This window comes from Antechinus flavipes, chromosome 5 (assembly GCF_016432865.1).
Source record: "Antechinus flavipes isolate AdamAnt ecotype Samford, QLD, Australia chromosome 5, AdamAnt_v2, whole genome shotgun sequence".
NCBI lineage: Eukaryota > Metazoa > Chordata > Mammalia > Dasyuromorphia > Dasyuridae > Antechinus > Antechinus flavipes.
In genome coordinates this window covers 281,244,763-281,388,941 of record NC_067402.1, presented here as the reverse complement: position 1 = coordinate 281,388,941, position 144,179 = coordinate 281,244,763, and the positions used below count along the sequence as shown (strand labels likewise).

The following is a 144,179-nucleotide window of genomic DNA, read 5'->3' as shown; positions in this document are numbered from 1 at the left end:
TCCATTTTACAGATGAGAGTCTGAGGGTCAGGGTGACATAGCCATAGGCATATAGATAGTAAGTAGACCTCAAAGCAAGAATCACACTTGACAGGTGGTTATCTATTCTTTGCCTAAAAACCTCCCATCTTTGATGAGGAGAAGCTTATTGCCTAGTACAAAGGAGGAAAATGTGAGCTCTAAAGAACCCAGGTTCAGATCTCTTCTCCAAAACTATCTGGTGATATTGTATAAGTGATTCTCTCTGAACCTCAGTTTCCTCGTCTGTAAAATGATGGAGTTTAACCACATGCCCTCGACCTCTAGATCTAAAGTCCTAAATTTCTTCCTATGTAAAATGATGGGATCTGAGTAGATGGCTTCTGAGGTCTTTTCCAGGCCTAGACTTGGAGTCCAATGTCTTATCCCATCCTGAGAAAAGCAGTGGAAAAGCAGTGGAAATCTAGCCAAAACTTACTTCTTTGTGGTTTTTACCCATAGATCATTATTTTTCCTTCTGGGACCAAATAGATTAAAACTCTTTTCAAATAGCAGCCATCAAGTGCTGTCAATTGACCTTCTGAAGCATGAGGAGGCAAAAGAAAAGGAGGGGGAGAGGAAAGGGAATGAGCATTTACAGGGCCCTATTGCATGCCAGGCACTGTGCTCAATATTTTATCTGTATTATCTGATTTGAAATGAAGGGTTAAGTAGGGAAAACATACCAGGTATGGAGAGATAAGCTGTAAAGTAACTACACAAGTCTATCGACTTGTCTTTGGGAAGGTCATTTTAACTCTCTGGAACTCAGTTTCCTCATTTAAACAACGAAGAAATAGGAACAGATAATCCTTTAACATCCTACTTGCCCTCAGCAGTTAGGCTTCGAAAAGACATAATTTATTCCTGGAGACACAGGGAAATAAAACAAATGTTCTGTTATACCCTTCTCCTCATTAGGATCATCATGCTATAAAACCTTGTCTGACTTTGGTTTGGGGCACTTATTCCTTCTGATTGATAGAGGAGGCGGTGATCCCTAACCTTTCCTTCAAGGAGAGGCTGCAGGAGTCCTGGGAGACAACCTAGGAGCAATTTCTGCTCATGCAAGGGCTAGACAAGATTAACACTTAATTTCCTTCCACCTTGAAGGTTCTGTGGGATAGGAGGGGAGGAAAAGACATGAAACTAAGAAAAGGGGAAAGGAGAGAGAATGTAAGAAAAATATTTTCATTCCTGCAGCATGGCCAACCCCTTCTCTCTTCTTTCTTTTCTCTCTTTTTCCCCTCTCACTTTCTTTCTTATATTCCTCCCTTCTTCCCCCTCCCCACTTTTCTTCTTCCCTTCCATCTGCTTTTCTCCTTCCTCTTTCCTTCTTCCTTCCTCCTCCTTCTTTCCTTCTCACCCTATTTCTTCTCCCATTCTATCCTCTCCTCTCTCCAATAATGGATCCTCAAGGAGCAATTTGTCCCCATTACTGTGATACTTATTTACTAAGGGCATGGTAGAAAGGATCCTAACATCTAAAAGAGGAGAAGTAAGGAGGACTGGGAAGAAGGCAGAGGCATGCTAACATAGAAATGGCTGCTCTGGGGCCCTTCTCCAAAGTGGAGATTACAGGAAGAACTCCCCAATGGGAGAAGGAGCCCTCAAAAATCCTATGACTTTAATGCCCAAGGTCTGATTTCCCATATGTTAGTGGTAGGATTTGAACTCATGGTTCCTTGACTCTAGGGTCAACTTTCAGCCCACTACGTGTGCAGTAGCCTTCTGGATGGTCTCCTTGCTTCATGTTTTTTCACACTCCAATCCATAGTCACCAAAGTGATTTTTCTGAAATGTGGTTCTGATCCCATCATGCACCATTCTTCTAATTAACTCCATTTACTCCTTATTAGGGATGATGAAAACATCATTTGGCCTTTAAAGCCCTTTATAACCTGGTCCTGTCCTCCTTTTCCAGTCTTATTACACCTCATCCCCTTCCAATACTCTGTTATGGTGGTCTTGCCATTGTTCCCATGAGACACTCCATCTCCAATTTCACTGGTCATTCCCATGCATGGGATATTTTCCTTCCTTAACCTCTGGGCTTCCTGAACCTCCCTCATATCCTCCCTTCTGGAAGAGACTTACCCAGGTCTCCCCACTTTTACTGCTTTTACTCAGAAATGATCTCCAATTGACTCTTGACAAATGACAATTAACTGTATATATTATTATTTGCAAATGGTCTCCCTCTTTAGACTCTGAGATACTTAATATTATGAACATATTTTTCCTTCTTTGTACTCCCAGTGCCTGGAACAGAATAGCAAATTGCCTGATTGACCAACTCTACCTGTTTTTTTGTTGGCAGGATCAGTTAATGACTTAGAACACACTTGTATATCAAGACACAGATTGAGGATGTCATTGTAGGGAGCTGGTTTAGGGCTAGAGTAGAAAAGAGTAAATTTTCTGCTGACACCTAATTAACTTCTTTTTTTCCTCCTTTTTCTCAAAGGACCAATTATTTCTACGGAAAGAAAGTGAACGGAGAGATTGAGATTTGAGCAGAACAGGTCAGTAAAAGCCAAACCTTTGTACAAAGGGCGCCATGGTCAAGAGTGCCATTATCCATTCCCATAATGCCCTTTGTTCCTAAAAGATACAGGACAAGAGAAAAGGGAAAGGGAGTTAGTTGTAGGAACCCTCACTGGATAACCATTTTTGTGTTGTACTTGTGAACTAAACATTCTCTAGGCAGGCTGTGAGTTCACAGTCATAGCAGCTTGGGGACTGTTTCACCTTTCCTCAGCTAACCCCCTGACCAGTCCCCCCCTTCTCTGCCCAGTCTGTTAATCTCTTCTAATGCATACCAGATGGTTCTTAGTTACATTAAATAGCAATTTCCCCTTCCAAGGGCTCTCCCGCCCCCATCTCTATAAGCATTTCATGTATAAACTCATATCTTTGCAATGACCCTGAGAGATACAGCAAGAACAAGGTTATAAGTGGGGAAACGGAGGCACATACACACATATATTGTATCTAGGATATACTGTAACCTATTTAACATGTATAGGACTGCTTGCCATCTGGGGGAGGGGGTGGAGGGAGGAAGGGGAAAAATCGGAACAGAAGTGAGTGCAAGGGATAATGTTGTAAAAAATTACCCTGGCATGGGTTCTGTCAATAAAAATAAATGGAGGCACAGAAATATCAATTTCTGTTGATGAATGAAGAGATCATCTCACTAATGTGTTAGTATCCTCAATGTTTAGCAACTTATCTACCACACAGTGGGGATAGTCCTGGCACACAATAGCTATAAGAATTGAGGCTGAAACAGTCATTTCATTCATGTAAGGAACTCTCAATAAAGAAATGCCTTCTACCAGTGTAGATTGGTACCTTCTCTGAAACTATAGTCTTAGCTTATTGCCTAGTCTGGTAAAGTTGAATGTGGTCAACCTGGCTAAAGTCTCACATGCTTGCTGATTGACTGATCTATATATAATGAAGTCACAACAAGGAGGCAAGTCTCCTAATTCTGGTGGACATTAAAACCACCATCTTTATTCATAGGGATTCAAAGGTGATTAAAAATTCTTTTTATGTTCAAAAGAAACTTAATAGTCATTGAGTTCAATCCTATTATATTACAAATATGGAAACTGAGGCCCAGAAAAATGAAGTGACTTGACTAATGTCGTGCAGTGAATCAACAACATCCTTATCCTTATAACACTGTTATTGTAATAATTATTTCAATTCTTTAAAGCTGGAGTTCTTTCTTAATTTTTTTTTACATGGAGCCCTTGGGCAGTGTGGTGAAATCTATGGAGTCTTTATAAGAATCACATTTTTAAACACACAAAACAAAATACAAAGGAAGCAAATTATATTGAAATAAATATGTAGTTGTTTTTTTTTTCTTTTTTTATCCAAATTCATGAATCCCACGAAATGCATCCATAAGTCCCTTGAGGAATCTGTGGTCCCTAAGTCAGATGGTCAATGGCATTAGAATAGGTGTTGCTTTTTATTGATGTAAATCACAACTCCTCTCCTCCTTAGTACAAGGTGTTTCCTCCAATAAGACATAATTTTCTTGAGGAAAGGATTGTTTCATGTTTTTTTTTTCTTTTTATTCTCAGTGCCTAGCACCTAATAGAGACTTAATAAATGCTTGTTAGTTGACTCATAAATGTCCGTGGCCAAAGACATGAGGACCTGTGAACTTGACTAGGCTGGTGCTCCAGTGATAGAGACATAAGCAATCTTCAGACTTGTATGCTAAGTTAGTTGAGCAAGAGTCTGGACTCTGCTGTAATATCTTTGAATGAATGAAAGGGGAAAAAGCAATTATTAAGTGTTTGTGGTATACCAGACACTATTAAGCACCGAGTACACAAATAAAAGCAGACACGCCAGTTCCTGCTTTCAAAAAACTGAATTTGAATGGAGGAAGATCATACCTTTAATGAGCAATGGAAGAGAAGGAGTGTTTTAGTCTGAAGGAATGGTGATTGGAGTCATAGGGCAATTGATTGATATGTCTTTTTCAGGAATAATAGTGGTGTTGGTTTAATTACTGGTCTCAGGGTTAGAGTTGGAAAGGAGGAAAGGAGGTAAGGAGGATGTGCATTGAACAAGTTACATCCTAGCATGGAGGTGATGGGAAAGGGTAGTTGGCAAGACCCAGTGGAGGCTCACCATCAATAACAGCTTGGGAGCTTGAGTTTTGGTGAGAGGTAGCAGATGGAATTGCATGGAGATATTGGGAAGTGGTACAATAGGGCAGAAATCCAGAGCAAGATAGAGCAAATACTTCCAAATCAGAAATGAGGACTGCTTCCAGGTGAGAAAGACCTTCCTTCAAATCCATCCTCAGATAATTCATAGCTGTGTGATGCTGGGTCTTCTCTCTGAGATGAATAACTATTTATACTGCATATATCTTTTATGTACATAGTCATTTTCATCTTGTTCCCCCATGGAGATCTCCTTGAGGATAAGGAATAGGTTTTTGCCTTTCTCTGTGTTGCAGTGGTAAACACAATGCTTGGAACATGGTCATTTAACCTTTTCCTGCCTCGGTTTCCTTATTTGTAAAGTGAGGTTAATAATAGCACCCACCTCCCAGAGTTGTGATGAAGACTAGATAAGATCATATTTATAAAGCATGGAACAGTGCTCAGCACATAGAAGACACTTAATAAATACTTGTTTTCTCCCTCCCTTCTTTTTCCGTGTTCAAATCCCACCCCAGACAAATGCAAACCTTGTGACTGTGAGCAAATTCCTTAAATTTTCTGGGTCTCAGTTTCCTAATCTGTTAAATAAAAAAGTTGGAGTCTGTGATCTCCAAGGTCCATTCCAACTATAAGCCTCTGATTGTATGATTCATTTCACTTGGAACCATCATCACTTAAGAGAAAAAAAAAAAAGGAAAGATCTGGGGAACGCTAGACGTGACAAGCCTTGTTCATTGTTTCCATCTCTTTCCAAAGAAACGAACCTTTGGCTCGTTCATTTGGCCTCCCCACTGGCTGCTGGTTGTCCTGTGGGGTCCAGTCTGTTCTTAGAATTATAAAAACACAATGTTCAAGTTGGAGAGGACCTTAGAATTCATCCAGTCCAACTCTGTTCACATTTGTTTATTGGTTGGTTGGTTGGTTTCATTGGCTGACTAGTAATTTCATTGGGAGGGAATTAAGTCCACCATTTGTTCAACTGTTCCTCATTCAGTGGAAATCCACACATACAAAAATGATGATGAATATTGAGGTCTAGAGGATGGGGCCTTTGTATCTTTGGTCCATCTTTCCCATTCCTTTCTCTTTCTTCTAGATAAAAGGTAGAATACAGAAGGATTTGAAGCCAGAAAGGATTTCAGAGATCATTTTATCTCCCTGCTTATTCATTTTACAGATAAGGAAACTGAGACCCAAGCTCAAGTGACTTCCCCAGAATCAATGTAACAATGTCAAAGATCCCTAGATCTTTGCTGCTGCCTTTGAGGCTCATCCTCCATACCTGGGATATCGTTTCTCCTCTCTCCAGAAAAATATAGCATATCAGTTCTTTGTTATAAGCTATGACTCTCTGGGGGAAAAAAGTGAAATGAATATTAGGAAATGAATATTAGTGGAATGAATATTAGGAATATTAAGAAGTGGTACACTGGAAAGAATACTGAACTTGGAATTAGGACGTCCTGAAGTCAAATCCAACCCCAGACAGTAGTTGTGTGACCCTAAATAAGTCATTTGACTCCTATGTGCCTCAGTTTCCCTTACTGTAAAATGAGAATAATAACATCCTTGAAGGATTGTTGTAAGGCTAAAATGAAATAATATGTATAAATGTTGCATATATAATATACATGTATCCATATAATATAATATGTATAAATATGTATAAAAATAACTGGCACAAAGTAGGTTTTTATATATACACATATAAATTTTATATAAATGCTTGTTCCCTGCCTTCTATAGAGAGAACTTGAGACTATATAAAAACAAAATAAAAGTTAATTAAAAAAAAAAGTTTTATCACTCACTCATACCTGGAATTTCTGCCTCTTCTCTGTCTCTTGGCTTTCCTGGCTTCCTCTTAGACTTGGTTGCTAATCTTATTTTCTTCAAGAAGTGTTTCCTGGTCCTTCCCAGCTACCTTTCCTACTTCTACTGCCTTACCTCTGAGATCCATACTCATTTATATATCTTATATGTACATAGTCATTTGCATCTTGTTTTGCCCATTAGTAAACTCCTTGAGGGAGAGACTGGATTTTTGCCTTTCTTTGTGTTCCAGTAGTAAGCACAGTTCTTGGAACATTTTTCTTGTTCAGTCATTTCCAGTCATGTTGGACTCTTCATGATCCCATTTAGAGTTTTCTTGGCAGACATTCCATAATGATTTGCCATTTTCTTTTTCAATTCATTTTACAGACGAGTAAACTGAGGCAGAGTTAAATGACTTATCCATGATCACACTGCTATAGTAAGCACTTAATAAATGTTTACTGACTGACTTGGAGACATTTCACCAAACTCTGGCTGACTCTCAGAGAAATTTGTGTGGAATTAGCTCCAGGATGCTATAGGTACTGGGGAGTGAGATAAGGGACGTTTCTTTACATGAACTCATAATTTCGATACCAGAAACCATTATAATAAATAAAGATAATATAGAAATGTATATAATGCTTTAAGATCTCCAGACATATATCATTAGATCCTTACAACATCCCTGGGATATAGGTACTATTATTATCATCCCCATTTTATTGATGAGGAAACTGAGGCTGAATTATATAAATTACCTGAGGCAGCATTTGAACATGGATCTCTCTAATTCCAAGTCTATTTCCATAGTCTGTGAGCATTTACTTGGTGATAAAAATCATATCCTGTTACTGTGAGAATAGTCCAGAAATTTCAAAACTTATCTCAATGCATTCTCCCGTCTCAGCTCTTGATGATATGCTTGCTCTGGTCGTTAGAAATTACTTCCACGTGCTTATTTATGGTGACTGGAGGGCACTGGGAGATGCCTTGGTTTGATTTCTTTGCTTCTAGGGCAGTAGCTATGAGGAAACCTATCACCTGTGCAGAGTTCTGATGGGCACCGAGATACCTTCTGTATAATTAATGGTGATTAGGTTCTGGTATTCATGAAGGAGAGACAGAGTGAGAGGGAATGAGAGAAAGGGAACAAGAGAGGGAGCGAGAGCAAGAGAGGAGGAGCGAGAGCAAGAGTGGGGGGGTGGGAAGAGGGAGAGGTGGAGGGGAAGGGGAAAGAGAAATGGAGAAGAAGAGAGGGCAAAGGGAGATAGAGACTTGCACAGATAGAGACAGAGGGAGGGATGAGAGACAGAAACAGAGAAGGGAAAGGAGAAAGGAGGGAGAAGAAAGGAAGGAAGGAAAGCAGGGATGGAGGGAGGGAATGAGAGGAAGGAGGGAGGAAAGAAAGGAAAAGGCAAGCAGAGAAGAAAGGAAGGAGAGAAGAAGGGAGGGAAGGATAAGAGGAAAAGAAGTATGGAAGGAGGAAAGAAGGAAGGAAAGGAGGGAGGAAAAGGAGGGAGAAAGAATGAGGAAGATAGGGAGGAAGGAAGGAAAAGAATGAAGGTAGGAGGGAGAGAGGGAAGGAAAGAATATAAATACAAAAAGTGAGACACTTCCTGTACCAGAAAGGCTTCTCAAAGGAAGAGAAAATACTTTTAGAGGAATGATGGGAAGTAAAAGGTATTTTGGTCTGGGGAAGTAGGGAAAGGTAAGTAAATAGTCATAAGGCCACCCCTTCCAGAAACAATTATATTATTGGTGGATTACTCCATTCAGAGCAAGAGGTGGAAAGTGGGGGGGATTTCCCCTGGTGTAATGGTACTTCCTAAGTCTGGATGGCCTTAGTGAGCACCTGACCAAGGCATGGTCAGGGGCCAGCTCTATTCCCTGGTCTAGGCACATTTGGAATTACTCCATCACCAGTTAATGGAAGTTAGCCTGGGATGGAAAGGTCCTGAGCTTAACAGATTCACTTTTACTTAGTCTTAGGTGTGTGGGCTCTGGGAGCCAAGAGCAGAAGTGTAGGGAGGGAGAAGCTGGATGCAGTGCCCAGCACAGTGGTTGATAAAATGCCCCAAAAGTTGGATGGCTGTTATGGGAATCATCATCTGTAATTTGGGGCCATCTGGAGTCTTTGGTTCATGGTGAATTAGTAATAAGGCAATTAGCCATGAAAGGTAGGCTGTGTAAAGTAGGGGTTCTTAATCTTTTTTATGTCATGGACCCATTTGGAGTCATCCTGGTAAAGGCTAAGGATTCCTTCTCAAAATGATGGATTTTAAATGCATGAAGTAAAATGTAGAGAATTATGAGGAAAACCCATCATTTTGAAATAAAAATGTAATCATTTTTCTGGTGGTTCATGGACCCCTGGGGGATGTCGGGGAATAGACCACAGGTTAAGAACCTTTGCTTTTAAGAGAAGCAGCAAAGAGTCAGAAGTCCTTAGAGTCAGATTCAAATCCCAACCTAATCACTTACTACCCATGTGACCTTGCTCAAATCACTGCCTCTCTGGTCATCAATTTTATGCTCTCAAACAAGATTGGAATCGATGACCCATGTGGTTCGTTCTTTAGCTCTAAATCTTCTGATCTGATAATGCATCGGGGCATTTTATGTTACTCAGTACCCTCATTATCCATCCCAATCCACTATACCCAAGCTGACTGAAACCAACTAAGAGACTAAATAGCCTGGACTTCCCAGCTAGGTGAGTTGTTAATACAAGTACTATCCCTACAAAAATGTCACATGTGACCATGAACCCCAGGGAAAAGTCTTGGGGACAAGAGTCACTGCTGAGCCTGAACCAGCCTTGTATTTTTGGAGCCTGTCTCCCAACTAAGTGCCAGATTAGCTAAATGATTGCCCTCAGCAGACCTAAGAGTGCAGAGAGAATGAAAAGTCTGTGGTTGTCCCCCTTGCACCCCCCTAGCAGCTCTGAAACTGCTCAATTCAGCCATTTCTGAGCCAGGAATTTTAAATCCCCAAGGGGAATGCCCTGGAAGGGATGCTTCATTTGCATGACATTACCCAGAATGCTCTCTTGGCACACCACTGTCTTCCAGCAGTGTCCTGCTAGAAACCTGAACATTCCCGGTGTGGCTGAGGCAAAGGGTCTCTCCTTCACAAGCCCACGCCGCCACCCCCTGTGTGCCTGAGTGATGAGGCTGATGAGTGTATTAATATTAAACAGTTCCACAGTACTGGAAGACAGTGAGAGAGAAGGAGCTAGGGGATGATAATGAAAGCCCCAGCCAAGATTCTGGGGCTTCAGGCTTCTTCCTGCTCTAATTGGAAACATGCTGATATGATGATAGTCAGGCAAGCAGTAAAGTTAGCATCCTCTCCTACTTAGGCCCACCATTGCACAGGGCACTGTGGGAGAAAGATAGAAGCCCCATCCTTAAAGTACTAAGGAAGAACATAGGACAAACACATCCAGAAGCAGGGAAAATCCCAAATAAATGTCATTTTATTAGACTGCAAACTCCTTGAGGGCAGAGATCTAAATCATGTTTGCATTTCCCTCAGTAGCACAGCACAGCACTTAACTCGTTTGAAAAAATGAAGGAATATAGAATTGAAAAGCAGATGTGGAAAGAGGGAAGAAAGGACAAACAGGGAAAATGGAAGGGTAGGAGAGAGGGAGAAGAGGGGAAGGAAGGAAGAAAGGAAGAAAGGAAGGAAGGAAGGAAGGAAAGAAGGAAGGAAGGAAGGAAGGAAGGAAAAAAAGGAAGGAAGGAAGGAAGGAAGGAAGGAAGGAAGGAAGGAAGGAAGGAAGGAAGGAAGGAAGGAAGGAGGGAAGAAGGAAAGTAGGGAGAGAGAAAAAGAAAGAAAGATAAGGAAGGAAAGAAGGAAGGAAGGAAAAAAAGGAAGGCCAAGTGGAATTTGGGGAAAAGGGATAGAGAAAAGAAAAAAGGAAAGAGGAAGTGGAGAGGAGAAAGAAAAAAGAATGAGGAAAGGGAAGAAGGGAGGGAGGGAAGGGAAATAAGGAAGAAAAGAGGGAGATGCAAAAAAGGGAGGGAGGGAGAAAAGAAGCAAGGAAGGAAGGAGGGGACATAGGAGGGAAGGAAGGAAAAAGGGAATATAAGAGAAAGGTGAGATGGAGAAGAAAGGAAGAAAGGTGAGGAGAGGGAAGAAGGAAGGGAGGAATAAAAGGGAAAAAAGAGAAGAATTCAAGAAAATGAAGGAAGCAAGGAAGGAAGGGGAAAGAGAAGAAGGCAAGGAAGGAAAGAGAAAAAGGAAGGAGGAGAGAAAAAGGACAAGGAGAAGAAGAAAAGGGAAGAAAGAAAGAGAAAGAGAAATAAGGAAAACTAAAAGGAAAGAAAGAGAAAGGGAAAAGAGAAAGTCAGGAGGAAGGAAAAGAGATAGAGACCAAAAAAGGGAGGGAGGAAGGAAAAGGAAAGAGGGAGTTATTGAAGGTTTTCTCACAGGGTTATCTTATGAAAACAATATTTTAGAAAGATTTCCTCTATTGTAAATACAAGTCGAGTTGGATATGTGTGTATGTATGTATGTATGTACATGTATATGTATGTGACTGACCTGAGAAAAAAATGCCTTTATTTCACATATTCAATATTCTGACTTTTTGGCCCTTGACTGATGTGATTCAATGCAGCCTTTTTCTAAGTACTTACTATGTATCCTTGATCTCCTCCCCTCTGTCCCCCACTCTCCTTGCTCCCACTCAATGATGAATCTAGCTACATCTTCTTTTCAATCACTATGTAAAACAAGCATTTATCCAGTGCTCAGTGTATGCTGCAAAGGCAATGGTGAGACAGCCCCTACTTTCAAGGAGCTTCCGCTCAATGGTCCCCTCCACCTTTCGATTAGCCCACGCCAGCTTCTCCCCTCCATCATCTTGGGGAGAAGGGAGCGGACTTCTCACAGACTTGGTCTATTTAGCAGCGAAGAACTAGACAGATGGAAACAGGCAGTGGTGCCTCCTTGACTGGGGAGTCCCCCCAACCTGGAGTCTAGCCTGGTTAATGGCTTGCTGCTGGGCTCAGTCTGAGATGTCGAGGCTCCCTTCTGAACCTCTCCATCATCCCTCTCCCTGCGTGACCTCCTAGCATCTGACATTAGCCAGAGCTTGGCGTATTTCTGAGCAGGGCTGGGTCGTCCAGAGCTCGGATCCCTTACTGATCTGCGCAGAGCTATTTGGTTAACACAATCATGCAAGATTTATTTGTTTGCCTTGGCTTCCTCTGACCCAAGAGGGCTCGCTCTGTGTTGCTTTACAATCGTGCACATCTCTATCCTTCCTGGCAATCGATGCCTTCGTCTTTGTAAATCAAACGAAAAATGAAAAATGAAAAATGAACGGTTCCTCGGGATGAATTAGCGGGAACGTGATTTAGTGAGGCAGCCAAGTGCCTGTCTCCCAATATGGTCCTTGATGGGGGCCTCCTCAAGGTTCCGTGTTCCACTTGGGGCTCCCCACTTGGAAATGAGATGTGGAAAAATAGAGAAAAGAGAGAATGTGGAAAGCAATTTAAAAGGAGCTCTAGTCTTGTTTTCATTCTTTCCAGCTCCCTTCTTCATTGTCTCAACTAAAACTCTTGGGGATAATTTCTACCCCTTTCCTTCATTTTATTGCTCATAGGTAGGTAGTGGGTTGAGTCATTTTTCAATTATGTCTGACTCTTTGTGACCCCATTTGGTGTTCTCATGGCAAAAGTACTGGAGCAATTTGCTATTTCCTTCTCCAGCTCATTTTACAGACAAGGAAACAGGTCCTTCAACTAGTCAGTGGCTGAGGTCAGGGTTGAACCCAGGAAGATGAATCCCATCCTGGCTCTCTCTCCACCGGGTCACCTAACTGCTTTCCCCTCAGAAGAGCTCCCACTTTTATAGCATCTTTGAGTTCGCACAACAGTTCAGGTACCCAATCTCACCGCCACCCAAAAACCCTATGTCAGGGGTCCTCAAACTACAGCCGCGGGCCAGATGCAGCAGCTGAGGATGTTTATCCCCCTCACCCAGGGCTATGAAGTTTGTTTATTTAAAGGCCCACAAAACAAAGTTGTTTTTTTTGTTTTTTTTTTACTATAGTCTGGCCCTCCAACAATCTGAGGGACAGTGAACTGGCCCCATATTTAAAAAGTTTGAGGACTCCAGTGGTAGTTAGACTTATCATTATTCCCATTTTACAGGTGAGGAAGGTGAAATTCCAAAAGTCTAGTGATTTGTTTGGGATCACAAGACTATCTGCTCTATCTCAGCTCTGTCTTGAGATCTTAAAATTCCATATTGGGTAATCCTACTTACCACTATTAGTATGCTTACCCATTGTATAGACAGGGTCTCTCAAAGTCTTAGTGCACATTTTAAGAGCTTGAAACCAGACTTTTGGGGCAACCTGCACATACATTACACCAATTAATCCTCTTGTATTTTATTTTACTAAATGTTAAATTGATCTTATTAAATGTTAGCTCTTATTATCAACTATGTATTTGGCTAAGCGGTATTAACCCCCCAATTTACAGATCCTTGGGCATAGAGTTAGACTTGGAAGGGACCTCAGGAAGGGACCTAACTCATCTCCCCACATTCTATAGATGAGGAAGTAGAGGAAATTAAAAGATTAGTCCAATAGTATCGCACAGCTAGTCAATGGCAAAGCTACTGTATGAATCCTCTTGACTCCTGGTCTTTTTTTTTTTTTTTAATAATTTTTTATTGACAGAACCCATGCCAGGGTAATTTTTTACAGCATTATCCCTTGCATTCACTTCTGTTCCGATTGTTCCCCTCCCTCCCTCCACCCCTTCCCCCAGATGGCAAGCAGCCCTTTACATGTTAAATAGGTTACAGTATATCCTAGATACAATATATGTGTGCAGAACCGAACAGTTCTCTTGTTGCACAGGGAGAATTAGATTCAGAAGATATAAATAACTTGGGAAGAAAAACAAAAATGCAAGCAGTTTATATTCATCTCCCAGTGTTCTTTCTTTGGGTGTAGCTGCTTCTGTCCATCCTTGATCAATTCTCACTTTTGTCTGCATGTCCTCAGTGGCTGGTACATTGTTGGTGCTTAATAAATGCTTGTTGACTTCGATTCCTATACTATATTTTTTACATGAGACATATAAGGCAAGTTTGAATATTAATAATAAGAATAATAGTTGATAATAATAGCTAACATTTAATAAGATCAATTTAACATTTAATAAGATTTAATAAGACCTAGAGATCTTATTATGCCCCAAATACTGTGCTAAGCTTTTTTTTCAATTATTATCTCCTTTGGCCTTCTCAACCACTCAACTATTATCAACCCCATTTTACAAATAAAGATTCTAAAGCAGATAGAGATCTTCAGTGCCATTTATTGCATACAAGTCAACCTAGACAATGTCCCCACAAACGATTTACACCCACCCACCACTGTGCTTTGTGTCAATGAGAAATTTGCTGTAGACTGTAATATTCCATGACTCACATTTTAGATGATATTTTAATGTCTATAAAATACTTTCTTGATAATAAATCCTATCGGATGAGTAACCATGTTATCTTCTTGATCTTACAACTGAAGAAACTAATCAATCGATCGATAAATATTCATTACTTACTGGGTATCAGGTAATGTACAATGTTTGGCTAAGTGTTATTAACCCCCCAATTTACAGATGGTTGGGCATAGAGTTAGACTTGGAAGGGACCTCAGGAAGTGACCTAACCATGTATATAAATACAAAGAATGGAAGAATCTCAATCTTCAAGGAACTTCTATTCTGGCATGGGAGACAATTTTTGTTGTGGTCGTTCAGTCTTTTTTTTTTTTTTCAGTCATCTCAAATTCTTTGTGATCCCATTTGGGTTGTTTTGTTGGCAAAGATAATAGAGTGATTTGTCACTTCCTTCTCCAGCTCATTTTACAGATAAGAAAATTGAGGCAAACAGGATTAAATGCCCAGGGTCATTCAGTTAGTAAGTGTTTGAGGCCATATTTGAAAACTCAGAAAGATGAGTTTTCCAAACTTTAAGCCTAGCATTCTCTCCGCTGTACCAACTAGCTGCTCCTGATACAGGTATACACATTCTTTATTTAGAAAATGAGTGGATTGCACTAGAATAGGATTTTTTAAACTTCCATTCACAACCCCTTTTCTTTTTTTTTTTTCTTAAAGCTTTTTATTTTCAAATCATAGGCATAAATAGTTTTCAACATTCACCCTTGCAAAACCTTGTGCTTCAAATTTTTTCTCCCTCCCTTGCCCCCATCCCTTCCCCTAAACAGCAAATAATGCAATACATGTTAAACATGGGCAATTCTTCTATACATATTTCCACAAATATAGCGCTGCACAAGAAAAATCAGATCAAAAGGGAAAAAATGAGAAAGAAAACAAAATGGAAGCAAACAACAAAAAGAGTGAAAATGCTATGTTGTGATCCACACTCAGTTCCCAGTCCTTTCTCTGGGTGCAGATGGCTCTCTCCATCACAAGACTATTGGAACTGGCCTGAGTCACCTCACTGCTGAAAAGAGCCATGTTCATCAGAATTGATGGTTGTATAATCTTGTTGCCATGTATAATGATCTCCTGGTTCTGCTCACTTTATTTGCATCAGTTCATGTAAGCCTCTCTAGGCCTTTCTGAAATCCTCCTGCTGGTCATTTCTTACTGAATAATAATATTCCATAACATTCATATACCACAATTTATTCAGCCATTCTCCCACTGATGGGCATCCCTCAGTTTCCAGTTTGCCACTACAAAAAGGGCTGCCACAAACATTTTTGCACATATGGGTCCCTTTCCCTCCTTTAAGAGCTCTTTGGTTTACAGACCCAGTAGAGACTGCTGGATCCAAGGATATGGATTTTATAGCCCTTTGGACATGGTTCCAAATTGCTCTGCAGAATGGTTGGATCAGTTCACAATTCCATCATCAATGTATTAGTGTCCCAGTTTTCCCATATCTCCTCCAACATTTATCATTATCCTTTTCTGTCTTTTTTTTTTTTTTGCTGAGGCAATTGGAATTAAGAATCTTGCCTAGTGTCAAACAGCTAAGAAGAGTTAAGTTTCTAAAGTCAGATTTGAACTCAGATCCTCCTGACTTCAGGGCTGGTGCTCTATCCACTACACCAACTAGCTGCCCCCTTTTCTGTCATCTTAGCCAATCTGAGAGGTATGTAGTGGTACCTCAGAGTTATCTTAATTTGTATTTCTCTATCTAATAGTGATTTAGAACATTTTTTCATATGACTAGAAATGGTTTCAATTTCTTCATCTGAAAACCATCTGTCCATATCCTTTGACCATTTATCAATTGGAAAATCACAACCCCTTTTCGCTCAAGAAACTTATATATGATCTCAGGTTTATCAGTATATAAATTAAGTTTACAAATCAAATACGTATAATAAGTCATAATTTCATGACCTCCACTTTCAGTTATTAATCAGGAACCTCAGTTTAAAAAGTGGGGACTAGAGGAAGTCTGAGATCACTTCCAGGTCTAAATCTGTGGTCTATATATTCATATACTGCCCATGTGACTATGAACTTCACCTGCTTATGACTCAGTTTCCTCATATGTAAAATGAGGGCCTTTGACTCAGTAGTCTATAGATTCTCCCAGCTCTAGATCCAGGCTCTTAACAATCTTGTGATATGAAGTTTTATATGATTAATTACTTCCAAAGGGTGAAGACAGAAAGCGCTGGCCAGATGTTATATATCCACAGTTAAGTGACTATCAACACTTCTGAACTCTTCGGGGGTCTCGTTTCTCAGTCTGTTGTTGATTCAATGTCCTCACCTCCTTCCTCCCCACCCCTCTCTTGCTGTACAATTCAACCCTCTCATCATTCATTAGAACCTTCGATAGAAGCCCACAAAGCCAAGTATTCTTCCCTGGAGTTTAGGTAAAAAATCCGGTGGACTCAGCAAAGATCATCAAAGCTACTGTGGAATATTAGACCTAGAAGGGATCTTAACCCATCTAGTCCCATTGTCCTTGTACAGCTGGAGAAATCAAGTCTAAGAAATGACTTATCTCAACTCTTTTCCAGAGTAATTCATTTGGGGCATTTTAACTACACAGCATCCAATTTTACATTTTCTGTTCTTTCCATTAATGTTGTTGTCATTGTATAGATCGTATCCCTTACTTCACACTGTATGAGTTCATATATGTCGTCTTAAGTTCTCACTTCCTTCAAATTCATCATTTCTTGAGGATAATTGTGGAGTTTGTGATGACAGTGGCAGATTCAGTTTGAAATGTCCAGTTTCCTGCCCTTCTCCCACCATTTGAAAAGGCAAACAATATATCAATTATATATGTAAAGTCAGGCAAAATATTTACATAGTAGCCATGTTATAAAAAAACAACAAAAATCAAGAAACATAGGATTAATTTCACCATCTATCTATATTCTATATTTATAATCCTGTAATTTTTTTTTTTTACCTTTTCATCTTTAAGACAGAATGGCATAGAAATAAAACTCAGAATTTAGAACTGGATTCAAATCCTGTCTGGCGATTAAGAACTGAACAAGTCACTCAAACTCTCTGAAATGACTTCCATAAAAATAAACAAACTATACTATAACTTGCTTCTCCAAGTTGTTGTAAGGAAGCCATAAGATAATTCTTGTAAAGAACTCCATATGCTTTAAGAAGTTAGACAAAGAAATGTATCATTAAGATGGCATCAGAACTGGTCACCATGTGGCCAACCTTGTAACAGAGTTCTTCAGATTTCCATTAGATTGTAAGTTCATCCATTAATTAATATCTATACACATTCATACTTGTCCTAGGCACTAGGCTGTCTACTGATAGAAATGAAGACATTCAGTTAAAAACATTGGGTTTGTAATGGCCTTTGAGAACCTAAGGGGACATGGACACCACAATGAGCCACCTTTATGCCCTTCAGAGAGGTTAGTTATTTGCCCAAGGTCACAAAGGTAGCATGCATTGCTACCTTTTATATAACTGCGACAGACTACCATTTCCCCTTTCCCATAGGTGGAATGCCTCTCGTGATCTTTGTACCCTTCCCTGATACTCTTGCCCCCTCCTCCTATCCTCATCTTTCTCCAATTGTAGCTTTGCCAAACAACCCCCACCTCTTTGCCAATTCCAAGGCAGCCCTTTGGGTTTCCCAGATTATTTATTCATTGACATGGATCATCCATTTGGGACCCTCTACTTTTGTTTCTTGTCAACATGAGAAGCAAGTGAGCTGGAGGGACACAAAGGATAGTTAGGGAACCGTAGTCATTTATCCATTTGAGAAGCAGGATTTTCTGCAGGAGGATGAGAAGGACACCCTGTGACCACAACCTCAGAATTATTGGCCTGGAATCAGACTGACCTCACATAATGTTGCCTCAAACTTCTATTACAAAACCATTTTGTAGCAGTAGTTCTGGCTCATGACATACATCTAAAAGATCATGGAGATATCTGGACCCAAGGTCTTGGATTTGCCAAATGGATGTCTCTAATCCAATCTATAGCCAACCACAAAAACAACTTAATCTCCCTGAGTCTCAGTTTCCTCATCTGTAAAATGACAAAATGTTGGACAAGATAGCCTTGGAGGTCATAGGATCATGGACATGAAACGGAAAGAGATTTCAAAAGCCAGCCAGTTTAGTCTCTGCAGTCAAGATCTCTGAGCTCCAAGTCTGTAATACTCCATCGAAGCTGGCAACGTCATTTATAAAGGCAATATCACCTATAAAGGCAATGTCATCTATAAAAACAGACCCATCCAGAGGAGGCAGGACAACCAAATAGGCCCAAAGTTAGTAATAGTGGGAAGGTGACCAGGAACTCTTCCTTCTTGTTCACATACTGATAATACTTCAGCAATAAAGTGCTTGTCATTTAAAGATCTTTATGTTCTGATTCTGATCTCTCTGTCTAGGATTATTTGCCATTATTTTCTCTAGCCTATTTGCTAATTCATCTCCAACACTATTCTTTTGCAGACTGTGACTTTTACCTGTACCTCTTAGAATCTCTAGCTGAAGGATTATTTTGATCCTCCTCCTCCATCCCTTTGTATTTCCTCTGCATGTGAGTGTGTATGTATATGTATGTGTATATATATGTATATATATTTAATTTACATGTACATATGTTATGTTTAGAATGTAAGCTCTTTTAAAGCAGAACTGACTTGATTTTTGTCTTAAATCCCCCACACAGTAGCCAATCAATAAACGCTTGTAAACTTCAAAGTCAGCATTTTTTCCTCCAAGCCATTCAGATGGTGTCAGATCGTAGGCATTTGAATGAATGAATAACCTAATGAACAAATAAATGATTAAAAGAAAAAGCATTTATTAAGTGCTTACTACACTATTACTCATATGTGCCAAATATTAAGCTAAACTCTGAAGATACAACTTCCAGAGATCCTCCCCTCTCAATTATATTTTTAAAGTAAATTTTAATTTTTATTTATTTTTATATCTTCTACATTATCAAACAATTTTTCAAGAGAGAATTTTTTAAAAGATTCAGCAAAAATAACCAACACATTGAAAAAGTCTAATGTTAGATATAATATTTCATATCTATGGGTCCCCGACATTTGCAGAGAAATAGAGGGTCAAGGAAAGAGGTAGGAAGGACCTACCTAGATTTCTTCTTTGAAGACAATCTTTTGTCATTAATTACTTTGTGATCCTTTTAAATTAGGTTGTTTTAGTCATTGTGTATGCTGTTTTCCTGGTTCTGCTTATTTTGTTTTGATAAATTTATATCCGTTTTCCTATGATTCTCAATTCTTCCTATTCATCATTTCTTACATCTCAGAAATATTCTTTCCCATTCATGAATGCAGCTAGATTAGCCATTCCGTAATCAATGAACATTTACTCTGTTCTTTGCTACTGTTAAGTTACTGCTATAAATTTCAACGTATATGAGACCTTTTTTTTTTTTTTTTTTTTGCCATTGATCCCCTTGGAATTTATTTTCAATATACAATGGAATCTCTGGGTCAAGAGATATAGAGATTTTATTCACTTTCTTCATATAATTCCAAACTGCTTTTCCAAAAAGTTTGGGCCACTTCAAAAGGAGGTTATATTTACGAGGGAGACGATGAATAACAAGGAACGCTGGTCAGGGAAGAATATCCTGGTCTGGGGAGTTACAAGCATAATGAAGGGAATTATTGGACAGTCAAATGACATATGTTTTCCAGAAGCAGTAACATTCCATTGATGACTGAGCCTTGAGCAAGAAGTGGAAAGGGGGGGTAGGGAAGCTGACATGTGTGGCCACAGAGTTGATGGCAAGATGGCCAGGCAAGCCTATGAAACATGGTATGATCTGGCCCCAACTACATGTGGTAGGCTACATCAATTTCCATCCCCAGACCGCTCAGCCCGAGGGCAAGAGTTAGAAAGCTGAATGGCTCAGCTTCCCCGGGAACTGGCAGGCTTTGTAATGGAGTCACCTTGGGGATTTGGACATTTGCTGGAAAGTTACTATTGCTCAAAAGGTTTCCCGGCTTCCATTTGGGAACCATTGGCAGAGTCGGGTTACAAGCCAAGCAAGACCATTAGTGTCATTCCTTTCAAGGTGTATTTTTGATTTTGGAGGGTAATTTTTATTTTTGTTTTACTAGAAGCACAAGTATCCACAGTGGTCGTCCCATCTCATTCACCCACTTGCCTCTCAATGACTCCCAGCTAGATCTAAAGATTAACTTCTCCCATTCAAAGAAAAGAGACTTGCTCCATTCAAGAAATTTTTTTTAATTGCAATACAAGCTCTGAACAAAATACCCAAATTTCCTTCCCCAAACTTCAAGATTCTGTTTATTTCATCAATGCGGGTGGTCTCTCCACTGCCCCACATCAAAAAAAAGTTCTCTACAGCTTTGAGGATTGCAATGATTGGATAATTCATCACCCTGGGGACAACCCAATAATGAGCCTGGCCACTCTTGGTCAGAATCCTAAAACATAAAGCCTTTCACCACTATACAAAGAGAGCTAGACCTGTAGTGGAGGAGTTTGGGGTTTGAACTCCAACTCAATCACTTATTATTTGTATAGGTCACTTAATTTCTGGACCTGTTTCCTCATTTATAAATTAAGAAGGATTTGTTTTTGAAGTTCTCATACATGAAACTTTTTTATTATTCAATTAGATAAATAAATCCTCCCTACAAGCCTTCCTTGTTTGTTTTAACCTTCCCCAGAATGCAGTTTGCCACTCTATAGTAGGAATTATCTTGAGGCTCTATAAGCAGTTAGTTGAGCAAACATTTATTAAGCAAGTATCAAATAGGACAGCTAGGTAGTGCAGTGGTTAAAGCACTGGACTTGGAATCTTCCTGAATTCTAATCTGGCCTCTGATCCTTATTGGGTGATTCTGGGCAAATCACTTCCTCCAGTTTCCTTTGGTTTCTTCTTCTGTAAATGAACTGGGGGAGAAAATGGCCAACCATTGCAATATCTCTGCCAAGAAAACCCTAAATGAGGGGGGAACAAATGAGCAACGATAACCTTAACCAATTTAACACAAAATATTTTGATTCCTTTTAGCTACCACCTTGAACTGCAAAGACTAAGGAGTTGGGGCTAGAGAAGTCAGGTAGAGCTGTGACCTTTTTGCTTTTAACTCACCTAGGAGGGATGGATATTGAAATGGTAACAGCTGAACCTGAGTTGTCAAGGGTTCACAGCTGTTTATGGTGATAAACAGTTACCGTTCCCTTCCTCACATCTACTAACTCCACTCCCACCACTATCATCCACTACTAACTCCACTCCCACCACCATCATCCACTACGAACTCCACTCCCACCACTATCATCACTACCTCCTATCATCCACTACTATCTACCATCACCATGGAGAAGCAGGACGGTTAACGGTTGAGCAGGTATGTTGGGAAACTGACCCAAGAGTTTGTGATAAAATATAAAATGGAATTTGAGTCTGCAGAGTTGAGTAAATCTAGAATTGATTTGAGTAATTTGTGGAAGCAAAGGGAGTAACTAATGAATGGCACATTTTATGAAAGAGAATATTAGTTTTGGACTAAGTGATTAGTAGGAAGAGACTGAGATACTAAGCTTTAGGGGCTAGATGTCTGAATCTAGGCAATGTGAAGCTATATTTCAAGACTTCAGAGGAGAAGTCCTCCTGCGTGCTCTGTTTTCAGAGGGACTGACTGAATCTTGAGCTGGAGTTTCCTCAGGAGAGCGTGTTTTGGAGAAAGGGTTGATAGGGTTCTGGCTTCTACTACGAATCTCCATGAAGTGTTAGAAGTATTCAGAGAGCCATGAAGTTAAGTCTTAGAACAAGGGCTCTTAAGAGTTTGAGTTTGTTTGTATGATGTCTCTGGGAAAGTCTATGGACTTTCTCGGAATAATGGTCTTAAATGAATGGGATTACAAAGCAAACTATATCGAAATATCATTTTCATATATTGGACTATTTGCTGTCTAGGAAGGGGGTAGAGGAAGGGACGGAGAAAAATTTGGAACGCAAGGTTTGAAAACAAAAAGCTATTATTAAAAAACAAAAAATAATACACACACACATATATATGTATTTTAATCTTTAAGATTCCAAAACATCTTTTAAAGAGATAGTCTCTTTGGGAAATGCTACTGAAAAGTTACATTTATATTATAAAAGTAAATCAAGAACCCATGTAAGTGTGAAAAAAATAAATACTTATAATTTTTTAAAATTAAAGTTCACAGACAGGTGAAGAATTTGTGCTGGGTGTTAGATCCTGATACCCAATGAGTTTCCAAATGGGAAAGAGTGTTGGGGGAGGAGAATAGCAGTATAAACAGACCCCAAGGGTGAGAGAATGAATATTTGTGAATGGGTCTTCATCATCAAAAGCCATAGATTGGTATGTCAATGAGTCCTTTATCACTCCTTGAGGAGAAGAGGAAGAGTGTTATAAAAGCTGATATTCATATTCTGTTTTATTTCGCACTGTAGGAAAGATTTCATAGGCTTATAGACTTGGAATTAGAAGACATGTCAGAGCTCATTGAAAAAATCAGTATTAGTCAAATAAATAAATATTAAAATAAAATAAATGTTAGATCAGAGTTGGAAGTCTCTCCAATCCTTCACATTTAAGATAGTTTTTGTTTTTATCCTTCCATAAAGCCTATGAAAGAGTCCTCTGCTCTCCTTGATATGCTGTGGCTACCATAGTTGATATTCTGAGGTTACTATGCAAAGAAATATAGAATACAGTCCCTGCCTCCACCAGCACACATTCTAATACTTGGGCTGGCTCACCTGTTATCCCTCGCTCATTTATATATAAACTTCACCTGTATACCTCCTGATCTGGTTAAATGTAGAAAAGAGGTTCATTAAAGACAGTGGGGATCTAATTTCTCCATTTGGTCAGGAAGATATCCACGTTCAAATCCTCCTTGAGACTCTGGCTAAATGGCCCTGGACATGTCACTTCACTTAGCCTCAATTTCTTTATCAGTAAAATGGGGATTAGTAATAGCACCTACTACACATGTTGTTAATGGACAGCTGGTGCCCAGAGCACCAGGTCTGGAGTCAGGATGACTCATCTTCATGAGTTCTAATCCAGCCTCAGACACATACTATCTGTGTGACCCTGAGCAAGTCGTTTAACCCTGTCTGCCTCAGTTTCCTCATCTGTAAAATAAGCTGGAGAAGGAAATGGTGGACCACTCCAGTATCTTTGCTATTTCATCTGAAGTTTTCTTGGCAAAGAGTTAGATATAATTGCTAACAGCAACAACATGGGACTGTTATGAGGAACCAAATAAGCTAACATTTGAAATGCTTTGTAAATAAGGAGGTGCTATTTACATTTTATTCTTAGTGGGTGATACAAGGAAATTAAAACATGGAAACCACTTCAGGCAAAAATCATTTCATCTCTTGCCATTCTTTAATCTCACTAGGTCTCATCTGTAAAATGAAGCTATTATACAAGATCTCAAAGGTTTCTTCCAGCTATAAATATAAGAAGAATACTCATAATGGTAGCATTTATATAGTACTTTAAATATTGCCTTGTTTTATTCATAAATATTGCCTTATTTTATTCTCACAACAATCCTAGGAAGTAGGTATTTATTATTATTTTTTGGTTTTTGTTGTTGTTGTTGCTTTTTGCTGAATAAGTTGGGGTTAAGTGACTTGCCCATGTTCACACAGCTAGGAAATGTTATGTGTCTGAGTCCAGATTTGAACTCAGATCCTCCTGACTTCAGGACTGGTGCTCTATCCACTGTGCCACCTAGCTGTCCCCGGTATTTATTATTAACCCCATTTTACAAATGAAAACAGATGCAGAATTTGAGTGACTTGCCTAGGTTCATCTAGCTAGTAAGTATCTAAGGTGGAATTTGAACTCAGGTCTTCCTTTCTCCAGGTCCAGATTTCTATCTACATTGCCACCTGGCTTCCTATAATTCTTGCCACTCAGAGACGTGGATCTCAGCTCATTAAATGGAGAACAATATCAGAAGGAAAAGTGAATTTTAGAAAGCTTGGCCTGAGATCTACTTAAATCAGATCATCCCAAGAACATTTGATAGTGGAATGAGGAAGTACTGCTCTATCATATTGACCTGCCCCTCATTCCATTTCTTTGTTTTGCTTTCTGGAGGCTGGGCTCAAGTCATACTGCTTCAGCACCCACCTTAGCCTTGGGGTGGCTTTTAAATAAACAGAGAGAATCTACCAATTCTGCATGTCATCTGCTAGGAGCTCCAGGACTGGGGACAAGTGGGCAAGGAGAGCTGCTAGCAAAGCTCCCTAAATAGCACCCACTGGTTTTCCAAACGTTTGTGACCAAAACTCCTCAAAAGCAACTTCTTTGCCATAGAAGTCTTTGCGACTAGCAGAATACTGACTACAAAGATGCTTGTTGATGGTAAATTCTTTTTTTCTTTGTTTTTACAAGTATATTTATTTTCTTTTTCAATAGAATTTTATTTTCCCCAATACATGCAAAGGTAGTTTTCAGCATTCACCTTTGCGAAATCTTGTGTTCCAAGTTTTCTCCCTCCCTCCATCCTCCCCCAAATAGTAAGCAGTCTGATATGGATTAAACATGTGCAGTTCTTCTCAATGTATTTCCATATTTGTTATTCTGGGCAAGAAAAATCAGATGCAAGGGGGAAAAACATGAGACAAAAAAAGTCAAAAAAGGTGAAAATGCTATATTTTAATCCACATTCGGTTCTCTCTCCTGATGTGGATGGCACTTTCCATCACAATTCTATTGGATCACCTCATTGTTGAAAAGATCCAAGTCCAACATGGTTGATCGTCATATAACCTTGCTGTTACAGTGTACAATGTTCTCCTGGTTCTGCTCATTTCACTCAGCATCAGTTCACATAAGTCTTTCCAGGTTTTTCTGAAATCATCCTGCTGATCATTTCTCATAGAACAATATTCCTTTACATTCATATGCCATAATTTATTCAGCCATTTCCCAACTGATGGCTCAATTTCCACTACAAAAAGAGCTGCTAAAAATATTTTTGTACACATGAGTCCCTTTCCTTCCTTTATGATCTCTTTGGGATATAGACCCAGTAGAAACACTGCTGGATCAAAGGGTGCACAATCTGATGACGCTTTGAGTATAGCTCCAAATTGCTCTCCAGAATGGTTGGATCCATTCACAGCTCCACCAACAATGTATCAGTGTGGCAGTTTTCCCGCATCCCTTCCAGCATTCATCATTATCTTTTCCTGTCATCTTAGCCAATCTGAGACTGTGTAGTGGTATCTCAGAGTTGTCTTAATTTGCATTTCTCTGATCAATAATGATTTAGAGCCTTTTTTTTATATGACTAGAAAATGGTTTTAATTTCTTCCTCTGAAAATTGTCTGTCATTTGATAGTAAATTCTTAATCATTATCTATAAATGAGTTGATAAATAGACCTACCCTTTGGCCAAATGCCAGTTCTTAAGATGACCTCATATTCTCTAGTGAGGAGCTATGTGATTATTCCCCATTTGGGATTCTTCTCATCGCCAAGATTTTTTTTCTGACTGGTTCCCTGCCTGCCTGTTTGGTTTGTATTAGTGCAACTGCATTTGGGGTCCGTATGAATGGTTGTCTTGCCCATCCTCTCATCCCAAGATTCAAGGAAGAGCATATCTGCATTCTAATGTCAGGGAACATCTGGGTAGTCTTGAAGCCTCAGCATTTGTTCAACACATGTGCTGGCCCGGGGCCCCCCGGCTGTCTCCCTAGAGACTCCCTAGCAGCCATTTCTCATTACCACCCTCCATGCTGCCCCTTGAGAAGGGGGGGGGGGACAGACAGACTGACTATTTATGGGGGGGGTCACTAGCTCTAGGAAGTCAATCCCAGAATATTTGCAGCCAGTTTTTTGGAGCCACCATCTCCTCCCATTAGTTACCCCCAGACTCCCACATGCGGGAGTCCAAACGGACAATGTGGATCTACTTCATTGACTTCCTCCCAGCTTTCAGAGAAAGGGTATGCATTTGCAGGCTTTCTCTCCAGCTCTTTTTTAGACACAGAAATCCTCTGCCTGCTCCTGCTCTGGCTGAAAAATGAGCTAGCTAGGAATAAGAAAAGCACTGAGAAGAATTATGTTGAAAAAAGCAGTCAACCCTGGTGGTATGGCTGATACCGACAGAATGCTCCCCCTCTACTTTACCCCAAACCTTTCCCCTGCTCTGAGAGAAAAATATACATTCTATTTATACATATATACATTCTACCCTCCTGAGAACAGTTATTTTCCCACTCTTAAATTTTGGGGATTTATTCCTTTTGCAATTGTACCTGCAATATATATAGTTATGATATATAATTATTTATATATATTATATAGTTATGATGTATAATTAAAATGACCAAAGGAGAAGATAAGAATATCTCTCCTTGACTTCATTATCAGCCGTCCCTCACTTAAATCTAATTCACTTGCATATTATGGTTCTCTTTGAGAATGAAGGACAAACAACAATAATAAATTAGGAGACACTGGGGGTTCTGCATTCCACATAACAATAAACCTGGTAGTTGTATTGCTTACTTTGGCTCATTTAAAAAAAAAAAAAAAAGATTCTTAGGGAAAAGGAGCTATATGTACAAAAATGTTTGTGGTGGCAAGGAACTGGAAACTGAATGGATAAATTGCCCCATCAGTTGGGGAATGGCTGAATAAGTTAAAGTATATGAATGTTATGAATATTATTGTTTTGTAATCAGCAGGATGATTTTAGAGAGGCCTGGAGAGACTTACAAGAACTGATGCTGAGTGAAGTGAACAGAACCAGGAGATTTTTATACAGGCCAACAACAAGATTATATGATGATCAGTTCTGATGGAGGTGGCTCTCTCAACAATGAGGTGACTCGGGCCAGTTCCAGTGATCTTGTGATGGAGAGAGCCATCTGCACCCAGAGAGAGAGCTGTGAGATTAAATGTGGATCACAACATAGTATTTTTACCTTTTTTATTGTTGTTTGCTTGCATTTTGTTTTCTTTTGCATTTTTTTCCTTTTTGATCTGATTATTTTTGCAGCATGATAAATGTGGAAAATGTTTAGAAGAATTGCACATGTTTGACATTACTCGCTGTCTATAGGAAAAGATGGGGAGAAGGGAGGGAGAAACATTTGGAACACAAGGTTCTGCAAGGGTGAATATTGAAAACTATCTGCATATATTTTGAAAATAAAAGCTGCTATTTAAAAAAAAATTATTTGTAGTGAGGAGGAGCTCTCTGGGAAGGGAAGGAACACATTAGGAAATCAAAATAATATTTATTTTTTTACTTCTTATATTTTTAAAAGGAAAAGAAAATCCAGTTATAGAATTATAGGACCTTAAACTGGAGAGGTCCTTGGAAAATATCTATAGTAATCCATTGCCTTCATTTCAAAAATGAGGAAACTTGAGATTAAGAGAAGAGGTGTTTGACTTAAAGAAAAGATTTGGGTTGGAGGAAGGTCATAACAATTGTCACAAGGAACCAAGAGAAAAAATCATAAGATTATGGACTTAGAACTGAAAGGGACTCCCAAGATCATTTAGTCCAACCAGCTCTTTTTACAGATGAGGAAGCTGAGGCTTATGGGAGTTGTGTAATTTGTCCAGGGTCACACAGATAAGAAATCAGCTCTCAAACTGAGACCCACTAATGTCAAATGCAAATCTTTTTCTAGAGTCCTACATATAAAATGGCTTTGCAGTGGTTTGGTGGATTGAGTGCCAAGCCTGGAGTTAGGAAAGCTCATCTTCCTGAATTCAAATCAAACACTTGCCAGCTAGGTGACCCTGGGTATGTCACGTCACTCTGCCTCAGTTTCCCCATCTGTAAAATAAGCTAGAGAAGGAAATGGCAGCACTCATTGGCTGAATGATCCTAGATATATCACTTTACCCTGTGTGCCTCAGTTTCCCCATCTGTAAAACAAACTGGAGAAGGAACTTTATCTTTGCCAAGAAAACCCCAAATGAGACCACGGAGAATCACACACGGCTGAACAACAGCAAATAAAAGGCAGTAGACCCTTCCTCTCCACAAAAACAAACTCTCCCGGGTGCCCTGAACCACAGAAAAATCCTACCGGGCAACACCCTGGATCACAGAGGTTTTCAAGGGAAGCCAACGTGGCCCACCCTCCCACTCCCTATTCTGAGATCATCCAGTTGACAACGCAGTCCTAAGTGGGAAGGGAAGGCTTGACAGGTCCATAATGCTAATGGAATACATTTGAAAGATGTTAAACAAATAGTGTCCTGGCAAGGCGGGCCAGGGGGGGAGAAGAGCGGGGAGGGAGCCAGGCTGTGACGTGGAGGCCCCCACCTTGGGGATCTGGGCATTCGGAGGAGGGGCTGGAAAGAGTCTGAGGAGACCCCCGTGGGCATTGATGACTCAGCCTCTGGAAGGCCTGAGATAAAGCCATTAGCTACATCAGTCTCATCAGCAGATGACTCTGCTGAGCCCTCAATATTTATTGAGAGTATTGAGGCAAGCGTGTTCATCTTTTCCCCTATAAATATGCTATCTTCCAGCACTAGGGCCCCATAGTGAGGTCTCCATAGCAACTTGGGCTCTGAAATCAGGAGGCTGAGCTTTCCCGGGCAGAGTCCAAACGAGAGGCGCTGTGGTGCCGTGGAAAAACACCTGGCTTTGGAATCGGGTCTAGACTTGAGTCTTTACCCCATGTGTAAAATCTGGGGGACTCCGGCATGTTACAAAAGAAGGCACGTTCTCTAGCTTGAAGGAAATCCTAGCTCTGACCTGGGGCTTCGAATGCTTTTTGTATCTTAGACACAGTCTGGGAAAGCCCATCAACCCTTCTCATGCTTTATTGCCTCCATTCATCATTTAAGGGAACGCGAAATTTCACTTAGAAGGTATGGAAAATACAGATGGAATTTTTTTTTCCTATATATGTTCACAGGTCTCTTAGACTCTTCCTGTGGACCCCCAGGTTAAGGATCCCAATTTGGTGCTAGAAGGGACCTAAATTTAGAGATCTCAGAGGTCATCTAGAGCAATTCTACCAGAAGGGAAAGTGAGGCTTATGGAAATCATAAATGCTCAGATGCCATCTAGACCAGGGCTTCTTAAACTTTTTGTATATATTACTCCTTTTCACCAGAACATTTTTTACAGAAATCCAGGTACATAAGGATATAAAAAGGTATACAAATCAAACATTTACTGGTAATAAATCATAATTTCATGATCCCCACATTGTTACCCAAATGTGGGGTTGTAATCTGTAGTTTAGCAATTCTACAGCAGGGGAAACTGAGGCTTTATGGGAAATCATAGATGCTCAGATGCCATCTAGCATCTTAAACTTTTTCCATATGTGACTCCTTTTCACCAGAGAAATTTTTACAGAAATCCAGGTTACCTAGGAATATAAAATAGATCTACAAATCCAACATTTACTGTAATAAATCATCATTTCACAATCTTTACATTGAGTTACCAGAATGTGGGGTTGTAATCCATAGCTTAAGAAGCTTTGATCTAGCCCAACTTCCTCATTTTATAAAAGAGAAAATGGACTGGGGAAGTAAAGTTTCCTAATAAATACCACTGGATAGACCCAAAGAATCAAAAGGAAATATCAGGATTTGCAGCAGGAAGATCATTTAGTCTAACCCGCTCATATTACAGATAAGAAAACCGAGGCTCAGGGAGTGACTAATATGTCCTAAGTAAGGAAAATACAGGATCCAATGAGATAGGAAATCAGAAGACCTGAGTTCAACGAATGGGCCCTCGTGTGTTCACCCAGGAGTGTGAACACTTAGGCTCTCTAAACCTCCATTTTCTCATCTGTAATAAGGTTGGACTAGACCTTCAAGATCCAATCTGTGCTCCTACTTAACAGTACTCATATCTTATACTTCTATAACTCTACTAGGCATAGTAAGCACTTTCCATACAACACCTCCATGCTATAGTGACCACAACTCTTATTTCCATGTCCTTTTAATAGAGGAGGAAGAAGTACAGTTCTTTGTTCAAGGTCATACAGCTCTTAAGGGTCAGAGCTGGAATTTCAGTCTAGTTCTTCTCAGTGTAACACCCTGCCTTGTCACGAGGCTGGGCTAAACATCATGAAAGACAAAACTAAGGAGGATGGCACTGTGCATAAAGGGCTGGACCTAGACCCATCTTCTTGAGTTCAAATCTGGCTTCAGACACTAGCCGTGTGATTGGGCAAGTCACTTAACTCTCCTTGCCTTGGTTTCCTCATCTGTAAAATGAGCCGGAGAAAGAAGTGGTAAATTACTTCAGCATATTTGCCAAGAAAAAGCCAAAAGGGGTCATGAAAAGTAGGGTACAACTGAATAACAAAAGGAGTATGGAGTGTGTGAAGTAATGGGAAAAGTAAAAAGTAGAGCTTGGGGATACTGCTAAGAATCTGAGAGGGGTTTGAGTAAAATTCAAGGAAATATTTATATAATAGAGGCTTGAGTAGCTGGGCCATTCCTAGATGGCATTCCCTATGGAATTCAGGAAGGGTTATGGAGTTAGCCTCCCTCAGTACTTTCCTATGGCTGAAACCCGGTTAAAATGCACATCAAAGACTATGAGAAATCTCAAAAAGGCAGTAAGACATGGAAGGGTGTCAAGTTTCTTTTCTTTTTTGTTTTTGTTTTGTGGAAGGTCAAGAGAAAGGAAGCAGGGCATGGGTTATTTTTGTACAAAAGTCTGGAGTTTTTCCTTCACTTATTTTTAAAGTTTAATTTTATAATTTAATTTAATAAATAATTAATTTAATGTCAAATGGTATTTTTTGTTTTGATATCACTTTCATATTCAAATCCATCCTTCAACCCTCTGCTACCAAAGGATCTAGCTCTTGTATAAAGTTTTGGTTTTTGTTGTTGTTCTTGTTAATAAGACAAAAAAATCAGCCCAATAAAACCAACATATTGACTAAATCTAACAGTATAAATGTAAATAGTATTGCACACCCATAGTCTCCAACCTGTGCAAACTACATGTATTTTTTTTTTTAACAAGGGAATAATTTATTTATTTTTATAAAGCTTTTTATTTTCAAAACAAATGCACGGATAATTTGACATCATTGACCCTTGCATAGCCTTGTGTTTCAGATTTTCTCCTCCTTTTCCCCCATCCCTCCCCTAGATGGCAAGCAATTCAATATATGTTACACATGTTAAAATATTACATGTAATTTTTTTTCATCCTTCTCCAGTACCAACCAGTAAGCCATTTACAGCACAAATGAGAGGAGATTTTTAAAGTTTAGAAAAGACACGATTTCTGTTCTCCTTAAGCTGCCATGGATGGAGGGGAGAATGGAAGTTGGCACTAAGATCCAAATCCCAACTTGGATGAGGATGAGCTGGGAGTTCTTCTTGGAGAAGCATTCATGGAAAGGGGAAATCTCCTTGGTGGAAATGATCTGTCAACTTTTAAATCCCTTTAGAAATGGGAGCCCCATCAAAGATTTCTTTGGTTACCTCCTCTTGGCTCGGAGGTGAGCCCTACTGTTCAAAGGCCATTTGTTGGCTCTCGGGGCATCCCCGTTTCCACATCTGTAGAATGAGAACATCCTCTGGGGTCCTCTGGGCTCTGGCTCTACATCCTATGCTTCAGGTCTGCACCCATGTCTCCCCCATCTCCTGGCTCCAGCCTCCAGGAGTAGCTACAAACCCCCAGATTCTTCTCACTTTGTTTCTCTGTGGGAGGGCCCTCTGCCTCCAGGTATGGCCTTTTAGTCTTAATTGTATCCATCCCTCTCCTAAGTACCTCCAGCTGCTCTGAACCACGCCTCCCGAGGCTTCCTGGCTCATAGTGGGAAGGGGGGGACCTCTGCTCCCCACAACAGTGGCCGAAGAGGCAGGACAAGCCCTAGACTATGTGACCTTGATTCAGATTCTGGCATTTATAGGTAGAAAGCCTCAGTTTCCTCATGTATAAAATGTAGATGATGATTTATGTAATATTGGGGAAGTCATATTACCTTAATGGTCCAATTGTGTCATCTCAATGGTCCTCAGTTTCTCCTTTTGTAAAATTAAAGGGTTGAACCAGGTGGACCTTTCCAGGCTCTCTTGGTCTCACCTGTTAATTTTCATTCTTCAACCAGAAAAGGCTAATCAGGCTGAGAATAAGCAGCCAGACTGAACCCAGTCTGATTCCCATAAGGAAATGCCCTTCTCACCCAAAGCCAATGAATCATGTTCCCTTCAGCTCCAAATCTAAGGCAGATGGGTAAACCGGCTAGGAAGCCTTGGGGAAAAGGCATCTTAAAAGAAGCTTAAACTCCCATTGCTTGCCAGTGTCAGCAAAGCTGCAGAAGGCATTTCTGATGATATTAGGAGATTATACTGGGTGTCCTCTAGGGTCCCTTATAAACTACGATTCTGCATTTCTACATGACACAAAGTAAAAATTGGACTTTGAGGAGAGAAGGGATTCTGAAAGTGAGGAGGTTCAGACCTCAGGAAAACTGTCCCCCAAAGGGCTTCAGTTCAGGTGGCTTTTAATTGTTTAAGGGTCCTCAGAAAAACATCTAGTCCATCTATACTTCAGATCTGTACCCTTATTTCTCCCAGATCTCCTTTTTCAGATGAGAACACTGACCCAGAGAGGTCACAGAAAATGGCAAAACAGAATCAAGCCCAGATTCTCCCTCTTCTTCAAATAAGTTCTGTTCAGATCTTCTATTCTTTTTTTTTTTTTTTTTTTTTTTTAGCTGAAGCAATTGGGGTTAAGTGACTTGCCCAGGGTCACACAGCTAGGACGTATTAAGTGTCTGAGGTCAGATTTGACCTCGGGTCCTCCTGACTTCAGGGCTGGTGCTCTATCCACTTAGCCACCTAGCTGCCCCCTAGATCTTCTATTCTTGTTTTCCTTCACATCCAAAGCATGTATTTCCCATACATTTTTATTAGAATATAAATTCCTGGAGGGCAGGGGCCAATTTGGTGGTGGCTGACGAATCCTATCAGTCATGTCTGATGCTCTGTGATCCTATCTGGGATTTTCTTGGCAGCTTTTGTATTCTCAGAGCTTAGTAGGTGCTTAATAAATGCTTAAATGATTTCTATTATATTTAATCCTAAATTGCATATTGTTTTATATTATTCCCCTCTTTGTTTAGGGATTTTGGTCTTCTTTATTCTCGTTCAGGTCTGTACCATAACAGTCTGTGATTTTATTCTTTTTTTTTTTTTTGGAAGCATTTGGGGTTAAGTGACTTGCCTGGGGTCACACAGCTAATGTTAAGTGTCAAAGACCATATTTGAACTCAGAATCTCAGAGCCATTGCCCTATCTAGATAGTTTTATTCTTGAATAGGAGTGTGTGTGGGGGTGCGGTATGGTAGATTAGTTTTGGAGAATTGATTATCAAATTTTCATTGTGAGCATGTATACCTCAGAAACTGACAAATGCTACCAATCAGGTCTCATTTTCTTGTTTTGTTTGGTTGGCTAGACTTGAGAAAGTGATAGAAAAAGTGTTAGCAAGGCAGATTAAATTTAAAAGGATCAAACGAGTTTTCAGGTAGCCTGATTGGTTCTCCCCTACCCCCACCCCCAATCAGATGTCCTGAGTTTATTCCAGCACTGAGACCTACTACCTTTGCGATCTTTGGTAAATTTCTTTATTATTATTAAAGCTTTCTATTTTCAAAACATACACATGGATAATTTTTCAACATTGATCCTTGCATAGCCTTGTGCTCCAAATTTTCCCCTCCTTCCTCCCACTCCCTCCCCTAGATGGCAAGTAATCCAATATATGTTCTACATGTTAAAATATATGTTAAATCCAATATATGTAAATATATTTGTACAGTTATCTTGCTGTGCAAGAAAGATCAAATCAAAAGGGAAAGAAAATGAATAAGAAAACAAAATGCAAATGAAAAACAACAAAAAGAGTGAGAATATTATGTTATGATCCACACTCAGTTCCCACTGTTCTCTCTCTGGGTATAAATGGCTCTCATTATCACAAGACGATTGGGACTAGCATCAATCATCTCATTGTTGGAAAGAGCCACTTTCATCAGAATTGATCATCGTATTATCTTGTTGTTGCTGTGTACAATGATCTCCTGGTTCTGCTCATTTCACTCAACATCAGTTCATGTAAGTCTCTCCAGGCTTCTCTGAAATCCTCCTGCTGATCATTTCTTATAGAACAATAATATTCATAACATTCGTACACCATAACTTATTCAGCCATTCTCCGACTGAGTGGTGATTCATCCATTCGGTTTCCAGTTTCTTGCCACTACAAAAAGGGCTGCTACAAACATTTCTGCACATGTGGATCCCTTTCCCTTCTTTAAGATTTCTTTGGGGTATAAGCCCAGTAGAAACACTGCTGGATCAAAGGGGATGCACAGTTTGATAAGTTTTTGAGCATAGTTCCAAATTGCTCTCCAGAATGGCTGGATGTATTCACAATTCCACCAACAATGTATCAGTGTCCCAGTCTTCCCACATTTCTTCCAACATTCCGCATTATCTTTTCCTGTCATCTTAGCCAATCTGAGAGGGGTGTAGTGGTATCTCAGAGTTGTCTTAATTTTCATTTCTCTGATCAAGAATGATTTAGAGCACCTTTTCATATGATTAGAAATGGTTTTAATTTTTTATCTGAAAATTGTCTGTTCGTATCCTTTGATCATTTATCAATTGGAGAATAGCTTGAATTCTTATAAATTTGAGTCAACACTCTATATATTTTAGAAATGAGGTTGCCTGGTTGTTTCCCAAATTCCTAGTTGGAACCCTGTTTACTGACTCTTGTCAGTCCACAAGTATTTATTAAGTACCTTCTTATCATCTGTGTCAGATATTATGGTAAGGGTTAGATTCCTTCTATTTTGTCCTGATGGATTTTTTTGATGGTCCAATCTCTTTCAGTTATTTTTTTGATGGGAGGGGATTACTTAGAGGGTCCCACAAAAAAACTAGCAATATTCCTGAAAAAAAGATTTTTATTTGGCACATTGAAGCTCGTTGATCAGAGTTCCTAACTAACTTAAAGCACCTCAGATGGCACCTTCTCAAATTCTTTAATTTTAGAGAGAAGGAAAATGAAAAATCTGAAGGATAAATGACTTGTCCAGTTACACAACATTAGTCAGTGTCTGAGGCTGGATCTGAACTGGGGACTTTCAGACTCTAGATCTACTTCCTGGAGCCTTCCTGGAGGTAAAGTGATCTGCCCAGGATCCCAGTGCCAATCCAGCGATCTTTACAAGTTGACTGTTTCTGAATTCTGAGGCATTAGAGAGAGATGAGAAAAGGGGGTGGGGGAAGAGAGAGAGAGAGAGAGAGAGAGAGAGAGAGAGAGAGAGAGAGCGAGAGCGAGAGCGAGCGCTTGCCTTGCCAGTACTTTGTCTCCCCTGTTTCAGGCCCCACAAATGCTCAGTCTGGCAGGGTGAGACTGCTCTCAATTTATACACCTCTTTCCTCTGCCCACCAAATGTAACCAGCCGTTATCCGCTCTCTGGGTGCCCATTTCAAGTTAGAACACAGCAAAGGATTTTGTTTTTTTTATCTGTGAAAGAAGATATCTGGAGAAGCTGAAGCGTCTTCTCAGCGTCATGTTCCTTGGAAGGCTTGTGCACCTCTCATTACTGGCGGGAGGCCGTTCATAACCATGAGCTCTTTGTGTGCTGAGAACAGCCGGCACGGGAGTCTGCTCCTTGTGTATGCCTTTGTCTTGAAACTTGAGGGGATCAGAGCACCTCCTTATCTTGGTCAGAAAGACTGGAGAGGGCCCAGAGAGTAAGCAGCAGGATCTCTCAAGTCCCCAGCAGTCTCCTCCTGCCACGTGAATATGATTGCTGATATTAAGTCTTTGTGGTGTGGCTTGGGGAAAGGAGCACTAGGGTGGCTCCAGGAATTGGGGTTCAGTTCCCAACTCTTGTGGATGACTGCTACCCGTGTGGCCCTGGGTAAGACACAATAGAGCTCAGTTTCCTTATCTGTAAAGTGAAGAGTTGGACCAGGAGTCCTCCAAGGTCCCTTTAAGTTCTAGAGCCGTTATTCCATATACATCCTGAGACCATCCACTCTCCTTAGAAAGCTCCTCAGTTTGTGCTAATCCCACCTAAAACTTGATCCAATGGCTCTCTTTTGTTTCAAGGACAAAATAAACTCTTCTGTTTGGTGTTCAAAGTCCTTTTACTGGGCTCCAGTCTCTCTCTGTATAGTAGGACTAGTCTCCTTTCTGTTTCTAATATATGACACACACTCTTTCCAGTAGGTGTTATTTCTATGTAGCTGATTGCATATTGCCTCTCTCCATTACACTGGTAGCTTTTTTTTTATTTTATTTTATTTAATAATAACTTTGTATTGACAGAATCCATGCCAGGGTAATTTTTTACAACATTATCCCTTGCACTCGCTTATGTTTCATTTTTTCCCCTCCCTTCCTCCACCCCTCCCCCAAGATGGCAAGCAGTCCTATATATGTTAAATATATTGCAGTATATCCTAGATATAATACATATTTGCAGAACCAAACAGTTCTCCTGTTGCACAGGGAGAATTGGATTCAGAAGGTAAAAATAATCCGGGAAGAAAATCAAAAATGCAAATAGTTCACATTCGTTTCCCAGTGTTCTTTCTTTGGGTGTAGCTGCTTCTGTCCATCATTTATCCATTGAAACTCAGGTCTCTTTGTCATAGAAATCCACTTCCATCAGAATACATCCTCATACAATATTGTTGTCGAAGTGTATAATGATCTCCTGGTTCTGCTCATTTCACTTAGCATCAGTCCATGTAGGTCTCTCCAAGCCTCTCTGTATTCATCCTGTTGGTCATTTCTTACAGAACAATAATATTCCATAACATTCATATACCACAATTTACCCAGCCATTTTCCAATTGATGGGCATCCATTCATTTTCCAGTTTCTAGCACTACAAACAGGGCTGCTACAAACATTTTGGCCACTGGTAGCTTTTTGAGAGCAGGGACGCCCTTCTTCCTTTTTTTTTCCTTCCTTTCTCTTTCCCCCTCTTCCTTTTTCTCTCCCCTATCCCTCTTTCTCCCCATCTTTGCCTCTTTCTCCCCATCTTTGCCTCTTTCTCCCCATCTTTGCCTCTTTCTCCCCATCTTTGCCTCTTTCTCCCCATCCTTGCCTCTTTCCCCCCCCATCCTTGCCTCTTTCCCCCCCCATCCTTGCCTCTTCCCCCCCATCCTTGCCTCTTTCCCCCCATCCTTGCCTCTTTCCCCCCATCCTTGCCTCTTTCCCCCCATCCTTGCCTCTTTCCCCCCATCCTTGCCTCTTTCCCCATCCTTGCCTCCTTCCCCCCCATCCTTGCCTCTTTCCCCCCATCCTTGCCTCTTTCCCCCCATCCTTGCCTCTTTCCCCCCATCCTTGCCTCTTTCCCCCCATCCTTGCCTCTTTCCCCCCATCCTTGCCTCTTTCCCCCCATCCTTGCCTCTTTCCCCCCATCCTTGCCTCTTTCCCCCCATCCTTGCCTCTTTCCCCCCATCCTTGCCTCTTTCCCCCCATCCTTGCCTCTTTCCCCCCATCCTTGCCTCTTTCCCCCCATCCTTGCTCTTTCCCCCCATCCTTGCCTCTTTCCCCCCATCCTTGCCTCTTTCCCCCCATCCTTGCCTCTTTCCCCATCCTTGCCTCTTTCCCCCCATCCTTGCCTCTTTCCCCCATCCTTGCCTCTTTCCCCCCATCCTTGCCTCTTTCCCCCCATCCTTGCCTCTTTCCCCCATCCTTGCCTCTTTCCCCCCATCCTTGCCTCTTCCCCCCCATCCTTGCCTCTTTCCCCCCATCCTTGCCTCTTTCCCCCCATCCTTGCCTCCTTCCCCCCCATCCTTGCCTCTTCCCCCCTCCATCCTTGCCTCTTTCCCCCCTCCTTGCCTCCTTCCCCCCCATCCTTGCCTCCTTCCCCCCCATCCTTGCCTCCTTCCCCCCCCATCCTTGCCTCCTTCCCCCCCATCCTTGCCTCCTTCCCCCCTCCATCCTTGCCTCCTTCCCCCCTCCATCCTTGCCTCCTTCCCCCCTCCATCCTTGCCTCCTTCCCCCCTCCATCCTTGCCTCCTTCCCCCCCCTCCATCCTTGCCTCCTTCCCCCCTCCATCCTTGCCTCCTTCCCCCCTCCATCCTTGCCTCCTTCCCCCCTCCATCCTTGCCTCCTCCCCCCCCATCCTTGTCTCCTTCCCTCTTCCCCCCTTCAATCAAGTCTCACCTTCAGTCACTTTCTCCCCTGGTTCCTTTCCTGATCCTTCCTTGCCCCTATTCTCAGGCAACATCCCAAATTAACTAGCATTTACTTTACCTAGATTTCCTTCTCTAGGTGCTTGTTGCTTCCCACAGGTAGAATGTAAGCTCTTTGAGGGCAAGGGCTGTTTGGGTCTTTGTTCCTACCGGATGCAGCCCAGATCCTGCCACAGAGAAGGGTTTCCTGCATTAATTTAGAGAACTGAGCAGCCTGTAGTCATGGAGAGGCTGTAGAGCACAGTGGATACAGAACTGAATCAGAGGAGCTGGGTTCAAATCCTGTTACTTTATCTCTCAAGACCTTATTTTTCTCACTTTAAAATGAGGGGTTTGGATTAGATGGCTCCAGCTCCAAATATATGATCTATAATCAATCTGGACTTCAGTTTCCATACCTATAAAATAAAGTTAGTTTAAATGGCCTCTGAGGTCACTTCTCTCCCCAAATATCTCATCCCTAATCTAGAGCTTTATTATAAGTTTCTAATTTGCTGTCACTCCTTAATTCTGTGTCAGCAAAAGAATATTTAGTTCCCCAAATCATAGATAGGCACCCCCTCTGAAGAATATGAGTTTGAGAAATTCAGAAAGTGCCCACAGCTAATCACTCCTGGCTTTCAGGCCCCAAAATAGGAAATCACTTGGGGTAGTGAGCAGAGGAAGAGGGAGTTTACAATTTATATTCTGTCCCTGTTGGACACCACTCAGTCACAAGGCCTTGCATCCCAGAGGGTCTTCATGTTCACTCAGCCAGATAAAATGGCTGTCTTAAGAAGGAGAGCTCAGTGGGGATTTCAGGATCTTTTATTTCCCATGAGGCATGAGAATTTGGTTTAGCCACTCAAAAACATGTCTCCACAGCCTCAAAGACCCAAAACAACTTGGAAAGCCATAAAGTCAGCTGATCTTCTTCTGGGTTGGGATGGAAGGTTGGACCAGCCTTCCCTTAGCACAAAGTCATAGACAACACTGAGATCCCTTGAGAAGGACAAATATTGCCTCATGAGCAGAACCAGGAAATCCTTATGCAGAGCAACAAGATTATAAGATGATCAATTCTGAGGATGTGGCTCTCTTCAACATCGAGATGATTCAAACCAGTTCCAATTGTTCAGTGATGAAGAGAGCCATCTACACCCAGAGAGAGAATGTGGGAACTGAATCTGGACCATAACATCATATTCTCACTCTTTTTGTTGTTGTTTGCTTGCATTTTGTTTTGCTTCTCTTTTTTTCTGGTTTGATATGATTTTTCTTGTGCAGTATGATAATTGTATAAATATGTATACATATATTGGATTTAACATATATTTCTACCATGTTTACCATATATTGGACTATTTGTCATCTAGGAGATGGGGAAGTTAAAAGAGAGAGAAAATTGGAACACAAGGTTTTACAAGGGCTAATGTTGAATAATTGTCCACGCATATGTTTTGAAAAATAAAAAGCTTTTAAAAAATAAAAATAAAAAGCTTTAATAAAAAAAAAAAGATCAGCCTTTCACCTCCAGTTAGACTTAATTTTAGTTCTCTTAAGAGAAACAAGAAGGGAATAAAGTATTTCTTTAGATTCTATGCTAAAATGCTTTTTTATGAATATTATCTTATTTGTTCCTTATAACATAAGTATTATCCCCATTTTATAGAGGAGCAAACAGGTAGGCAGAAGTTAAATGGCTTGCCCAAGATCACACAATTAGGAAATATTGGAGGCCTAAATTTGAATTCATTTTCTTGACTCCAAGCCCAGCCTCTATCCACTGAGTCACCTCAGTGGATATTGTTGTCCTTCTTTTTGAAGATAACCAAATAATATCACTCTGTTAGAGTCCAGTAACAATGTGTCCCCCTGTGGCTGATCAGACCACTATGAGCTCGAAGTGCTCTGCTACAGGTTGGATACAAATAGTAAAAGATTGTAATAGTAAAATAGTAATTGTAAAATAGTAAAAACTGGACACAGGTTGGACACATAGGGACTACCTTAGGAACGTTTGGGGGACTTCTCTAATTTTGCATATTTTACATTTCCTTTGGGCCGATTCCATTCTGTTTGCACACAGAACACAGCATCTTCTCTGATGGGGGGTATGCATGCTGAGTGATCCTGTGGCGATGTCTCCCATGTCACACAATTGATTCTCAAGTCCTCAAGGGAGACCTTGAGAGCGTCTTGTATTGCTTTTTCTATCCACCTTGTGAGTGCTCCATAAAACAATCTTATTTTGGCAATCGTTCAGTTGACATTTGAACGATGTGGCCAGCCCAGCGGAGTTGTGCTCTCTGAGGTAGAATTGTAATTCTCGGCAGTTTAGCTGGAGAAAGGACCGTGGTGTCTGGTCCCTTCTCCTGCCAGGTGACCTTCAGAAGGGTCCTAAGACAATTGGAACGGCAGCGATTCCGTTTCCTGGCGTGGCGCTGGTAGACGGTCCAGGTTTCAGTCACACAGCAGTGAGATCAGCACAAGAGCTCTGTAGCCCTTCAGTGTGACCATCATTCTAATCCAGGGGTTCTCAAACATTTTAAATAGGGGGCCAGTTCACTGTCCCTCAGACTGTTGGAGGGCCGGACTATAGTAAAACAAAAACTTTGTTTTGTGGGCCTTTAAATAAAGATACTTCATAGCCCTGAGTGAGAGGGATAAATATCCTCAGCTGCCCCATCTGACCCACGGGCTGTAGTTTGAGGACCCCTAATCCCTCTCTTCTTCCACACTTTCCTTTGGAGCTTCCCAAGCCCTGAGGTAGCTTTAGCAGCACATGTGTCAGTCTCATTATCAGTGTGGACATCCTTGGAAAGTAGGCTGCCAAGATAAGGGAACTTCTCCATTAACTGTCATAGTGGTTCCAAGCGTGGATGCTGTAATGCTGGCTGATGGAGGATCTGCATTTTCTTGTTAGGTCAAAATTAGCAGAGAATTGATCCGTACTTGGGGGCATCTCCGCTTGGGAGGCTGCCTCGAGTGCACAGTCATCTGCAAACAAAAGCCATGTTGTATCCACCAGGATCTCTTCTGTGCACCCTAAGGAATAGGCTTATTTGTGGGATTCCTCCAGTCTTGTCCCACTTGGGCTACTAAGACAAAAATGACCTTAAGGATTAACAAAGTCCTTCCCTTTTTTAGGGGCATATTATGGGAACCACCTCGGGAAGACCTGGCTTTGACCCATTCTTATTAGTTCTGTGTCCCTGGGCAGATGCCTTCATCTTCTCTCTCTGAGACTCAGTCTCCTTCTCTGTACATTGGGGAAAATAGTACCTTCTTGTAGATCTCTTGCAAAACCCAGATGTTAGCAGGGAATGTGACACAGTGGAAGGAGCTGTGACTCTGGATTCAAACCCCAACATTAACTGGTATTCAATCCCCAGCCTTTCAAGATGAGGAAAAAAAATTTGTCCAAAGTTACATGGCTAATAAGTGGCATTCAAACCTGAGTCTTCTGGACTCCAAGTATGAGAGCCTGCCGCTCGGCCAAGTGACCCCAACCTCTGCACGTCTCAACTTCCTCGTCTGTCAAAGGAACAGATTGTACCTATTGGTCATCTGGCTCCAAATGGATGATCCTTTAATATCTCTAAATCGTTTGCAGATTTTAAAGGCAGTCAACAAACATTCTTTTCCTGCTAGATGCCAAACATTGCTCCTCCAGTTTTCCCCCTCCCCCCTTATCTTTTTCTTTTGTCATCTTTCTTTCCCCCTTCTTCTTCTTTCTTTCCCCCTTCTTCTTCTTTCTTTCCCCCTCTTCTTCTTTCTTCCCCCTCTTCTTCTTTCTTTCCCCCTCTTCTTCTTGCTTCTCCCCCTCTTCTTCTTGCTTCTCCCCCTCTTCTTCTTGCTTCTCCCCCTCTTCTTCTTGCTTCTCCCCCTTCTCCTTTCCCCTTCATTCTTTTATCTTCCTCAATCCTCTCTTCTTTTTTTGTTCTCCCCTTTCTCTTCTTTTCCTTTCTTCTTCTTCTGCTCATCTCGTTCCCCTCTTCTTCTTTCCTCTTCTTCCCCTTTTTCTCTCTTCCTCTTCTTCCCCTTCTGCTCTCTTCGTCTTCTTCTTCCTCATCCTTTCCCCCTCCATCTTCTCCCTCCTTTTCTCTCCCTCTCTCTTGATCTTTTACTTCATCTCAATACTCATTTACACACATCTACATGTCCATAGAGATCTCTCTGTGTGTGTGTGTGTGTATGTGTGTGTATGTATTACAGTACTATTTAATCAACCATCATTTCCCAAACTTTCTAGGATCCTACTTCATTTGAAGCCAGGTAGTCCAACCCCTTATTTTACAAATTAAGAAACCGAGGCACAAAGCTGAAGTGACCTTGCCAAAGGTCAAAGAGGTAGTAAGTGGAGGAGCCTGAGAAATAAGACCAGATCCTCTGACTGTCAGTCTGGAGGCCCTTCCATTTCCCTATAGGCCAGCAGCCAGGAGAAGGAGCTGGGGGACTTAATTCTCCTTCCAGGGACCTCAGTTGGCTGCTCAGTGTCCTCATCTGCATTAGGAGCAGACGGGCCTGTTTAGAATGGAGAAATTTAATCTGAGAAGGTGTTGGAAGACCAATTGTGTCCCTAGTCCTGAAGTGGGAGGAGGCTGTGGGGCCCGGTCCCCATCCAAATAAGTCCGGTGCTTATGTTAAGAAAACATTGGCTGTGCCGAGGAGGCAGCGGAGGGTATCTGGAGGTCCTGTTAAGGCTGGGCTATTTAGAATTAAGGAATAAGGTTTGGGGCAAAGGGCCCCCCAAACTTTCCTCCATTTGGAGGAGGGAGCATCTATTTTTAACTGGTGCAGGAGTTCTTTATGGTTCAGGAAAAGCAGGGCCCAATTCTTGGCCTCCCACTATGTTTGACATCTCATCGAGACTGGCTCTAAGAGACTTCAGATGGTGCAAGAATATACAGTATTTCTGCTGCTTAAAATAGAGGTGCTTTGGAGCCCTTGAGCAAGGAGACCAGAGGGTTTGGCCCAGTTCTGCTGGCAAGTGGGGTAACCACTTGCTCTGTCTCGCCATCTCCTCAGACGGGCCTCTCTGAACCAAGTGCCCTCATTTCTCGTGCCAAAGCCAACCTCCTTGAAGTGCCCCATTTTTATAGCCGATGCCCTCATCCTCATCACTCATGCTCAGAACCTCAATTAACCATTCTGCTTGGGCTTTCACTCAGCCCCATATCTCTGAACTATTGCAACAAAAGCACGCCAGTTCCATGGAGAGCATCAAAGGACCTAGATTGGAATCCCAACTCTGACCCTCCATAACCATGTTATTCTTTTGCTTCCCTAGTCCTTGGTCTCCTGAGGTTGGACTAGATGGGCTTGGAGGTCTCTTCCAAGTCTAGACCTATGATCATATGATTTAACCACTGTGGGTCTCAGTTTCCTCATCTGTAAATTTAAAAAGTTGACCCATACAGCTTTTAAGGTCTTTTCTAACTCTGTAGCTGTGATCCTCTACTAGCCTTTTAATTCCCACTTTCATCCTCCCTCCCCCAATCTATCCTCTCACCACTCTCAGAACCCCAGAATAATAGTCCTTAACTTGGTCATGTGATTTTTTTTTTATCTTCAGCAGCTGGATCTTACCTCTTGAATAAAGTTTGTGTGTTTGCCTCCAGAATTTAGTACTTTCTGACCTTTCCAACCTACTCTTATGTTAATCCCTTCCATGACCTCAAAATACCAAGTAAATTGGAATAATATCTTCCCCCCCAAAAAAATAATGTTATTTGATTTCTACCTTGATATTTTTATTCACATTGTTCCCTCTGCCTGGAATGCCCTTTCTAACTCTTTGCCTATTGACTTCCTACCAAGCAGAATATAGTACAAGAGAATGAAGTCTAGAGTCAGGAGACACGGGTTCAAATCTTTCCTCGGATACTTATATCATGAGCAGGTCATTTTCCCTCTCTGGGTCTCAGTTTACTCATCTGTAAAAGGAGACATTAGACTCAATGGCCCCTTGGGTCCCTTTAGGTCCATGGTCTTGCCCTTATGATCCTACACCCTGAGTTGGGCATCTACAATTCTAGACTTCTATAAACTGAAAAGTGAAACTTAAACTCTGCATAATCGCCCTTTCCCTATCCCTCCTCTCCTCCTCTTTCCTTGCTTTCTTCCTTCCTTCTTCCTTCTTCTCCCTTTCTTTCCCAATCTCCCTTTCTTCCACTTACCCCCCTTTCTCCTTCTCCCTTTCTTTTCTTCTCCCTCCCTCTTGCCCCTTTCCCAGTGAGCTTGGCTAAACAGACATCCTTATTAGGCAATGTCAAATAAGCAGGACACTAAGTGCTGGGAGCCACAGAAAATGGGGACTGCCTGTAGATAACCCTTATTTCACACTTATCCCAACACTGCCTTGTATTCTGTGTATGTGTCTCTGTATGTCATTTTTCCATGTTGACATCATCTCCCCACCTGTATAAATTCTCCTGGGCAGGGTTGGCATTTTCTTTTTTTTCTCTGCCGCCCATTGTTTGCATAATCCTTGTACATAAGTGGGTACTTGGTAAAAACTAGTTGATAAGGATCAGATGGACGATATCAAAAGTCTCAACCGGTTTTAAATCCTATGATCAGACTGTAGCCTCATAGTCCTGCTTTCCCAAAAAGGGGAAGATGCTAAATTCTTCAAATTATAGCCCAGTGAATTTGACTTGATTCCTGGGTTTAGACAAAATTACCACTTCCCCCATCTCCAGAGAATAAATTAAAAATATAAAATGTGAGCTTTCCACAACAAAAGAGGTGATCACTGAGAACCAGCAAGGGTTCATTAAGAATCATTGGAATATAGATTTAGTGTTGAAAGAGACCCTAAAGATCATCTCATTCAACCTCTCCTCCCTTTTTAAAAAACAATGAGTCATGCCAGACTAGCCCCATTTTCATATGGGACAGTGGAAGGGGCAATGGTTTTAGAATCAAATTCATGTTTTCTCTTTTGTTTTAGCTGATAGGTCATGTATCCTCAGTCCTCAGATTCCACAATTATCAAAAAGCAGAGATCTTTATTAGATGGCCTTTGAGATTATTTCCATGTTTAGACCAATGATCCTGAGATTTTCTTGGCCGCAGGGGGGGAGGTAAGAAGAAGGGAAGGTGAGAAGAAAAGAGGTTTAAGAATCAACAAATTCTAATCAACATGCTTTATCCCTTGTTTTACCTGGCAAGTCATGTATCCTCAGTCCTCGGGTTCCACAATTATCAAAAAGCAGAGATTTTTAGTTGACAGCCATTGAGATTATTTCTATGTTTAGACCAATGATCCTGAGATTTTTTTTGAGACAAGGGAGAAGGGAGAAGACAAGGTTATTGGTTTATTAGAAAAGGAATTCCATAGATGAAGTATATTAGAATTTTACAAGAAATTTAATAAAGCCTCATATAATAACTTTGTTGACAAGATGGAAATACTTGTACTAGTTGATAGTACAGCTAGATAAATTTAGAACTGATTGAATAATCAGTTTAATTATTGAATTAAGGACAACCTGGAAGGACGAAGTCATGAAGTGACACAGGAATGTTATTCTGTTTGATAGTTTTTATCCATCACTCAGATAAAAGCATTAATGTCATACTCCTCTGGTTTTTGTATGACACAAATCTAATATACAGGAGGATGCAAAAAAAGTCCAAGAGGCTAAACGAAACATCAGAACTAAGGAGATAAAATTCAGTAGTGGGTTGTTCTTTGTTCTCAAGAGAATCAAAATGGCTTCACTGCATAGGGTTCAAAGTAAAATTCAATAGGGATAAATGTAAAGGAATAGCTTTTAGACTATCTAAAGTTAGAAAGAAATTAGACTAATCTAAACCCTATTGTATTTGGGTTCCAAAATCCATGATAAAAGGGCATTTAGGGAAAAGTGGCCAAAGAGTTCACATGAGAGAGGACCAGGAGTCCTAGTGGACCACACATGTTCAATATTAGTAAATTAGATCATAGTGTGAACAGCCAGGATAGAGAAGGATCAGGAAACCATGCCATATAAAAACTAATTCAAGGAATTGGAAATGTTCAGCTTGAGCAAGGGAAGACTTAGGGGAAATGTGGTCAGGGGTTGTCCATGTGGAAAACTCATTCATCTTTGCCCCAGAAGCAAGAACCAGAACCAAGGGGAAGAGAGGGCTCCAGGGAAATGTACTTGACTTAAATTAACCAAAAATTTAAATGTCATTTAAAGCATCAGCAATGGAGTGGTTTGCCTTGGAAAGTATAGAAGTCATAATTAGATGAGCATTTGTTGAAGATGCTGTTGGGAGTAAGGTAGTTGGAGCTAGATAAGTTCTGTGGTCCTTTCCCGCTCTGGCCAGATTCTGTGCCTAATTTCCATCATAACTAACAAGTTTTCCACACCCATCCCCAATGTGGGAGGTTGGAGACCACCTAGAGACCTAAGTCAATAGAATTCCTAAAGCAGTTCTGCCAGGAATAAAACTTCTCTACCTGATGTTTATGTGCTGATAGAAAGTTTGTACTACACAAATTATCTTATTTGAATAACCCTGTATATGTGCTTAGTTAGAATGATCCCCTTTTAATAGAAAAGGGTCATAGAGCTAATAAGTGGAAGAGGAAGGATTTTTAACAGTTTCTCTTGTTGCCAAAGGCAGTGTTCTATGTACTGCTAAATGTTGCCTTTCCAATCTCAGGATCCTAGACAGAATCTTCTTTGTATATATGTATATTTTGTAGCACATTGTACCAGACCTCATTGATCACCACTATATAGAAGGGACTTTGGGGAAGTCCTGAACCTTAGTCATAAAGATGTAGGAGGCTGTGGATCTCAGGTGATCTGGTCCATTTGCTGCCACACTCAGAGTTCAATGAATAATCTAGTGGTGCTGGTGATTCTAACCTCCCCACTTCTTGTCTTCCCTGGGGAGCTATTGCAGAGTGATGTCTCTGAACTTGGTTTGGAGGAAAGCAGTTCATGAAATAATCTAAGAAAGGCTGCACCTCTAGTGGATGGTCCATCCTGCCCTTGGGTGACAGTGGGGGCCAAGGGGTGTTTCATTTTAGGTCATCACCACAAGCTAAGATCCAGGGACTCTGAAAGAACATAGATGCTTATTGGATGTCCCATTGAGCGTTGCTCTAGAGGTGCTTCTAGATCATGTATTTAGAGGTAGCCCTAAAGAGTCTGTGTAATGATTGGCCAAGTCACCAGAAGCTACTCTAATTGGTCTAGACTAGTATTGTTGGGGAAAGAAAAAAAATTAAACATGCAAAAGGTGTGGTTCTCCATAAATGGTAGATGAGTCTCTCTGAGGAAGAAACAATGCCCTCGCCTACATAGGAGTGACAGATCTAAAGCTGAAAGAGACTTCAGTGGCCAAATCCTTCACTATACAGAGAAGGAAACTGAGGCTGAGAACAAGATCTACTGAAATTCATAAGGTAGTTCTTGTCAGAGACAGGACAGCTGGTAATTGATAAATTGCGTCTGAATCAATGAAGAATGAAGCATCAATGGGGGTCTGATCTTACTTGATTTTCGGGACTATCCTTTGGACCCCAACCTAGAAAGCGAAAAGTTTAATAAGGCTAAAGAAGGCAGGAGACCTTTGAGCATGAGAGCATGAGTCAGACGCCTTGGCAAAGGAGCCCTTCCTCACCAACTCCTTCCCTTAGAGATGAGACAGAAGGGGCCCCCGATATCACCCAGCTTCCCATCCCAAGAAGCTCTCTTCCCCAGCAGCCAGTGTGCCTGGAAGTATTTACTCTGGGAACCCTGACTGGGTATGATTACTATGAAATCATTCCCATACTATTTTCAATGATTTGTGTGCTGCCAGTGTTAGGAGGGACCCAAATTGCTTTCCCATATGTTCCCTCCTTTGACCAAAGCTTTGCTTCCCACCACTGCACATCCCTCATACCGCTGGGGTCTGGGTGGGTAGGGGAGTCCTAGATGTACAATGAATCCCCTGGTATCCTGGTATCTCCCTTCTCCCTCTTTGCTCTGTCCAATCAGACTCCCACCTGTCTTTCTAGACTTCACATTTAGTTATCATTCTGTTCCAAATCAAACCAGCCTGCCAGCTGTCCCCCAGATACGGCATCCCATCTCCTACATCTTTGCTTTTGCCCAGATTCTCCTCACATCAAGAATATCCTTTTTCCTTCTCAATTCTACCTCATAGAGCCTCTAACTTTCTTGGAAGTAGACTCTTTCCTGATATACCCATTCTTTAGCATCCTTATTCTTTTTTGTTTGTTTTGTTTTTGTTTTTATTTTATAGCTTTTTATTTACAAGTTATATGCATGGGTAATTTTACAGCATTGACAATTGCCAAACCTTTTGTTCCAATTTTTCCCCACTTTCCCCCACTCTCTCCCCCAGATGGCAGGTTGACCAATACATGTTAAATATGTTAAAGTATAAATTAAATACAATATAAGTGTACATGTCCTAACAGTTATTTTAGCACCCTTATTCTTGAAGGAGAGGGATGGGATTTAGACCTTCAATCCTCCCAGATGAGGAAACTCCCTTTACCAATTCAGATTGCTACTTTCCATACAACTTAAACTCTTAACCTACGGCAATAATAGATTAAGTGACTTGACCAGGGTCACACAGCTTGTCAGTCAGACATTGAACCTTCCACCTCCCCAAGTAGAATCTAAATTCTCTGAAAGCTAATAGATTTTGCTTTTTTATTCCTGGTGCCTTGCACGCAGTAGATTCTTCATAAGTGTTTGTTGAATTGAACTACAGTGAACTGAATTGAACGGAAGAACAAAGTAAACAGGAGGTCTTTAGCATCCTTTTTGAATGGAATAATGGTAAAAAATGAATGATTGAATATAGACAAATGAATTAATAAAATTTAAAAGAGCCCCAAAGCTAGAAAAATTGTATACTAGCTGCTGGGAATTGGGGAGCAGCAGGAAATCTTCTTGGTCCCTTGTGAAACAATTGCCACTTAAGTGTCATGGGGGCAGGAAATGGGTGATTTGGGGTAACACTCAGCAAGACCCCACTTAGCAGCTGTTGATATTGAGCAGACACCCTTGTGCTAGGCGAATGTAAAACAGCCTTATTTAGCGCATGGAAAAATACTTCCATCAGGTGGAATTTTTCCATCGAGTGAGTTGATAAGTGAACTCAACTGTTTCAACTTGTTCTAAATATTTAACCTTACTCCCTGTATATTCCCATTCCCAACCCGCCAGCACATGGGATAGATTGTCTCAGTCATATCCTTCTGCTATTTTGGCCCAGCTAATATTTGCATATACTATACATCCTTCTTTGTTTGAGACTCATTCCCCGTCAGTCCTCTCTGTGGCCACCATTTTTTAATCTGTAAAACAGGGATTTTTCCTTTTCCCCTTCCTTTTTTCCTCCCCACCCCCACTCCATTTCTTTGGCATCCTTTCCAACTACTGCTGCCGAACAGCTGCTTGGAGGGGCTGTTTCTCTCATTGGGCTGCTGCCCCTTATCTCCCAGATGAATAATGTCCCCCTTCGCTTCTGTAGCAGCCTGGCGGGCGGCCGACGTGCGAGTAGGATGCTGACAGTTATTGGGAAAACACTTGGGGTCATGGCAGCTGCTAGAAAGCTGGAGCCACTCTTCCCTAAGAAAACACAGAACCTTTGGCTCCATTCTGGTCTCTGAATGGTTGGGTCCATTGCCCTTCAGATAAAAATCAAGTAGACCCCACCTGTCTTATTCCTTTTATCACTCCAACATGGCAGCCAAGAGTGGGAGTCATTGTAACCAAAATGGGTTGTGGAGTTGTTATGTTTTCATTGGAGTTTTTCATTTTCCATTCCAATAGATGGTCCATATCCTTCTAGATCCAACTCAATTTCAAGGAATTATGGTGAGTCATGGTCATGGTTTACTTGTGCCTTGGAATCTTCATTCTACTTAGTTTTAATTATCATTAATAAGTATACTCCCATATGGCAGGAAGAAAATAATCAACATATCACTCATACCTACTAGTCATTGATCTAGAGAAGATTTTAATAAAGAATAATACAATAATATTATAATCCCTAGTGCCTCTTTCATACTTCCCATCTTCCCCTTTTGAGTTCACTCTATGCAAATTTATGATCCAATCCACATCCTGGTGGTTATTCTCCTATCCCCAGGACATCCTCCTTCTTTTTCCTCTTTATTCCAGTTCTTGACCTCATACAAGAGGACTTAGACATCCCTATTAATGTTTCCCCAAACATTAGGTTTCCTTTTCTTTAATATGCTAAATTTTCCCTTCCATCTTCTCTGCTTTCAAAGATGTCCATGTCCTTGTTCTTGCCATTACTCTCAAGAAGTTTAAATTTCCTTTATCTAATGATATTATATCATTTTATCTCTTCCTATGGTCTCTCCTAAAACTATTCTCTTAATAAATTCTTGTGGATTGATTCAGTTCATCTTCACTATGACTACCACTAACTTCTTTCCCTCCATTCTTCTCTTTCCCATTTATCATCTTATATTCTGCCTACAAATTCCTCCTTTCCCAATAACTATCTCTTAGTGAACCAGACCAATTTTATACTATTCTCTATTATTTAATCCTTTTATCCCTTGTCCTAATACTGACCATACCTCGTCAAACCCCATCTCTCACCTACCTTTTCTTTGCTTGCTCAGATATTACTAAATGGGGGAAAAAATAACACAACTGTGCAGACTGAGCTCATTTCAGTTTTATGTCCTCTAATCTTAACTGGGTCACTGATAGAGCAAAGCAATACCTTTGTCCTCTTGCTCCTACCTAACTGATCTACTCTCCTTTTCAAAGCACATCTTCCAGAATTCCTTGCTTCTCTCCTTAAGCCTCCCACAAGACCCTCTTACTCTGTCCTCTCAGCTGACAACTTTAATTCATACTTGACAGAGAAAATCAATTTCATTTTCAGAAAGCTGTCTCCTCTCTTATCTCATCCTCTTGAATTCGTACTCCTCCACCACCACTATTTCTTTCTTCACTCCATTCTTACAGAGGTGGCTCTTCTGCTTTCAAAGGCCACTCTTCTATGTGTACATTCGATCCCACCTCCTCCCGTCCAACATGCTGCCCTTTCCATCATCCCCTCTGTCTCTTATCTTCAGTCTTCAATCTACTATTTTGTTTCCCAATTCCTATAAATATACTCACTTTTTGTATGCTAAAAAAGCAAAAAATTTAGATCCACCATCTCTGATAGCCATTATCATCCATCTGTTCTCCTTTTCTCCTTCTCCTTGAGAAAGCATATATATTAGTTCCTCTCTTTCCTCTCCTTTCATTTTCTTAATTTTTTATAATTTAACTTCCAAACTCCTTATTCAATTAGAACCATCCTCTCTAAAATTACCCATGATCTTTAATTAGCAAGTCTACCTGTTTTTCCTTTTGCTCCATCCTTTTCAGTTTCTTTGCAGACATTGACATTGTTGAGCACCCTCTTCTCTTGTGCACACTCTCTCCTTTCACAATACTATTTTCTCTTGGTTTTCCTCTTCTCTGACCACACCTTCTCATTCTCTTGCTGGATCACCATCTATGTCGAATCTACCCTATGGGTATTTTTTTGGGCACTCTACTGGCCTTTTTTTTCTCTCTCTATGCTTTTTGACTTGTTGACCCTCCAATACCTGTGAGTTTAATTAATCTCTATTCAAATGACTCCCATTTCCAGATCTATATATGAAGTCTGTGTCTCTTTAACTCCAGTCTATAACATATTGCCCAGTAGACATCTCAAACTGGACTTCAGTCAACATATCCAAAACAGAACTCCTTATCTTTACCTCCAACCCTCCCTGATTCCCAGTTTTCATATAACTCTTGAGCACAACACCACACTCCCAGTTATTTAGGCTCACAACCTCAGTTCTGTCCTTGACTTCTCCATTCTGACACTCCACACATTTTATTCTTAGTCAAAACTTGATATATCTAACTTAAGAACATTTGTCCTTTTGTCTCCTCTGCACTTGCACAACCATCGTTATGGTAGGACCCCCAACACTTCTTTCCTAGACTATTGTAACAGGCTCTTATTTGAGCTCCCAGTCTTTCTGGTTCCAATCTATCTTCCTCTTAGGCACAAAAGTGATTTTCCTCAAGTGTGGGACTAACCATGTTACCCACTCCATCTCCCCATTCATTAAGCTGCAGTTCTTTCCCTACCCCCTTTTTAGTATCAACTCTAAGTTGCTCTGGCATTTAAATGTCTTAACAACATGATTCCTTCCAACTGTAGCACGTGCTTTAGTATATGATTCCAAATCATGGTCACTCGGGCAAGTAAAGTCCCCGACATGTGTTCATAACATTTCTCCTTATGGTCTAAGGGGAACCCCCTGAAGGATGCACTATAGATCATGAGCCCCCTCATCTGTTTCTCCAGTGATCATCAGTAGATATTAGTCAGACAACTTTAATTCATTTTTCACATGTAAGGTATTCTCTATAAAATGAGGCTACTAAAATATTCTATTTCCTCTTCTGTTAATCTGAGCAGTTTATATTTTTTATAAATATTCATCTATTCCACTTAGATTATCAGATTTATTCATATAGGATTTTTCTAAAAGGAGAATAATAAGAAGTAAATCATAAAACATCTCTCCAAAAGTCCTTCCAGATACTAGTACCTTTCCCTCTGTTTGCTTTGTACCTATTTTATGTGTATTTCATCTACTCTCCATAGCATGCTTAGAGTTGTTTGCATATTGTCTTGCCCGTTATACTGTGCGCTCCTGGAGAACAAGGACTATCTTTTATCTTTCTTTGTATCCCCAGATCTTAGCACAATGCTAGGAATATAGAATGCTTAAAAAGTGCTTAATTGGTAGACTGACCTACTATGTGTAAAGAAACTAGGATTCAAAGATGTAAGACATTCCTCCTGCCATGGAGGGTTTATGTCTACCAGAGTACATATGTCTGTACATAGATAATTATAACTGAAGGTATAACAGACTCAAATGGAACATATACAGTATTGCTCCAAGAAAATGAGAGGGAGAAAGGGAGAGAAGAGGAGAAAAAAGGGAGAGAGGGAGAGAGGAGGAGAAAAGGAGGAGGGGGAAAAAGGGGGAAGGAAGGGGAGAGGGAAGAGAGGGAGAGGAGGAGGGAAAGAAGGGGGGAGAGGCAAAGGAAGAAGGAGGAGAGGGAGAAAAAGGAGAAGGAAAGAGGAGAGAGAAAAAAGAGGAAGAGAGCAAGAAGGAGAGGAGAGGGAAGGAGAAGGAGAGAGAAAAAAGAGGAAGAGAGCAAGAAGGAGAGGAGAGGGAAGGAGAAGGAGAGAGAGAAAAAAGAGGAAGAGAGCAAGAAGGAGAGGAGAGGGAAGGAGAAGGAGAGAGAAAAAAGAGGAAGAGAGCAAGAAGGAGAGGAGAGGGAAGGAGAAGGAGAGAGAAAAAAGAGGAAGAGAGCAAGAAGGAGAGGAGAGGGAAGGAGAAGGAGAGAGAAAAAAGAGGAAGAGAGCAAGAAGGAGAGGAGAGGGAAGGAGAAGGAGAGAGAAAAAAGAGGAAGAGAGCAAGAAGGAGAGGAGAGGGAAGGAGAAGGAGAGAGAAAAAAGAAGAAGAGAGCAAGGAGAGGAGAGAGAAGGAGAAGGAGAGAGAGAAAAAAGAAGAAGAGAGCAAGAAGGAGAGGAGAGGAAGGAGAAGGAGAGAGGAAAAAAAGAGGAAGAGAGCAAGAAGGAGAGGAGAGGGAAGGAGAAGGAGAGAGAAAAAAAAGATAAAGAGAGCAAGAGGGAGAGGAGAGGGAAAGAGAAGGAGAGAAAAAAGCAAGAGGGAAAGGAGAAAAGAAAGGAGAGGGAGAGAGAGAGAATATGTATTGTTATTTCCGTTGAGCCCTCTTAACCCTGCAAGAATCAGGAAGTCTTGAAAAGCAGATGTTTCCTAGCACACTTTAGGCAACTAAACAAAGGGAAAAGATTACTGACTTGGGAATCTTTAAAAAGGCATTGAAGAGAGAATATTCTTAGTGTAGTTTCAGTAGATTGATGGCAGCAGAAGCCAGGTTCGAGGGGGTTAAAAAGGAATGAGTTTATGAGAACTGGAATACAGATGAGGATGCCTCTTTTGAGAAATCTGGAAGTAAACAGAAGGAGAAAAATGGGACAATCCCTAGATCATAGTTTTAATTTTTGTGTTTGTCATGGAACCTTTTGGCAGACTGGTGAAGTCTATGGACTCCTTCCCAGAATGCTGTTTTTAAAGGCATTTTTAAAAAGATATGGGATTATAAAAGAAGTAATTATATTGAAATTAAGACATATATTTTTCCCATCCAAGTTCAAACTCCCTGAAATTTCAGCTTAAGAACCTCTGGGCTAGAGAGATCAAGAAGGTCAAGTGGAGACACTTTGTTTTCTTTGTCAAGATGAGACCTGTGTCTAAATACTGAAGCCTCTAGAGAGGAAAGGGAAGATGCAAGATAAAGATGGTGGTCTGATGATGGTGGGGGCAGGGTTACTGGGTTACTGTTACTGAAGGAACAAGTTTCTACAGAGGTAGGATAGAATGGAATATACAAGGAGAAGGGAGTTCTCTGATCTTAGGTCCTAAATTTCTTCCCTCTCATAAAGGGAAAGAAGAAAAGAGAGGAACAAGGAAAGGATTTTGATATTAAGGAAAAGGTGGGGAGGAAAGTGAGAAGGGAAGGAGTATTTATAATCTCTCTCTATTCCAGGTATTGATCTAAGCACTTTACAAATATTATCTCATTTAATCCTCACCCATGAAGTAGGTGCTGTTTTTATTATTTTACAGATAAGGAAACTGAGGCAAATAGAGGTCAAGTGATAGCTAGTAAGGGTCTGAAACTCGGGTTTAGTAAGGCTCTTAGAACTCAGATCTTCCTGTCTCCAAGCCCAGTCTCTATCATCTTTGTCACTTAGGTGTGAGAGTCAATTCCTTCAGGTAATTTTTAAAATCAACATTAGAGTAGACCAGCTATAGCAAACACTACCACAACTACGAGGAAAATTTAATCTACTTGCTAAACAAAGCTTAACAAATTGATTCACCTACTGATAAAAATCATTTCTGGACTGATGCTCAAGCCCAAAATGAACATTGGCATAGTACTAATACATCTGTTTGGCTAGAAGCATCAGAGAACCTAAGTCAGTCCTCCTACTTGTCCTATTAAATAGTCCAATTAGATTGGAGGAATACAAGGAAGCAGGGATGGAGGGATGGGGATGCAGGGATGCAGAGATAGATTGATAGACAGGTAAGTGTAGAATTTATTAAGCCCTTACTATGTGCCAGCTACTATATTAAGCACTGATGATACAAATATAATTGGGTACCAATTAGTACAAATAAAGACTTACAGTAGAGTGGTCACATTATTCAAATTTATACTGAATACTTCCATTTGGCTGGGAGCGATTACCATATTTTACCAAGTTAGAACTTAGAATGGTATAAATTTTAATATGAACCTCTTCAAAGGATTCATTATTTGTGTAAAAGCAGCCAAGGCAATTCCTTCCCTCATGGAGCTTACATTTTAATGGGGGAAGCAAACATATAAAAGGGAAGCTGGAAAGTGGTGGAGGGGCAGGGTAAAGATTGTGATGATGGGATGGTTGGAGATGGCCAAAGCTCTATGGAAGCCCAGAATTGGCCAAGGTAGGGCCAAAACTGACTTATCAAAGCCCAGGTTGGCTTAGGGGACCGAGTTCAATTGCTGAGATGGAGATGATGGCTAAATAGAATCAAGTGGACTTCTCATTCTACTGACATTTTTGTTTGCCAAACACCTAATTTCTTTTTAATCTGAACCAGGTTTATAAGAACTGGCAGGAATCTCAAAGTTCATCTAATTTCTCTCCCTCATTTTAGAGATAAGCAACCTGGGGCCCAGGCTCATATAGATGAATCCAGACCCTCTGACAACAAATCCACTTCTCTTTTCACCGTACCGGGCTTCCTCTTAACATTTTAAGTATCTAAAGCTTCAGGGACCATCTCTGATGTGCAGAATTCTTCCATGTTTCTGATTTATAACTTGTGCCTCAGTCTCTGCCAAATACTAAGGAATTCATGAAAATAAGCCAGTGTCTTTATCGGATCATAGATATAGAATCGGGACGGGCTTCCGAGGCTGTCTCCCCTTCCAATCACATGCCCCTCTCATTGGCAGACAGTTTTTCTCTTTTTGGCTTCCTTCCTTCCCAAATCAAAATTTCTGGGCTCTTTTTAATGAGGGTCTGGGGTAATGAGGGGAAGGAAAACTTAGCATGTACTTTTCTGAAAAAGGTTAGCTAACTAAAGCCCGAGCCAGCCAAGTCTGATTATGGAAGGGCAAGCTGTTCTCCTGCCAACATCCAGATGGGTATGGATGGCGATATCTCTCTTTCCCTAACCCCCATCACCTCTGCCATAATTCTTTGATTGGGAAACAAGGAAAGTTATGAAATAGCTCTCGGGCTTAGAGGATAAAGAAGATTTGAGTTGGCGGTTAGAGCTGAATTGTTAACTGGGTCAGGCCAGCATCCGGACTTGGACCCCCCCCAGGGATTGCAGAGTTGGAGGACTTTTAACCACGTGTCTCAGGTGTTTATAAGTCAGGTTTTTGGCTCCCTGCTTTATCTGATCTAAAGCACCCAACGCTCAGATTTAGTGACTCAATTTAATTTAGTACAATTCAATTCAATGGGCATTTATTAAGCTCCCATTTTGTATTAAGCAACACAGAAAGAAACAGTATCTGCCTTCAGAAAACTTCCATTCTCCAATGCAGGAAAAACACGTATGCATAAGAGTAAATACAAATATATATGCAAATATACTATATATCTGCATACATGTACAGAGAGAGATGGGAAGAGATAAACGAGGAAAGAAATGAGGGGAACAAGAAGGAGAGAGGAAGGGAGGGACATTGTGAGGAGAAACTAAGTCTATCCACCTCCATTGTAGACTTTCCCCCCTACTTCTCTTTTTTCTACTACAGTTGTATGCCCATCTTGTGCACTAAAGAGAAGGGAACAAGAATTTGTTGGTTCCCTACTATCTTCAGGCTTGGTATTTCCAGGTACTTTATAAGTTAACTATAAATATTATCTCAGTTCTCCTCCCCCTCCCTCTCCTTTTTATCTTTTTTTCTTTTTCTGAAGTGTCTGAGCTTAGATTTGAACTCAGGTCCTCCTGACTTCAGGGCTGCTGCTCTATCCACTTCACCACCTAGCTGCCTCTCCCTCTCTCCTTTTTAAAGGGTAAAAATTGTCCTCTCAGTTCTCTCCACTTTGCATTTGCTTGAATTCAATTTCACGGAGTCAGATGTCCCATTTGCCTTTTCCTGCCATGTCCCACTTTCAATTGTAAGCTCATTGAGGATGTGGACTATCTTTCTTTTATTAATCATATCCCCATCCCTTAGCACAATGCCTGGCACATAATAACACTTCATAAATATTTATTGGGTTGGATGGGGCTTCCTGACTCAGGTTCAGGAGCACCACCCAGCTCCCAAAGGGTCATGGGAGTGCTTGGCTGATAATGGCCAGTGAAGAGTCTGAATTCCTCCTGCATCTCCTCCTCCTGATTTCTCATTGCCTTGGACAGGAAGAGCCATCCAATGTCCCTTAGCTATACTTGTCAGCCACAACAAATCTAGCCCTTGGATACTCCTTGATGGCCCAGAACTACTGGCCATTTGAAGCTGTTTCCTACTTACCCCCCTTTGACATTTTATTTATACTTCAGCTCACGTTTTAGCCAAAAAAAATCCATTCGTTCTTGTTGGTCCAGACTTAGACTAGCCAAGAGGCAGATGGAAGCTGGAGCAAGAATTCCAGAATCATGGGATTCAGAGATACAGAGGCCGTCAAGTTCTATCCCACATTTTTTAAGAAAGAAAACTGAAATGCAAGGATTGAGAACAATTTATTTCAGATAACAACCTCTAATTCCAAATCCAGAGCTTTTTCTGGAACTTTATACTTCTTCTCTCACCCTGGCAAATGTTTTCCCTGCAGTCTGCCTCCATTTCTTTAACTGTAAAATGGGGATATAAAAGTACTTGCCTTGCAAGGTTATTTTGAGGATAAATAAAATAGGAAGGAAGGGAGGGAGGGAGAAAAGAAGGAAAGAAAGAAGGGGAAAAGAAGGAAAGAAGGGGGAAGGAAGGAAGGAAGAGGGAAGGAAGGATGGACAGGAGGGGGAAGAAAGGGGACAGGCAGAAAGGAAGGAGAAAGAAATAAAGGAAGGAAAGCAGAGGGAGGGAGAGAAAGAGGAAGGAAAAAAGGGGAAAGGGAAGAAAATGAAAGAAAAAAGTACCTGGACATAGTGCTATATAATGCTTATTCCATTCCTTTCCCCAAAAAACTCTGGAAGAAAATATTATTTTTTCTTCAGTTTTACATACAAAGACATAGATAGATAGGGGTTAAGTGAATTGTCTAGAGTCATTCTGTTGTAAATGTCTTTGGGCACAATCTTCCAAGTATAACACTTTGTTTACTATATCCCTGTTAAGACTCATTTAGTTTCATCTCTTCGTTTTACAAATAAGTTAATTTATTTGTGCATGTCCTTTGACCCAGTCCCATTACTGGGTCTATATCCCAAGGAAATCATAAAGAAGGGAAAAGGACCCACATGTGCAAAAATATTTGTAGCAGCTCTTTTTGTGGTGGCAAAGAACTAGAAAAGGAGTAAATGCCCATCAACTGGGGAATGGCTGAATGAGTTATGATATATGAAGGTAATGGAATATTATTGCTCTATAAAAATGATGAACAAGCTGATTATAGAAAGACCTGGAAAGATTTACATGAAGAGATGCTGAGTGAAACAAGAACCAGGAATACATTGCACACAATAACAGCAAGAATGTGTGATTATCAGCTATGAAAGGTTTGGTTCTTCTCAGTGGTTCAGTGATCCGAAGCAATCCCAATAGACTTTGGATAGAAAATGACATCTACATCCAGAGAAAGAACTAAGGAGACTAAATGCAAATCAACACATACTATATTCACTTCTTTTTTCCTGTTTTTTTTTTTTTTTAATCTCTCCCATGGTTTTTCCCATTTGCTCTGATTTTTCTGTCCTAACATAATTTATAAAACAGCGTGTGTATTAAAAATAAATAAACTCAAAAAATTCAAAACTGGGGCGGGGGGAAGCAAATAAATTAACTGAGGTCCCAGGAAATGAAATGTCTTACAAACCTACTAAGTGACAAAGGTAAGACTTCATTGAACTTAGGTCCTTTTACTTTACCCAGTCTGGCCCCTTGTAGATTTAGAAGCTTTCCTGGATTAGGAACTGGAACTAACTCATCTCCTGAGAAATTCTTGTTTGGGGACCGCTGATCAATTAAGAGTCCATCAGAAACTGGAATGATACCTCATGTGCTGTACTGAAGCCCAATAAGAGGAAAACCTTGGCCTGGTCTCAAGCCAGAATGAGCAGATGGAAACAAGAGGCTGTCTTGTTGAGACATGAAAACCAGAAGTCTTTGGGTCATTGACAAGTTGAAGGCAAGGAGAGGGGCGTTCAAAGGTTTCTGGCATATTCGTTTCCCTCCCTAGGAAGTGCTGGGGCATGCAGAATGATGACAGAATCTTCGACTTGATGGAAGGAATGGAAGCGCCTAGGATGAAGAAGGACGCATGGCCAGCCCCTTGCTCCCGTGTTAATACCCATCATTCTTTAATATTGAACTCAAGCAACACCCCGTGGGGAAAGAACTACCATTCTACATCCCTGCCTAAGGCAACTTCACATTACATCCATCTTTATTAATTAATCAAATGTCAGATTATTTTATCTATAAAATAACAGAGTAGGAATCGATAACTAGTCTCTTTCAGCTCTAAACTTCTGCTCAGTAGAAAGAATTTCTTCATCTGGGAGTTCCCTACCACAGCAAAAATTTCAGGTCCAATCTCCATCCTTTTTCTTTTCTTTTCTTTTCTTTTTTTAAATAATTATAACTTTTTATTGACAGAATCCATGCCTGGGTAATTTTTTACAGCATTATCCCTTGCACTCACTTCTGTTCCAGCTTTTCCCCTCCCTCCCTCCGCCCCCTCCCCCAGATGGCAAACAGTCCTATACATGTTAAATATGTCACAGTATATCCTAGATACAATATATGTGTGCAGACGGTTTCCATCCTTTTCAAAACAAACTGGATACAATTGAAATTCACCGTTTCATATGTAATTGATTCTGTTATTCTTTGTATTTGGGGACATTTGTGTTTGCTGGTAATATTTTTCATATTTTTTTCATCAAAATGTTCATAAGAAAAAAATTGTTAAAGCACTTTGGAGAATTACAAAGCAAAGTGGTATGTGAGCATATGTGTGTGTGTGTGTGTGTGTGTGTGTGTGTATGTATGTATGTATATGTGTATATATATAATTTTTTTTTTTTTTTACTGAGGCAATTGGGGTTAAGTGACTTGCCCAGGGTCACACAGTTAGGAAGTGTTAAGTGTCTAAGGCCAGATTTGAACTCAGGTCCTCCTGACTTCAGGGCTGGTGCTCTATTCACTGCACTAACTAGCCACTCCTAGAATGCCTATTTTTAAGTCAAGAAATGATCCATTTTTAGTTTTAGCACATGTAGAAGTGCTGGTGGGGTAAATCATTGGTAACTAGATGGGCCATAGAGAGAGACATTGACAGGAGAAGGCCTTTGTTGAATTGAAGTGGGCTTTTGTTGCAGTGGGCCCTGGTTGAAGTTCCATAGTTACTCTATACAATCAGGAGGCCAACATATAGAAGTCCTATAAAAGTAGCTACATAAATCCCCTACTTCTTCATTAACTCCTTTTTGGAACTTAGCCAGCCAGTCATGGGGATAATAATAAAATCTTTGTCTCGATTTGGAGATGCTCTAAGCCTATGAATTCTTTTGAGACGCCTCACAACAGTGTCTCAGTATCCCAATATTTTGGGGGTTCAGCCCCTGTGCCCCTTTAATAATATCTAAAAGAAAACTGGAAAGGCAAGAGATGGCAGACTACAATCAGAGACAAGTTACTTAACCTATTAACTTCCAAGGACTGATCTCTTCAGTGCTGGAGGCCGTTCTGCCACTTTGGAAATCACAGCTGTTTGGTATATATAGACTTATCAGTTTTTATTAAATATAAACTCTTGGTTTTTAGCACTGGAGTGAGACCATGTGAATATGCCTAGGAAGAGGCCTTAAAAGGACACATCTCCACTTCCAGATGTCTCTGGACCTTTAGCTCTGGGTGCTGTTGAGTTCTCCATGAAACAAGGAAAGAGAAAATTAGGATCAGCCCCTCTTGGATTCATTCTAGGTACAGGCAGGCAAGAGTCCTTCCCAATATTGAAAATGTCTTTCCACTGATTTCTCTGGCACTGTCTCTTCTTGAGGGGAAGTCATTCTGAAGATTAACTTCTAGAAAATCAGCTTTCCCTTCCCATCCACAAATCTAATCTCCTCCAGGACAATCAACAGCCAAAAGTAAATATAGATAGGGCAGCTGGATGGTGCAGAGGCTAGACTACCAGGCTTGGAGTCAGAAAGACCCATCCCCATTAGTGCAAATCCAGCCTCAGACACTTACCAGCTGTGGGGCCCTGGCAAGTCACTTAAGTCTGTTTGCCTCAGGACCCCAGTCTGGAAAATGAAGAAGGAAATGACAAAACACTCCAGTGTTTTGCCAAGAAAACCTCAAATGGGGTCAAGAAGAGTTAGATGTGACCAAAAAGAATCAACAAGAGGTCCATACAACTGGAGATTCAATATTTGTATGTCTCTTAGGAATATCTATATTTATATATATGTACACATACACACACATACATATATATACACACACATAAAGAGCACATAAGTTCCCTTATCTCTAAAATGAGGGGGTGGATCTACAAGTTTTCTAAGATCCATTTCAATTCCCTAAAGCAGGAAAGAAAGAGCAAGAATGCTCTCTAATAAACATTCCAGAATTCATCCATCCAGATGGATGACCATCCCTTTACAAGAAGTCACGTTGGAACTCCGGGTCCTTATGGACAGACTGCCTTGGCTCAGGGTATTTCTGGAACTCATGTGGGATGGGGTAGGTCTTTCTTGTGAAGACAGAGCTACTTAGAGATTCCACCCATTTTAAGTGGTGGAAAATTTTCAGGCACATTTGAATTTTTATAAAAACCAAAAAGTATTTAGAGCCTGGTTGGGCAGTAAGATAATAGGTAACTCCTCATCGATTCTAGAGTTTTCTTCCAGCTCAAGTGCCATCTCCCATCCAAGGATTTTCCTGACTATCATCCTTTTTCTAATGTCCTTCTATATCCCAATGCCATCAAATCAGCAAATCTTTATTAAAGTATACCTACCACATGCCAGACATCATGCTAAGGGTTGAGGGATACAAACATTAGGGAGAAAAATGACAGTCCTTGCTCTTAAGGAGTTTACATTATGATAGAATTTGTCACTAAAAGAGTTGCAGGAAGAAGTCACTTGGGGAAGGTGGGGAAATCTGGAGAATGGTACTTTGAATTTACTCTGTAGATAATTTGTATTTACATATCTAGATCTATGTTGACTTCTCTTCCTCCTCCTCCTCCCTCTCCCCTTCTACTCCTTCCTTTCTCCCCTTTCCTCCTTTCCCCTCCTCCTTGTTTCCTTCTCTCCTTTCCTTCTCTTCCCTCCCCCCTGGATGGATCATTTCACAATTCCACTAACAATGCATTAGTGTCTCAGTTTTCCCACATCTCCTCCAATATTCATCATTATCTTTTCCTGTCATCTTAGCCAATCTGAGAAGTATGAAGTGATACCCCAAAATTTTCTTAATTTGCATTTCTCTAATCAATAGTGATTTAGAGCATTTTTTCACATGATTAGAAATGGCTTTAATTTCTTCATTTGAAAATTATCCATTTACAGCCTTTGACCATTTATCAATTGTGAAATTATTTGTATTCTTTCAAATTTGAGTCCATGCTTTATATATTTTAGAAACAAGGCTTTTATCAGAAACATTGTTTAAAAAAAATTTTTTTTCCCAGCTTTCTGCTTCTCTTTTAATCTTGGGTTGCATTGGCTTTGTTTATAGCACTCACAATCTTGATAAAATGACTACACTCTCCTTTGTTACAGTTGAATATTTATCTCTAAAGGACAGTGGGATTGCCATAGGATCATAGGGCCAGACATACAAAGTTGAAAGGGACCTTAGAGACCATGGAATCCAATCTTCTCGATTTGCAGGTGAAGAAAATGAGCCCATTGGTGTTAAGTGATTTACTCAAGGTCACACGGCAGTTAAGATCAGAAGTAGGATTTGAATCCAGATCCTCTGACTAGAAAGGCAGTTCTTTCTACTACACCACATTGCCTTCCAGTTCACTGGTTCTGGTGTCAGGAGACCTGGACTTAGATTCTGCCCTGGGGATGACCTTAAATAAGTCAACTCATTTGGGCCTCAGTTTCTTCATCTGTAAAATGAGTAGTTTAGACTAGATGGGCTCCAAACTTATAAACATGTAATTCTCCATTGAATTTGTATAAATTCTAAGAGAATTCACAAAGTACTTTTAAGTTCAAGGATAAAAAACTCCTTTGAAAAGAGATAGTGTCTCAAGTTCATGACCCAAAGTTGGACCTGTAACATTTGCTCAGTAAAAGAAATATTAATCTTTTATATAAAGTCACCCATTATCTCTGCTTATCTCTTCTCAGATCCTTCAAACCCAATTTTGTCCTGGTTCAGCAGCATACCTAGAGTATGATCCTGGTGGAAGATTACTGCAGCCTAGTCAGTGGTATCCAATATGGCAGACTCCCCTTTGGAAACTCTTTGTACTTCATTTACAACTTCTACAGAAAGCCCCGGTGGTAAGTGCTGAGATTATACATAAAATCAGAAGATGATTTTCTCTTGAAAGTCTAGGGTGAACTATAGAGTTGGATAGGTTCTTTGTCAAATAGTGGTATATTGCACTTCACGTTTTGAAACCGAGCCTTAGCAGGACCCATAGATCATCTTGTCAAACCATCTTTCTCTTTGCCCCCTCTCCCCTCTGCTTCACAGAGAACATAAATGACATTCCCCAAATCAATAAAGTTCAAAGTTGGTAGGATTCTAGATTTAGAGATGAAAGGAAACTTAGTCATTTTTTTGGACCAAATCCATGTTCTACCATTTGGAAAAACAGACCACCAGATTAAAGGAAGTGACTTGCCCAAGATTATAAAGGTAGAACTATTTCAGAGGTGGGATTACAATTCATAGAATTTCAGAGCTGGAAGATGCTTCTACTCCAACTTAGAAGTCTGGGAAAAAAAAACCCTCCTTTTTTTTAAAGAAATATATTATTTTCCCTCACTTATGTGTAAAAACAATTTTAAACATTGTTTTGGGTTCCAAAGTCTATTCTTCCTCTCCCCTTTCCCTGAGCAAGCAAATAATCTGATACAGTTTATATGTGTGCAATCACATAAAACATATTAGTCATTTTGTGGAAGAAAACAAAAAGGGGGAGAACCAAAAAAGCAAGGAAAAATAGTATGCTTCAGTCTAGATTCAGAGGCCAATCTTTCTCTGAAGGCTGATAGCACTTTTAACTATGAATCCTTGAATTATCTTGGATCATTGTATAACTGAGAAGAGCTAAACCTATCAGGATTGATCATCATACAACATTGCTATTACTGAATACAATTTTCTTTTTTTATTATTATTATTATAGCTTTTTATTTACAAAATATATGCATGGGTAATTTTTCAGCACTGACAATTGCAAAACTTTTTGTTCCAACTTTTCCCCTCCTTCCCCCCACCCCTTCCCCTAGATGGCAGGTTGACCAATACATGTTAAATATGTTAAAGTATAAATTAAATACAATATACGTATACATGTCCAACGTATACAGTTATTTTGCTGACTATATACAATTTTCTCCTGCCTCTGTTCAATTCACTTTGTATCAGTTTATATAAGTCTTTCCAGGTTTCAAAAAAAAATCCCTTCTATAGTAGAACAAAAGAATGAATGAAAAAGCAGTAAAAATATTCACTATATATCAAGTGTGATACATTAAGGATACAAATACAAAAGGCAAGATAATCCCTGCCTTCAAGGAGCTTCTCTTCTATTATAAGTAAATAACATATATAGGAAAGCTGTAACTAAGAAGGAGAGTTGGGATTTTTTTTTTGTGTGTGTGTGTGTGATAGTAAGTTGATTGGCCAAGTGGTCCACAGCCTTACAGAAGTCATGCTATATTACTCTGATTACCGCACCAAGTAACTTTGTCTAATTGAGTCTAAATTTCTTCATCTGTTAAATGAGAGGATTGTCCTAAATGACCTTTAAGGACCCTTTTAGCCCTAAACATATGACCTTCTCTCAGAACAATAGGTAGAAAGCAGAGGTAGCTGGTATAGATGTTGGCCGGGAAATGGCAAGACAGTATGATGGCTGGAATGGATATCCAACATTATGTCACTACAATGAATTAGCTTGATAATTCCATGTTATGGATACATAACAAACCTTCTACCCAGCACCTAGCAAAGTGACAAGCAAGCAAATGGGCACTTATTAAGCATTTACTGAATACTTTTTTGTTACAATCAGACATAATAAGAAAGCCACTGGATATGGAGACAAAAGTCAAATCCTGGAGATGATCATAATAGTTACCATTTATATAGTACCTGTCATATACATTGTACTGTGCTAAGTGGTTTATAAATAATTATCTCAGGGCAGCTAGGTGGTGCAGTAGATAGAGCACCACCCCTGAAGTCAGGAGGACCTGAGTTTAAATCTGGTCTCAGACACTTAACCCCAATTGCCTCAGCGAATAAATAAACAAATGAACAAATAAATAAACAAACATAAACAGAGAAATAAGTAAATAAACAAACAAATAAATAAATATCTCATTTAATCCTCACAAATGCTCTGGAAGGAGGAAGATATTATTTTTTCCCCTTTGTACAGATGAGGAAATTGAGGCAAACAAAAGGCAAATACCAAAGGCTGGATTCAAACTCAGTTCTGTTTACAGTACCACTTAACTATCCTTTACCACTAACTGACTTTGTGCAAATCCCTTTATCTCATCTGTCCAGTGAGGATCCAATCCCACTTCATGAACTGATTTGCTAGGTGCTAATTTAGAAAGAAATGAAAAGGCATTTATTAATTGCTTACTGTATACCAAACCCTGTGCTAATCAAGAGAAAAGAAATAGACACAGTCCCTATTCTCGAGATTCTCTACTCTAATTAGAGAACAGAAAAAATAAAGGGGTTATAATGGGTAAAAGTAAGCTAGTGTTATTTCATACAGATCCCTGCCACCAACTCTGGCTTTTGAAAGACTTATTATCCTTTGGAGCCACATATAGGTGATATGATTGGAAAAGTGGTAGTTTTAAGGTTATACTAAGAATAGACGGAGGATTCTGTTGCTTGGGGCTGTCACCGGGAAGACATCTTTCCTCTCCAATGTACTAGCTTTAAAATATTTAAACAACGAAGCCCACCCCTGCAAAGATCTACCCTGTCAGAGTTTCTCTTAGCAGCCCACTTAGCCAGAAAACTCATTTGGGCATTCAGTCAGCCCAGGTTTTATCAGTTTGGAGTGAATTCAGGTATGTGCTGAAGTTATTCCTGTGATCACTGAGGGTTGAACTGACTCTGAGATATAAATATTTCAATAGGCTGGAAAACAGAGAGAGAGGAGGGTCTCTGACTTCCTGGACTGGTGAAAGGAATGCAAAGAAGGTCAAAATTGCCCACCCTCTGGCAAACTCTGTACATATTTTTGAACATATGAAACAGTGGGATGTAATAACTTTACAAATATCCAAAGGTCTTTCAGGTGAAAGAGAGATTGGTCTGTTCTGCTTAGCCCTACAGGGTAAAACTGGGAGCAGTAAAAAGCCACTGAAAGGAGGCAGATTTTGATTCCATATAAGGAAAAATCTTCCAAGTTAGTGCAATCCGAAAGGGGGGAAATGAATGAGATGCTTCTTGAGCCAGTGGATTTCCTATCACTAGAGTGGAGGTCAAAGTTGTTAGAGAAGAGATTTTTATTGACAAATCAATTGGATTAGTGCCCAAGCATGCAGTAGGTGCTCAATAAATGTTTGAATTGATTTGAATGTCCTGATAGTCTGTGATCAAACTCTGATGATATGGGCGAAATCTTTGGTTGGCACTGGAGGGGAATTCAAATGCGGTCAAGACGGCAGTCACTCGACAAATGTTTCTTGAGTGCTTTCTGTTTGCCAGACAATATTCCAGATGATGAAAAGACTACTAAATAACACCTGCCCTCCAGGTGTTCATGTTCTAGCAAGAGTGTCAATGAGACAAGTGTATTCGCAAGTCTATACAAAGTATATTCGAGGTGATGTTGGAGGAAAAGGCACTAAGAGCTGGAAGGAATAAGAAAGGTCTCCTGGACAAAAGGGTTCTTGATCTGAGCCTTGAAGGAAAGTAGAAACTGGAAGCAGAGAGAAAGGAGGAGAGAGAACAGCCAAGGATGAAGGCTAAGCAATATCAAGGTGTGGAGGTGGGAGATGGGAAGCCCTATGCTGACAGTCATGAGGTCAGCATGATTGGAAGGGAATTCTTGTATTAGATGGGACATGGGGAATAAATCTAGAGTTGGAAGGAGAGATCATCTAGGCTGATTCCTTCACGTTACACATAAAGAAACTGAGGCCAGAAAGGTGACTGATTATTCAAAGATACTTGGGTAGTAACAGAACTAGACCCCAAATCCAAGTCATAGATTTTGAATTAGAGCACCAGCAACTATTTAGTAAACCATTCTCATTTTATAAACGAGAAGATGGCCCCAGGGAAGATGTACACAAATACTAAGGGATAAAAGATTGTAGTTGAAGAAGTTATTTCAGAGAAGCTTTTATATCGTAGAAGTGACCTTAGTAGTCTCTTGATTTTATACACAAGGAAACTGAAGATAAATGTCTTACTTGCCTAGGGCCACTTAACAAGTGAGGGTCTATTTGAACTTGGTTTTTCCTGACTCTAAATCTAGCTGGATGATTTCTCAAAACTCCATTTTCTGCCTCTTAGGATCCTTGGATTTGTTCACTCCACAAACTCTAGCTTGACTCGATCTGTGTTTCTTCTTTAGGGATCTAATTTAGAGTATGAGCTACTTTTTCCTAATTGGTCAACAAGCATTTAATAATCATTATGTAGCAAACAGTGAGAAGATTTAAAAAACAAATAAAATCAGTCCATTACTTCAAGGAGCTTGCATTTAAATGGGGAAGCCAGCATGCAAACAGTTTTGAATTTTAATATTTATATTAAGTATAAATGGGATGTTCTTAATGTGTTTTTATCCTTGAATCACTTCTGGGATTGGGGACTGTACAACCTCTTAGGAAGTTTTGGCTCCCATGTTCCTTCTTTCCTAGCTCCCCATTGGGTGGCTCTGAATGGTCCTCTGAGACTTGTGCTCAGCCAGGATTTGGCTGCTCTCCGCTGGTTTCTGGGATGGCTAACGGCCAGGTCAGCTGTCCACTTACCATCCCTCTCTGTCAGAATTGTGACTCGGAGCAAGGCTGGATTGGAGTTTTAGAACTGGACCTGTGAGTTCATCACTTTCAGGGGCTCTCGGTGAGGAATTTGTTCTACCCAGGCAGATCGGGGCCTGTTCTGCAATTTACAGTCACATAAAGAGATAACAATGGTTACCTGGAACAGTGAGAGGTGAAATTTCTCGCCCAGGGTTACACAGCTAGTGTAATACACAGCCCAGAGCTCCCTGGTGCCAAATTCAGCCTCTGTCCATTATATCCAACAGTTAACAAGCTATTTTGAAATTCTACCTGTTCCCCCGAAGGGTTTGGACAGAGTAGACGCCCATGGGGGTCTTTGACGTGGAACTAGGGTTTTGTCCATGTCTCAATTTTCTCCTGGGAGCAGATTGTTGGCCTTGGAACCAGGATTCCAAATTCGGGCTCAAATCTTGTTTCTGTGTCTTTCTCCCCCACATCATCACATAAGTCCTTCCTATCCTCTGGACCTCGATTTGCTCAACTGAAAAAAAGGAGGAAAGGGGTTGGGCTGAGGGTCCCTGAGGTTACTTCCAACTCTCAGTCTATGATCCCAAGATTCTCTCCTTCTGTGAGTGAGAACCGCACCCCCACTGCTTCCCCAGCCTTCTTCCCTCCCTGCGTTTGTTTGGATATCTGTGTTATGCCTGGAGGGCCCCAGACCTGCATGCCCAGGCTGGGAGGTAGCCAGCCTAGGAGGAAAGCCAAACCTGAGGAAGTGGTGGAAGGTTTAGCCCCGTGACAGGATTAGGAGAGTACATGCCAGGGAGGATTGCTTTCTAATGCCATGGCTGCTGGAGGCCAGAAAGCTGTGGGCATGTGACCTCCAACTTACCCAGAGACTCGGAGTCCAAGCTCTCACCCAACTCAACGGGAGGAGCCCCATTTTCAGATACAGAACATGTGGCTGTCCTAATAATCGAAAGAGTATTAGGTTTTTCACTTGTGTCTGGCTTTTCACGAACGCATTTGGGATTTTCTTGGCAAAGATATTGGAGTGGTTTGCTATTTTTTTAAGTCATTTTACAGATGGGGAAACTGAGGCAAACAAGGGGAAGTGATTTGCTTAGAGTTACACAGTAAGTGTCTGAACATATTGGAAACTCCTGATTCTACTATGTCACCAAATTTCCCCCAGTATACACCACTAGATCCCCTAGTTAGGATATGGAGGCATCTTCTAGTCACTCCCTGCCCTCAAAAAGCTTACATTCAAATGGGAGAGCCAACATGCAAACAACATTGAATTTCAATAATATGTAAAGTATAAATGGGAGGTTCCCCATTTTTTTTCCCCTTGAATCTCTTCTGGGATTGAGAACTCCACAAACCCCCTAGGAAGTTTTGGCTCCCATGTCATTTCTTTACTACTTCCCCATTGAGTGGCTACGATTTTAGAAAAAGGGACCACCACTATTGTACTCTCCAATACATGATCAGTCAGCTCAGTATGATAACCACTGATGATGGGGAGCTCATTACCTTCCAAGATACCTTCCGTTCAGAGACAGCTGTAAGTGTTAGGATTCCCCACTCTGATCCCCCAATTGAAGCCCAATTCATCCTCTCTCTAAATTGCTCCTAAATGTACCCTTGAGGCCAAGAAAAATAAAGCTAATCCCTCTTTCCTATAACAAATACTCAAACCCTTAAAAATAATAGCTATTGAGCTTCTTCTTTGATCCAAATAGCTCAGTGGATTGGAATTGGAATTGGATCCGATATCAAAAATCCAATTTCAGATGTTTATTGACTGTGACCCTGGGCAAATCACTTAACCCTTCTACCTCCATTTTCCCACCTGTAAAGTGGGGTTGTATACCTACTTCCCAGGGAATGTTTTAAGGATCAAATAAGATATTGTCTGTCAAGTGCCCTAGCTCCCATCCTCTTTCTCCTCCGCATTATTATTTGTGTTTGTCACCCTTCTCTGGACACTCCCCAGCACTTCAATGTCCTTCCTAAAATATGGCACTCAGAACTGAACTCAGTGCCCCAGAAGGGATCTGAGAAGGGCTGAATACAGCAAGACCCCTTTTCCCCCTCGTTGTGGACCCTCGACTTCTTCCAATTCCATTGTGGATCTGTCAGCTCTTCTGGCTGCTGTTTTTTCCCCCTGTTGGGACACATCAAGTTTACAGTCTATTAAAAACAGGTCTGTTTTGGCCTATGAAGGGTATGAGCAAATTTCCCTTCAATATTCCCTAGTTGGGCATTATAAATGTACAGAAGCTCCTTTGTGATGTTGGGATTGGAGAGCAGGACTCATCCCTGCCTGTAGGCTAATGGGTCTATTTGGGAACTTCTTCATAGGTCTGTTTCGGAGGATTGAATGGGACCATTGAAAGACTGCTAGATTTGTAGTCAGAGGATCTGGGTTCAAATGTTCTCATAGATACTTGCTTCCTGGGTGATTTTAGGCACGTTATTGAATCTCCTTATACCTCATTTTTCTCATTTCTAAACTGAAGGAGTTGAACTACACAACCTCTAAGATGCAGTTCAGCTCTAAATCTATTGCTTTCCCCCCCCCCCAAGGCAATTGGGGTTAAGTGACTTGCCCAGGGTCACACAGCTAGGAAGTGTTAAGTGTCTGAGGTCAAATTTGAACTCGGGTCCTCCAACTTTAGGGCTGGTGCTCTACCCACTGCGCCACTTAGCTGCCCCTCTCAATCTATTTTTAACTCGAGTTTGAAGGTATTTATCTCCACCCTCCTCCCCAGAACACACTTACTATATGCCCCTGAAGGGCTAAAGGGAAGTATCTTTCTTATATTATAGATCAGTGGTTCTCAAAGTATGGTCTAGAGAATCCTGGGGATCTCTGAAACCCTTTTAGAGGGTCTACAAATTCAAAAATAGTTTTTATTTCCAATATGGTAAATGTCTATAAATATAACCCAGATAAACAAAAACGCTTTGGAGAGATCCTCAATCATTTTTAATAAGATAAAGATACTGAAAACAAAAGTTTGAGAACCACTGTTATAGATCATGAGCCCCCATCAGTGTGCTTTCCCCCCAAGATTATAAACTGAGAACCACTTTAGTCAGCCAGCCTTAAATAGCTTTTTAGAAAGGGCTGTTTACTGAAGTAGTACAGTAAGAACAGTGATATAAAGCATCTCCCCGCCCTTATTAAAAAATGTGTGACATGCCCTTACAGTAAATAAAGAGCGAGGGAAAATAGATTCAGGCTTAGAAAGTAAATATGGCAAAAAAGTTAACTCCCAATTCCTGGAAGTCCTCTGCTCCCTTTGTGGATGTTCAGGAAGTTCCCTTGAACACGGTATAACTTTTTCTCTGTATTCCTTGTGGAGCCATGAATCTGTGTATAATTATCCTTGACTTCCCAAGCAGAGTCTGTCATCAGCTGATCCAGGGATGCCTCTAGGATATTGCTAGTTAGATGGGAAATCCAAAATACTTTTGTTTGTAAGGTCTTCCTCTACCCAAATCTCCTTCCGGCTCCCAATTGGTTTCTCTTCGAGTGTTTTACTAGAATTATGCTTTTCTATCTCTGGAATTGCTTCTATTCTAATCTAGCTTGATATTTTACAGACAATTCACCAAGTCTCCTCAGCCAATCTGAACCCAATTCCTGTAAAACAGTCACTCCATTTCTTTCCAGAACTTTTCACACTTAAATTTAATCAGGGATTCTTAATCTGGGCTCCATGGACCCTCAAGGGATCCAAGAACAGATCTGAAGAGGGGAAAACTTTTACTTTATTTTCACTCACTTTTGTGTTTCTTTGTAATACTATGAATTTTATTTTAAGTAATTAGAAACATTATTCTGTGAAGGGAGTCCATAGGATTCACCAGACTGTAAAATCCAAAAAAAAAAAGAATAAGAACACCTAGTATAAAGACTATAGTTGATTGAGATTTATTCTAACCTTGTATTTTATTATTTACTTTGATTCAGTAAATCAACTAATATAGAAAATTAACTAATAAATATAGTAAATCAACTAAGATAGTAAATTAAGTAAATGAACTAAATTCTCCCTACCTTTACATATAGTTTTATGCTCATGATTTGTCCCACAATATCTATAATTACATAGAGTTATGAGAGGGTAGAGGAATGGTAAGGGTTACTTCCAGTCTGGACATAAGGAGCAGGAACTAGTTGGCAAAATGAAATTGACAGGAACCCAGGGAGAAGGGGACTTTGCCATCTTAGAGTTCATGATTGCTAATGAAAATAATGCTGAAACACGATCAGATGTGTATTAAGACCTGGGGGGGGGGGGAAGGGGTTTTTAAAATGCCCAGAGAAAAGATCCATATGATCAGGCAATTAGGAAGCATTCACCAAGTGTGGTTCCTAAGACACTCCCCTCCAAAAAAGAAAATTTCCAGAAAAATGGAAAACAAAAATTGTGATTTTTTTTTCCTGCCCTAGAGGAAGGGGAGAAGATTTGAAGTTAAATGTCCTTAGTACAGGTTGGGAGGGAGGTTGGAAGCCAGCTTGTAGAACAAGTAAACTGAATTCAATATCAGGGAAACAAGTCTTGGAACTTAAAGGACCAGGTGTTGGTGATAACTCCAATGGAAATCAGAGTTGATAGCTGGAGTTTCAGATCCCCAGGTTCAAGGAAATAACCACTGCCCACACAAATCACATCAGACGCAAAAACCTAGCAAGACATGAGGTTGAGAACTCAGAAATCTCAAATAATTACTAGACCAAAATTCCAGTTCAACGTCCTATAACAAAGTTTTAAGACTGGCCACAGGTAACTGAATTTTGCTATCCACTTTTTCCTGAATTCCCATAAGCTAGAGAGCTCCTGACATTGCTGCTGTTGTCATTAACTTTCATCATTAATAACTACCACAGAGTCCACATAGGCTCTTAAGAACAGAACTCTAATGATACATTTATGAATTATCCCAACAGGAAAGAAAAGGAGCAAGTAGAAAATTAGCAATACAGTATGTAGCTACAAAGGAGTTCTCTGATGATCTCCAATTTGAGAAGAAAATCAAAATCACAATTTAAAAATCAAAATCAATTGTATATCATCAATATCGTTCAATGTTCAACTGTGAACAACTTAGCTTTTCTGATCAATACAATGATCCAAGATGATTCCAAAGGATGTAATGTGAAAAATGCTACCCAAAGAAAGAACTGAAAAAGTCTGAATGAAGATTGAAACATTCTTTTTTTTTACTTTATTTTTCTTGGAATTTGTGTGTGTGTGTGTGTGTGTCCTACATCATATACATACACACACACACACATATATATGTATATATATACATATATATACACACACATACACATATTTATATATATATACACATGTCCTCTTTCATATATATATCTTCTGTATATTTATATATCCTATATCAACTTACTTGCCACCTTAATGAAGGGGGAGAGGAGGAAAGAATTTGGAACTCAACATTTTAAAAAAATGAATTAAAAATTTTGTTTACATGTAATTGGAAAAAATAATGTCTAAAGTTTATCATAAGGACATGTAATAAATACTTTAGACAGACATAATGGAAAGTGATCCATGAGGGACAGTAGGTGTTCTATAGTGAGACTAATTTCCCCTCCAAGTCATTCACTCCATCATTCTGTACTCGATGACTGGTTCTCAGAATATAGTCCAGGAAACATTGGGTCCCCCTGAGAGTCTTTCAGAGAATCTGTGAATTCAAAATTATTTTCATAATAATAATAAGATATTTTAATTTCTGATATGGTAAATACTGATAGAGATAACTAACAAACAAAAACTTTTAAGAATTCTGAGACAAAAAAATTTAACTGTTCCTCTCTGGCATTCACCCAGTCACTAATCCACCAAACCAGTGGGGAATCTCGAGCATTTCACTTCTCTACAGATCAGTCACCTCATGTATAAAATGAAGGAGTTGGACTAAATGGTCTTGAAAAATCTCTTATGCAAAACAAGTTTATTTAATTTTTAACTTTTTTTATTTATAGTGTTTATGATTGAGACAAATGATTGAGATGCTGAGCTGATTAAAAAAAAAGGCAGCCATTTTAAAAATATTTCTTGTATGACATTAGAGAAGTCACTTAAGTTCTCTGTAACTCAGGTTCCCTATTTTTAAAATGAAAAGGCTAACCAGATTTTTTTTCCCTAAAGTTCCTGTCGGTATTAATGTTGTTATAATGTAATTTTTTCTGAAAGAATTCTAAAATTCCCTTGTGATTTAGAGAGAATCAATATTGCTGTTATGATCCTGATGAAAGGACCTCTGAAGGGAGGGATGGAAGGCGAATAAAGATAAATTGGGGATCAGGAGCAAGAACCAGAGAATATGTTAAGGGATCTACCCATAAGGATGTTCCATTTGGATTTCAATAAAGGTCTTGTATATTCCTGAGTTGAGAGAAAAGCTCTAAATTTGGAGACTAAAATTTAGGGGTTTGATTCTATCTTTAGGGTCCACTACTCATGACCTTACTTTTCAGTTTCCTCTTGTGTCAATGTTGAGGATAGATGAGTTTGCTAAGATACTTTCCAGCTCTAAATCTGTGATCCTATGAGCAGAGCCTCGAGAGCTGGGAATTAATCCAAGTTTAGAGAAGAGCAAAAAGACTGTGTTGAGATACGTTGCATGATTTCACATGTATAATTGACATAATATTACTTGATTTTTAATGAGCTGAAAAGAGACTACAGGGGAAAAGATAATTCAAAACATTTTTTTAATTTTTAAAATATTTAAATAAAATGATTATTAGATAAAACAAATAGTAAATAAATAAAAGATTATTCTGGCTCAAAGGGAAAGCTTCTGGTGACAAACCATTCCATCTAAAGTTATGGGTTTGCTAGGTGGGGATAAATGGAGATGAGAGAAGGAAACAGACTACAGAAATCTTTAGATTCTAGTGGTTGGATTTTATCCTGTAGCTAGTAGAAGATCACTAGAGGCAGCCTCTAAAGTTATCATGCTACAGACATGGGCTTATTTAAGATCACAATAGAGTTTAAAAAAAAAAAAAAGCTGAAATAAGAGCACCTGGATTCAAAGCTTGTCTCTTAGGCTTACTACTTTATTACTTTTAGTAGTTATTAAATTTAAATCATTTAAACTCCAAAGTCTCATTTTTCTCATCTGTAAAATAAAGGGGTCATAGCAGGTCTTTGAGGTCTTTTGTATTTCTAGATTTAAGACTTTATGATGTCCTCCATATTCAGAACCCCTACCAAGTTCTTTCTCTTTGAATTTTCCCAGTTAATTAAGATTTTTAATTCACTGGGCCCAGGGTAATTTCCAATAGTGGAATAAACATTTTCCCTCAATCTCAAGCAAATGGTTTGTACAATTGGTTTGCTCGAATTGTCTTTTGGTTCAGGAGTCTACAGGGCTCTTTGGGAACTCGATGAATTTACCTAGCAAATACAAATAGCACATTTTGTACATGGAATGAAGGGGGACGGAGGGGAGGAGGTCCGATGGATATGCATGAGAAAGCATTCTCTTGCTCCTTCTGACCCTCTGACCCAATGAAAGCTAAAGAGGTGTTGGGAAATCATGTGAGGAGAGTTCTCATTTTTTTTCCCAGAAAATAATGATCTCTTTGGGTTAAATGCCATGGGGCAGGTCAAGTGGTAAATGCAGGCAGCCATTTCTTTGTATCTGAGTTCTCAGCGGGGCAAAGAGAGTCCTTGTCTGTGTGAATCCAAAGCCAAGCATAGAAGTGTGTGGTTAGTGAAAGTGGGTAAAGACCTGTAGGGAGTGATGAGGAGATCTGTTCTTCCTTTGATGTTTAAAATATTCACTCATCTTATTGGAAAGCAAAAGTAAAACATTGGTTCTTTCTTCCCCACTGGATACCAATGATGCTCTAAAAGGGACTCAGGAATAGTACCCGGGACTTAGAACTTGGGACCAAGTCTGGCAGCGTCTCACAGCTTATTATGTATGAGCTCAAGTCATTGGGGATGCTCCATATCATGGAGAGAGATCTTAGTTCTCTAGTTGGATGAAACTGTTAAAAGTTACCAATAGAATACCTATTATTGGGACGGGGAGCTGGTTTCTATTATTCTTATATATGGATTGAGCTAACTTTCTTCCCAGAGAAGTTGAAGGACAAAGTGATTTGAATGCTATCCATAGAGCCAGGAAGACCCAAGTTCAAATCTTTTGTCAGAGCATTATTGTGTAACTGGGAAATTTTCTATGAGACTTTGAGAAATCTCTGCCAGCCTTATCTGTGTAATAGGAATTGGAAGGACATTATCTGTGAGAAACCAGTGAGATAATACCTATTTGCAACCATTAAGGTGCTTTAGAAATTCAATCAAATGGAAAGAGCCATCTGCATCCAGAGAGAATTGCGGGGACTAAAATGTGGATCACAACATAGTATTTTCATTTTGGTTGTTATTTGCTTGCTTTTTTTCTCATTTTTTTCCCTTTTTGATCTGATTTTTCCTGTGTAGCATGATAAATGTGGAAATATATTTAGAAGAATTGATCTACATTGGTATCTTGCTATCTAAGGGAGGGAATGGAGGGAAGGGAAGGAGAAAAATTTGGAACACAAGGTTTTGCAAGGGTGAATGTAGAAAACTACCTTGCATATATTTTGAATATAAAGAGCTATTATTAAAAAAAAAGAAAGAAATGCAATCAAAGGGGCAGCTAGACAGTGCAATGGATAGAGCACTAGCCCTGGAGTCAGGAAGAGTTGAGTTCAAATATGACCTCAGACACACCATTCACTAGCTGTGTGATCCTGGGCAAGTCTTTAACCTCTGATTGCCTCTCAAAAAAAGGAAAAAAAAATGTAATTGACTGTTATGGTTTTGAATGAAAACCTGGAGGAATTCATTAGAGAGTTTTCAGAGGAAGGAATCCCTTCTTCCAGTAAAGATGGGCACCGATTCTGTTGACTTTTACCCAGTGTGGCCCAAGTAGTATTCCAGAGGCAAAGCTTCCAAACTGCATTATTTTATTGTGGTCACTATTGTTGTCATTATGTTCTTATTATTTCATTCTCATCTTTTGCCAATGGAGTTTACAAAAAAAGCTCTTGGCAAATTTTGTTGTTGTTCAATTGTTTGTCGTGTCTGACTCTCTATGACCCCATTTGGGTTTTTCTTGTCAGAGGTACTAGAATGATTTGCCATTTCCTTCTCCAGCTCATTTTACAAAGGAGGCAACTGAGGCAAACTGGTTAAGTGACTCACCCAGGGGCACACAGCTAATATGTGTCTGAGGCTGAATTTGAACTCATGAAGAGATGAGTCTTCCTGATTCAAAGTCCACTGTTCTATCCACTTTCATCACCCAGCCGCCCGTAAGGTTATTTATTATTTGTCTTTTTGTTGCCAGTCTGAGAGTCCTTGGCACAAAATATCATTCCTTCCTCTTCTGTGAACTATTGCACAGGTATATAAAGTATTATTTTTGTAGTTGAATAAAAGTATTCCATCTAAGGACCTCCTCTGCGGGTTCACTAAAAGCACCCTTATCATGATGAGAATGATATGTACCTCAGCCGGTCTCTGTATGATTGCAATCCCCTTGACCAGGTCTCTATATTACAAAAGCTATTCATTTCATTCAACTTGGCAGGGCTAGTTGAGATGGGCAACATCTTTTAAAATGTTGTTCTTGAGTTTTTATGGATCAATTTTATGTTTGGAGTGATTGTGCGTAACAGTTTGGTCGCTGTTAATGGTCTGAGTCAAGACATTTCTTGATGGAATTTTCCAACATATTTTGAGGTCTGTATTTGTAGTATAGAGATTTATCATCAGTCTGTCCATGAAAGATCTCAGATATATAATTTCATATTTATATAAATACACAAATTTACATATGTAAGTGTGCCTGTATATGTTATAATATACAACTATATATATAATAAGATAAAAAGAGAGAGCTCTGACACATAATTTTATATTTTATATTTATATGAATACACATGTGAATATGTGTGCCTATATATGTTATAATATATACCTAAATATAATAAGATAAAAAGAGAGAGCAAGCTCTGATATATAATTTTATATTTTATATTTATATAAACACATACATATAGGAATATAAGTGTGCCTATATATGTTATAATATATAACTATATATATAATAAGATAAAAAGAGTGCTCTGATATATAATTTTATATTTCTATAAATACACATTTATATGTATGTAAGTGTGCCTATATATGTTATAATATATAACTATATATATAATAACATAAAAAGAGAGAGTGCTCTGATATATAATTTTATATTTATATAAATACATATATGTATATAAGTGTGCACTATATATGTTATAATATATACTTATATCTATAAGATAAAAACTGAGAGTGCTCTGATATATAATTTTATATTTTATATTTACTTATATATATTTATATAAACACACACATATATGTATATGTGTGCCTATATATGTTATAATATATAACTATATATTTAATAAGATAAAAAGAGAGAAAGAGTGCTCTGATATATAATTTCAGATCATGTTGTACCTGGTTTTCCAGTAGGTGCTAAGTTTACACAGCCACCAGATAATGGGTTTGACCATCTTCCCCTTTTCCTGTCATAAACTGCATTGATTACGAGGTCTGAGTTCCTTAAGGACAACCCATCTGTAGTTTCTGGTGGCAATAGTTTGATCCTGAATTGCTACAATAAATTCCTCTGTATATACAAGCAAATCCAGCCATTTGGTGCTTGTCAAAATACTGGTGGCCGAGTTCACATGGGTATCGCCCATGAAGGACCTTTGAATTCCTTTCCTGTATCTCGGCTTTTTTATAAGTTCCATCTGGAGGGAAGCCACTTTCATTCATTCTTAACAAATCCAAACGCATGTACATGTGATCATCTTTCATTATTACTTGTCGAAGCGATATCTGTTTATTCCAGATTTCTGTATTTTTAAAATCTATTTGTATACATTTTTTAATATTATAGGGATGTGCTTTTTCACGGTTAGCTTTGGGTGGATGGGGGATATTTTGCTTCCTAAGGCGGGTGGCTGTCCCAGCTGAGGATCGGGGCTCTCTGTACACAATTTCAAAACCACCAAAAGGCACTATTTTATAAGAAGTCATGGTCTAGGCGCAAACTTTAGTGCTGAACTAGAATATCTTGGTGTGGTTGCAGTCACAAGAAACAGTATAGAGAATGCTTGAACCAAGTGGACTTGGAACTAAGTGGACAAACGTCCAGTTTGTCCCCCATCTATTGCAAATGAAAAAGCCAACAAATAGCGTCGTGCTCAAACACAGGGCAGCTGTGAGGGTAGGAAGGACGAACATTGGATTTCCTAAGTGTCTGAGCTGGCACTTTATCCAGGGCCAGAATTCCTTCCACTCAAGTCCCACCTTGGTCCCCTCTTAGCCGTGTGTGATCCTGGGCCTGTGCCGAGTCCCGGGCAGTTTACTAAGATTGGAAATTACGGATGGGCTGTGAGCCGTATCAGTTGAGGGACTTTCCATTTGGAAGGATAAGATTACAGGTCTTTGACAGATTTATATGATGATGTTTACAACTGAGCCATGCAGCCAGGGTTTTATGGAATAACCTTCACCATGATCCCCCCTTCTGAAGGATGCTTGCGATTTTCCAGATTAAGTCTGCCTCGGTGTGGAGGAGAGGAGGTTCAGCCCATCCCGGGGAGTTAGTCACTTCTCTGGACAGGATAATTCCCCACAAGTCCCGAGACTGGGAGAGAATTTCAGAGCGAAGGGCAGACATCCACACACATACACAACACAGAGAGGAGACCAGATCGTGTTTGTGATAGAGATAAAACCACTTTACTATTTAGAATAAAGGACACACTATAAAAAGTGAACATTATGCCACATGACCTTACAAGACAATATACATTCACGGAATATAAAATTCATAAATAACATGGAGGAAAACTGTAAACAGTGCTACAAAATTTAGCGACAAATACATTCCTTCCAGACAAGGTTTTCTCCTGGTGCTTTTCCCTCCCGTAACATGAGGACGGCAGACTGGCTACACCGAAGGGCTGGAGACAGTTTAGATGCCCGTGGGTGCCACGAGCTCATTTGGAGGGCTTGATCAGTGCCAGAGAATCTACTCCCTCTATCTCATGCTTTTTCTCTTGACCGAGGTGGGAGAGGGGGCTCTAATTGAGAAGCTTTTGTAAAGCAGAAATAGGGCTGGATCCAGCATCAGAGGACCTGGGTTTGAATCCCTGCTTTGTCACTTTGGGGTGATCACTGAACTTTCCTCTTCTGCAAAAAGAGAGGATTGGACAAGATGACCTTGAAGGCTCTTTCCAGCTCTCGATTCTAGGTCTGCTCAACTCCCCCATGGCTCTTTCACTGGGCCAAAGTCCCGCACAGGTTGACTCCTGTCTCCCTTTCAGCTACCCAGATGACCTTTTCTTTTTTCAAAAAGTAGCCAGAAGCAAAGACTCTCAGGCACTACCCTACCTGACTCCACTTTCCACCCCTGTCAGAGCTGATGGTGTCCGTGAATGAGGTGGAGAGAACGGAGGGACGACAAATCATTCCAAAGAGGCAAGACTCTCGTGTCTGTTGGGAAGTATGTTTCCAATTGGCTGCTGGCTTCTAGCTCCCCTCCCCTGGTCCAATTGGTCCTTTCCCAAGAATCGGGGAAAGTGAACAAGATGAAGCTATGGGGATCTTGCACTGATTATCTCCAGAACCGCCATGATCGTGGTTTGGCGTTAGAGAGGAGGGAAAACGGACATCACCTGGCCAGGTAGGATGACCGCATCTGAAATCAAATTCCTGATCTGTTGGGATTCTGGGTATTGCTAATGGGTAGGTTGGGAGTGAAAGAGAAGGCCAGGAGAGCCAACAAACTTCTGACGCTCATGGGAGGAAAATAGCTCAATCCAGAGCCACCCTCCTCCAGATTTGTTTTTACGTCCATAGGACAAGATTCCACGTTTTCACCAGTCATGCGACTCTTTTTAAGCTTTTTTTTCTGGCCTGGATTGTTCTCTTTTTACTCTCTTCCACCAGAAAAATTCTTGCCACCCAAGGGCATGCCCAAATCAAACGTCCCTTCTCCCCACGGAAGCAAAGAGTTATTTGCTCTCTGATCCTCCACATTTTTTGCCAGTCTGGCTTTCTACACTTCAAATGTTTTACTTTTCAAAATATTAATAAAATTTGGTGGAATATGGGGGTAGGGGAAGTGTCTAGTTTTGCTTTGAAAAAATAAATGTGCAGATATTACGACCTACGTACAACACAGAACTTAGCAAAACAAAACAAAAAAATTAACAATAATTTGAAGTACTGAGATGACTCAGCTACATAAATGACCTTGAATTAAACATTAAGTGAACAGATATAGTCAACAAAGCTGTAGCTTATAGCAAGCTCGGTAATCACCCTTGGACATCACACAAGAGACTTTTTTTTTCTTTTCTTTTATCAAGACCCCATTGTCTCTGCCCTGGTCTGAAGCTGTCAGAGAGAGGTGGGATCCCCCCTAGTATCGTCTCTGTCTTCCCTAGAGGCCATCCAGCATTTGCTTTTTTGTTTCTTTTAGGTCTTACTGAAGTTCTCCATTACCATGATCTTTTTGGAGATCACCCATGATGGCCACCAAAAAGGTGACACTCGGGTCTCGAGGAAACTAGAATTCAGGATACCCCATTTCTAGTCTGGGGGGGGGCTATACAAAGGCTAAATACTCTAGTTTGAGGTAACAAGAAGCCTTAGTTATTCATGGGCACACTCTGTTGTTTCCGGCAGTATGGTTATCTCCTTGTCTTGCCTTGATGCTCTCCGGGTCAGAAAGACAATGGCAGGGGGTTATTTCAAATGGGGTTAGGGGATATATGTGTATGTACAGGCAGAAGCATCTTGTTGGTGATTTAAAATACAAAACAAAACCAGAAAGCAGAGCAGCTCTGTTTCCTAAAGTGGAATGAACTGAAGGTTCAAAATCATGTTTGATAAATAATTATAATCTTAAAAAAAAAAAAAGAAAAAGAAAAACTTGTGTTAAATGTCACCACCCCCAAAACTCTGTAAAATGCACATCAACCATTTTCTCAGTATCTCCTATTTATCAACATTAAAACTTAAAATAATTTTATTTAATAAGAGAATTTATATTATAGTTTTCTTTTTAAAAAAATCAAAAGACAATAAAAAGCCCTTCAGCCAACAGCAAAAAAAATCAACCTCTCTAGCCTCTAACACCACTTGCTAGGCTGTGGGGACAGGGAAGAAGCCCACCATGGGTCCGGCAAAGGGAAGCTGGGAAAGGGGAAGCTGTACAATCCAGCCCTTGCTAGAAACAATGAGGGGATGGACATTCCGTTAAGTGAAGAAGGCAGATTCTGTTCTCCCCACCCCTACGTCTCCCATCTCGTGGCCCCAGCTGCCATATTGAGGTCACTAGCCTAGGAAGCTGGGGAGGAGAGATTCTAAAGGCTCTGGGCTCCTTCCTGGAGTTGGAAAATTTTAATATCAAAAGCCAACAACTTGGAATGTCAGGGTTTCCATCTTGAAACAAAAAAGGCAGGGAGAAAGAGGATGTCAACAGCATTGAATGTAATTCTGTGTCCTGTAAAAAACTTAGCTTATACCTCTGTGTGGCTATAGGTATATGTGCACCTAAATACATTCCCTCCCCTCCCTCTTTGAGCTGAAAGCTAATTGGGCAATGGTGTTCTCCAAGCAACATTCTAAAAGGACTCCAGCTAAGACCTAGGGGGATAAAGTTCTTGAATGTACATGGCGAGCTCCCTGCCAAACAGAGATCACAGAGTTTCTAGGAGCCTTTCACCTGGTCTGCTGTAAAAGGCGGGCACATTTCCTCCTGGCTCTGCCCTGCTGAAACAGGGCAGTCTAGAAGGTGGGGGGGTCTGCAAGGGGCTGGGGGCGCACACAAGCGTGCTCCCCCTCACTTCACGCTCTCCGGCGTACAAGCTGGCCATCGTACATGCAGACAAGAGTTCCAAGAGGCTATTGGGGTTTCCAATCCCATCTCCCCCCATGCCTCGGGATTTGCTTCCTTGTTAATCTCGGCCCATCCCATCATCCCCTCCCTTCAGAAAATGCCTTGTCTGTATATACTTTGTGCACTGGGGAAAAAGAGGGAAGGAGCAAGGGGAAGGGACAGAAGGGATTACAATGCCCAACCGGGATAGTTTTTAGATTTTTGTTTTCCTAAAAAAATATAGATTATATAGACGCTGATAAAAGAAGTTTGCTCTCCTTGTTCATTTCTGGCAAGCCATCATAGATTTCCCCAGGTGGAAACAGGTGATGTCAAAGCCAAAAAGAAGGGGGGGAGGGAAATGTGATTAAAAATAAACTCAGTATGACGGCATAGATTTTTCCTTTTAAGTGTTCGAAGTGCTAAATCAGAAAACAGGCACTAATTTCATTGTCATCATCTGGTAAGAGTTAGTGTCCGAAGGAAGCTCAGCCGGAAGAGGGAAGGGAGGGGGAAGGGGAGAGACGGCAGCTCAGGGGTCTGTGGCGTTGATGATTGTCTTGTCAGGGGACGCCCAGCCCCTGTACCAGCTGCAGTAGCCCCCCTTCTGCCGGATGCAGGCGTAGTGCTTGGACTGGTACCCTGGGTAGCCGAAGTTAGAGAGCATGTCCGTCCAGAGACACTCGTTCTTGGAAGTCACGAAACAGGGCAGGTAATAGCATGACTTGATCTGAAATTACAGATACAGGGGACAGGTGAGTCACGGGAAGGGCCCTCCACGAACCCAACCACGTTGCAGATGTGGTCCGGTAGGTTCTGGACTCGGGTCTTCCTCAGCCAGCACCTTATACAGCCCAGCATCCAAAGGGGGATCATTTATCTAGTCGTCCTGAGTCTGAATTCAAGTCTAGTCCTAAATCTAACACACAAAGTGTAAACACAACCAAGAAATCCAAAAAGGAGACTCAAATTTTAGTCTCTGCTGTTATTTAGTAGCTGCTAAATCTGAATTCAAGTCTAGTTCTAAATCTAACACACAAAGTGTAAACACAACCAAGAAATCCAAAAAGGAGACTCAAATTTTAGACTCTACTCTGACACTGATTTTTCTGAGGTCTCTTTCATTCTTGGCAAATGTTCGTTGAGTCATCGATTGACCTTTGGTAAGTTATTCCCTGGGCCTTGGTTTCCTGCTTTGTCAAATGAGGGGGTTGGAGAGGTCCTCTGGGATTTCTTCCAGTTTGGGGTCTTTAACCCTATGACATCACAATCTTTCTGGACCTTGTTCTTCATCTATAAAACGGGATCTAAGATTTCTACCATCTTCCCCCAAAGTAGTGCAAAAGCACTTTGTCAGAATTGACAGAAAGAAGGAGGATGATTTTCCTCTCCAACTGGATTCCTGCCTCTCCTCCACCCTTGGCAGGGGATGGACGGGGCTCTGATTCAGCTTTCAGGGCGAGCCCCAAACTCCTGGGACAGGGCCCCAGCCAAGGAGCCTAAAGGGCCCTTGTTTGCCTTGGGTTGCTGAGTGGGCATAAGGTCCATGGAAGGAAAAGCAGGATTTTTTTGTATTTAGTCGAGTTCTATTTCCATCTGATGTGTGTCAAAGCCCGGCTTCCTTCCCCCAAACACAGACGTGCAGAGAGGGGAAACTGAGGCTCAAGAAGAAAGAACTTGCCCAAGATTATTCAGGCAATCAGAGCTGGAAAAATCTCAAAACCTTCCTTGATAGATGAGGGAACCAGGGAGGTCTAGTCTAACCCATTTCTTTTTCTTCTTTTTTTAATTAGAGCTTTTTATTTTCAAAACATATGCATGGATAATTTTTTAACATTGACCCTTGTGTTCCAAATTTCCCCCCTCCCCTAGATGGCAAATAATCCAACATAGCTAATCCATTTATTTCCTACATGAAGAAACCTAGATGTCAAAGTTAGCCCAAGTCACAGAGGTAAGTGAGGGACAGCTCAGATGCAAATCCAGGTCCCTCTCCCCGCATCTTACCTTGCAGTTGCAGCCCAGGTGGTAGCGATAATTGAGCCCCTTGCGCTGGGAGAGGGTGAGCCGGTCCCACCTCTCCACAAAGTTGCACAGACCCGTGTACATCTTGCCGTCATATACTCGGCCTGGGGGAGGAGAAGGAATACAGGAGCATCACCTCTCTGGTCCCTGTAACCTGGCTGGTGGCCCCCAATCAGTCACCAAGCATTTATGAAGCTTTACTAGCTACCAGACACTTCAACACTTTGGGGATAAAGAACCAAAAACTGCACTAGTTCCCCTGCCTAAGAGGGAATCAGTCACTTATCTCTGGACCCGTTTCCTCACTGAAAATGGGGACATTGAATAAGGTAGCCTCTCATGTTCTTTACCAATACTACCCGAGATCCCTTTAGGATCAGACAGTATTAGAGACTGGAGAAGTCAAATGAACTTTTTACAGAGAGGTAAACTGAGGTCCAGAGAGAGTGACCTGTTCTCTAATGTGACATTACACAACCAAGTTTGTGAGACAGTATTCAAGCCAAGTGTCCTCTCCGCTGTCCTGCATTGTCAGGAGCTCTTTGGGGGTGAATGGTGGAATCATGGCCCAGTTATACTCCTAAGTGGGCCCTTCCTCCTTCCTTCTCTCCCCCCTGCGGGGGCTGTAACCACCCACGGGGAACAGGATGATCTCTCCTAAATCCGGGCCCTTACCTGTTATCAGATACTGGTATTTGTTGACTTCCAGCTTCAGCCCACAGAGGCTCTCTGAAGCTTCCGTGTGGATGTACTGCACGTGGGGCATCTTGCTGAAGCCCCTGTACATCTGTGGGGAAAGGAAAAGGGGGTCTTTGTTAGGTGGCAAGGAAACTTAGAGCAAAATGAAAGTCTTTGGGGAGGGTGGAGTGAGAACAGATCATTTCTTTTACTCTTTTTAAGGCTAAAAAAACCTTATTACCTTTTTTGCTTTTTACATCTCCCTTATTTCCAATACACCTTTCTCCCCTTCCCCTTAAGAGCCATCCCTTGTAATTACAAATAAAAGAGAGTAATTTAACAAAACTTATCAATAGTATTCCTCACCAATAGTCTCCCACCTTGGAAAAGAAAAAGGAGGCTTCCCCCCCACTCCAAGTAGACATTAATTAATCTCTCATTTCTCTCCACTCTATTCCTTCTAAGCCAGACCCAGAAAAAAGGAGCTTCTTTGCATCAATCCATATTAAAATAGGTATTTTTCCTTGTTCAGTGCCTGACACTGAAATGAAACAAAAATATCCCAGGATTTTAAAAGATGGCATTCTTGGTGAGTCAATGATATGTTCAAAAGATTGTCTTCTCGAGGGAGCTTCAGATTTCAGCAGAGGAGATCCCATGGGATTGCACGTTTACAGCTACAGAGACCAACCTGTCCAACCCTCTCATTTTACAGAGGAGCATGGTGAGGTACACCTGAAATACTAGGTTCCATTTAAAAAACAATTTAAATGAGTTTTGCCAATACCTTTTGTATATTAACAGATTGGTCCAATAACCCGCCCTTTCCCTTTCAAGCTAATGGCCCTTCTAGTTATTTATAATACGTAGTTATTCCCCATCATTCCCTACAATTATGTGAACTCCTTGCTGGCTAAAATAATGTTTTTGTCTCTCCAAAGCCCACAAAGAGTAAGTATCCAAATGCTTTTTGAGTGAGAAAGAAAATAGGCACACCCCACTTTAGGAAGGGTTTTGGTGACCCAGATGATGAATGGAGATCTTAAGAAAATGTGTTGGGAAGAATACTTTGAAGGAAAGGGGTAATTTTTAACTGGCAAAGACAAGACTTGGCGTGAAAGGAAAATTCTCTTCAAATGCATAGAAGTGGGATTAGTTTTTTTTTCCTGTTTGGTTCCAGAAAACAGAATTTGAAGTAATGGATACAAGTAGCAGAGAGGCAAATTTCAGCTTAAAGTAGGAAAAATCATCCTAATAATGAGAGCTGTCCAAAAGTGGTGTGGGAGGTGTTGGGCTCTCCATCAGTAGAGGTCTTCGGATGTAGAGTGAGGGACCGGTGGTACATTAAGGATGTGGAATCAGCTGTGTGGGAGGTGTTAGGCTCTCCATCAGTAAAGGGCTTCAGATACAGAGTAGGGGACCAGTGGTACATTAAGGATGTGGACTCAGCTGTGTGGGAGGAGTTGGGCTCTCCATCAGTAGAGGTCTTCGGATGCAGAGTGAGGGACCGGTGGTACATTAAGGGTATTCCTATTTAGGTCCTCTGATTCAGAATCATCACCCAGCACCTTGTATCAGTAAGGACTTATTAAATCTTTCATTCATCCATCCAGTCTAGAAAAAAGATTATTTCATTAGGCCACAAGCACCAGCCCACAGCCACCACGCTTTTCAGGTTCCCACAGTAATCCAAAAGAGAACAGCTGGATTTGTCAAATTCCTGTCAACACTCGATGTCTCATGGAACATGCTGATTTTTTCAGGGCTGAATCACTGAGTACGTAACTCTTGGGAGCTGACACAGTAGAATGGAGAAGCAGGTGAGGCAGAAAACAAAGAATGTTGGGAGTAGCATCTGAAGACCTTATCAGCTAGATGGCCAAGAGCCATTTGGGGCATCCTCCCTTTTTTTACTTAATTGTATTTAATTTTCATCATGTACATGTAAAAATAGTTTTCAACTTTCATCTTTGTAAGATTTTGAGCTTGAAATTTTTCTCCCTCCCCAAGACGACAAGCAATCTGATATAGATTATACATGGACAATCATGTCCAACATATTTCCACATTAGTCATGGTAGGTCACCCTCTTTTTCTGATAAACTTAAGAAAACCCAGAAGAGGGCAGCCAGGAAAGTTTATTCCATATGGATGCTGAAGGAACTGAGTGAGCTCAGTTGTCCTTGAGAACCTGAAAGGGCGTTACTTTGAAGAGAGATTCCATTTGTTTTTTGGAACTCCAGAGGGAAGAACGTGGAGACTCTTGACTCACTGTTCAATGTCCCAGAGGAAGATTTCATAAATTCAGCATTAGAAAACCATCCTCTAGTCTTAGGGATATAGTTATACTCCCCCAAGAAGCAAGCAATTGGAGTTGTGCTCCAACCCCAGGCCAACTAATTCTCCTCAACGTCTCCCTCGCCTCCAGAAACTAGACAACCCCTCTTTAATTTAATTTAGTTTACAGAGAGGAACTTCAGAGGTCATGGAGTCTAGCCTCTTCATTCTGAAGATGGCAGCCCCTGGGATTAAATGCCTTTTAAAGATCACAGATGCTGAAATGGATGTTGTTCTCCTTGTACCTAATATACATCTAGTCCAGACGAGAAATGACTTTTCACCTATTTAATGAACTCCAGTTCAAATCCACTGAGGGACAGAGGGAAGTCAGGAGGGCACTGGGGCCACTGGGCCCGGTTCCCAAGGGCTGAAACAACCTTGTTAGTGGGTGAGCTGAGGAGAGCACTATGGCTGTTACCCAATCCCCTTCCCATTACAGCCCATGGTGGTCTCCAGTGAACTGTTGTTTATAACAGGACAACATCTCTATTCTGGTTTTTCTGGCAAGAGCTATTAATTTGCTTATGCTAATTAATACAAACCAGACATCACCTCATGGGTGTCTCATCATAAGCAGCTTCATGCTCCCCTCTCTGTCTGCACTCATGGTTTCCGTGCCAGAAAGTGGGCTGGAGGGGTTTGGTCTTGATAGAGGGTCCAGGGAACTGCAGCTTTGGGCTTCAGCCTAATGACCCCCTTCTATTCCTGGGGAAATGTGGCCAAATCTTGACATGTCATTTCCATGTGACACCGAATATCATCATCATCATCATCATTATTATTATTGGGGGGCGGGAATAATAAACTTATATTGCAAAGAACCAGGCAGGAGTCCTCTATTTAAGCTGTAGGACTTGGGACAAGTCAAGTCAAAAAGGATTTAAGTGCTGACTATGTGCCCTCAAAGAGTACAGGAGCTGGCAGTAAAAACAAGTCCATGTTTTTGTTGAATTCAGCTGAAATTTATAAACTTCTGTTTCTTTTTGTTAATTGGGAATGACAATAATAATGCTTCTTCAACCTAACAAAAGGATTGTATGTGGAAAGGGCTTTATAGACCCTAAAGTATTGCAAATTAAATGCCTGGGGGTTGGATTAGTGGATCCTGGAGACAGAGAGGATAGTTTACAATAGTCCAGGTGAGAGAAGATAAAGTGGAGGAAAAGGGGATTATTTGAGGGTGCTGTGGATATGGGGGTTAGAGAGTCCTTACCTCAAGGATGATGCTGAAGGGACTGGGAAGGATTGGAAGAGATGCATTTTGAGGTCCTTAATTATAAATATATATGTATATATTTATAATTCTCTCATATATATTTTATACAGTTCAATACAATATACATATATTGATATATTTGCTTATATATTCATATATATGTATATATAAAACATCTCTAGCTAAAGAAAGAGGAAGATACATAGAATAAAAATACTGGGATAAAAATCAATCCCAAATGCATTTATTAAGCACCTACTATGTGCCCCAGATTAAACAGGTGAAAAGTCATTTCTTGTCTGGACTACAAAAACCAAAAAAAAAAAATCATACAGCCTCTGCCTTCAAAGAGCTTACATTTTATCAGAAGAGATAGGTCTTACCTACTCTCCAAGGGATTATGTTAACAGAGTCCCTCCCTGCAAGGGTCCCAAGAGGCAGGGAAATACAAATAGTTACCAGCACCATTTTTTTTTTTTTAGATCAGGAAAAGGAGGCTGAAAGGGACAGACCAAAGCTACATCTGGAATGGGTCCAATGAGGGAGCCAGTACGGGGTGGGGTAGATCCCTGGCACCTGAGGGGGGCTGCCCAGAAGGAAGGTCAAACTTCAAAAGAGATTCGTTCTTATAGATATTATATATAATTATATATGTATTATTTATTATAATTATATGTTTGCTCGAAGAAAAGGCTGAAGGAAGGAAGCCAGCACAGCTAGAGCCAAACAGATTAGCCCAGGGGGGCTTCCTGCCCAAGGTCAGGGTGAATTGCATGAGTCAGTGTCCTGCTCCTTGGGACAGCCCCACAGTCCAGCCTGGACACATTGTCCCACACGTGCAGCCCCTCCCACAACCAAAGGCCCAGGAGACTTTTCTAGAGAACAACAGCTCCCAGCAAAGGGGACCGTTTTCTCACGGTCTTGCTGGGAGAGATAAAGGCTTGGGTAGATTAGGGCTATACCTCCTGGCAGCCATCACTCTCACCTGCCCCACCAACCCTCGGGATTGAGACACAACTAATCACCAGATTGGGTTTCACAGCCAACCTGATTCCCCCCAATTCTTGACCCTTGCCCCTGAGACATCATCTGCCCTTTCCAGGATGTCTGATTATAGATATTTATGGCCACTGATTTAGAGTGAAAAAGTACCCCCCCCCCAGGCCATCTAAACCAATTTTAAAGATGAAAACACAGAGACCGAGAGATGCTACATGGCTTAGGGTCTGGAACTGGAAGAGACTCAGAGCCTAAGATCAACACTATGATTTTTACAAATAGGGCAACTGAGACCCGGGGAAATTGTCACTGCCCCAAGGTCCCTCCCAGATGAAGTTCTGGAAGTAGAGTAGCAGTCAGAACTAGGCAGGAGGGAAGGAGCAAGACTAGAAGAGATTTTCATGGAGAAAATCTCTGCTATTTCTACTTAGGGAGATGTCTTTCTTGACATCTCCCTCCTGTTGGAAAATAAAAAGTGTGGTCATTCTGTACCATGTTCAGGCTCCGTTTAATCCTGCAGGGAGGGAGCCCTTCATCACCCTGGCTGACTCAGGGGCAGACTCACTAATCCAATGGAACAAAGTGATTGCAGACAGGGCCCAAGCTCCTGCCAACACACACGTGGGACTTGTCTCTCCTCTGACAATATTTTTTTTCTGATACACCCTTGGCAAAAGTCACAGAGGAAGTGCTAAGTGGCTGGTGAGTGGACCATAGCCAAACTCTGTTCATTCCCTATTAATACGAGAAGGGACTTTTGAGGTCATTGAGATGAACCCCTTCATTTTACAAATAGGGAAACTGAGGCTCAGAAAGGCCACCTAAGTTGCAAGATTGTGAGTGGAAGTAGAAAGATTCAAATTCAAGGTATAGATTTAGTGCTGGAAGTCATTTAAGCCCACCTACTCATTTTCCAGACGGGGAGGAAGAGGCTTTCCCACAGTCACTCAGACCCTGGATGGTTCTCAGTCAGCTAATGCCAAATTATTTCATGCTCTTTAAATGATGGTGAAATAACTCAGGAGAAGAGCAGGTGGAAACAGGATGGGGAAGAGGAAGACAGATTTCCTTTCTCTGTTGATTCCAAATTGAGCTTCTCTAATTTGAGGGCAGTAAAAACCTTGTTATGAGGAGCTTCGGGGATCAGGCACTTAGGCTAAAAGTTTGCAGATGATGTACAGAATTCTATAAAAAATAGAGGATCTTCAATGGAGGGTCCCAAAGCTAGAGAAATAATAGTTGAGGCTTAAAGAGCTACAAAGCTTTTTGTAAGACTTACAAAGAGTTGAACAAAGTAACAAAGTTACCTTCCATATGTTTCACAAAACAGTAGAGTTGGTCTTAAAACCCCAAAGAACTGGATTCAAGTTCTGCTCTAGACATAGAGAGCTTGGGCAAGTCATTTAAGCTCTAAATCATCTAAGTCGGGCTTCTTAAACTCTCTCCTCATACTCCTTTTTGCCAGAGAAATTTGTATGTGATCCCAGGTACATAGGAATACAAAATAGGTATACAAATCAAACATTTACTGATAATACATCTTAATCTCCTGATCCCCAGACTTAGTTAAGGAGTCACATACCCACAGTTTTAGAAATTTTGGCCTAAGCATCTCTCCAAAATTGAGCTACAGAATAGATGCCTACCTGCATTGATAGAAAGAGTTTGCTCTTCTGGAAGTTCTCTGCCTATGAAATCATAGGTCCAGGGTCCATTAAGTTATCTCATGTGAGCCTCATTACAACCCTAGGAAGTTTTAGCTTTTTAAGATAGGGAAACTGAGGCAATAGAATAAAGTAACCTGACCAAGACCACAAAGCTATGAAATAATTGATAATACTCAATCCAGGAGTCCTTGTAAACTTTTTAAACATTAATTTTTGTTAACTGTATTTTTGGGGAGAGGAAATCTGGATTAAGTAACTTGCCCAGAGTCACACAGTTAGTGAATCTCTGAGGATGGATTTGGACTCCAGGACTGGTGTTCTATCCACTGTGCCCCACTAAATGTATATTAAGAAAATTGGTAATCCTATATATTTTGTTTTAGGCATTTAAAAGTGACTCTCTGAGGAAAGGGGTGCAGAGACCACCCAATTCACCAAAGATGGCCGTGAAACAGATTAAGAACCTCTGGTTCTACTCCTTTATGAGAGGGTATGAGCATTCCCTCCACATATTCATTAATCGATTTAGTAATTTTCTAGATAGAGTTCCAAAGTGTTTTCCAGAATAGCCAGACCACTTCCCAGCTCCACCAACAGTGGGCTATTTTCCCATAGTCCCTCCAACATTTGTTTTTTCCTTGTTTTTGTCAGTTTTTTCACTGTGATGCAGGTGTGGTCATCATTTATTAAGAGCCACTGTGCTAGGCTATAAAAGGGTACACCCAGCAATCTCTGACCCGAGACTTTCCAGGGAAGATTGAAAGCACTCGACATATGCAATGAACTCTCTATTATTGCTCAGATTCACTCAAAGACCAACCCATTTCCATTTCTATGTGGCGGGAAAAGAAGCATAAGCGTCTCCCCCCATCCAGGCCCCCGAGGTGGGCAAGGGTACGCCGTGGCCCCGAGATCACCCTCGTCCCAGGGGTTTTGGGGGAGCTTCGTCCCATTCCCAACAGTTCTGCTGCTGGCTCAGAAGCACCTCATAAAAAAAGGAGATTGTTATGGGGCGGGCATTTTCTGACACTCTGCTTTGTCTAATTCATTTCAGATTTGCTATGACCACTGCCAAGGCCTTTAAAAGGGGAGAGGCGGGCGCTCTCAGTTTGTTGTTTCCCAATTCCCCACACCAGCCCCCACACCGGCACTCCCTCATCACCGCCGCCTTCTACAAAGATATAAACTAGTCTCAAGACAGGGCTGTCCGGCCAAAGGAAGCAAGCCAGGGCGGATTTTCAACATTACATAACCGGAGGTCAATGGGTATGTCCAGAAATTCAGAAAATAAGATTTGAAGAGGCAGGTTATGTGAAATCTGAACATGAGGGAGGGATACATTCCAGAAGGGCTACTTACCACCCTGTGGTTGCATGGACACCAGGGCATTCACAAAGACCCAACGGAGAGAAAAGAGTAGTTCTGAAAATGGCTTGCCAGCCCCCCACATCTAAATCCTCCAAGATTTAGCCAGCTCAAAGCCCAGCTCTTCCTTCCTTCATTCACCAGCTACTTGTAAACCTCCATATGGAGGGGAAGAAAGGCCGGGATGAATGGAGGGCTTGCTTTGGGGTCAAGAATCCCTGGGTTCATTACTGGCTGTGTGACCAAAAAGTTACCTAATCCCTTCATGTCCCCAGACAACTGTTCATGACTAGAAGCTACAGTGAAGTTGTTGATTTGAAAGGGTAAAGGGGAGTTTTATGCTTGGAGCTCCCTACAATGATGAAATCTGAGATCCGGAATTTAAAAAATATATGTGTTTGCATATACATCTATATAATAATAACAACTAGCATTTAGAGAGGATTTTGAGGTTTGCAAAGTTTTGTTAATTCATTTAGCACATAAAAGTTACTGCCACAAAAGGAATTAAGACACAGACCCGGCCCTATAGGAAACTTGTAGCTGTCCACTGAATAGTTATCAACAGACTAAGACAATACTAGGGTAACTCCCTCTTAGAATGAATCAGTCCATCAGTGAAACAGCATTTAAAAGTAAGCCTCACCTTAGCTACTTATCTGTGATCCAAGATTATTCTGGAGGACTTGTGATAAAAAAAAAAAAAACTGCCCCAAGAGAGAATGAATATACATTGATGTAAAATGATCTCACTCTCCTTTTGTTTTTTCTTACAACACGGTTAAAATGAAAATGTTTTACATGATTTCACACTATGAATAATATATTGTTTGCCTTCTCGATGGGTAGAAGGGAAAGATTTGAAACTCAAAAAATTGAATTAATGTTAAAATATAAATCATTTAAAGAATAAAACAAAGAAAAAAATAAAAAATTATTAAGCTAAGTACATAGAATGTGGAACAGAAGCCCCTTTATGGGCAAAATCTATTGTTTTTTCCTTAATGTTCCCAGCATAGATAGCATCAGGGAGGATCTGGAGCAGTGATTTTAGGAAAAAAGCTCTCTAACAGGGAAAGTCCAGCACCTTCTCTGACTTTTGGTCCCAGAGAGCTGTCTAGAGATCTAAGTATTAATCAAGAGAGAGGTATCGAATTCCTAAATGCAGCAGGACTCTAACTCAGTTCTTGACCCCCAAATCCCTCCTCTAAAGCACCCAGCTTATTTGCAATGAATTGGACCAAGTCACACAATTCATTAGCAGCTAAGCCAGAACTATGGATTCCCAGCTGAAAACTCTTTCCATGATACCACCCTACTCTCTCCTAGTTACTGAGCCATCCATCACTCCTGGACATTATCTCTACACCTCCAGTGGGATGGAGAGTTAGGGCTGTAGGTGCTTGGAGACAGAATATAAATCAAGGCCGGGGCAGACGCCTCTCAGAGGGCCAACCCTACTCACCTTCATCTGCTTGATGGTGTATATCAGTGTCCCAAAGGGTCCCTCCTTCACCAGCTTCTTCCCCACCACCTTGGCACGGATCACTGGAGAACGAGAGAAAAACATAGAAAAGGCTATTTACTAGAGATTTCCAATGACAAAGAAATCGACTCCACACCCCACCAGTGAGTGTCTCAGGGTGAGGTCTCCAGCCCTAAGTTTCTCTGGAATTATATTGGTATTTTTGGAGCCAACTGGAAAGATGATTTTGTTTACATGAGCAAAGATTCTGAAGGGAGTGAGGAGAAAGGGAAAACTGGCATTGTCCAAGAGTATTCCACAAATAAGTCATAGCTCAGCGCCTCGGCTTTCTCCCTGGATAGTCGTGTACCCTTGTAGCTCTGTTTACTGTTTTGAAAAAAAAAATTGGATCTCAGTACCACTTATCCCTCCTATGAAGCAATGCCACGTGGATCCCTCCCTGGCTTCTGAATTATAATATAATGAAAACCTTTCATGGGATCATAGATCTAGAGCTGAAAGAGACTTCAGGGATCACTGAGTCCAAACCCTCATTTTGCAGAGAAGGAAACTGAGGTCCAAGAAGGAAGAATGATTTTGAGGCAGGCTTTGAACATAGGGCCTCTGATTTCAAAAGTCAGTGCTTTTCCCATTATCACCAAAAGGGATTATAATATCTGTGGTGCTTTAAAGTATACAAAACTGCTTTTCTCATAATTGAGAACAATATGGGATTGTGAGTAGATCTCTGGATTTGGTATCCATAAGAGCAGAGTTCAAATCCCATTTCAGACACTAGCTATGTGATCTTAAGCAAATCCATTAGCCTCTTGGTGCCTCAGTTTACTTATTTATGTAAAGAGGGAATTGGACTACAAACTAGCCTCTGTGGTCCCTTATAGCGAGCTCTGTGATATTATATACTCTAGGAAATAAAGATAAATGGTAAAGTATTAGTGTATACTCTAGCAGATAAAGGTAAACGGTAAAGTATTACTGTATACTCTAGCTGATAAAGATAAATGGTAAAGTATTACTATATACTCTAGCTGATAAAGATAAATGGTAAAGTAAAGTATTAGTGTATACTCTAGCAGATAAAGATAAATGGTAAAGTATTACTCTATAGTCTAGGAGATAAAGGTAAATGATAAAGTATTACTGTATATTCTAGGAGATAAAAATAAATAGTAAAGTATTACTGACCCATTTAATAGGTAGAAAAATAGAGAACCAGGAAAGTTAGAAGCTTTGGTCATAGTAGATAGTATCATCTGGGACTCAAACTCTGACCTAATTCCATATGATCCCACTGACCCTTCTTTCTAGTATGTCTTTTTTCTTTCCAATTTTGATGTTATTTTTAACTTCTTTCCTTTACTTCCCCTCCTCCCCCCCATCCCAGCCCTTCACTCATTCCCTGCTGCAGCCGGGCGACGTCTTTGCTCCCAGAATAAATACTCCTTCAAATAGAGCTGTCATGACATTCTCCTACTCAGCAGCCTCAAGAGGTTTCCTGTTACCTGTCATATCATATCTAAACTGACATTCAGACTTCCCATCAACTTGGCCCCTCTGTTTATGTAGCAGTTAAAGGCTTACAAAGTGGTTTGCAGTAAGGAAGTACCGTGGTGCTTGCTGAATAATGGGTGCTGAACTTAGAGGCTAGAAACCCGAGTTCAAAGGGTACTACCTATGTTATATTGGGCAAGATGAAATTGTGGTCTTTTCATCTGTCAGATGAGAAGGGGGAAACTACGTGGCCTTCAGAGTCCCCTCTAATTTTAGATCAATGACCCTCTCACCTCCCCCAGCCTCAGTTTCTCACTGGAGGAGGAAGTCCTATCTCAGGCCTTTGATTTAAGTTCCCGAACAGCCTTCTGGCTTTAGAGACATCATTTCCCTGTGGGGCTCAGTTTCTTGTAAGATGGAAATGTTTTTATATTCTGTGTACTCACAGGGTTACTATGAGTGTTGAGAAGGATTGTGTAAAGTATAAAGAGTAACCCAGATGCAAGCTGAGCTTATGATCCTCCCCACATGCTTTGCTAATGAGGGCAAGACTTCAGGGGCTCCAAGAAAGGAGGAGTTAGCGTTAGCAGTGTCGATTTGGGCAAGTAGATAGTTTCAAGGTTGAGCTGATCAGACCACCACCCAAGACCACCTAAACCCACCCAAGTAACCGGTGGAGCGCTCCAACTCAGAGTCTACAAGGATTAATCTCTGAGACATCTGGAAGACAAGGGAAGGTTGTAACAGAAAGGATGGACTTTATCAGGAAAGCTTGGCAAGTAGGGAAAGAAAAGCTCAATTCTTTTTTTTTTTGTTTGTTTGAATTACAGAGATAGACATTACCATCACCCCTCATCTTCATGTGGTACTTATAACAACTATTCAACAAGCAGCCACTAAGACTCTTTTATACATATAAGACAGAAAAGTGAATTCAAATCTTGTCTCTGATATTTAAGCTCTTACTCAAGATCATACCAATGCTTAAGATCTCTGGGTCTCAGTTTCCTAATCCGTAAAAAAATAAAGGTGTTGAAATAGATAGCACTTGAGGTTTCTTTTAGCTCTAGACTTATAATCTCTATGTTCTATCTAGGATTCAGTTTTCTTGTTACTAAAACAAAAAAATCGAAATAGATACTTTTGCTATCTTCAATTCTATGATCTAAGACTCAGTTTCCCCCTCTGTAAAATGAAACATTAGGACTAGATGGCTCTAAAATTTCCTTCCAGCTTTAGAGCATATCTTCCAATTATATTATCTTTAAAAGCTCTTACACTCTCAGTTTCCCCGCTGTAAAAAGGAGGAGCCATATCAGATGACTTATGATCCCCAATGTCCCTCCAAATATAACTTGCTGTCTTGGGGAAGGGGGTACGTGTGATCAAACATCCTGATCCCAAAGAGAATCATACAGATGAGGAAAAGCCCCATCGATAATGGGAAAAAGCACAGCCTCAGGTTTTTCTTTCCTTGCTCCCAAGTTCACAAAGCCCACAATGTTTTCTTGTTCTAGAAATATTCAATGCATCACAGTGGAGGAAACACTGGCTTTCAAGTCATGAGAAACCACACCTCTGTTATCTACTAGCTTTTCGGCCATGGCCAAACCGTGCTGATTCTGTTTGTTTCCAAGGCAAGATTCGAACCCAGAACTTTAGTTCCAGCTCTGTTTCCACTCACCCTACCACCTCTCAAATTGCTATGAAATGACCAAGATTCTGAAGTCTAGGATCTTTTTTTCCTCCACCAATGGCCACTTCTATATGGACAAAGATAGATGAGAAGTCCCATCTCCCCCAAACAAAACCTATTCCTCCTTGACAATTCTTGATCTCTGACCCCAGTTCTAGAAGTCACAGCTGAAAGGTGTCATATTTAGTTGTTTTTCCTAGAATCATATGGCAGTTCTGAGAGGAGCTTTGGGCACAAAAAAAGAACAGCAGAACTGCTTAGAATAAGACCTCAGTTTCTTGAGCTGGCCACCAATGAGTTGTGTGACTCTCGATAAGTCACATCACTTTGCCTTCTTCCATCATGGGTTTCCTTGTCTCTAAAAATCCTCTTGCTTTGCAAATAAGAGAACTGAAAGTTAATTAGAAATTCCTGATAGTAATGAAATTACAAGTCCAGTCTCTGGTCCTACCTAGTATAATAATAATGATAATGCTATCAATAAACAATAATAGTTCTTTATAAATATCTCATTTGATTCTCACAACAACTCAGGGAGGTAGGTGCTATTTTACTTATTTATTTATTTATTTTTGCTGAGACAATTGGGGTTAAGTGGCCTGCATACAACTAGGAGGTATTAAGTGTCTGAGGCCAGATTTGAATTCAGGTCCTCCTGATTTAAGGTCTGGTGGTAGGTGCTATTTTAATCTCCATTTTCCAGGTAAAGAAACTGAGGCTCAATTAGAGAAGTACCTCAGCACACTGAGATGGATAGAAAATTTGGAGTCATTGGACCATAATTCAATCCTGTCAAAGCCTTTTATCTATCACTTTACTACTATTACTTTGGGACTTATTTTCCCTTGTCAATACAGAGGTGAAGTGTCATATACCTAGTTAGTATCTAAGGCAGGATTTAAACACAGAATTCTAGCCAACTGGCTGCCATATGTTGTTACCTCCCCGATAGAGTGTGAGCCTCTTGAGGGCAGGGAAAATTTTCTTTTATCTTTATATCCACAGCCCCCAATAGAGTGCCTAGTACAGAGTCCATCCATTGAATTAAGATAACCTCAAAAAGCATATTATCTTAGCCCAAAACTCTCAGGTTAACAAAATGGAAACTGAGGCTGCGAGATCCATTCCCTAATGGATTTAGAACTTGATCCCTATCCCATAGCCACCAAGAGGCAGAGCTGGGCTATGAATCCCAGGGGGTCCTAATTCCAAACCCAGCTCTCCCTTCTGGTTCTCAGTCCCAGCAGGAGGGGGGAAGGGGAGGCATTTCTTTGGCACTCTCCTCTTCTATAAAATCATTACTTTATTGACTTTGAATCCCCATGTGGACTGCAGGCAGCCCAGGCTTTGAACAGAAATGGAATTCTGGTGGCAAAACAGAACCCCACTGCCAATGTGCCTATTAGTCTGTTTCCAGAGGTTTTCCACATGCTACGAATTAGCATATTCAAAGGGGATACAGACACCCAATGAGGGGCTGCATCTCCCAGCTCCCCCACCCTCCTCACCCCCATCTCCTGTCAATTGAATCCAGACCTCTTTTACTAGGACATATAATTAAATTCCCCTTTCTCCAGCAATCTAGGGGGCTAAAAGGCCAACTACTCCAACCCCCCAATAACAGCATTTCCCCTATAAGAGGACCAGGTTTGAATCTAGCTCTGACTCCATGAAAATACATTCATCTAAAAAAAATTTTTTTAAAAGAAAGAAAAATACACTCCTCTAAAAGACTCCAGCTTTTCTTTATCTGCTCCTATGAGGAGCATTTCCACCATCTACCCTGTGAATTAATCATGCCTTCTTACTTTTTCTTTCATCCAGCATTTCCCTTCTCCATTCCCTGCCTGAAATGTCCTTCATCCTCATTTCCTTTTCTTAATATCCTTCAAGATAGACTTCCAACACCACTTTCTATGTGAAGTTAGTCCCATGTCCCATTCTCCTCCCCATAATCACCACTAAATAAACACAAATTTATTATTCTTTTTTTAAAACCTACTTATTCATGCTATCTCCCTAAGCAAAATACAGATTTTCTGAGGGCAGGCATCTTTTCCCTTTTGTTCCTGTATGCCCTACTCCCTTGTACAGTGGAATAAATATCAGGCACCAGAAAAACAAAGGCAAGAATAAGACATTATTTTCTTCAAGGAGTATGAGGAACAGAATTGCTACATTTAGATAATTGAAAAGTATTATAAGGAAGAGACTCAGCCTTCTTGAAGAATAGGGAAGAGCAGAGTCCAGCTAGGTAAGATCACTTCCCAACAATGAGCTGTCCAGCAATGAAATAAGGTACCTTGAGATTCATAAATTACCCTCCTAGGAGTATAGGATTTAAAACTTAGATGTAGAAAGGACCTTAGAGTTCATCTTAGGCAACCCCTTCATTTAAATGGAGGTCTAGAGAGGTTTAATGACTTGTTAAGTTCACACAGCAGAGATTTAACCTACCCAGGAATCCTCTAACCCAAAGTCCAGATTATTTTTATATATATATATATATATTAGGGATTTTGCTGAGGGTATTGGTGATCTAGAGGGCTTACAAGGTTCCTTTATGTCTACTAAGAAGATGTCAGATTTTGCTATAGACTCACATTATAATACTCACCAGGGAATCCTATAGTTTAAAAAATAGGATAGCAATGACAGCTGTATCCAACCCCTTTGCAATGGTAGGAAGTCCACATGGCACAAGTTTTGAGACTCTTGTCAATATTTTGATCAGTTTTGTCGATTCCCCTTCCCTTTCATCTTTTAAAAAATATTACATGTTGTATAATCTGTATCAGATTGCTTATTATTTATAAGAAGGGAAGACAGGATAGAATTTGGCACCAGAAACTTAAGAACTAATGCTAAAGTTCGTTTTTAAATGAAATAAGGGGGAAATAAAATATTTAAGAGATTTTTTCAATTATATATTATATAGGATGATTCTCTTGGAAAAGAAAAAGGAATACTGTGATATGAAAAAGAAAAAATATTCTTTTAAAAATTAGAATAGCATTTTTAAAAGGAAGGCAGTGGGACAGAGAATTTCATTTTTGCTTCTTTTGGAAAAAGCTGAAGGTATCATTCACCAAAAATATTAAAGAGCCAGTATTCTCATTTCCTCTCCTCTTTCCAGGCTTTTTTTTTCTGAAATATCAAGGCCCTTGATTGTTTCCTACCTTTCTGGATCAGTTGGTGGGCTTAGGAGATGAAGAAATTCTCCTGCCAATCTCCCCTGGACCTGGACATACTTGTGTGTTTCTACCTAACAAGACATTTTTTGCCAGTAGACTTGGAAGCCCCCAGAAACCAAGAGTGCCATTGAGATTTCCTGGCTGTCTAATTTTTTAATAGCTTTTGTAGAGATGTTAGGCTAAAATGACTTACATCTCTCCAAATTTTTTTCTTTTTTGTGTATTTGAGTTTATTTTTAGCTTCCTGAGTTTTCTTCTGTGCCCAAAAAAACCCTGTTTAAATAAAACCAAGATTAATATTTGTACTTAACGGAAAGAGTTCGTCAGTGAGGTTTTGAATTTCCATGCTTATCTTTTATATACGAAATGCGTATTAAATGCCCGTCTCAGTTTTGAGATCCACAAATAAAAAAGAGGTGGGGAGTGCTCTGTGAAACTGACAAAAAGTCAAGTTTTCCTGTTAAGCTTGGATGGGATATGGCAAAGTGATTGGATTTTAAACCAGTAATTCTTCCTCATGCTTCCCTCTCTCCCTCCTCTCATTAGCCTGGATTGTTCCCTAATTTTCTGCTAGAGGATGTTTCCTAATTACAAACCTATGTGAACTTGAGCTTGTGCCTCAGTTTTCTCACTGGGAAAAATGAGGAAATTGGACTAAAGAGCCTCTGATGGACCTTATAGCTCAAAGACTTCTGATTCTAAGAAAAACAGGCAAGTGAAGACAGCCCCCGTGTTTTATGACCCTCCTCTACCTCCCCCTTCCCAGATGATGGATCTCACCTGTTGCCTTGACTCAGAAATAAATAATCAACTTAAAAATCCAATAAACAGCCTCTCCCCACTAGTGGGCTCCCTGGAGTGTCCCTAAAGATTTAAGTTCCAGGGGTCAGCCATCTGCAGGGACAGACCATTTCCAGTTCTGGATTTGGGTTCCTCTCCTTTTCTTTTTCTATTTCTAAATTAGGACAAGTTCCTTGTACAAATTAGTGCAAATTTCAAGCATTTTCTAGTTCTTCAAGTCTTTTTCTTCCAAAATTAGTCAGTTACCATGTTATTAAGTACATGAGTAATAGATATATGTCTACAGTACAAGGGAAAAGAAAGGTGGGAACAAATGTAGCAAGAAAAGTAAATACAAAGTTAATAGGGATAGGGAAGGGTAAAAGTGGACCACGGATAACTTAAGGAATCTCGGAAGGCTTCAAGGAGAAGGTGGGACCTGACCTGAATCTCTGAAGGAAATTAGGGATTCCAGGAAGTCCTAAATTCACTCGGTAGGTACTTGCTGAACTGAATTAAATTATCTTCTGCAGACTAAAACGCCCTCGGTTCCTAGAACATCTCTATGGCGTGGTTTCAAATTGTCCTTAGCATCCCAGCTTTCCTCCCTTGGAAGCGTTCCAACTTGTCAAAGTCCCTCCTAAAATATGGTGCCCAGAACGGAGGCCGAGGCTCCAGATGTGGTCTGCAGGGCTGTGATCTCATTTAGTACTACGTAATAAAAAATGGTGGTACTCTCACGAGGCATTAAGGCAATGCTGTGGGGTAAGAACTAAAGGAATGATCTTTGTTAGTTTAAGAAAAAAATGATTTTTATATAAACGTATATGTAATTTATTAAATAAATTACATTATATTTGTTAAATATATTTATATATTAATTTATATGAAATAAATTGCATTTATATTTATTAAATATATTTTGTATTTATATTTATTTATTAAATAAAATTATTTATTTATATTAAGTAAATTATTTCTTCATAGAAATAAGTGATTTATACCAGGTCATCCATTGAGGATCTGAAACAAGGATCTTCCTAAATCCAGGTCTTCCTAAATTAAAATCTAGCACTCTGTTACTATACTAGGCTCCCTCTCTGACCCAAGTTGCTCCCCTCAAAGAGCTTACGTTCTCCTGGCAAGAAAGAACATGGACACAGATCAAAAGACCATAAAAAGCCAGGACTCGAAGGGATTTCAGAGACCAATTTCCCCCCACCCCAAGGGTGTGTCCCAAGCCAGTTCTCTGTGTACTGCACTTTGCTATCTCCTAGGAGCAGAAAACTCATTTAATTCCAATCTAACTGGAAGAAAAGAAGAGAAAATGGAGGCTGATGCAAGAAAAGTGAGTTTCCCTATGCTTCTTACATAGTATCAGCACCCAGAGTCAATGCAGACGATGTGGCAAGAAGCAGGGACCCTGGAACCAGACAGCCCCGAGACAATTATTAACTGTACGATCCCAGACGAGCGTCTTCACTTCTGCCTCAGTTTCCTTAATTGTAAGATGCCCCAAATCAATAACACATCCCCCCTCAGAAATCGTTGTTAACATCAAATGAGATATATTTCTTTTTTTACAGTGCTTGGCACGCAGTAGGCATTTAATCATTGCTTATTCCATTCCCTTCTCCAGTATTTTTTTCCACTGTAACTTTACCTTAACCGTCTTTAAAGTTGCCCAGATTTCTAGAAAGCTGCTGACCCGCACTCGAGTTCAGTCAGACTCAGGAGGTATATGTTTACTTTCCGAAGCTCCGATTTCATCAACAACGATCCGGCAGTAAGCATCGAGGGGTGCTCGAGCCATTCCCCACCCTGCTCCCCACCCCGGTCCCTCCCTGGGCTCCCATTACAGGCCTGAGAAATTTTATCCCACACAAGTGGTCACTGAAATAGCTGCATATTTTTAAACCACAGTCCCTTTGAAGGCCTGCCCAGAAAAACACACCGTGGGGACAAGAGTTTCTCAGAACTTGGGATTTCAGGTCCCGGGTCTCTCGGTGGGACCGGGGCCGCTGGCAACGTCTCACATGCGATGTGTCGTTTTGATTTTCTTTTTTAAACATTGGGGGGCAGCCTGCTAAATGGAAGGGCCGACTGTGATAACTAAAGCTCCTTCCATGACATCCACAAGAGGCCTCTTCTTCCTAAATTATCTCCGAATTCTCAGATGCTCACGTCACAGAAAATCTGTTCTTAAAACATATATTAGGGGAAGGGTAAACAGAGCTTCCCGGGGTCTTAGACTCAAAAAGAAGGAATTTATTTAATATGGCTACCAATGAGACAAGGAGTGACGTATTAATAACTTTTACTCATGAAATATAGTGTAATATATATTGCAATATACATACATATTACATATATGTGTATATATATATATATATTTTTTATTTGCTGATGCAGTTGGGGTTAAGTGACTTGCTCAGAGTCACATAGCCAGAAAGTGTTAAGTGGTCTGAGGCTGGATTTGAACTCAGGTCCTCCTGACTTCAGGGCCAGCCCTCTATCCCCTGTACCATCGAGCTGCTCCATGTATGTATATTTTAGAGGAAAATTCCCAGGTCAGAAAGAAAAGTACCCTTGGGTAGAATTTGAATTCAGGTTAACTGTGTCCCAATCCAGCTCTGTTGGACATGTATATGTATGTGTGTGTGTGTATGAATATGTATGACATATAATAGCAAATATGCACACAATTATATATTAATCATATATAATTAGTCATATATTATACAATTAATAGAGTAATTATATAATTATACTAATTAATGTATTATTTTTTAATATGTTATGATAGATTAAATAATGTAATCTGTAATTAAGTTTTCTTTTAACATTTGTGAATCTAGCCAAGGTCACGGAACTTGAAGGTGGTGCTGTCTAGACAAGACACAGCTGCTCCTTTCCCCCTCTGGTTTTTGTACCTGCCACATCCCCAGGCACCAACCCAAGGCACTGCTCAGCATGGGTGCTTCTCGGGGCAAGGGTAAAAAACAGATGAGATTGGGAAGCCTTTTACTTGAAAACACAAGATTCTAAGAAGCCTCAATAGTCATGGCTTGGGAGTTGAAAGGAAAATTAATCATCCAATCCAAGGATTTTTAATCTAGAGTCAGGATTCCCTTCCCCCATTTTGATAACTTTAATACAACTGGCTTCCTATATGAATCCTATGTATTTTATTTATGTTTCCCCCCCTGAGGCAATTGGGGTTAAATGACTTGCCCAGGGTCACACAGCCAGGAAGTATTAAATGTCTAAGACCAGATTTGAACTCTGGTCCTCCTGACTTCAGGGCTGGTGCTCTATCCACTGCCCTTATTTTATGCATTTAAAAACATTCTGAGAAGGTTTCTTCTTCAGAGGGCACACACAAATGGTAAAGAACCCCCCAGTCTAATCCAGACTTCTCATTTTACAGTTAAGGTAAACTGAGGTCCAGAGATATTAAATAATTGGACCAAAGAACTTCCAGATCTAGAGCCATAAGACATGGAGTGATTCTGAATGAATCTTACAGACAGTATTGGAAAACTTGGGTACAAATTCTGTCTCTCACAGTTAGCAGGTATAAATAACCAGAGGTGTTCCTTACTTCAGTTTTCTCATCTGCAAAATGGGGGTGATTATCCCGATAGAGCCTACCTCATAAAGCTTCTGTGACTCAAAAATGTAATAATGGACAGGCAACATTTTGGAAATTTGAAGACTCCACACATTTAATATGAGTGGTATTCTCATTCTAATGTAATTCAGGAACTTGGAAAAGCCCCAAGGTTCACTTCATGGCTGCACTGAGGCAGTCACAGCCCTAACCTGTGTGGACATGTAGGCTGTGTTCAGGCTTGCTAGAAGCCACGGCCAGAGGGATGGCCGCTGTGCCCAAGGATCTGGTTACAGTTTCTAAAGGAAGGACAGCTCCGTCAATGGTTTGCGTGCGCTTGGCTCATGCCACGTTCCTGGAGGGAATCATCGTCCCGTTGAGCCAATTCCCACGACACAAGACATCTGGAGAACATCTGAACTCAACGCCCATCACCACAGACTCATCCACCAGCTAGCTAGCTACCAGGATAAATGGCCCAGTGGCCTAAGGAACTGTCCCGTGCGTTATCAGAGCGAGAAGGGAGCCCACCTTTGTGATCCAGTCCAACCTCTTCACTCTGAGAACCAAAGTAATGGTAAAAGCTAATGTTGGAGGCCAAGATTGGAATCTGTGTATTCTCTTTATTATTATTATTATTAAAGCTTTTTATTTAAAAAATGCACGGGTGGGCAATTTTCCAACATTAACCCTTGCAAAACCTTCTGTTCCAACTTTTCTCCTCCTTCCTCCCACCCCTTCCCGTAACTGGCAGGTAGTCCAATATATGTTCAATATGTTAAAATATATGTTAAATCCAATATATGTATACATAGTTATAATTATCTCACTGCACAAGAAAAATCGGAATCCATGTATTCGCATCCTAAACAATAATAAATAATAAGAAGGGATGTCCTGGATAGAGCCTTAGATTCCAAACCAGAAGATTTTGGCTCCTGGCTCTGCTCCCTATTTGTTTGACCTTAGGTATACCATTCTGTCACCTCAGGCTCTCATGTTCTTCATTGCAAGACTAAGTTGAATTTGATTTAAGAAACTCTTAAGAAGTACTTACTGCCAAGAGCAAGGGATGCTTGAGGGTACCATGACTTGCAGAAGATTCCACTCTACAGGATGGAGGTGGGACTTTTTTCGGTTCTAGCTCTATGATCCTGGTTGCCCTCCCTAAGCCCATTAGATCATCTCCCTTCCAAAGGTAACTCCTCTCACTTTGAGGATTTTAGCCTATCCCATATTTCAATTAAGTTCCCCCTTTCGACTTCAGTTCACAAGAATTATTTAGTATTATTTAATTATATATTAGTTATTGTACCGATTTATTTTATTTTAGATGTTATTAATAAATCATAATTTATTACTAATAGATGCTATTTTTAAAAATAAGGGTACATGAAAAACCAAAGAAATGCCAGGAAGTGAATAACCAGAGAGGTTTTCTCTTGCCTACATCATGTGGCTTAGGCTAATAATAGCTAGCATTTATATAACACTTTAAGGTTTGCAAAGAACCTTTCCGTACATTATCTCGTCTCAGACTTGTAATAATTCTGTCAGATAAGCATTGATATTATCTCTATTTTACAAATGAGAAAGTGAAGATTCAGAGCAGGCAAATCCCATTGCTAGTAAGTGGGCAGAATTTGAACTTGGATCTTCCTTACTCCAAGTATTAAACTTGGAGTAAAACAAACAAACAAAAACCAAAAACAACATCAAAAAAGCTTTATCCACAGTCACCTAACTTCCACACACTGTCCTGGATGTAGAGAACAGCACTGATTTCCAAGGGAACAAAGACTATATGATTGCTTTTAGCCATATTTACATTACAACTTAAAAAATTAGTAACAGTCATAAGCATAGAAAATACACTTGGAACTATTTACAATGTGGCTATGGAGAAAAAGGATGGGAAAACTGTTAAACTCTACTATTGCCGATTCCCAGACTCTGAGGGGCTTAAAATTCCCTCCTACCCCTAATGATACAGGAATAATGGCACACAATCAATTAGAACTCTCTTTGAAGTGAACACCTGGCAGGGGAGACTTTTTGTTAAATGATGGTGACTGATTTCTGACTATCTTAGACCCTATTGGGGGGAGGGGGGAATAACCTTCAGAACCAAATCCCACAAACAATCAAGAAAGAAAAACCAGTCTCACCATTTATCACACCTTGATTTCAATCCAAAATGGGATTTTCCAGCTTAGTCACCCTCGTCTCCTAATGACTTTTGGCTGCTTCAAAAATCAAAATAAAATAAAATTCACCTTTCAAGGATGAAACTCTGCCACCAGTGGGTTGATCCAAAGAAAGTGCTAATTCCAATAGATTTGTGATGGAAAGAGCTATCCACATCCAGAGAGAGAACTATGGAGACTGAATGTGGATCAAAACAGAGTGTTTTTACCTTTTTTTGTTATTGTTTGCTTTCTATCTTTCTGTGTTGCTTCCTTGGATCTGTATTGTTTGATTCTGGCTAAGACACAACCTCCAAAGCTCAGTTTCCTTATCCGAAAGGATTGGACTAGATGGCTTCTGGGTCCCTTTTGAGTCTAGAACTATGATTCTTGATCCTTCTCTTTTAATTCTGTGGGCCTTTCCGGTATCATCCTCTCCATTGTGTCTCGCAGAACTTCATCATACTGCAAGGTCAAATCTGACTTTGGTACTCTCATCAGTATCTTTGGTACTTCCAGATTGGAGAGCAGAGCAATTGAGCTCCTCCCAAATCTTTATTTAAGGAAGAGGGAAGCAGGCTAGCCTCTACTTCACTTCTCACTTGCTGCACCCTTTTGGACTTCTCCATCGTGTCCCCAAGCTGAGCACCTTATCCCCAACTATTCCTCTGGTTTTTGTGTACATCTTTCTCCATTTGACTATGAATTCCTTGAGGGAAAGGATAGTCTTTGGGTTTTTATATTTATATTATATATGATATTTATGTATTATATAAAATTTTTATATTTATATTTTGTTTATAGTTTTATATTTATAAATATTTGTATATTTATCTTTGGCTTTTATATATATTTTATATTTGTACCCTCAATGCTTAGCACAGTACCTGGTGCATAGTGCTTGCTATAATATAATAAATGTTTATTGACTATTTATTGGTCAAATCCTTTAATCTCCCAAAATCCTTGATTTCCTTATAATGGGAGAGGGATATTAAGACTAGGTTTCTTCCCAGCTCTAAATCCATACTCTTGTGTTCCTTCTTTTCAGATAGCTTGGATTCACTCTCAAAAGACAAGGGAGAGAGATGTGGTGAGCACACAGAAGTTGCTGTATATTGTAAATAAGTTACACACAGAAAAAGCCATAGGATTGGAAAAGGAATTGGGATGGCCAAGTTGGTAGAGTGAGGGACGACCAAAAGATAATTAACATTCTCCACAAGCATCCACACATGGTCAAGAGATCCAGAGAATTTTCTCTTCCATCCTTTCCTATCCCTACATGTCACTTATGGGAGTGTACATAGACAAGAATTTTACCACAGAGGCTAGGAAGGCCATTATCCTTCCAGTAATGCACAGAGGCACAGGAGAAATAGTGAAGAAGAAATGGTCCTCTCAAAATTGTTTCTATCTTAGATTGATTGAGAAACAAGGAGTTGCCCACTCCAGTAGAGTGGCAAAAATGGATCCTCCTACTGCAAGACCTTGGGAACCATTCCAAATATCTATACGGGTCCCAAATTCATCTTCCCTTAAATTTCAAATTAAAAAGTCAATTGCTTTTTTTTTGTGAGGTAACTGGAGTTAAATGACTTACTTAGGGCCACACTTGTTAAGTATCTGAGGACACACTGAACTCAGGTGCCCCTGATTCCAGAGCTGGTGCTCTATCCACTGCACCATTTAGCTGTCTCCATCAACTGCCTTAAAAAAAGATTTTGGAAGTCCCTAAGAAAAGACTATCAGAGCACAGAAAATGGGTCTAGTCGAGTAGGCTAGAATTACAAAGTCACCAAAGTCAGATTTAAACTTGGGTTTTTGCATCTCTTGGCCCATTCTTCATCCTTTGTATCATCAGGTGCTTCTACACTGAAGAGAAGGGGCTATAATGAGAAATGGTGAGGGTCCCCTTGACTAGATGTCTTTCAGGCAAAGGCAGAATGGTCATTTGTCAACTCCGTGGCTGTTTCAAAGTCTGCTTCAAAGCTGTGTGTCCTGGGAAAGTCACCCAAATCTACTTTAGACAATTGTCCAACACCCCCAGTTATTGAGCAGAAGTTCATCTGCTTTGGTAGAGGGGATTTTTCTCAAGAGAAATTCCCTCTACCCATGAAATCCCAAATATCTGTAATAAAGGTGGAGAGTAACTCCCACAAACTTCTGTGCACCATTCTAGATAAGGTAAAGCATTGGGGCAAGGCTCACCCATAATGCTCTCTCAGATCCTTGGAACAGAAGGCAATTTTGGATCCTTTCTCTGTCGAGTGGCGTTTCTCAGGATTCCCTTGACAAATAGAATCTGGGGAAAATGGAATACCTGCCGGATCCTGAGTCCACCCTGTTCAGATCTAGGAACATCACTCACCTCCCAGCCCCAGAGGTTCTGTTTTTCAAACAGAAGCCTATTCAATCCTTTCACTCGGGCGGTGTTTTTTCCCTTCATCCTCCCCTTGCCTTCTCAGCCCCTCCAAAAAATGAACCAAACAAGACCGTGCCCGACCACATGCCTGCAGGAGATCCCAGTGTCTGTCTGTGCAGGCTCCGTTTTGTGCCAGCTGTAACTGGTCAGTGCGATTTGCAGGCAGGAAACACCTTGAAGGACGTGGCTGAGCAAAGCCAAAAGGTTTTCAATAGGGAATTCCTCCAACTCCTGTTTCTGTTCCAAACATCCTACCCACAAGCTTTAGGAATGAGCAGCGACTTCGGGAGAACAGTCAAAGGCAAAAGAATCACTTTTTTCCTTGGGTTTGTGTGAAGGGGTTTTAGTAAATGATAGTTAAAACAGGTCAATGAATGAATTGCCTTAAATTTCCTTTTCTGTAAAATGGGGAGACTGAAAGAGAAGGTTTGTAAGGTCCCTTCTAGCTGAAGACTTATGAACCTGTGACTGTAAATAAGTAAGGATTACTTTCTCTGCCAGCCACCAAGGGGGAGCATGGAATCAAAGAATTACAACCTGAAAGAACCTCTTCATTGGTTATTTAGTTCTGTGCAAAATTTGTGTTCATGGCTCCTCTTCCCCATTTCCCAGTTAAATGGAAGCTCCCAGAAAGCAAGGATTTGGAGGAGATGGGGTCTGCCTATTATATGTCCTTGCCACAATGAAAAAATAAATATTTGGTGCATTGGATAAGACAGGGATTCTGAACTCTGCTTGGGTCCAGGAGAAGCTTATATGGACCCCATCTCAGAATCATATTTGTAAATAATTGAAGGAAATGCTCAAGGCCGAATGGATGCTAGTAAAAATAATTTTTCGTTCTCCAAGTTCATCCAAGACCCCCTGAAATCTCTCTGGAGCAATTTAAGAACCCCTAGAAAAAAATCTTCCTTCATGAAGTTTACAATCGAATAAGCTGAACACACAGTTGAATTAATGCTTCAATCAATCCCAGGCAGCCTCCCAATATCTTTAGAGGGAGGGAGTGATGAGAAAACCCAGCATTTCTCAGAAATTCTAACAATCATATGAACTGACCCCTCAGAAAACCTCCCTCATCCTGACAAAACTACCACCGAGAAACCAAAACAGGAAGTTTAGACAGTCCTAATGTCACCGATTGATAGATGGATGTGAGCAAATCCCACTCACTAAACCCTCTCGCCCTTCCTCTTGGGCTTTAGCTTTCTCCTGCAAATCCAGAATGGATCTAATGGATCTTCACCGTTTTCAGAAGCACCCAAAAAAATTGGGCTTTCCATCCAGCGAGAGGCAGAGCCAGGAACGAAACCAATTAGAGGCCGATTGGAACCGGGTGTAGTTTTTTTAATGAGATGAGGGTCTGTTGTGGTAGGCTACATTGCCTTAGGGACACCTACTGCCTGGCGGGAAGGAGACTGGCCTGGATCACCGGCCAAGTCAGGAGGTGACAATATGGAACAGAAATCAGCTCTTACAAAGAAAAGATGGTTCTCTCACTCTGTGTCTCTATTTTAATGAAGTGCCAATTGGGAACCAGCTGTGTAAAAAAGCTTTCCTCCATCCCATTTGGAAACAATTAGAGCTTTTGTTTCCCTAGTGATCAGGGACAGGGAGCTGGGGCATGGTTTCTTTGAACTGGCCATGGCAGTGAAAAGGAGAATACATGCAAAAGGTAGCATCAGTCTCGCATCCAATAGGGCAGAGGGCATCCAGCTTAAGGTCTGCTTTTCTCCTATCCTCGGAGTCATCGGTGAAAGGAGCTTGGTTCTCCTCACCTTATTTGTAGCACACACAAGACCACATGGAAATGGCAGAACTTTCAGCCAGCTATCTCCCAGTTCCAAGTTCAGGCTCAGAACCAAGCCAAGAAACAAGCTGGTGGTCTCCCCCTCGTCCTACCCTCCCTCCCTGGGGTGAAGGACTGGGACTGATTTATTCTGGTCAACCCATTTCCAAACTGACATTCCCATGTGTTTCTCTTCTTTCTCTCTTCCCTCCCTTCCTCCCAGACGTTTCCTCCATCCATTGACCACTGTTCCAAGGTGGTGAGAGAAGTCCTTCCTGGACCCCGAGAGAAGATGAATTTCCTACATTATTCTATTCCCCAAACCAACAAGGCAGCTAAGTGGGGCAGCAGATAGCGTGCCAGGTCTAGAGTCAGTTCAAATCCAGCCTCAGACACTTACTAGCTACATAACCTAGGGGAAGTCAAGTCATGTAACTATTTGCCTCAGTTTCCTGTCAAATAAAAAGCAAACCACTCCAGAATCTTTGCCAAGAAAACCCCAAACAGGTTCACAGAGAGTCAGACATGACTAAAAAACAACTGAACAATAAAACTAACATTTTCTTCACTTAAATCAATGATCCCAAAATGATTTTCCTAAAGCTTATGTAAGCTCCATATCTTCCTACTCATTAAACTCCAGGAATCTCCTCTTACCAACAGGATGAAACACAAATTCCTCTAACATTTAACCCTCTTTTTCTTCATTCCTCACCACACACTAGTATCTTTTTTTAAAATAGCTTTTCATTTTTCCAAATACATGCAAAGATCGTTTTCAACATTCACCTTTGTAAAACCTCATGTTCCAAATTTTTCTCCCTCCCCTAGACAATAAGCAATCCCATATAGGTTAAACATGTACAGTTCTTCTAAACATATTTCCATATTCATCATGCTGTGCGAAAAAAAAAAATCACACCACAAAGGGGAAAAACTAAGCAAATAAATGACCAAAAAAAGGTGAAAATACTCTGCTTTGATCCACTTTCAGTCTCTACTGTTTTCTCTCTGGATGTGGATGGCACTTTCTGTCCCAAGTCTATTGGAATTGCCTTGAACCACCTCATTGTTGAAAAGAACCAAGTCCATCACAGTTGATCATCACATAATCTTGTTGTTGATCACAATCTAGTATTCTTGCAGGTCCTTCCCAAAAACACTTTATCTCATGCTTTCCCCAGCTTCCTTCATCTTCTACAGGACACTTTTAGAGAGATGAAGTCATTTATGCTCCTTGAGATGACTTTCTAATTATGGGTTGTTGGGTTATTTTTTAGGAAAGTCTGACTCTCTGTGATCCCATTTTGGATTTTCTTGGCAAAGATGCTGGAATGGTATGCTATATCCAGCTTATTTTACAGATGAGGAAACTGAGGCAAATAGGATTAAGTGACTTGCTCAGGGTCACACAGCTAGTAAGTATCTGAGGTCAGATTATGACCCAGGAACAGGAGTCTTTCTAATGGGTAATCTATCCACTGTGCCACCTGTGTGGGCTTGGCCACAACACTAAATAGGTCTATTTTCTCATCTGAAAATGAGGGGATTGGACTGGATGACCTCTGAGACCCCATTCTAGCTCTAGACCCTTTGGACTTTATGGAGTTCATAGTAAATTATCAGTTACTCAACCAGATAGCATCACAATGTATTTGAGGGGAAGAGTTGAGAGAAAAAAAAATCACTCGAACACATCCCCATGCTATCTGGGCCTTGATTTCCCCATCCGAAAAAATAAATGGGTTTGACTAGAAAGTCTCTTTCCGACTTTCTCTCTACAAATGTAGGAGCCTGTGTCTCTATGCTACTGGTTTTTCTCAAAGTCTCTTCAGTTCTAAAGTTCTCTGACTTGGTTCTGCCTCTGATCTCTAGAATTTATCTAGAAGGGCTAATTATGTATCACTAACTACTTATAGGACTGTGAGAGGTGACTTCTTGAAACCTCAGTTTCTTCATCTGTAAATGTAGATGGCCTCTTTCTTCCAGATTTAAGTCTATGCTCCCAAGAGCACAATTCAAGTCTACTCTGCTCACAACCTGCAACTACTGAAAAACCCCTAAATGCTGGCAAGATGTCAAAATTCCTCCAACATCCTGTATCCTAATCCCGAGGATCTCCCAGAAGCATTTTTGGCTTAAACCCACAGATACAAAGAAAATTCAGTCCTTCCTAACCAGAGACTCGGGCTAAACGCCTCCAGCAGTCACAAGAGCCGACTTCCATCCGTGTCTGCTTTGATCCCCTCCCAGAATCTCCCAGTCCTGGCTTTATCTGTCCATAGTAACCAATCAAGTCAACGAGCCTCATTTTAAGCTCCTACTATGTGCCAGGTATGATGGCGGATCCCATCATGAGTTCTCAGTTGTTTTTCTGCCCTCAGGGACGGCAGGGCTCCCTCCCCAATTGCTCTGTGTATAGATTTCAAAGAAACAGGGCAGGATGACAAATTCCACTCTCTGAAGATGGTAGGCAGCTGTCAGCCTGATACAACCCACATATTCGACTGAGGGGGGCTAGAGGGAGGACCGTATTCTGCTCCATTTTTCCAGCTTGCACTGGACATGAGAGTAAGGCAATACCATACACAGCCTTACTGTCTTCCTGGCCAGAGACAGCTTCTTCTGACCCTGAAAGGCTCCTAAGCAGAGAAGAACCCACCAGATTCAAGAAATGAAATTTCAATAAATCGGAGATTAAGTTACGTACAAGTTTTGGAATGCCAATAAATGTCCTTCCAAAAGAGAAAGAAACCAGTAAGGATTTCTTATAGATCATAAGTCGAATGCTGAAAGGGAGGTCATTTTATCCAGTCCCCTCATTTAATAGCTTAAAAAACTGAGAATCAGAGAGGTTTGCTATTAATGGGTTGAATCCTAGATTTAAAGCTAGGCAGACCAAATTTCAAATGCTGCCTCGGTTAACCATGAACTTGTGATCTGGAACAGGTCACTTAACTCAGTTTATCTATGGTATTAATACATTGGATTCCATGACTTAGAAGAAACTTTCTGGTTCTAAATCTATGGTTCTTCCAGGTTTAGCTCATCCCCACCTGCAAGGTAAATCTTAGAACTTTAGGAGAGGCAGCATAAACTGTCAGAAGAGCAATGATCTCACACTCAGAGACCTGAATATGAAGCTCTGCTTACCACCTCTTAAGCTTTGTGGGCCTTAATTCCTTATCTGAAAAATGTGGGGGCAAATTTGGAACCTATGGCCTCTATTTAGAACTGACCCAAATCAAGGACCCCACCATCTACACCAAGTTGCTTATCTGCCTCCTTTGATAATTTGAAAATTTCAAAAGAGAACACTGAACTCAAGAGATCATTAAATCTAGTACCTATGGGAAGAAATCATGCCCATTCTTTCAAGAAGGAACCATCCCCATTTGACAGATGAAGAAACTAAGGATCCACTGGACAACAATATATGTTCTAATTCCTGCATGGAGTCATCCCCATCTGACAGATAAAGAAACTAAGGGTCCAGAAGAGCACAATACATGTTCTAGTTCCTATAAGAAAAAATCATCCCCATTTAACAGAGGAAGAAACTAAGGGTCCACTAGATTATAATACATGATCTAGTGCCTATAAGAAGTATCATTCCCGTTTGACAGATGGAGAAACTAAGGATCTAGTAAACCCCAATACATGTTCTAGTTCTTTGAAGAAGAAATCATCCCCATTTGACAGATGAAGAAACTAAGAGTTCAAAGAATTGGCCTAGAGTCAAGAATTGCTACGAAATGATATAAGGAGGATCATAGTTCAGGTCGTCTTTATCCAAATACAGTATTCTTTCCATTGCACCAAACAGGGAGCCTTTGTTTTCCAATGGCTGCCCATCTATGTCTTCCATTGAAACTGGGCTTCGAATAGAAAAATTACAATCAAAAATTGGGGTACCATTGCTTTTTCAACAACATATATCTTAGCCTAGCAAACAGAAGACCATCCTGGGGGGATAGAGAGCCCGCTTTGGGGTCGGGAAGACCAGGGGATCAATTCTTCCTTCTGAAATTGACTGTGCGAGACTTAAGTCATTTAAAATCTCAGCATCTCATACAACCATTTAAATCCCTTAAGTCACAGAGACATTCATGTGTATGGAAGTGGGAGAATTTCCCTCCAGGATTTGATGAAATCCTAAATCTGAAATACTTCCCCTAACTGCTCTTTAATTCAATAACAATAGCTAACATTTGTATTGTGTTAAGGTTTGCAATAAGCTTGACATACATTTTCACAGCAATCTTGTAAAGGAAGCTAACCTTATTGCTCTGAATTTAAAGACGAGGGAATGGAGGTCCAGAAAGGCTCAAGACCTTGCCCAGTGAATCACAGGTTATGTACCTCAGGAAGGATTTGAACTCGGATTTTCCCAATTCCAAATTTGGTGCTCTCCCTTCTCTATCCAGGGCCATTTTGAACAAGCCACATACCCAGAGAAGGGTATAAAGCAATGACAAAGAATGGTTCTCTTTCCACTCCCTCCTCCTCCCTCCCTCTTCTGCCTCATGCAATTCAAGTTTCTATTTCAAAGTTACAGGGCCTGAATAAATAACCAAGGACAGATGAACACATGGAAAGGCTTCCCCCTGACCTTAATCACTGATGTAGTAAAATCAGAGGCGAAGGACTGGCCTGTAAAATCCAACAAGACACACCTGGCTCCCTCCTGATCGCCATGTGCTCTTTGTAATTTATAAAGATATCTGGGCTCTACCAGGAAATCAGAGAGAATAGGGTCAGTGTGAGCCAAAATAGGCCTGCAGACTATTCTAGGTCCCCTGAGAAAGTGAGAACTCTCTCTGCTGGAGAGGGAAGGGACTCCCTAATCCGACCCATCTTTCCCCAATATAACAAACCCATCAAGCGTACCAAACACTGGAGATACAAAAACAAAAAAAAAAATCTTCAAGGAGATTATATTCTACTGATGTACTCGTTCATCCAGTTGAAAAAGAAATTGCTTTGGAGAGTCTGAAGGGTGGGGGGACTTCAGACCCCTTAGTCCAACCCCTTTTTTCCCCCCAATACAACAAACCCATCAAAAGTGTACCAAACACTGGAGATACAGGAACCAAAAAAAACATCCTCAAGGAGATTATATTCTAGTGATGTACTCGTTCATCCAGTTGAAAAAGAAATTGCTGTGGAGAATCTGAGAATGTGGGTTTGAATCCTATTTATTACCTGTGTGGGCAAGACACTTTACCCCTCAACTGAAAAAAAGGCGGTGGGATAGAAACCATTTCCAGAATTGATTTTTTGATGTAGCCCTAATGGAACGTAGTTCAGATTCATTTCTGTCCTCTCTCTACTATGAAAAGCTGCCAAAGGTGTTGTTATTCACATCATGCTCTACTTTCATTTTAACAAATGGCAATCAAATGCCCAAGACACGCAAAGCACCAAGTGCTTGTTTCTCTCTCCCCCCCTCCCCAAAAAAGGAGAGGACAAAGGTCGTTGGAATATTAGTAGGAACTGCCCCCCTTCCAATTGGATGATTCTCTTCAACATGAAGGAAACATGAAGGACTATCCAATCTTGGACAGTCATCGGTGATGTCAGACTAGCATCAGTCTACCAAAATTTATTATTTTCATTAATTTATTAATTAAATAATATAAACTTTTATTAATAATAAATAATAATGTAATATAAGTAAAAATAATTAATATAAATAACATACTAGATAATGTGCTAGTCACAAGACAAAAAATATATGATCCTCTTACGATCATCAGTAAACTGAAGGTAATTTGGGGCCCGGAGAGCTGACAAAATCAGGGAAAACTTCCTGGAGGAGGTGTGCTTTGAACAATTTTGAACACCACTGAAGGAGGTGTGCTTCAGAGATTCTAAGAGATGGAGGTGAAGAGAGAGGGTGGTAAGAAACAGCCTGGGGCAAAGGCATGGAAATGAGAGATTTATGTCAGCCTGTAACCATAATCATTAACTCACCAAGCCTAAGGACCACGTGGGAAGGTTTATTTTAGAAGGAAAGCTATGAATCCCATCACAGGGGAGTTGTGGGGGGAACAGGAAGGTCAGTTTCAATGGAGCAGAGAGATAGTTTAAGGCGATGGAGAGCATGAAGGGTGAAAAGTTAGAGAGATTATACGGAGCCCATTGGAAGGGGCTTCTGAGATGAGACAATTAACCCCATCCCGGCCTTTTTCATACAGAAGCAGCAAACAGAGGGGCTTTCTGGAGTGTAAATGACCTATTCAAAGTCATCCATCTAAAAAGTAGCAGTCAGGATTCAAATTCTGCCTTCTCACCCAGCATTCTTTCTGATAGATCGGCCTGTGGGAGACCATAAAGGCCCAGTCTCTGATGGCTGAAGGCTCTTTGAGTGACTCTATCATTTTTCCATTTGTGGCTATTTCTGCTTCTCCGCCCGCTCTCTGCCCACCCCCACCTCCCCCAGGACCCCTGCTGACCATTTGTAGGCAGTAGCTGACTTCTATCACATGACCAGTTATGTAAGCCACTTTGGCAGCTGAACCAAGCGAGTCTGGCTCACGGACAACTTGTTGGGCAGCCAAGTTGAGAAGACCCCCCCTACATGCCTTTTCTCAGCCTTCCCATCCACCAAAAGCCCCCCCCCGGGACTATCCAGGGGCAGATGCTGGACACTGGACACTCCTTACGTGTCCAGGGATGTCCCTGCCCCCAGAAAACAGAGAGGGGACAGGGCTCTGAGCAATCATCTGCCCATTTTACAAGGGAGGAAATGCAGACCCGAGAAGGGAGGGATTTGCTCCAATTGACGTAGCTGGTTAGTGGAAAAGAAGCCTCCAGGCTTCCAGTCCAACTTTCCAGCACATCCTGCAGTCTGCAAAATCCTTCAGGAGGAGAGGAAATCCTACTTTATGGGCAACCAGCACAGTCCAGCTGCAGTAATGATAGGGTCCTGGGACCAGAGACCACAACAGCTGCTTAAAACGTCCTGAAAGGAACAGGAAAAAAAAAAAGATTGCTCAAAAGCATGAGAAAAGGATGCCGCAGGGCCAGCTTCCAACAGTCAGTCAACAAACATTTATTAAGAACCTACTCTGTGCAAGACACTATGCTAAATTTGCGGAGTAAGCCAAAAACCAGAATCTCTATCCTCAGGGAGCTCACAATCTGATGGAGAAAATAACATGGAAATAACTATGTGCATAAAAAAATATAGTCAGCTAATAAGCATTTATTGAGCACCTACTAGGTGCCGGGCACTGTGCTAAACAATAAAGGAAAAAGAAAAGAAGGGGCTTTAAATGTCAAGGAGAATTGGGGTGAGGAAGGAGATGCCCAGGTCATAAATTTAAATCTGGAGGTCATTTATGCCATTCCCTGCTACCCTATCCCAGGTGACTGATAAGGAAACTAAGGCACAGAGAAAGTGGTTTGGGTTTTTTTTTTCTTTTTGGAGGGGGGATAGACGTCTTTATATTTTCAACAACTGCACTCAGTGGGCACTTAATAATTGCTGATTGATCCACTGACAAGATCACAAAGTACAAGGGCAGGATTTGAACCTAGAACTTTCAGCGAGGGCCCACTAAGGGGTTACTATTCAGTCAGAGAGGGCATGGATGGGGTGCTTGTCACCTTCCTGGTTAATTACAAGCAGATGGCAATACTGATGTCACCAAGCTATGACACACGAGGCGGGGAGGGGCCCGGGAGAAGATGCTTAGAATCCCTCTCTTCCTAGACCAAAGCTTCCCCCTGCTCCAGGTGAGGCGAGCTGGAGTTGTGAGTCAGGAAAACCCAAGTTCACACGCCCACGGGAAAGTCATAGCTCTCTTAAACCCCAACTTCCTCAGCTCTAAAATAGAGAAGGAACACTTTTAGGGACTCCCTGGTCAAGGAGTTTAGTATGGAAGCCATCAAAGCTTCAAACTGCACGAAAACCATTTGGGACACCATGGTCCAACCATTGGCTTGGCAAACCTTAAAGTGTCAGGCAGGATGCAGGGGAAACAAAAGACAGAAAAAGTTTATTTTTTTCAAGTGTTATCGGGCTAACAGTAATGATTACGAGATAGTTGAGTTCTAGTCCCACTTATTTCCTCCAATAGTGGACATGTTACTTTCCCTCTGTTTCATTTTCCTCAGATGGAAAAATCCTGACTAACCCTGGGCAAATCATTTGACCACCAGACCTCACTTTCCCCACTTATAAAATGGTGGTCATAATAGAACTTTTCTCTGAACTGGGGTTTTTTGTGAGCATCAAATGAGAAAGCATAATCAAAGCACTTTTTATTTGCTAGCTGTTATTATTAGTAGTAATAATTATCATATTATAATATATCATATATAGATGTTATTACATATATATAATATATAATGTTATATATGATATATTATAATATTTATTATTCTATAGTAATAAAAAAAGATTAGCTAATCCTACCAATTAGGAGATCCCTCTCAAATCTAAAATCCTAGGGACCTATGGCTCAGAAACCAATGGAAGGGCAGTTGGCTCTCCAACTCTTTCTAACCTTACGCATGGGGCTCCCACTCACTCCTCTGCAGTCCAGTCATTGGCTACAAATGCTACCTCCAGGAACGGCCTAAGTGCCGACTTCTGCTCACTTCAAATACTCTTGTTTTCTAAGAAAAGGGGACAGAGACAAAGTCGGAGGAGAATTATCTTTCCTGGAGAGCACAAGACACGGAGGATTTCCTACATGTGAGTCATGTTTTGTGACTTCTGCTGGGCCAACCCTTAGGCCCCACCCCAACATGGAGCCAGCTCACGACTATAATTAGAGAAGGATTTATTCATCATTGACAACTAAGTGACAGAGTGGATCGAGAGTGGAGGGAGGAAGACCCAAGTTAGAATTGATCTCCGACACTCGATGGCTGTGGGACCACTGCCTGCCTAAGTTTCTTTATCTGTAATATTTGTTTAATAATAGCACTTCCTTCAGGGTTCTCATGAGGCTCGCCATATAAATATTTGATGATGATGATGATGATTCAGCCAAAATCGAATTCAACAAATATTTATAAAGCTTATTCAGTGACTCAAAGGAAAAAAATCATAATCTACTCTTCTCCATAAACTACAGTGGCTCCCTATTGCCTCTAGGATGAAATCTAAATTCCTCTGGCTTTTTAAAGCTCTTCACCACCTGGCCCCAATGAGCCTCATATATTACTCTCTTGCTTGTGCCCTAAGGACTAATGAAATCAGCCTTCCCTCTGTTTCGTTTGTACAGGGCTCCATCTCTCATATCTTAGTCCCAGATTTCATTCATGCCTGGAATGCCTGCCCACATTCTCTCCTTTAAGATGCAATTCAAATACCACCTTTTATCTGAAAGTTTCTCCTGATCCCTCCAGCCTCAAGCACCCTGCCTGCTTTTTATTTGTTCAATATTTATATCCATATGCTTTATCTTCCCACAGAACATATACATATGTTTTATCTTCTCTGTCTAAATTGGGGAAGAATGAAAGGAAGGGAAAAGGGACAGAAGTAAGCATATAAAATATATATATATATATATATATATATACACACACATTTATATATACATATACATTTATATACATACATATATACACATATTTTATATATTTATATATGTATATATATGTGTATGTATGTGTGTATATATATATATATATATGTTTATTTATTTATTTATTTATATATACACACATATATATGGGAGCCAAATGATGGTGGGCTAAGGAACCATCATTAAAGTTCTCTGAGCAGAAGGAGTGATGTGGTTAGACCTGTATTTCAGGAAAATTATTTTGGAAGCATCGGGGATATGTAAGAGAATGGGGAAGAAGGGATAAATGGAATACTGAGGGTCAGATTACAAATACCCAAGTTCTGTGACTATTACTCACTTAGAACTCAATAAGCAAGATTTACTTTATGACGACAAAAAGATATATCCATCACTTGTCCTTTAGCTTAATTGGGCAGAAATTAAAGAATTAGAAGGAAAAATCGCTTTAAAAGTTATTTTGGCTTTTCTGCTCAAAGACCGCCTTCTACTTGGACCAGTCATCTCCTCCATTCGCAGCCACAAGAAACTCAACTTCAGAATTGGCAAATTCAAGTGAGAGAGAAATGGAAATAAAAACTCCTATGTAAAGATGGAAATCCTCCAGCTCCCCAAGCCACAGTACCATGAAGAAAGAGCAGAACCTAGAATAAGGAAGACCGGGGCTTGAAGACCATCTCTGATGCAGGACAGCCGCCGGTGCAGTGGAAATAATAGGGACTAAAAGTCCCAGATCCCAGGTTCAAATCTTGCCATGGCCACCAAATACTTGTGTGACCCCAATAAATCTCTCCTTCTCTGTGGTCCTGAGGGTCCTCATATCTAAAATGAAGGGATGCTCTTGTTATAGAGCAATGCACAAGGTCACAGTATTTCAGGGCTTAATCCAAATCCTTCCATTTTATAGGTCAAAGTTTAAGTGGCTTTCCCAAGTCACACATGAAGAAGGTAAAATAATAATAATAATAATAATAACTAGAATTTGAACCCAGAACTTCTGACTCCAAATCTCCAAACCTAGGACCTCCAAACCTGGGGCTCCATTTCCACAGAACCATAATCCCCCTTCCTTCAACCTGTTACAGTCATGTGACCATAGATAACTTACTGAACCTTTATTCCTCCTTGGGCACTCCTTTATTATTTACTATTATTTAGACTGGCCTCTGACTTCATTAGTGCAAGGAACTCCAAGAAGAAATTCCCTTTACCAAGATAGGCAAGCACTTTATCTGCAACTTATACATTGTCTGAGACATCAAATGACTTATGAGAAGAGAGCGGGAGGCAAACCTTGAACCCAGAACTTCACGATCCCACCATACAATATACATATCCATTCTCATTCCTTCTTCCTCTTTGTCTCTATCTGTGTGTCTGTCTGTCTCTCTTTCCTTCCCTTCCTCCCTTCTCTCTGTCTCTCTCCCTGTATGTGTGTGTCTGTCCATCTGTGTGTCCGTCTCCCCCCACTCCTTCTGCAAACTTTCCTGGCTCCCTATTTCTCCCAAGATCTATTGCTGGTACAGACCAGCAGTGAAACCTCTGAAGTCCCAGGCTGGTTCCTTCCTCCCTTTCTATCCCTCCTCTCTGAGATCTCTAATCCAGCACCCATGGGCTGACTTTCTATTCCTCAAACACGAGCCCTCCCCCCCACACTCCTGAGACTTTTGCCCGGCTCTATCCCCAGGTCTGGGATGTTCTGGCCCCTCACCTTTGCCTTAGTCGTCCAGCTTCCTTCTAGACTTAGGGCAAACTTCCCTTTCTTCAGGAGAGATGTACTGGTCTCCCCCACTGCTTCTCTCGGCCTCCTATTTCTCTACACTATCTGTATCTTGTATTTCCACAGTTGTTTACTTGTGCATCTTAGAAGGAAAACTCCCGGAAGGCAGGAAGTATAATTTTGTGTCTCTCCTACCTGCAATGACGGGTATACAGTAGGCAGTCAATAAATGCCCATTGACTGACTGTGTAAGTATGAACAGACCTAAGTTTATTATTTATTATTATTTAATGAACTGAAGCTTAAGTCCTAAGATTAGCCTGGGAAGCTCACCTCCATACCCAAACAGATCCAGTTGTCCATGATATTCCTAGCTTGGAAAGTGATATGTTTTCCATCCAAAGGGAGGAAAGGAAAATCATGCACAAGTCACAAAGAAGAAGAAAAGTAGAAGCCAAATGCAGCCCCTCCTGGGCCCTGAAGAATCTGTCCCCTCCCAGAAGCCCCAGGGCCCATAGAATCCCAGCCAGGGAGGCGCCCTGTGGGCCTGCTCCGCTGGCTTCCAGGCTTGGCTCGGGGGCTCCGGTTTCGCAGGCCAGCAGGTGGTGGTGGGGCTGCTGAGTAAGCAGGGGGTGTGCCCAAGGGAGGGGTGGGCAAAGCGCCAGGCCAGCTTCTGCCCGAATTCTTTCCTGCTCTCCTCCCTGCCTTCCCCGCTTTCCAGAGGAAACCAGAGGGGCACCGAGGGAAAGCAGCGACGATGGAGGAGGGAAGCCTGCTCCTGGGCCCGGAAACTGCCCAGTTCAGAGCCCCCTGCCCACCCCACTGCTCCGAGACCTTGTAGTCATGGGAAAGTACCTTGGACAACCTGGATCCTGAACGTGACATGATGATGAGACGCCTCAAGAACCTGGGGCTTTGTCACAGCACAAAGCTGGGGGTTCGAATCTTGTCAATTATTATTCATTTAACCTCCGATTTCCTCATCTGTAAGATTCAATTTTTTTTTTCAACTCAAAAGAGTCTTTTCCGCTCCAAATCTGTTTCTACAAATGCCTCTTGTTGCAGACCAATTCAGAGGGTCACAGATTCAAGAGTCCAAACTCCCTCATTTTAGAGGTCAGCGTTTGGGTGACTTCCCCAGGCTCCCACGGGCAGCAGGGGGCAAGACTGGAATTTGAACTCGGGACTTCACAGATTCAAGGCTAGAAGAGTCCAAACTCCTTTATTTTAAGGGTCAGTATTTCCCAGGGTCACAGGGCAATAGGGGGCAAGACTAGAATTTGAACTCGGGACTTTTGACCCTAGACTCCAAGCCTAATTCTCTTTTCCCAGAAGAGATGCCCCCTTACTGTTGGCAGTGCCCACCCTTTAGTAAAAATGGAACCTCTTGACCCTGGTGAAGGTGAAAACGAAGGTGACCAAGGACCCTTTTCTTTCCTCACAAAGGCATTAATCTGGGGAGACCGATCACAGGCTGTGGCTGAAGGTGGTCTGAGCAGCTTCAAAAGCCAGTGCTGCTGACTCAGCAATGAAATAGCAAGCTCTGGACTGGGGTGTGGATTCAAATCCTCCCTCTGATCCTAAATAGCTGGGTGATTCTGGACAAGTCATTTGACCTGTGCCTGCCTCAGTTTCCCCATTTTATCAAATGAGAAATTTTGACTTTGGTGGTCCCCTCATTGAGCTAGAAGGGACCTCTGAGCTCATGAGAGCCAAAGCCACAATTTTATAAATGGGGAAACTGAGGCTCAGGGCGAAAGTGATTTGTTTCTACTAAGTATGAGCCTGTCCTTCACGTTCCAAGTTTAAATTGAGGATGCTGGGATGCTACCCAACATACGCGGTCAAGCCTTTTCTTTCAGTGTACAAATCCATCCCTCCCTAAGTAAAAAAGAGACAGGGAAGAAGGGTCTTTTCTTCTCCCAAAATCTCCCCCAGATTGCTCCCCAACCGCTCTAAGAGCTGGTCCTCTCACACTCTCTCCCCTTCCCTCCCATTCACCTATACTTAGTCTAGGGGCTGGTAACAAACTATTAATAGCCATGTCAGAGGAGAAGGAGGCAGGAAATAGGAAATTATAAAGGAGGGGGCCAGGAGAGGCGCTGGAAGGAACGTAGGGGCCGAGGCACCCCGCCGGCCTGGAATGCCTTCCCTCCCCGAGTTGCGAGCAGAAGTCAGGACACGTGACTGAGGAACGCTTGACCGGGTCCAAGGGCCTGGCGACCGGCGGGCTGACCCCGGTCCTCCTTACCTGGTGCTTTCCCCCCAAGACCGGCTGTTTCCTCCTTTTTCTGCTTGGGTGGAAGCCGCTTCCATCCTGTGCCCTTCCTTCCCCGCTCCCATTCCTGAACCCCCGACAGAAAAGGCTCTGTTCCTCCCCATTCCCATTTGAACCCCCCCACCCCAGAATTACCCAGATACCCGGCAGAAGCTACGCCACAAACCCCCCGCCGCTTTCCAGTGTGGAGCAACCCTTGGCTGTAAAATTAGACCGGTCCTGAGAAATCCATTAGCGGGTTTCTCATTGTCTCCACTTATGCTTGTGAGGTTTGTTTGCTTACGCCATGGGGGAAAAAAAAATGGAAGACACCAAAAAGTCTGAGCAGAAAGGGAGATCAGCAAGTCCTCTCCATCAGTGTCCCTTACTGACCCAAGGTCACGCAGCGAGTCTGGGAAGGGTATGGCTTGTAAGCCAGCATTCTGCCCCCTTACCCTTCTAGAGTTCGCCATTATTTATTATTCGCCATTTAATCCCGACACTGTTGGGTTACTTTAAGTAGTTCACAAACATTAGTTCCCAGAAGGCCACATCCAGGTGTGGATCCTACCAGTTAGGAACCCAAAACATACCTTCCATTTACCTCCTAGGAGCAGCCCCTCCCCTCCCGCTCCCCACAAAACACTTGGGATTTCTTTTGCATTCACCTTTCTATCTCAAAGACCCTTCGTCCCCAATTTCTCCAATGCCATAATCAACACAGTACATTCCCCTTAACCATAAATACTTAAGAACATATGGCATGAACAGGATCAGGTTAAATGGCTTTTTTTTTCCCCCTGAGGCAATTAAGGTTAAGTGACTTGCCCAGGGTCACACAGACAGAAAGTGTTAAGTGTCTGAGGCTAGATTTGAACTCGGGTCCTCCTGACTTCAAGGCTGGTGCTCTATCCACTGAGCCATCTAGCTGCTCCATCAGGATATTCTTTTTCTTTTCTTTTTTTTTTTTTTTTTGGACAAGATAATTGGGATTAAGTGATACATACATATATGGGCCCTCCTGGCCGACCAACACCCCCTCCATCTGCCAGGTGCCTTGTGGTCCCTCCAAGAAGAAGCAGGGAAAGAGGATTTCCTGCAAACTGGATGGCTCCCCTTCCCACCCCTCCCATCCCATCCCTTGGATCTCTGTGCTAGTTCTCTTAATAAGAGCTGGCACTGGAAGTTTCTCTCAGCATTATTGGAAGATGGGAATGGACGCTCCCTGCGTGACCACTGGAAAGAATTTAAAATATTCAGGGTCAACTAATTAAAAGGGGAAAAGGCCCACTGGGCAGGAGTCCTACAGAGATTTGAAGCTCTATTTCAAATAAGTAATGGTTCCAAAGGTGTTTTGATTTAAACTCACTTAGATTTTGAGTCAGGAGCCATGGGCTGGAATTCTGACTTTTCTTCTTTATACCTTTGTGACCTTGGGAAATCTCACCTCAGTTTCCTCATCTGCAAAATTTCTGAGTCGGACCAGTTGGTTTCTAAAGTGTCCCCTGCCCCGGTTCTAAACAAGGACCCCAATTTCTCTAGAATGTCTACGGTATATTCATTCTCTCTCCTTTTTTCACATGGTCTCTCTTTGTCCTTTTAATAGTAACTCTGAACTGTTCCCGGAAATGTTCTCCACTCTTTATCACAACATCTCAGAAGCTCAAAATATTGTTTGCAGAGGCCACGATATTGGGAACAATGGTTAACTCATGAAGAACGGTTAACTCATTGGACCATCGAATCATGATCCAAAAATCTGACAAAGAGCTGAATCTAATACTGATTTTTAAAAATTTAATCAGAAAAGGTCCAGATGGGTTCCAAATCTGTGTCCCTTTCCCTGTTTGGACCCAGTTTCTTTCTCTGTGTAATGAGTCGGTTTGACCAAGATGGCCCCTGAGAGCTTTTTCGGCTTCCCCGTTAGGAAGACCGCTAGGACTTTCCATCCATCGGTGGCAGCGTAAAGACCTCCCCATTTGCACGCTCTCCATCCACATCCCAAGAGTGGAATTCAGCTATCAACGTATATCACTCCGGGGTGACCTTGATTCTTCTAGGAGTCAGGGCCCTGCCCAACCTCCTGTCCACTTGACAAATGAGAGGGCCCCGGAAGGAAGTTTAGCGGTCAATTGATCGATTGTTAGAGAAAACCAAGTCCCATTAGAGTTTTTTGGTCCTTCCGTCTTCCCTTGCCCGATTAACTCCTAACAATACAATGCATTCCACTTCCCCACAGCTAATATGGGTGTGGGTATGTATTTTTGCAAAGGGCTGGAGGATCCATACCTGTGATTTCATAGGTAGATAAAACACCAACAAATGCTCACCTGGTTTAGTAATTTACATTTAGGGTTTTTTTGGGGGGGTACTAATTTATGTACTAATTTACATTTAAATTAGTAATTACACATGCTTAGTAAATCATGGCCTTAAAAGGGTTGATAGAAATGAAGCAGTTTGTACCAATCTATAAAGTGAACCTTAGAAACCAACTGGTCTGACTCGGTCACTTTGCAGATGAGAAAACAGAGGTGAGATTTCCCAAGATCACAAAGGTATAAAGAAGTGAACCAACTATAAAATTCAGCATGGGCTGAATGCTGTCCAAGACCCCTCTGGAGTAAGTCATGCGATGATCCAGGGCTAATCAAACTAGACAAACTAGAGCCTTAGTTTATCCATCTGGAAAACGGGGATGATTTTGCTTTCTCTATGTAACTTTATGTCCATCGTGTGGAAAATGCTTATATATGTTCCCAGGTCATCTAGAGAGCTGAACTGGACCAGTAAAGATTATGTCCTTACAAAGAAAGAAACTGATCCCCAATGTAAGGAATAGACTTGTCCTACAGCCCAGAAACCAGGTTTCAATTCCAGATCTAATGCTTTTATCACTGCAAACTACAGCTTCCCCAACCAGGCCGCAGAAATGTGAGCTGTCCTTATGACAAATTAGCCCAAGGAGCCCCAGCATTCCAGCCACACCCCCATACCTCGCTCCTCGAGGGTGATAACAGAGTCTTTAAGCCCTGATGGAAGCTGACCATGAGCTCCCTCCAACCCCTCTTCTCTATTTTCATTAGGAGGTAGCAGGAACCATTAAGATTTTCCTCTGGCAGTTAAGCTATTTGACGACTGGTCCTCTCGTTTGGAGGGGGATTAAACTGGGGGCTGCGGTTAGGGAGGAGGTGGGGGGGGGAATCGCTGTGTTATTTTTAAGGTCTCTGGTTCCGGAATGGCTAACAGACACAGCTACTCTGATAAGCAGAGTCTCAAGACAGCCCGGCCGGATGAATTTCCCCTTTCCTTCCCTTCCCTTCCGCAAGTCAGCCCACTTGCTGATATTCCACCCGATGAACTTTAACTTCAGCTCTCAGAGACCAGCCCCGACAAAAGCCAGGTGGTTATGGCCTAGGAAAGCCCCAAGTGTCCGATCCGGCCCGCGAATGCCACAGTTGGGCAATCGGGTCTAATTGGACATCCATCAAAAAAGCTGAGGTTGTCAGTGGTTCACCCTCAAGGTCATTTATCCCAGTCACCAAGGAATCATAGATGGAGCCGAAGGCAATCTTAGATGCCAGAAGGAAACTGAGGCACTGGAAAAGAAACCGAGTCTCTCGATCCCCATCCATGCTCATTTTAATCCTGGCTCTATTATTCTTGAAATCTTCACTAGAGTCATTGGTCCACACCCAGCTGAGGAAATTGAGCCCCTAAAAAGTTAGGTAATGTAAAATTAGATGACTTTTACTCATATCCAAGGTGAGATTTAAACACTGTTTCCTTTGATTTTTTTTTTCCCATAGTACCACCTACCCAGGTCTCTCTCTTCCTTTACTACTATTGAGTATTCTCTTATATTTGAGAAGTAAAGCAAGAGACCACCTTCTTCCTCTGCCACCTTGATAATTAATCCCCTCCCCACTTTACTTCTCAAATACTCCCTAACAGAAGGGAAACCTGGTACCGAATATGTTGGGGAAATCACCTGCTAAGAGAACAGAGTTCCAGCTCTCAGCTCCATTATAAATAATGGAAAAGATTTTGAAAAAAGTCACTTTCCCCCTCTCAGAACCTCAATTTCCCCATCAGCAAGACAAGATAATTTCAAAGGCTTTTTCCTCTAATAACTTAAGTCTATAAATTTCCTCTTTCCCAAAAGGAGAATAACAAAACCTGCCTAATTCTCTTCCCATTCTCTACCACACCTACAGGTAAAATGCCACAAGACTCAAAAGTATCTTTTAAAAGTGGAAAGCAAAAGATAATTTGGCATTCAAAGTTATTTAATTACTTTTGCCAGAGAAGTGGCCTAGAATTGAAAGAGAATATGGGAAATCATCCAGTCTCCTTCCCTCCAGAGAGATAGCAAAGCATTTAATCAAGACAGAATAGCAAGACAAATAACAGAAAAATCAAGAGGAGTTTCATTCTCTATGCCCTGAAAACAAATAAGTATCATTGCTCATAAAATCTTTTGCCCGTTAGCCTGGTCACTTTATAGAGGACGAAACTGAAGAATCAAGGGTCCCATGCTTCCAAATCTCAAAACTTTCCTTACATCCCGTTGATCATGCAAGCCAGTTCTTCCTTTGGGATGGTGGACACCTTGAGACCCTCTGTGCAGATTTCTATAGCATGCTCCAAAAATCTCTGCTGTTTTTCAGCTATTAAAGCTAAAAATCTCACTGGGTCTCAGTTTCCTCATCTGGAAAATGGTGGAGACAGGAAATTAAGTGATCTCTATACTCCCAGTTCTGAAATCTATGATGTTCTGGTCTCAGACTCCTACATACTCCAAAAAATCTCTCTTTCTTCTCTTCTTTCTTACCTCTCCTTCCTTGTCTTCCCTCCCCGTCTCCTTCCCCCTTCTCTCTCTATTTCTCTATTTCACACTCACTCTGTGTGTGTGTCTCTGTGTGTGTGTGTGTGTGTGTGTGTGTGTGTCTCTCTCTCTCACACACACATACACACACACCCTCTACCCCTTCTATAGGCAACATGGTTTGGCAGGAAGCAAAGCAAAGAGCCCCTGGAGGTCTTCCCAGGACATGCAAACCAAAATGAAGTGAGCTTCTCACTGTAGGCCAGTATTTTCATGAGGTAATGGGGCAATCCAAGAGGTGCCTTTCTGCTCCGAGTCTTTCAGAAGTCTCCTTCAGAAACTGGTAAACATAGCTGCCCCTCCCTTCCCTAAAGAACATTCCCTGGTACATACAGAAGTCACTTTTCATGATGGGAAATTTGTCCGTGAATGCAGTTTTCAAAACGTCAGGAAAGGGAATCACCACCCCTCTGTCTCTTTCTCTGGGTCTCTCTCTCTTTTTCTTCTCCCTCTCTCTGTTTTCTCTCTCCTTTTCCCCTCTCTCTTTCCTCTTTCTCCCTCTTTCCCCCCACCCCTCTCTCTCCTTTCTCTCTTTTTTCCTTTCTCTTTTTCCTCTCTCTTTATCTATGTGTCTCTCCCCCTCCCTATTCTCATTCCCCTTCAATTGGGTATGACTTGAGAGCAGAGAAGAAGAGAACAGAGGCCTTTACATGCACAGGAGCTGGGAGGCAGAAGAAATGAGAGAAAGAAGAAACTCGGGGCTAACAACATCTGGTCCTGCACATCTGGGCCTCTACCGGCACAGGGGCCTCTCTACACAGTCATTTCCTGAGAGGGATCTGGTGCAGTCTCTCCAAGCATAAACCGGATAGGAGAGAAAGCCATCTGACTCAGATTATGGGCAGCTTTGGGGAAGGGAGGTTGGGGAGGGGGAGTAGTCAAATGGAGGATATTTTACTAAGGAAAGAAAAGGGGGGGAAGGGAATTTGAAGAAGGCCCAAACGCTAACTAATCTTTAGTTCCTCCTAAGCTAATTAACCCACTGGTAGAAGAGAGAGGGCTTGGTTGCTCTCCCTTCAGAGCAATACATTGAGAAAAAGCCACAAGTTAGCTACAGATATATATATACAGAATTTAATAAAATATCTATTGGTAATGGAGAAAGTGAGTTCCTGTTTAAAAGAAGACCAATTCTTTTAAAATCACCTAATGAATGTTTTCCCCTTAGGAGACACAATTATAATGGACTCAGAATTGGAGGGACAGAAGGGAAGCTAAGTGGTAAAGTGGATAGAGCACTGGGATTGAAATCAGAAAGGCTCATCTTTCTGGATTCAAATCCAGCCTCAAACACTTACTAGCTGTGTGATCCTGAGCAAGGCATTTGACCCTGTTTGCCTCAGTTTCTCATCTGTAAAATGGGCTGGAGAAGGAACCGGCAAGCCGCTCTAGTGATCTTGCCAAGAAAACCCCAAATGGATTCACAAAGAGTCAGTCAAAATTGAAATGACTAGTAAACAATAACGGAGTCGGAAGGAGCCTCAACTGGTACCTAAGCTAGGATCCTACTTTCCCCCCTCTCCATCCCATCATCCCTAGCAAGGGATTAAGACATACCTTAATAAAATCCACAAACATCCATTGTCTATGGGAATACAAATACAAAAGGAAAAAAAAATCCCTGTCCTTAAGGAGCTTCCATTCTATCAAAGAAAAAAAAAATATATATATATAAACATAAAATATTACCTTCCCCCTTTCAGGACAGGTTTCTTTAATAATAAAGGACATTTCTGCTATTCTAAGAGAGTCTAAAATTTCACTTCTCTTTCTCCCCACTTAGTCACCTTCCCTAACCAATGTTGTTTAGATGCCATTATTAAAACATCATTAACAACAAAGGCAGGGAAAGAAAGACCAGAAGTAAAGGAGCCAGAGAAAAGGCTCTCCTAGCCCCATGATGGATGGTCCACAGAAACCAGTTAGATGAGGAAAAGCTCAAAGGAGGCTCCACTGCAGGAAACCAGGCTTCCTTACAGCTGCCCCTGAAGGCCAAGTGGGATGGCCCCTGTTTGTTTTCTCAAACATGGTGGCCTGTTCCTTTTGTTCATTAGAAACTCCAAAATCAAACAAACCAAAATACAATAAAGGCCCCATCCACAGCTTATTAGATAGGGCATAATTTATCAGGACAGGACTTTCCCCCCCAAGTGTCAACAAACCAATTGTCAAGAGTTCCTCCCAATGATTCTCCCTCGAATCTCTACCCAAAAGTAAATAGAAACAAACCTATAACTGGGGTGAATTAAATAGAAACCCTTTTCTACAACTTGTACTGTTTACATCAGGATGTAAACTCCTTGAGATCGAGAAACAAATTTTTGGAGGGAAAATGGGGCAGGAGGATTGGTTTTTGCTTTTCCCTTCTTAATACCCCATATTTGCAAACTCCTTTATCACTTGAGAAGGAAGGGGGAAATCTAGTTTGTTGCTGTTATTTTTCTTTCGTGTCCAACTTTCTGTGACCCCATCTGGGATGGTCTTTGCAGAGATACTGCAGTGATTTGCCATTTCCTTCTCCAGTCCATTTTACAAAAGAGGAAACCGAGGCACACAGGATCAAGTGGCTTGCCCAGAGTCATACAGTTAATAAGTGTCTGAGGCCGGATTTGAACTTGGAAAATGAGTTTTCCTGACGCCTGGCCCAGCAATCTGCGCACTATGGCGCCCTCTAGCTGCCTGGGGAATTTAAATAACTGAGGAGAACAGGTAACCTTGTGAGAACCTTCCATTTACATAGGGTATATTTTATGTTTGTAGAATTTATGAGTTTTGTCTCTCACAGTAGAATGGAACCTCCTTGAGGGGTTCTCTGCGTGTCTCTGTCTCTGGGTGTCTCTATATGTATACATATATACACACACATATACATGTGTGTATAATATATATATATATATTTTCCCCTCCCATTATCCTTAATAAAGGATTGTTGATTGATTAGCCCAGACAGGCCAGGTTCCCCCACCTCTGGAGTCCTCAAAGTTCCACATCCTAGAAAAGAGACTTATTAAGCATAAAAAAGTTGGTTATAGAAATAAACATATATTTTGTTTGCTAAATTGTGCTAAGCCTATAGCATCTCTTCTTAGAAGAATTATATTAAATGTAGATAATAAAACACAGGACTACACAAGGAAACCAATTTTATTGAAATAGATTCAAAATTTGTTTTAATCCAAGTTCATGAAGCCCTTCCCCCATTCTACCCCTGGGGTAGGGGTGGATGGGAAGGGATAATAGGTGAGGAACCTCTGACCTTGGAAAAGACAGATGTCCTTGTGGTTAGAATACAGGACTCTGCATTCAAAAACTACCTTCAAGAAGACCCAAGTTGAAATTGCACCTCTGATGGGATAGTCTCTTCCCACACCCCTCGAGTCACTTAGCCACTTTCACCTGTTTTCTGATCTGTAAAATGGGATTCTTCATAATATTTGATTTGCCATGAGAGTCAGAAGAAATAGCCGGTGTACCATGTTTTGTCTCAGAGAGCCACGGAAATGCTAGCCATGATCATTATGGACAAAGAATCATAAATAACTGAAAATAAGCCTAATTAAACTTAAGTTTTTGATGGCAAAGACCATCCATAATTTATATTTATGACCACTAGTTCTGAATACACACACACACACACACACACACACACACACACACTACTTTTTAATGTGTGAGACCAAATGAAAGCCAGGGAGAGGAAGGAAGGAGACCTTCCTTGTGTCACATGCGGACGAGGATGCCAACAGCTGTTTCAGACCTGGAAAGAACGCTTGCTTTGGGGAGGGGCTAGTTAGGAGAGAGAAATCTAGCATCCCTGCCTATTTTTTTTTAAATGAATGCATCCATCAGCAGCTGAGCACAACAGTTCCTGATGTTTCTGAAAAGCCAACAACAACAAAATTCCCCGCCCCAGCCACTTTCCACTGTCACTCTAGCTTTATGTTCCCTAGAATTTGGCAAAGGGCACGTGCCCTGTATCCTGCCCACGAGGAGCACGGTATTACAGCCTAGGACTTCTCTTTCCCGAGTTTCCTCATCTATAAAACAAAGTGCTACCATTCACTAAATGATTCTGACAACTCCCCAGGCAGCCATGCAAGTGAAAAGGAGAGGGCGTGAGCTTAAATCTCATTTTTGTCACCGACACTGGAGGGTACACAATGGATAGAATGTTGGGCTTGGAGTCAGGAAGACTCAAATTCAGGAATATTTCAGTCAAGTCTGACTCTTTGTGATCCCATGTAGGGTTTTCTTGACAGAGACACTGGTTTGCCATTTCCTTTTCTGATTAATTTTACAGATAGGGAAACTGAGGCAAACAAGATCAAGCGACTTGCCAAGGGTCACACAGCTAGTCAGCATCTGAACTCACTAAGATAAGTCTTCCTGGCTTGTTAAGGCTCTATAAATGGGAGCTATTATTATTATTGGTATTGATTTTGCAGACACTCTGTAGTAAAACAGTACCAGGCTTGGAAGGAGTAAGTGCTGGGTGTGAATCTTGGCTCTGCCCCTTACTGTGTGATCTGGAGCAAATGCGAGACTAGGATCGACATCTGCCCAACAGGGCTGTGAAAAGTGGGCGGTTCTTTGTTTTCTGTTTCAGGTGAGACCTGGGATTTCAGAACTCCCAGTGGGGAAACCGCCTCCATTGACACAGATCACCCACTGGCCTACAATCCCTTCCTGCTCTCCTAGAGGGATCCGGTCCCAAAGTGGGTCTTCTGGGCAGAGGGTATATTTGTCCAAGTCCTCACAGAGGGAACTTGGTTCCCCTGAAATGGTTCCTTTCAAAGAAGTACCATCAGTAGTGCCCATGCTAGATGCACTGCTGTCCAGACAGCTAAGGGTCATCTTATGGGCAGTGAAGTGTCCATCCCATCCTCCTCGCTGAGGTCACGAGGCTAAGCATGTCTCGTTCACCCTCTGAATTCTGAAACTGAGGTCCCCACTCACATGTATGTCCTGTCCACTACACAATAGGCACATCACACAGAGAGAGAGACACACAGACAGGGAGACACACAGACAGGGAGACACACAGACAGGGAGACACACAGACAGGGAGACACACAGACAGGGAGACACACAGACAGGGAGACACACAGACAGGGAGACACACAGACAGGGAGACACACAGACAGGGAGACAGGGAGACAGGGAGACAGGGAGACAGGGAGACAGGGAGACAGGGAGACAGGGAGACAGGGAGACAGGGAGACAGGGAGACAGGGAGACAGGGAGACAGGGAGACAGGGAGACAGAGAGACAGGGAGACAGAGAGACAGGGAGACAGGAGACAGGGAGACAGAGAGACAGGGAGACAGGGAGACAGGGAGACAGGGAGACAGGGAGACAGGGAGACAGGGAGACAGAGAGACAGAGAGACAGGGAGACAGGGAGACAGAGAGACAGGACAGGGAGACAGAGAGACAGGACAGGGAGACAGAGAGACAGGACAGGGAGACAGAGAGACAGGACAGGGAGACAGAGAGACAGGACAGGGAGACAGAGAGACAGGACAGGGAGACAGAGAGACAGGACAGGGAGACAGAGAGACAGGACAGGGAGACAGAGAGACAGGACAGGGAGACAGAGAGACAGGACAGGGAGACAGAGAGACAGGACAGGGAGACAGAGAGACAGGACAGGGAGACAGAGAGACAGGACAGGGAGACAGAGAGACAGGACAGGGAGACAGAGAGACAGGACAGGGAGACAGAGAGACAGGACAGGGAGACAGAGAGACAGGACAGGGAGACAGAGAGACAGGACAGGGAGACAGAGAGACAAGAAAGAGACAGAGAGACAAGAAAGAGACAGAGAGACAAGAAAGAGACAGAGAGACAAGAAAGAGACAGAGAGACAAGAAAGAGACAAGAGAGGAAGCTGCAGCCCGGCCTCCCTTCTTGGGTCATTTTCTCCACAGGCCAGGCCACGAGTTGCTCCGACAGGATCTGGCCTGCTCGGTCCTTCCCGAGCCTCACCTGCTGCCCCCCTCCCCAGCCCCCACCCAGTCCCTTCCTCCAAAAGACTCAGAGAAGATGACTGGGAAGGGTGGGGGAGGGGACAGGGAGCGCCCCTCCTCACCCCCCACCTCCTGGCTGCCGCCCAGCCCTTTCTTTCCGCGGTGTGTTTTATAACCCGGCATGTAGTTTATTCTTCTCCCAAACACTACGCTCTGGGTCCAGGGCCCGGAGTTGCCATAGAAACGCCTTTTAACTCCTGCTCCCCCAGAAGTTTCCATCTCCCCCGTCCCTTCCCTGCCAAGCTGGCTGCAGGAGCCTCACCTGTGGCCCCGAGTGTCGGCCGGGCCGGGGGAGGGCGCTCCGAGGGGGCTTCCCGAACCCTCAAAGGGAGAGCGGCCCCTGCCCCGAGGGATGGGGGGGCTGCCCAAGGAGCGGCCAGAGCCAAGCTCGGGGGAGGGGGCATTGGTGAGAGATGTAAGGAAGTCTTGGAGGAAGTGGAGAAAGTGAGGGGAGGGTCCCACGCCCCGCAGCCAGAGAGACTGAGACGGACGTGTAAGCCGCCCCCCCCCCACCCGCTTCCAGTGGAGACTCCCGAAGAGCGCGAAGAGATTAACCCGGGGAGAAGGCCGGCAGGGACTGTGGCCGGGGGTCCTTCTCAGGCGCTGCGCGGGGAGAGCCCCCAACTTGGACCGAGCCAGCCAGGCCCGACCCCTGCTTCGCGGGACCTGAGGGGCGGTGCCTTCGGAGGGGGAAGGGGGGGAGTTTTACTCTTGGCCACTGTTAGCTGAAACACAGAGCGGGGCCTTCTTAAGGGAGGCGTCGGATTAGATAGATGGTAGCAGTGGAGAGCGACGATGATGGCGCTAGGTTTAGGTCGCAAGACTTGGGTGTGAGTTCTGCTCCTAATAAATATGTGCGTGTGTGTAGGGACATGTGTGTACCCGTGTGTGTCTGGGGCGTCCGTGGGTGTGTGCATCCAGGTGTGTGTGTGTGTGTCTGGGGGGGGAGTGTGAGTGTGTGGGGGGTATGTCTCTAGGGTGTCTGTCTGTGGGGGGGGGAGTGCATGTCTCAAGATGGGTGAGATCTCTTGGATCCCAGGATCCTGGATCATTCCTGAAGCCCCGTAGAGCCTGTGATGGATCGTTCTCATCTCTAAGAATCTCCAAAGGACCATGGTTCTGTCATGTTTGGCGTCAGGACCTCGGGTTCAAACCCTGCTCCTAGCCATTAGCACCCATGTGACTCTGGAACAGACTCTCCCTCCTGAGCCTCGAGTGCAGCTTCTATAAATCGGGGGAAGGAGAGGAGTCTGGGATCCAAAGACCTGATGTCTAATCCTGCCTCTAGGATCCTGAGCAAGTCCCTCGGGGGAGGGGGAAAGGGAGTTTGTCGGCTGGAAAAGGGTCTGGGCCGTCTGTTCCCACTCTCAGGCCATCATCCTATGGCAACAAGAGCTTCTATAGTATCTCCGTAAAGATCAAACGAGATAAAGAAAGTTCTTTGCAAATCCCCCTCATAGCTCTTAAAGTGCCATCACCCAGGATGTCCCAGGGTCCTCCTTTCCATAAAGGGCCAACTCTGCCGATAGTCACCGGGGAGTTTAAGCTTCCTTCCAGGGAGTGGTTTATTGTTGCTATTGTTGCTATTCAAACCACGATTTCATAAAGAGTTTCCCAGAAGCCCCAACAGAGCCGGAGCTCTGGATGGGAGGAAGTTGAACAGTGGAGGTAGTCGAGGGCCAAAGAAACCCCTCTGGGAAGCTAGATCCACCTGCTGCTTGAGGTCAGACCCAGGACTTCCTACTCAAACCCAAACTGCCCCTTTGTGCCCAAGGGATCTCTCCTGTATACTGCCCTCCATTTCTCCTTGGCAGACCTCCCGGGGTTTTTCAAGAGTCCAGAAGCAAAGGATTAGGGGTGGGAAAACATTTTTTTCAAATAAAATAAATAAAAAATACAAATAAATAAACAAGCAAACTCCCCATTTTTAGACCCTAAGGGATTCAGGAAGCCCTAATTCCCTAATTTCTTCCTCACTCACATCAGTTGGGCTTCTCTCCATTTTACAAACATGAACACCATGTCCACCTCCCCACATACAAACACATACACACAATCTCCTCTTATATTAGGAGGTCTTGGGAGTGGTGCTGATTCCTCTGGAAGCTATGAGGAAGGAAGAGAGTCCCTAGTGGTTTGGTTTTTCTGCCAAAAGGCTCTGACAAATGATTTGGTACCTGGAGACCGGAGTACAAATTCTGCCTCCGCTAACTGCTCTTATGACCCTGGAACAACCCCCCTGGCCTCAGTTTCCCCATCTGTAAAATGAATAGGTATAGCTAAATGGCCTCTGAGAACTCCTCTGCCTCGAATCTAGCAAGTATTTAATAAAGACAGTCCTGGCAATACAAAATAAATAAATAAATATTTGCTCCCCACTCACAGGGAATTGACATTCTATCAGATCACAAGAACCTGGATTTAAAGATGAAAAAAAGGCTGCAGAAGCCATTTGATCCAACTCCCTCATTTTACAGATGGAGAAACTGAGGCAAAGGGTAAAGACATTTACCTAAAGTCACACAGACCCACGATCCTACTCATGATAAACCTTGCCCTTAGCACTGGATATTTATAAGCAGCAACAGCCGCATGGAAATACAAATCTGGTACAAAGTCTTTCCACACACCCCCCCCCCAAAAAAAGGAGCTACTCCATCCCAAGAGTAATACCAAAGCATCAATCTAGGGGATTCCAAGGCTATTCCAAGTGCCTCGACGTCCAGCCACCTGATGATGCCGGCAGCCACTCTCCCACACCCGGGCGAGTGGCCAACAGGTCCCACCGGCCACAAGGTTCCCGCTGCCCAGTGGTAGCCAAGTCCCTCCACAGTCTCCCGCACCACACCCAGCCCACTTGTTGACTGTCCTTCACAATGCCAGCTCCATAGGCAAGAAGCACACTGGGAGAATTTTCTTCCCCATTCGGTGCCCCTTCAATCTTCGCCCTAACCTGCTGCTTTAATCCTCCAACACTTCTAAAGGACCTACTAGCAACGCAGTCCCCCCAACCCCCAATTTCTCTCTCCCTTTTCCTCTGCCCTCCTCCCTTAAACTCCAAAGTCCTTCTCTTTTGACGTGAGGCTGGGAGAGAAAGGGTCAGGCAAATAACAGACACTTGCCCGGCTCCCCAAACCTCGGGGCTTCTCCCGAAACCCTGGAGTTTTCAGGGCCACTCCCCAAGGCTCAGGATAACTGACTTTGCTTCCCTTTGCAAGATGCCTTTTAGCCAGGAGGGAATCGCTGACCTTTACCCACAAGAGCCTTGCCCATTCTCCCCATCTCAAACCCACAGCAACACCTTTAAGCCACAAACGATAAAATAACTTGGTTTTCGACCGCGCTTAAAAGCATTATTAACCTTTAAGGGGGTGGGGGGAAGGGCAATCACGTCATTTAGACCTCAAAACGAGCTTGGAAGCCAGGTGGTGCCATAGGGTCTTATTATTATTCTCCCCACTTGCTATATGGGGAAACCGAGGCTCAGGGGGGTGACCACGTCCCCGATTCCAAAGGCCCTTCTCCACCCCACCCGACCCCAACAATAATGCTGCCCGTGACTGTTCACAAGTTTGGGGAGGGGGATCCCCCGACGATCAACCCCTTTTTCTTGCTGGCAGCCCTCCCCGAAATACTTGTGTTGATGTTTGAGGGGATTGGGGGGGAAGCACCCATTTCAGGGGCCACATTTCCATCGTGGAACCGACCCCCCCAACACATCCCCCGGTCAGCGATCTAGTTACTCTTGAAGTCTGCCTACAGACTGACAGGGATCCGAACCCTCTGTGGAAGCGCTCCCCGTCTGCGGGCCACTTTATTCTGCACCAGGCTGGTTCGGCTTCCAGTAGAGAGCCAAACTCCTCATCCCCTCGGCTCCGTGTTCCGACCATTCAAAGTTTTGGAAAACTATGACGGCCCCCTTCCCCCTCCCCCCCTCCCTCCCTCCCGTTTTTCCTGCAGGGCATTGGAGGGGAGAACTTTCCAGGCGGCAGCAGGACCCAGGAGGAATCTCAAGTGCCCTGTGCCACCGGTCAGGGTGGGAAAGGAAACTGGACGAAGTGGGAAGCAAAAATTTCAGCCCTTAAGAGCTCCAGTTTGGGGGGGGGAAAGGAGGGAGGGAGCATCTGCGAGTATAGACCTGACAGAGCTGCAGAGCGCTCACCACCCCCCCGCCGAAAGGGGACGTCGCGGCCAGTGGGTGGATGCAGCTCTCGGTGCCCACCCCCGCATTCCCTCCCGCCTGCTCTCCATCCTCCGCACTCCTGGCTCGGGCGCAGAAGGCAAGGAGAAGGGGGGAGAGAGGCAAAAGTGTGGCTGCATCCCTCAGTGCCCACCCCCGCATTTCCTTCGCCCCCTCCCCTCTCCGCCCTCCTGCCCCGGGCTGCAGCGGAGGAGAACCGGGAGAAGGTGGGAGCCGGCTCGGAGCGGGAGAGCGGGCAGGGGGAGCTGCTTCGGCGGCGGCGGCGTCTCTTACCGATGTCCGAGTTGCAGAAGGCGTCCTGAGGGTGACTCGGCGAACAAGTGCACGCGTCCGCCCCCAGGTCCCTCAGGCTCCAGCTGCTGAGAAGCACCACAAGACTGAGCCACGGGCTCATAGCTGCGCGCCCCGGTTCCCAACTCGCTGCGGGCTCGGCGCGGGCCGGCGCAGGCTGCTCCTGCCCCTGCTCCTCCTCCTCCTCTCCTGCCTCCTCCCGCCTCCGGCCTTTCCTTCTCCGCTAAGTTGCTGGCAAACTTCTCCCCCCCGCTCCTAGGCTGGCAGCCGGCGTCTGGGCAGCCCGCGGGTGGCGAGGCTGGGGCAGGACGGGACGGTCGGGCTGGGGAGAGCGAGCGAGAGAGCGAGCGCTGCTGCCGGGGAGAAGGCGCTGCTGCGACTCAAACCGCGTCTGTCCCGAGGCTCCGGAGGCTGCCGGCCCGGCCTCCGCCTTATATAGCCTGCGAGGCTCCGCGAGCCCCCCTCCGGCGGCCCGAGGTCCGCCCCCCCCGACCAATCGGCGAGCCGCATTACCTCATCGCCCCCCCGCGGAAAAGGGGGCCGCCGGAGAGGGGGCGGGGCCGCCCGGTACGCTTCAGATCCTTTTAGGGAATGCGGGAGTGTGCTGGCTGCCTGGGAGAGACCCAAGAAAGCCCGCTCTGCCGCCCGGGGGGAGCTCGGGGCGGGAGCGCGAGCCGGGAGCCCCTCCGGGGCCATTGCTGCCACCTGGAGAATCTCCTCGCCTCTCCCGCGCGCCTCCCTGCGCTGGGCCCCCCCCTTCCGGCGGGAGAGGTCGCCCCCAGACGGCGGGTCAGCCCCTAGCAGGGCTGCGGGCCCCCGACACCCATCCCGGGGGCACAGCTCGGCGGGTCGCCCCGGCGCCGGCCCTGCAGAGCTCGGGCAGCGGCGGAGAAGCGACCGCCACCTCCGCCTTCCCCAGGGGGGCGCAGCCGGAGCCAACAGCCCCGCGCCCGCTCCTGCTCCTGCTCCTGCCTGGCGGGGGCGGGAAAGCCGTGTCCCCCAAAGTGAGAGCCGGGGGGGCCGTGAGGGGGAGGTCAGGAAAAGAAGGGTTCGGGAGGCTGGGACTCGTCCAAGATCACACGGGTAGTGAATGGCAGCCGGGATCTGGACCCAAATCACGGGATTATAGATTCAGAGCTGGAAGGGACCCTCAATTTAAGGAGCAGGAAACTGATCTGCCAGGTGATTTCTCACCCCCTCCCTCCAAAAAAAAAAAAAATCAAATTCAACATAGTCCAGGGAATATGCCCTCTGGATGTGGAGTCAGGAAGACCCGAATTCAAATCCTGCCTCAGACCCTCAGCATCTGTAACCCTCCGCAAAACGCAATCACCTGAAGCTTGGGTTGCCTCCTTTATGAAAGAGGGATTTCAAGAAGGAAACAGCAAACCACTAAAGTATCTTTGTCAAGAAAACCCAGATAGGAACGAAAACAGTGAAAGAAAAATTAAGAATATTAATAACGCCTATTTCCAAACACAGGGCCAAATAAAATCTGTAATGTGTTCTGCAAACTCCAAAGTGATTTAAAGGCTAATCAACGGACAAATAGCTATTAAGTATTTACTACCTACCAGACTCTGTGTGACAAAGGCAAAAAAAAAATTCTGGTGTTTATAAAATTAAACCCTACTCCCCCCCCCCAGGAGCTTCCATTCTAATGGAGAGAGAGCACATATCAGAGAGGTATATACAAGAAACAAACCAGACTCCAAAGAGAGGGGAAGCGGTAAGACGCTAGATTTCCAGATGGAAAGGACTCACCATTTTACAAATGAGGAAACTGAGGCACTAGTTGATATTCACATACCCAGTTTGCTGTCAGCTGAAATCTAATCAATCAAGCTTTCATTAAATCCTTGGCAACAGTGAATATATATATATATATATATATATATACACACACACACACACAGAGTTCATAGATACACATCTGGAAGAGATCTTTAAAGACCATCCAGGCCCACTTTTGCGTTTTACAGTCTAGGATCAGTGACTGATTTACCCAACATCACCCATGGAACAAGGATTTGATTCAACGTTCTCTCCTGGGTCCAGTACTGTGTTTTAGTGAAAATAGATTTTAAACAGGGAAAATAACTCAAAAACAGGGTAGAGAACCTCGTCAAACTAGACACAGGTCTTCCTCTCTTGTTAAAGAATTAAAAGAGAATTCAGTTCATAATTACAGCCACCTGTAAATGACAGGAGACCTGGAATTGGAGTCACTTGACAGGTTCTAATACTATGTTCTTTAGTGACTGTGTAACCCTGGGGAAAGCACATGACTTCTGTGGGCCACAGTTTCCTTATTTGAAAAATGAGAGGATGGAGCTAATTTTATAGGATCCCTTCTAACTCTGACATTCTGTGAGCCCAAATCTGGTATTCACGTAGACCTTACACCTAGTGAACCAACCAAGCTCCATTCAGGATGGAAGATAGATCAGCTGGTCCCAGCTAATGAGGAAAACTAGAGTTTTAGCATCTGATTAGGATGGGGAAGGTCTGT

General features: G+C 41.8%; 1 protein-coding gene across 1 annotated transcript; it reads right to left on the bottom strand.

Moving 5' to 3' along the window:
• Positions 1-80,613: 80,613 nt before the first annotated feature.
• TIMP3 (TIMP metallopeptidase inhibitor 3) lies at positions 80,614-142,087 on the bottom strand. The gene is made up of 5 exons (XM_051961533.1): positions 141,650-142,087; positions 95,540-95,622; positions 86,485-86,596; positions 85,792-85,913; positions 80,614-84,514 (listed from the first exon to the last, which is right to left on the bottom strand). Exons 1-5 carry the CDS (start codon positions 141,768-141,770, stop codon positions 84,317-84,319), a joined length of 636 nt encoding a protein of 211 aa, XP_051817493.1. The 5' UTR covers positions 141,771-142,087; the 3' UTR covers positions 80,614-84,316.
• Positions 142,088-144,179: the final 2,092 nt, after the last annotated feature.

Excerpts from the sequence above, each read along its gene's own strand:
- TIMP3 (XM_051961533.1), bottom strand. The coding sequence starts at position 141,770 with ATGAGCCCGTGGCTCAGTCTTGTGGTGCTTCTCAGCAGCTGGAGCCTG. Across the intron at positions 95,623-141,649 it reads CTTCTGCAACTCGGACATCG|TGATCCGTGCCAAGGTGGTG; the intron begins GTAAGAGACGCC and ends CTCGTTCTCCAG. Across the intron at positions 86,597-95,539 it reads ACACCATCAAGCAGATGAAG|ATGTACAGGGGCTTCAGCAA; the intron begins GTGAGTAGGGTT and ends CTTTCCCCACAG.